Source organism: Cervus canadensis, chromosome X, assembly GCF_019320065.1.
Source record: "Cervus canadensis isolate Bull #8, Minnesota chromosome X, ASM1932006v1, whole genome shotgun sequence".
Classification (NCBI taxonomy): Eukaryota; Metazoa; Chordata; class Mammalia; order Artiodactyla; family Cervidae; genus Cervus; species Cervus canadensis.
The window spans coordinates 125675228-125819406 of NC_057419.1; the positions used below are offsets into that span (position 1 = coordinate 125675228).

Below are 144179 nucleotides of genomic sequence, written 5' to 3' on the forward strand. Positions count from 1 at the left end.
TGTACAGAGTTGTGCAACCATCAGTTTATTTTAGAACACTTTCAAGGCCCCAAAAGGGAACCCCATTAACAGTAACTCCCCATTTTCCTCCAAATCCACTGATCCCCACCCTAGCTCCCGGCAATAGCTAATCTACTCTTGGTCTCTATGGATTTTCCCTTTTTGTACATTTCAGATAAGTAGAATCATATAACATGTGGCTTTTTGTAACTAGCTTCTTTCATTTAGCATCATATGAATATTTTCAAAGTTTACCTATGTTGTAACTCTGTCAATCTCTTTTTAAAGTCACATTTTGCATGTTTAGTAGACATAGACTCAAATATTTATAGCATTTAACCAATAGCCTATGTGGTGAAGGCTCTTTTTTCAGTCTCTTGATCCATCCATCTGTCTGAAAATATTTATAGCATTTAAAAATACTATTATATTCTCTCTCTCATATACACACACAGATACACACACTCTAATGCACACAGAAACTTTTAAATTCACCAAAATCTGGCAAACCTATTGGAGAATCTAACAAACAAGAATAATAGGCTAGGGGCTTCCCTAATGGTCCAGTAATTAAGATTCCACACTTACGCTGCAGGTGGTCAGGGTTCTAGCAAAGATCTTGCATGCCCTGTGGCATGGCCAAAAAAAGAGAATAGGCTAGACATGACTGCCTCTTTAGGAGCCTGATTAGTGGCATGGAAAATTATGGATAATCCCTATGAATTGGGGGATTTACAATTTATTTCAAGGAGTCTCTAGTATACCTTTACCAGGTCCTTCTCATAGGAAACCTCCAATATTTGAAATACATTCTGATGAAGGTTTAGGTTGGATATTTCACTCAAAAGAATGCCTTTATAACCCAGACATACAAAATGGTGAAATCAAGATATATATGTGAGCCAGTGCACTGATCTCTCTTGTCCTGTAATTTCAGGCATGTTCATTTTTCCTCTTAAAATCAAAATGTGATATATTCCAATTAGTTATGTAAACCTCATGGATATTAATATGGCTATGTCTAAAGTAACTGAGAACTGCTGTAACCAAAACCAAGACCTTCAGTAATTTGCAGTTTAATCATTATAAAACAAGATTTGGAAGTCTGTTCAACCTCTAAGTATAACAAATATTTTATATCTTAAATAGTTTAAATAGGTGAGATCTCAAGCAATCTTCTTTCCGTTGAGGTTATCATTGGACCTTTAGGATAGGCAAATTTGAAGCTCTTGTGTTGCATATGAGGAAGCAGAAGCCCAATCCCAGAAATGCCCCAGAAGCCCTCCTTTTTGTTTCTCTCCAGGAATGGAATGCCTGTCCTTTCCAGTTAACCTTACCAAGTCTTATGCATCTTTTAAAGACTAACTCAAGTCCTATTGTACAAAAGATGCCTTCTCTGATTACTTTAGCCCAATCATTCTCATTCTTTTCAGAATTCCTACAGCATCCTTTATATATCCTATCTTGAATTATTTTCTCATTATTTCACATGTTGCTTTTGCTATTGAATCGTGATTAGTCTATTAATTCCATTTGTGTTGAGACCACACTTTTTTTATGTTGCTTTTAATATTGGGTGGGTGAAAAGTTCATTTGGTTTTAAGTAAAAATAAAAGACATTTTTCATCTTCACCAAGGACTTTATTGAACAATGTATTCCCCACACAAATAAACTTTTTGGTTAACCCAATATTTAATACAATGTTTAGAAATTGATAGGCACTTAAAAGAATACTGTCAACTAATTATATATTTAGTAGACAGTCAAAGTGGGGAGGGGCATTTTAATTTTGAGGATTTCCAGTGATGAAAGGGATCTTCATTGGACCTATATAATAGAAGGTTAATGTTGATCAAATATGTGTTAATCCTAGTAAAGACATCATTAGATTTTTATCTTTTTTGTGTATGAGTTAATTTCTTGTAAAATTTATTTTTAACCCTTATGGCAGAAAGTGAAGAAGAACTAAAGAACTTCTTGATGAAAGTGAAAGAGGAGAGTGAAAAAGTTGGCTTAAAACTCAACATTAAAAAAACTAAGATCATGGCATCTGGTCCCATCACTCATGGGAAGTAGATGGGCAAGCAATAGGAACAGTGACAAACTTTCTTTTCTTGGACTCCAAAATCACTGCAGACGGTGATTGCAGCCATGAAATTAAAAGACGTTTACTCCTTGGAAAAAAGCTATGACCAACCTAGACAGCATATTAAAAAGCAGAGACATTGCTTTGTCAACAAAGGTCCATCTAGTCAAAGCTATGGTTTTTCCAGTAGTCATCTATGGATGTGAGAGTTGGACTATAAAGAAAGCTGAGCTCCGAAGAATTGATGCTTTTGAACTGTGGTGTTGGAGAAGACTCTTGAGAGTCCCTTGGACTGCAAGGAGATCCAACCAGTTCATCCTAAAGGAAATCAGTCTTGAATATTCATTGGAAGGACTGATGTTGAAGCTGAAACTCCAATACTTTGGCCACCTGATGTGAAGAGCTGACTGATTTGAAAAGACCCTGATGCTGGGAAAGACTGAAGGCAGGAGGAGAAGGGGACGACAGAGGATGAGATGGTTGGATGACATCACCGACTCAATGGACATGAGTTTGAGCAAGCTCTGGGAGTTGGTGATGGACAGGGAACCTGGCGAGCTGCAGTCCCTGGGGTCGCAAAGAGTCAGACATGACTGAGTGACTGAACCAAACTGATAGTTGAATCACAATGTTGTCTTAATTACTGCTGTACAGCAAAGTGATTCAGTTACACATATACATATATATATTCATTTTCATATTCTTTTCCATTATGGTTTATCATAGGACATTGAATATGGTTCCCTGTGCTATATATTAGGACCTTGCTGTTTATCTTGATTTTTTTTTTTGTCTTTCTTTTTTTTTAAACAAGTGGAAATTTGAAAATACCTTTGGACATGTGACAATTATTTATGAAAACCTGCTTGCAAGATGATTGGCATGTTTTAGGAGACATTCAGATTCATAGTAACCTTTGAGGTTTGAAAAATATTTGAAAGTACCTATTTAAGGAATTAACACATATGCTTATATATGTGTACATTTTGAGTTGGAAACAAGAAAACACCCCTCACTTAGTAAACAATGAAAACAACTGCTCAAATTTTTATATTCTAGATCAAGAATTTTCCAGGTCTACCAATATTTCCTCCATGTCTAATATTTTAACAGTAAAAAACCTCTTAAAATTCCACCTAATTTTTTTAAAATTCCATTTCACTCTATGCTGTGGACATTAAACTGTATTTTTAATAAGACAGGACATGTTGAATAAAAAGAAGAACTCATGATCAGTCCAAGAACCTAAAGTATCATAACACTGTTAGGTAGGAAGTTAGGTATGAGTAATGAGGGGTGGCTTAGCAGAAAAGGATGTAAGCCAATCTCTAAACCCCATCCCAGACACATCTAGGATACCTCACAGATATGGTACAAAAATAACCACAGAGAGTTTTCCAACTCCTGCACATGCTACCCTAGGCACACAGTAGATGCAAACTAACTTCTTAATGTATCAGTGCAATAGGGCTGATACATTGATGACTTGTGCAATAGAACCTGTTTTTATGTAACTTGCAACTGTCAATCAACCTTGAGCCTAGCCTATTTGCATTCCCTTTCCTGACTGGTGGTGGGTACAAGCCCTATTTTGCACAGGGCAGATCCAAGAGGAAGAGATCAGTTCAGTTCAGTTCAGTTCAGTTGCTCAGTCGTGTCTGACTCTTTGCGACCCCATAAATCACAGCACGCCAGGCCTCCCTGTCCATCACCAACTCCCAGAGCTTGCTCAAACTCATGTCCATCAAGTCGGTGATGCCATCCAGCCATCTCATCCTCTGTCGTCCCCTTCTCCTCCTGCCCTCAATCCCTCCCAGCATCAAGGTCTTTTCAAATGAGTCAACTCTTCGCATGAGGTAGCCAAAGTATTGGAGTTTCAGCTTCAGCATCAGTCCTTCCAATGAACACCCAGGACTGATCTCCTTCAGGATGGACTGGTTGGATCTCCTTGCAGTCCAAGGGACTCTCAAGAGTCTTCTCCAACACCATAGTTCAAAAGCATCCATTTTTCGGCACTCAGCTTTCTTCACAGTCCAACTCTCACATCTATACACGACCACTGGAAAAACCATAGCCTTGACTGGATGGACCTTTGTTGGCAAAGTAATGTCTCTGCTTTTTAATATGCTATCTAGGTTGGTCATAACTTTCCTTCCAAGGAGTTAGTGTCTTAATTTCATGGCTGCAATCACCATCTGCAGTGATTTTGGAGACCCAAAAAATAAAGTCTGACACTGCTTCCACTGTTTCCCCATCTATTTGCCATGAAGTGATGGGGCCAGATGCCATGATCTTAGTTTTCTGAATGTTGAGCTTGTGAGGAAGAGATGGGGAGTATAATAAGAGAAGCCAAGTGGGATAATGGGATTATGGCCACTCTTTTGGAGTCAGCACACTCCCATGTCTTGGAGGTGTAATATCTGCTGTCTGTTTAATAAAACATCTATCTGCTTGAGCTGTAACTAAACTGTAACCAGCCTGTTGTTTTGAATCCTTGTTATGACAAGATAGGAGCTGAGAAATCCTGCCTGCTTGAGCTGTAATTAGTCCGTTATTCCAAATCTGTTATGACGAGACAAGACCTGACGGAGATAAATAAACCAACATGACAACATGGTAAACAATTATCATATAAACCATAAGATGAAAGAAAAATAGATTGGTTCTTGGAAATGAAATGATACATTAAGAAGTAATTAATTAAAAAATAGATTGGTACACAATCATACATTTAGACACTGAGAAAACAGTCAGATGAATTCAAATAAATTATCTAGTATTGAATTGAACAAGAATCCTTATTTCTTACTTATACAATGATTGTATAGTAAAGCCACATTTTAGTAGACCATAAAAAGAAGGTTTTTTTTGTTTTGTTTTGTTTTGTTTATAAAAGAAGTGGATAAAATGGGGAAAAAATATAATTTACCCTAGGGAAATTTCTGGAAAAACTCAGACTATGTGCACATAATAAGTTGTTTACTGGGCAGAGTGTTCATCGGAGCTATAGGAAAAAGAGCAAAGAAAGGATGTGCTGGTGGAAACAAGGAAAGAAAGGTCGATTGGACAGAGATAAAACCTATGGGGAAACTTGGATCCTCCTATAATATCAAAGGAACACAGGAAGAAGAAATAACTTTTAAAATTTTGTGATGTTGAATTTAAGTTATTACAAAGACACGTGGGGCTGACAATTGGAGATGGAAACAAAGGGAAAACATTTATGTTATTAATTCAAAGGATCTGTGAGAGATCTAGGTATAGAGCCTTTTGTTTTTGTTTTTACAAGTATAGAAACATAAGCTATCCATTAGTTCAAAAACACTTACTGAACTCCTGTGTGCTAGGTGCTATGCATGGTGCTGTTAAGGTGAGTTAAAACTCATAATATTATAAAAAATATAAGAAACAACAAGTGTTGGAGAGGGTATGGAGAAAAGGGTACTCCCGTGCATTGTTGGTGGGAATGTAAATTGGTACAGCCACTATGGAAAATAATGTAAAGGTGCTTCAAAACACTAAAAATAGAACTAACCATCTAATCCAGCAATTCCACTTCTGGGTATTTATCCAAATAAAACAAAAACACTAATTTGAAAGATATATGCATTCGTATGTTTACTGCAGCATTATTTCCAACAGCCATGATATGGGAAGGAACCCAGTGAAAGTTGCTCAGTCATGTCTGACTCTTTATGACCCCATGGACTGTAGCCTGCCAGGTTCCTCTGTCCATGGAATTCTCCAGGCCAGAGTATTGGAGAGGGAAACCATTCCCTTCTCCAGGGGAATCTTCTCAAACCAGGGATCAAACCCATGTCTCCTACATCTCCTGCACTGCAAGCAGATTCTTTATCACTGAGCCACCAGGGAAGCCCACAATGGAATATCACTCATCCATGAAAAAGAATGAAATCTTACCATTTGTGGCAACATGGAACGACCTGTAGGGTATTATGCTAAGTGAAATAAGACAGAGAAAAACAAATACCATATGATTTCACTTATATGTGAAATCTAAAATAACAGAACAAATGAACAGAAATAGGCTTAGAAATACAGAGAACAAACTAGTGCTTGCCAGAATGGAGGGGCATGGGGGAATGAGTGAAACAGGTGAAGAGGAATAAGAAGTACAAGCTTCCAGCTATAAAGTAAATTTCATGGGAATATTATGTACATGTATGGAATATAGTCAATAATATTATAACAACTTGTATGGTGACTGATTGTAACTGGACTTGTGATCATCTCGTAATGTATAAAAATATCAAATCAACATGTTGTACCTCTGAAACTAATATAATTTGTATGTTAATTATAACTCAATTTAAAAAATATGAATTAGAGTAAAAAACCTGCCTTTGAGCTTCTGAAAGAGACCCTGAAGTTCATCTGTGAAAGATTCTTTTATATAGATAGAAAAAACTACCAACTTTGGGTTACTTTGTGAATGATTCTATATGTCTTAAACTGACGGTTTGAAAGATCAGAATGAAATACAGTTTTATTAGAGCTTTGAGCCCAAGGCCCCTTTCCTAGAGCAAAACACTAACCTCTGAAAAGGACTTTTAGATTTTGGGTAACACAAAAGTAGCTTAGTTACATCAAAATGGCTATTTTAGGAATTTTCATTAAAATGGAGTTTTACTTGGATTTTATTGTTGAGCTTGTTAAGCGGGAATCTCAACCACCATCGAAATAGGGCATGTTTTATCTTCTGGAAACTACTGAGGCAGTGAGATGCAGTGCTACTGCCTGAGTACCCCATGGCTTTGAAATTATGACCACCGAACTTCTATTAAAGTGATATTTCTTGACCACAAACTCTTGTTGAATTCTGACATCCTTAGTGTTAGTAAGTAAATTAAAGCTTATGTAAAGCTCCTATGTAAGTTAAAAAAAAACAAACAGGAAAGCCTAAATAGCATATCCTTAGGATTCTTAATATTTTGACTTCTAAACTCTAACACTTGAAAAATATACTAAAATAGAATACTCAGGTAAGTAATTGAGACAAATATACCCATTCTCGAAAATTTAGCTTGCAGAGTCCCTTCATACAGACGTTCTAAGTCTGTAAATTTAAGTTTTAAAGCTGCTGCTGCTGCTATGTCACTTCAGTCGTGTCCGATTCTGTGCGACCCCATAGACAGCAGCCCACCAGGCTCCCCCGTCCCTGGGATTCTCCAGGCAAGAACACTGGAGTGGGTTGCCATTTCCTTCTCCAATGTAAGAAAGTGAAAAGTGAAAGTGAAGTCACTCAGTCGTGTCCGACTCTTACCGACCTCATGGACTGCAGCCTATCAGGCTCCTCTGTCCATGGGATTTTCCAGGCAAGAGTACTGGAGTGGGTCGCCACTGCCTTCTCCCAAGTTTTACAGCAGGTGGACTGTAAAGCTCAGGGAACTCTACTCAGTGCTCTGTGGTGACCTAAATGAGAAGGAAACCCCAAAAAAGAGGGGGTATACATATACATATAGCTGATTCACTTTGCTATACAGTAGAAACTAACACAGCATTGTAAAGCAACCAAACTCTAAAAAAAATTGTGACTGGAAGCTCTTCAGGAGTGATTTACAGACACCATAAAATGTAGAAAACTAAAGTACTGTATCAATGTATCTAGAAATTTTGTGTAAAGAATTCCAGAAACCATACCAAACCTTGGGCTAATTACTGAAAATTAGAAATCTCATTTTGGAGCCTCTTGTAAATGTGTGTGGCGCTATAGTGCACAGTCCACACAACGTGAACATGTTGAAATCGGTACTTTTAAGCTGACCTTAGCCTGACCCAGTACAAAATCTCTCACACCAGAAATTTAATATTTCTGAAAGCCTGATGATTGCCCTCTCATTTATTTTTCACCTTTCTGTGCCTTTCATATGTTCTTCCAGCTGGTTAATCATTAATTAATATTTAACAAGGCTTTTTCACAATGCCAATTCCTTCTCTGCTAGTATAGCCTTTAGGCAGCATATGAACTCCCCTTTTCTGCCCATTTAAGAAGCCAGGACACTCACTATAGGTTAATTTCTCTAAAGAAATCCAGAACATCAGATGAAGGGAGGTTTCCTTGACAAGACCATTCAATTTTTCAGGCCACTCCGAACTTAGTAGATTTTCCTAGTGCATATAAAATGAGATGTAATTGAACCAACTTAAAATTCTTAAAAAAATTTCCAAGCACACATTGCCTGAACAAAATGGTTGCGACTGAAATGGGAAAGGGCTTAGCCTTTTGCTTCTTGTGCCACAAGCCAATCTCTTGATTCCAAATGATTGGAATGCAGATAAGCAGGGAAAACCTCCGCGCGTGTTAATGAAAGAGGTCAGCTATGACACAGAGGCCAAGAAGAAAAAAAGGTACTCTAGGAAGCAGGAGCATGTCTCCAAGTTTTCTCTGGTGAAAGGAGACTGATGAGAATTGACATTCATTTACAGTCAAACAAGTGGAACCATGTAACTTTCACGTCCCTCCCCACCTCCACCTCTCACTCCTTTCCGCATGGACAAACAGACCACACAGGTGATTTTGGCCAAAAATTTACTTGGCACGAAACCCAAAACATGAAAACCTCGTCCTGTCCATATATCTGCTCCAGAGAACTAGTTAGAAAGGGAAGATTGCTGAGGTTTTCCCTCTTCGTTGCTCCGCACCTGAGCTGATTGGAGCCGAAGAGACTATTGTTGCGTACTAATAACATCCCTTCCCATGTCCAGATTCTTTTTACGGTTCTACGTTGAAACTGTACTCTCTAGACTTAAATAGGGTCTTGGTAACGTTCAAACTCTCGCTCCCACATTCTCATCTTTTCATTTATTCTACACGATTTTTGGGAACGTGGTACCCCAGCCAGGCTCTGAGGACTTCTAGTCTCTTCGGAGCTAGGAAAGGGGAGAAAAGGAGCAGAGGACCAATCTCCGCTCCCAGCCGCAGTTACTGTCCCCATCCCTCCAGGGCGCCCATCCCTGTGCCAGGCGTCCCAACACCCCACCCAGATGATGTGACAGGCTCGTGGCCCAATCCCCTTCCTGGTTCCCAGGCCGACTGCTAGCACCACCCGAGCCAATGGCGGCGGCCGAGGGGCGGAGGGCCTGGCAGAAGGGGCGGGAGCGCTGGCTTTAGAACCACAGCCGCAAGAATTCCGAGCGGCAGAAGTTGTCTGAGTGCGTCGGAAGGAGACAGTCGGGCCAGATCCGGTACTCTGCGACTTTCTGTAAGTGCTCTGCAGGTACAGGAGGGCACGAGGGGAGCAGGGTCCCTGAGCGTGGGCAGGAGTGGGTCCAGAGGAGAGCATCTCAAGGAACCTCGGCGGGAACATGCCTGGCATGGGGGGCGGGGGCCTGAGAGGGAGGCTGGAGAGATTTCTGTCCCAGCCTTGGGCGCCAAAGCGACCGTTCACAGCAGGGATGGGTGGGAGTGACCGAATGTTCCTCAGGACCGCTACCCGCCGCAAACACATTTTCTGACGTTCACTGGGGAGATGGTATTTTCTCAATAGTTGCTTTTAACTTGTTGCCAACCTTGGGCTGGAGTCCTTGACGCCAGCCCTTGCCCTTCTCCCCTTTACCGGCGGCGGCCCCAAAGTAGAAACCCAGCGCCTAAAAGTTCCCTCGATCGTCCTTCTCCAGCTACTGCCACCCTCCTCCCGCCGCCTCCGCCGGCTCCGGACTCAGGAAATCCCGGAGCCCGCCGCCTGCTACGCCTCCAGCCCCCGCTCGCCCGCCTCCGGTGACCTCGCAGGCTCACCTCGGCCCCCGGCTCCACGGGGTGCGGTGGCCCAGGGAGAGAACGAGGCTCTGGTTGCCTGCTTTCCGCCTGCTTCCCTGGCCAGTAGCGATCGCTTAGCGATCGTACCGCGTCTCCCTATGAGTAAGCACTTTTTTTCCTTTCAGTAGCAGGACATCCCCATGCCTTTAGGACAGCACCTTTCCGTTCTTCACTCTCCCGATTCCTCGCCGCCCTGTCTGCTTCTTTCTCAGCCCCTCTGGTTCCGCACCCTCGAGCGCACTCCGTCCCGGCCGCTCGGGAGACGGAGTCGAAAGGGGCGGTGGGAGAGGGGCAACATCCCCCTTCTCCCACACAGCACAGTAAAGGGTGTTTACTTTTCCGCACCCGCAGTACTTAGCGCCCTAATGAGAGGCGAGGCGGGGGGCGGGGGGCGGCGGGGAACGCCGACTACCCGCGCCCTGGCTTCTGGCCAGTCCCAAAGTTGCCGCCGCTGCTACTGGCTTTAATGTGCTGGCGGCTCAGACCGCCGGGCTCCTGGGCAGAAGATCCCAGCCTGGGAGGTGGAGTGGACTTGAGGCTTTATGACACTTCCCGTACGCGACGCTTCTTGCTCCACACCCGATTTGCACGACATCCCGGTTGGTGCTCAAGGTTGAGTTTAGAATTAATTCGCCATTTAGGATCAGACAGACAGGATGCTGGGAGTACCTGACCTGTTACCAGGAATGAGGGTGGGGACTGGGAAAAGAGCCTGGCAGGCCGCACAGTAGGTACCTAGGTGAAATGAAAAACTCCTGAGAGATAAGCAGATAGTCCGCTTTATAAGATGTCACAGTGTATTTGGGCGCCTAAACTTGATCCTGAAGCTGCAATTTAGAGCGAATTCCAACATAGTGGCGGAAGCCCCACACATGCCAATTGGCATCACGTGCCCCAAGTCTCTGATGCCCCCGGGGTCATTGTCACATGACTTCTTTTGACTTTAAAACTGGAATGTAATGGCTGAAGTCCATTTTCCCAAAAATACGCGACCAAAAAGGGGAGAGGGTGTGAACTAGCCTCCACTCAAGGGAATTCTACTTGGATGTGGATGAGGGGAACAGAAAGGGAATTTGGTGCTGAGATTTTATCCAGAATAAAAACAGAAGCTGTTTTTAAAACAAGGGCTTGAAACATGTTTGTGCTGGGATATGTGTCTCCCCTGTGGCTCTTCAATCTAGTTATGGCTTTTCTAAATTTTAAAAATATCTTACTAATTATTTCCTGGGAAAATTGTCCTTTTATTCATGCCCTGTTTCATTCTGAAATGATTGATTTGAAGCCATATCCTATAAGATAGTGTTTTTAAAAAATTAGGCTTTGTCCATGTACCTGGGTTTGGCCTATATTCCAGTTGAACTGTTCTCTATATTAGGCATCTGCTTGAAAGTGGTGGATAATCTCTTGGCTAAAATTAACCATCAGTTACTGTGGTTTGAAATTGGATCAGAAATAAGGCACAAAAACAGTGGACACTAAATTTGGGAAATGGAGCTGTTTGGGTTTGTGCCTGCCAATACTTTAGCACAATAATGAGATGCCACAGAAACAACTTCTGTAATGACCAATACCCACCCAAGTGACCCAAGTTAAGACTGCTGTTGGAAAAATGTTACGGTTTTTGTGATTTAGATTATATATTGCAGAGTACAGAAATGGGCAGCAGAACCCCTGAGGTCAAGAGTTTAAAAGCTTTACTTATTTACAAAAATGGATCCAGTTGACACATATTCAGTCTTGAAAACAACTAGGGCAGCTAAAAATGAAGCTGGGAACAGTTAAGAGATTTTGGCTTTGCTTTAGCCAAAAACCCTTTGTCTACGTACTGCAGCAACCTCTGAATGACTTGAGCACTCCATTTTCATGCTGTGCATGGGTTTCTGACCCTAAAAACTAGAACAACTTTAAAGCACATAGCTCTGACCGCCAGGCTTAACCTGGCAGCACAGATTAGCTGGAAGTGGACTCAAGCTTAGCTGGAAGTGGACTCAAGCTGCACCTGAGTTAATTGGGAGTTAAGGACACACTGCTAGATAGACCCCCCTAGTGGAAGTGAGGTGATAATATAATTTTAGATTGAACTAATAAATATTTAACCTTAAAAAAAGAAAGAGTACAACTATCCAACTAGGTTAAAGTGGTCGGGAGTTAAGTTCTTTATAAAATAATATTAACTCATGTCAAAACAGGATCCTCACTAGGCTGTCTGTCCAGTCTTTTGTCTCGGAGGTGTCCACTTGTTTAAAACTACTGACTTCATTTTTTAGTGGTATGATCTAATGAACCCAGGCTTTCATTAAAATTAGAGGATTATGAGTCTAATACTTAATTTCTATTGTTAGATCTAGAAAGTGATCAAACTCTTTGTCTGGGGTGGGAGAGCCAAATAAATTATGCTTTGCCTCCATGGGGTCGCAAAAGAGTGGGACACTACCTAGCAACTAACCAACAACTTGATTTTACACAATCAACACTCAGGTCGAAGGACTCCAATCTGATGGCATCATTTAGGGTCAATTGCTAAAACTGTCTCGGCTTAATTAATTTTGGGTAAAAGGATTAATTTTAACTAGTGAGTAATATTTGGGTTGCGATTAAGTTTTTTCTACAAATGGTTACAAGTACATTAGACTTAACTGTGACTATTTATACTGGCAGAATGTCAGTATTCAGGGCACTATCAGGAACTACATGGAAATTTTTGTTGTTGTTCAGTCATGTCCGACTCTTTGCGACCCCATGGACTGTGGCAAGTCAGGCTTCCCTGTCCTTCACTGTCTCCTGGAGTTTGTGCAAATTCATGTCCACTGAGTCGATGTCTCTCCAAGGCAAACAGTGTGACTGTTACTGAAATGAAGTGGGTAGTAGCTTCGCCATGGTGTTTGAGCACTAAGGAGATTATTTTTGGTGAAACTGACAGAGAAAAGGAAAGAAATCCATTTGCAATTTTTCCATATTCTGTTTTAGGCATTTCTGTTTGCCTATCCAAGAAATATACTGACATATTCTTAGCACACATGATAAATTAGTGAATTTGCTACTGTGTGACTGTTATTTCTTTAAAATATAGACCATTTCTGTCATTCCTTATCAGAATTTATCATAATCTAGGTGGAATGTATATGCCAAACTGTTTGTTTTTGCTGTTTAGTATAGATTCCAGAAGTAGCAGATATAAAATTGAAAACAAACATCTAACATCTATCAGTACATGACGACTTGGGTATCTGTTTTTGGAATCACTTTGTAATTGCTCATGCTGTTTTGGTGAAAAGTAATCCGGGGGGGGGGGAAAGTTTGATGTGTGAAAATAATAAAACTCAGTTTAGAAGAAAGCAGCTAGATCACATTTTGAGTCTGTATAATTATTCTAGGGAATGACATACCATGTAATGTATGTTCAATGTGTTGGAGGTTTCAAAGGTTTTTTGGATACATTATACTGTTGGAAGGTCTTTTAGATACCAGTGGTCACGACTCACTGTTTTTAGTTATGAGAGAGCTTTGGTTAAAATTATGGTCTAGAAATATTAAAAACAGTCTAATAATGAAATGTCAGTCTCAGGAAAAGATCTGATAATTCTTGGGCCAACTGGTAGTTATGGAGGTGATAGTTTCCAAAATTTTAGTATGTTTAATAACATTGAATTTGCCTTATTCTTAGCACTCGAAAGACAAATATTGCTGAGTATAAACTGTTTTAGGGATGAAAAAGCATTGCTGTTAAATGAAAATTACAATGTTAAGGGAGAAGTATGTTGGACTTCCTTCAGAAGAACTGCATTCTAGACATGGTTCTGACACTGACTCATAATTTGACCTTGAGAAAGTCACTAAAGATTATTACATTATTATATAACATTGAGTACTTACATGTGCCAGACACCACACATTTTCTCATTTATAAACTGAGGGCATGGCTCAAGGACTTTGTGTCTTTTATATAGAAATAGTATGGCTTATTTCAATTTTATTTATCAGTTGATTTTTTTTGCCAATTTTAATGCAACTATATTGCATGCTAAGTCGCTTCAGTCATGTCCAACTCTTTGCTGTCCTATGGACTACAGGGTGCCAGGTTCCTCTGTCCATGGGATTCTCCAGGCAAGAATACTGGAGTGGTTGCTGTGCACTCCTCCAGGGGATCTTCCCTACCCAGGGACTGAACCCTAATTTCTTATGTCTCCTGCATTGGCAGGCGGGTTCTTTACCACTAGCACCACCTGAGAAGCAACTGTATTTAAGCTTGTTGGAAGATTGATGACTATACACCGGCGGCTTATGCCATGACTAATGTTTTTTCTTTATAATATAGACCATTTCTTTCATTCCTTATCAGAGATTTTTGACACATTAAACTTTCTGATTTTATATAATAAGAAAGCTTAATTTTTCTTAGCAGTGTAGAAATTGGTTTGATGATAAGGAGGTAGTGTTGTTTACTGGAAAAAACTCCAGGGTCTTTTAATCCTCTACAGTTTGCACAGATAGGCCATCTTAAGTAAATTATGGAAGTTCTCTGTGTTCATATCTGGATTATACTTTATTTGTAAACCATCTGTTTCCAATCTACGTATTTCACAGGGATGCTGAAAGGATAAATGAGCTATGTAAGCCTTGGCTCTTCAGCAGACAGGTGCTATATAAATTCAAAGTACTGTACTAGTATATCATATAAGCACCAAAGTTTTAACAAGAGTTTGCAGAAATAGAATTCTCATCACTTTAAGTTTTGCCACATTTTTACTTGTCTGTAATAGTCTCCAACCATCCACTTTTACAAGCTAAGGAGAAATAAAGCCAGACATAATATAATGAAAAATAAGAGAAATGGTTAATAACAAGAGCATTAAGCCCTATACGTGTCATACTTTGTTATATTCTTTTCTCTCAAATATTGTGCCAAGTAGCCCGTTAAAGCCATTAATGTGGTGGTTTTTGTTGTTGTTTTTTTTTTCCCTTACTTTTCCCAGGCAACTATCGAGCGGTATTTTGGCATTCATTGCTAAAGCTTACAAAGTACTTTGGCTTATCATACTTCATTCTTAGTTTTGTGATTGCCTGTTATAGGAGGTTTTGTGTAAAATTGCACATGAAAAATCAAATGTTTCTCTGTGTAATTGCACTCTAAATTGTGTACGTAAGTATGGAAAAGTGTATAATGAAGGAGCTAGTCTGTTTGTTTAAGTGTCATGCCATCATTAACACAGAAAAGGTGAGAAGTGAATGTAGATTTTCTTTTGAAAAACAAGCCTTGGGCTAGGTCATTTTCAACCCCCCTTTTTTTTGTTTTTTTGAAAAACAAGCCTTGGGCTAGGTCATTTTCAACCCCTGCCCTCAAAATTGTTAACTTGGAATTAATTTTCAATGTCTTTTGTCATCTTGCCAGTTACATAATGGTTCTTTAACTCTGTCATTCTTTGAATGCAAATGTTTTTATTTTATTAAAATTATGTTTGATAACATTTGTTAAAATATCATTTGTGAAGTAACAGTACCTAATGAAAATGAAATAAGCAGAAAGCCTTGAGTTAAAGGACTTTAGAAATTACCTGGTATCGTGTGGCTAGTTCTGAAGAGAAGATTCTTTTTGCTAAAAGAAATCATTTTCTTTTGTAAAATCTGATCTCTTATTTCTACCATCTCTGGTTTAAAAGAGTCAATAGCAAATCATTTTTTGTAACCTTGTAACCCAGTCATTGAAAATAAAACTTTGATTCTCTTAAGCTGTTTTTAATTTATATGTGTATTTATATAAAATATAAATGCTTTTTATAAAATAGAATTTGTGAGGACAGTATAATAGCTTTGAATATTCATATTATTGCATTCTACATTATACACTCTAATTACATAGTGTTGTGCTCAGATTGACATTCTGCTATTGACACTGAATTATAATATTAATACATTGTCCTTTATAGATGAATGTCATTTTTAAGTTTTTTTTCTGTATTTAAAACTTGCTTATATGTCCCTGTTTTTGCCATTTCTTGATGTCTTTTTGACATTTTGGAGCTTGTATTTCAGTGAGGAAGAATTTCCATTTAAGACTGCTTTCTCAGAGGTAAAAATGACAAGAGATGATTCCTTTGGTATATCCTATTGCTATAATAGTCAATAGGCATATTTAGTTAATCTGCTGGAAAAGTATCTTAAGTAGTGTGCATTTCAGAAGTTTTTAATAACTTTACGTTGGATTAAAAAATATAAGGCCATTGTAAAAATATTAGAAGAAAGCAAAAATTTTTATAAAGAATAAAAGTAAAGATTACTCATAATCATACCACCTGTTCATATTTTTTAATGTTTCCTGTATAGAAAGTTAAATATTTTAAAAATTGGGATTGTGTTGTATATACAGTTTGTATCTCTTTTTTTCACTTATTATACTGTGAAAATGTTTTCATGTAAAAAGATATTTTTGAAAATATTTAAAATTACTGCATGAGATTTCATAATTTATTTCACTAATTCCAGGTTGTTGGAATTTTTTTTTCTTTCCATGTGTTATAGATAATACTTCAGTGAACATCTTGGGGCAAAAAGCATTTCGTGACTCTGATTATTTCTTTGGGATAAGTATTTAGAAGAAAAACTGCAAAGATTTTTGTTTTTAAAGATGAATTCCTTTGACAATCTTTGAAGTTGAAACACTGGCTTACCCAAAAAGAGCCTTGATTTCAAAGAACAGCACTCAGGAAAACAAAAAGCCATTCTTTATATAGTGTTTTGTATGTGACTAAACTGGAGCTGGTTTAGGTAAAGTATATGTCTTAGAAATATTGTGGTTTCCTCTGATCTAGTTAGCAGGTGCAAAGCAGGATGAAGTAGAATCCTGTGGGGTGCACAATCATAGGAAGTTCTATTTTTTGAAACGGAACTGTTATTGGGGGAAGGGAGACAGGTTTATATTTAATTAGCCTTTAGATTTCAGATTGCTGTAAAACTCTGTTCAAGTACAGAAAGCTTATTTGTGACCAGAAACTTTCAGTATCCTAAAGAAACTTTTAATCCTGAAGTTGGTTAAATGGCTGTGTTTAGAGGTTCTTTTTTTGTTTTATTAATTTATTCTTACTGAAGTATAGTTGATTTATAATGTTGTGTTAGTTTCTGGTGTAAGCAAAGTGATACAATTTTATACATATGTATTCTTTTTCAGTTTCTTTTCCATTATAGGTTATTACAAGATAGTGTAGTTCCCTGTGCTATATAGTAGGTCCTTTTTTATATTTTATATATAGCAGTATGTATATGTTAATCTCAAACTTATTCCCCCCTTCCCCTTTAGTAACCATAAACTACCATATGATCCAGCAATCCCACTCCTGGGCATATATCTGGAAAAGATGAAAACTCTAATTTGGAAATATACACATACTCCAATGTTCACAGCAGCACTGTTTCCAATAGCTAAGACATGGAAACAACCTAGATGTCCATTGACAGATGAATGGATATGTGCTCTGTGTGTATATATGTGATGGAATATTACTCAACCATAAAAGGAATGAAATAATGCCATTTGCCACAACACGGATGGACCTAGAGATGATCATACTAAGTGAAGTAGTCAGACAGAGAAAGACAAATATCATCAAATATGTGATATCACTTATACGTGGAATCTAAAATACGATATAAATGAGCTTATTTGCAAAACAGAAATAGACTCACAGACATACAAATGGCTCTGTTTGTCGACAGGCTTTTTTATCTCAGGCTGTGCAGTTGCAGCTCAGTGATACATCAGTTGGGTTCCAGACTACCACCATAATGTGAGTCACACCAATTGTTTTGACTTCCTAGCACATACAAAAGTTATGTATACAATACTGTACTCTATTAAGTGTGCAATAGCATAACGTCTTTAAAAAAGTACATAATTAAAAATATTTTTTTGTTTAAAAAATGCCAGTTCATCATCTGAGGCTTCAGTGTATCCTAGTAACATTAAATATGACTGATTACCAATCACTATAACAAATATAATGATAATGACAAATTGTGAAATATGGTGGAAGTTCCCAAAATGTGACACAAAATGAGAAAATGTTGTTGGGAAAAAGATGCCGATAGATTCCTCACTTGATCCAGGCTTGCCACAAACCTTCAATTTGTAAAAAGTGAAATATCTGGAAAGTGCAATAAAATGAGGTGTGCCTGTACTTTGAAACTGCTCAATAAACTCAGTTTTATATTTCATTCAAGTTTCTTAAATAGCTAAACTGAGATCAAATAGTGGTAAAATTTCTGGTGCCATCAGTTAATTTGTGCCTAGATTTCATGTATAGTGAATCCCCCAATTACAACACTTAACAAATATTTTGTATATTTAAATGACTCATTGCACACTGCATCTCTCTCTCTAAACTTATCCCATGCTGCTTCATAGACCCTTCTCGGATGTTTGTTTCCTTCCTCCAGTTCACCGGTGGCACTAAGGACCGTGTTGTTCTGGGCATCCTCTGATGACCCAGAAGTGATGTAGAAAATGTCTGACCACACAACTCATTCTCACCACCTCCTTTTTTTGTTCTCAGAGATATTATGTACATGCTATATTTCATAGTCAGACTGGAGTTTAGTATAAAATGTGGGTTCCCATGGCTTTGCCGTTTTATATCTCTGTGACATTGGGGAAGTTCTGTAACTCCTCCAAACCTCAATTTTACTATCTATAAAATGGGGATGATATGACTTGTTTTAGTGTTGTGCTTAAAATTAAAGGAGAACATTTATAAAGAAACTAGTGGGGACTTCCCTGGCGGTCCAATGGTTAGGAATCCACGCTTTCACTGCTGAGAGCAGCAGGGGTTGGATTCCTGGTCAGGGAATTAAGATCCCACAAGCCATGTGGCACCGCCAATTTATAGATCAATTAATGTTGCCTTAGGTGATCTTTATCAGGTGTCTGTAGCAACCTCTTCATTTTCCTCTGATTTACTCTTTTTCCCCCTTAAGTATCACCACTGAAGATAAAGAAGATAGGGTTTTTTTTGTTTGTTTTATTTAATGGTATTGTGAAAATATGACTTGCTAATGCTTTGCATTACACATGTGGAGGATTTTAACAATGTTCCAGGTTGAAGAAGCCTCTTGACTTAGCTAGAAACCCTTTTACCATTTGCCTTTTTATGAGGATATGCCATCCAGCAGTCTAAATTCACCCTCAAATGAAAATTGGAAATGATACTCTTTTAATATATTACAGATACCACTGTAAACTCATTGCTACTAACAAATTTAGCTTAGATCAGGATGGAAGGTAATAGGTAATGTTGATGCCTATTTTGGAGGGTAGGGAAAAAAAGCTTCAAGTTCTTAAGTGTTTGTTTCTACAATAGTACAAATAGTATAAACATGAATATTTAAAAGTTTAATTTTGAAAAATAGGAGAAAAGAGAAATTAAATCAGTCAAAACTTAAAATGCCGGGGAAGGCAGAGAGTTATAAATTAAATCAGAATCTTAGTCATGGGTGAATCCAAAACATATTCATTTTAAATTTACGATGCCCGTTATTTCCTCTAGTGGAAGTTTTCAAAAGCAAAAACCAGGAAATGATGAAGGACATTGACACATTCAACAAATATTTTGAGAAGTTTGTGGGTCTCCAGTTTAAAGCTACAGTTGAATAGCTTTTGCAAGTGGTTATGAATAATTAAAATTTTATATTTTGTCTTACAATAATTAAAAAACAATATAGCCAAATTAACATTAAGTATAGATAGCCAAAAAGAAATACTGGTAGAGTAACATGTGTAAAGATATAAGCCAACCCATACATTTGGTATCTTATCCTAAATCAAAATTTTCTGGCATTAGTTGCCCCCCTCCTGAAATGAAAACAAACTAGAATATATTTATAGGAGCAAGCAGATCATGGCAAACTTCCCTAACCAGAGAGGGTTTGTGTAAAGATGAAGGGAATGTTGCTATGTCAAGTACTTTGAAATGCGTAAGGATTATATAAAAGCAGGCCTATAAGGCATTTATAAAAAGATGTAAAACTCAGGGAAACTTTAAAATATGCCCAAAGTCCTCAGGTACATATTGCTGATAGTACAAACTACAGATGGAGTAAGAGTTAGCTAAATATAGTAACATGGACAATGCCTTAATTAGTGTATTTGTGGAATTCTTTTCATCATTCAACTAAAATAAGTATAATGAAAGCTGCTAGGTGCTAGGGCTACAAAGATGGTAAGATACTCCTGTAGTCTAGAAGAAAAGACATAATACTGGATTTCATAAAACCTAAAAATATTCTTACATGTAGAAAAGGAACTTAAATATGGCCTTTTTTCTCAACATAAAATAATTTCTAAATTTAAGCCTTGTGTGAACAAAGACATTCATGTATAACGCAATATAATCAAATCTAAACTAAGAACAAATCAAGTTTAAACATTGTTATTTCTTTGCAATAATTATTGCATCCTAGAAAAAGTGCCCACCATGAGTTAATTTCACTTAAATAGAACATTGCTCAGCCTATAAATGAAGGTCAGCAGACACCAGTGTCTTGGAATAAAATAGCCCTTTGGCAAGAAAGTGAGCCACTCCCCATTTAGTTTTTACAAAAATAAAATTCTTTCCAGTTTTACTAAATTGTAGATGTTGTGCACAGCATGTACTTCTGCAGTAGTTGGTTCTGCAGCTGTGGAAATATCCATGTATGCAGAAGCCCTAAAAACATTGATTCACCATTACTTGCACATGTAGCTCTCATACTTTCTATAGTACAGCATTCTGTTAAGTTTTATCCGAGTCAAGGATAAGAGCAAGTAACTACAGGTATAATGGGGCTTCCTTGGTGGCCTAGCCGATAAAGAATCCACCTGCAATGCAGGAGACCTGGGTTTTATCCTGGGTTGGGCAAAGGTGTAGCCTAATGGGCTACAGTGCATGGGGTCGGAAAGAGTCAACGCAACTGAGCAACTGAGCACATGTGCACAGGTAGAAAAGTGTTAGTGTCTCAGTCATGTCTGACTCTTTGCAACCCCATGGACTGTAGCCCGCCAAGCTCCTCTGTCCATGGAATTCTTCAGGCAAGAGTACTGGAATGGGTAGCCATTTCCTTCTCCAGGGGATCTTCCCAGCCCAGGAGTGAACCTGGGTCTCCTGCATTTGCAGGCAGATTCTTTACCATCTGAGCCACCATGGAAGCCCTGCACACAGGTATAACTGACACCTTAATTTTCTGCCTTGAACTTCTTGATTGTCCCAGACTTTGAAATGACCCAGGATTCCAAATGTGGTCATCATTCTGTTTGATGGGAGAGGATCAAATGGATGCACTATATCTGGATGTACTATGTCCTCTGTATATGGTTTGCTTCAAAGATAGCACTAAATTCCTGCCATATACCATGGAAAACACTGTTCTTCTAGAGAGAAAGGAAAATAAACCCATTCTCCTGATTCTTTCACAGTACACCTGGCACATAGCAGTTCTCCATAAATACATTTGAAAGAGGCCTTTGCTAATAAAGATTAAATTGTGAAAACCTAATCAGCAAATTAATAGCTTATGAATCATAATTGAATAAAATACATCATGATGTGAACCTATCAGAAGACTAAGCAAGGGGCTTCTTTGGTTTTCTTCCTCTGACTTGTTTTAAATGGTCAGGAGTGAATGTTACAGATAGCACTTCCATTATGAGAACTGCTTAACTTTAGGATCAAAAACGAAATTGTGATATATTCATATTTTTCATTTTTAAAACAGTTTTATTGAGATAGAATTCACATTCTCTACCACTCATGTAAATTCTATAGTTCAGTGGATTTTAGTATATACACAGATGTGTATGACTGTCACCAATTTTTGAACCTTCTCATCACCTCAGAAAGAAACCTCATACTTTTAAGCTATCCCTCTCCCCAGGCACCTATCTCTCCAACCCCAAGCAGTCACTAATCTACTTTCTGTCTCTACAGGTTTCCCAGTTCTGGACTTTCATATATAAATGGAACATATAGTCTTTTTTGACTGACTTCTTTCACCTAGAATATTGTTTTCAAGGTTCATTGAAACTGTAGCATGTATCAACACTTCATTCCTTTTTATGACTGAATAATAGTCCATTGTATGGATATATGACATCCATTGATAGACATTTGGGTTGTTTCCACTGTTTGGCTGTTATGAATAATGGGACATGTTAATATTAAATGTCTAAATAACTACAGGTCAGCTAATGCATTAGAAGTGGTACTGACAAGATAATATTTCATGTATCACTACTCTGCTGTTAATGCACATCCTTGCTTTCACTCTGAGCAGTATTGATTTCTACATCTAAGTGAAGCTATTTTTTTCCTGTTTCCTGAAGCTTAGTAGCTTGTTATCAACTTGTTCCCAATACTAACTTTTTCCTTAATATTTTTACTTGAATAATGGAAAATCTGTAAAAGTCATATAATCACATTAAAAAAATCTTTTTATATAATAGATTTATCCAAAATGCCTTGTTTAAACACATTTATCAAACACCTAGTATAAGGATCAAAAGTAAGCAGTATTAAGTATTGCAGAAGTAAATGAAAAATGCTTTGAAACATAGTGGTTTTCAGTCAACCTAAAGCATTATTGAGCATATCTAATATATTTATTTTTTAAAATTATTCTTCAAATATGAAATATAAACACAGAACAAAATTCAAATGCTATAAATGGACATAAAGAAAAGAAATGTGCCTCTGACTCCAATCCCCATGACCATTAGTACTAGTCTCTTGTGTATCTATCCAGAAATAATACTGAATACATTTGACACTTGACATTTTCAGAAGAGCTTGGTGTTTTACATTTAGAAAGTGCAGCATTACGTTTGAGGGAGTCTTTACCTTTTGACTCTTTAGGGATGAACATGAGAAGGAGGGATTATCATCCAAGGATGATGAAAAAGAATCACCTTCAGTTACAGAGTTTTTTCTTGTAAGAACCCTTCTGGTCAAAATAGGTAATGATGGCTAGAACCAATCTCGGCCATTATCTTCTATATTCAACCCACAGAGAATTTCCTGGGCCTAGTTGCCTTATTCTTCTGGGCAGCTAGCACCTTGCAAACCCACTAGGAAAGGATAGGCCTCCCTGAGAGAGAAGGGCTGTAGTTGAGTCAAGAAAAGATATAATTTCCAGGAGACCCATTTAGAACTTCCTGTTGAACTTCCTATTTACTTGCTTGGGGCTTTCCAGGTGGCACTAGTGGTAAAGAACCTGCCTGCCAATGCAGGAGATGTGAGAGACGTGGGTTCGCTCCCTGGGTTGGGATGATCCCCTGGAGAAGGAAATGGCAACCCATTCCAGTATTCTTGCCTAAAGAATCCCATGGACAGAGGAGCTTGGCAGGCTACAGTCCACAGAGTCTGAAAGAGTCAGACACAACTGAAGGGGCTTAGCATGCATTTATGCATTTCAGTACTTAATTCATTTGTTTTGTGTTTAGCCACTCAGCTGTGTCCCACTCTTTGTGATCCTGTGGACAGCAGCCCACCACGTTCCTCCATCCATGGGGGTTCTCCAGGCAAGAATACTGGAGTGGGTTTCCTACTCCATTACTTAATTCACTTAACAGGGCTTTATTAATGATCAACAGTGTGCTAGGCACTGTTATCACTAAGATAAATAAAATAATGTGCCATTATTTGAAGAGCTCAGAGTCTAATCCAGCCACTGATTTTTGCAAATGAGGCAACAGGGAAATTGATTTTGACTTGCCACATCATGAAGTGGTAGAGCGGTGGTGGGGGACAGAGTCTCCTGATAACCTAATCCGTCACCCTTCTCACCGTAAATTTAAACATCACATCCAGAGTCCAACTTTGTTTACTAGGAATGCCTCTTCCTCTTCCTCCATGAATCAATTTATACTAATTGGAGTTTTCTTTCAGATGTTAACAAATGGGGAATGTCGTGTTATTAAAAGTTGACATAACTCTCTGAAACTCACTTCATCTATGACTTAAGCAGCATTATTTAACTTGACCAACTCTTCCATACCTAATGGGAATTCATTGGTTATAGCTTTAAAGTGGTAAATTATTTTCTAGGTTGTATCTTCAACCATATACTTACAAAGCTGCAGTCCTAATCACTGATCTTAAAGAGTTTCCTACATAGTATTGCATCCAGAGAATTTTGAAAACTCTAATGCCAATATATTGGATATACGTTGAAGGATTTATCACTCATATTTCTTCCAAAATAGTTGTAGTTATGTCTGTAGTGTTTTGGAAAACTTTGTGGAAATAATGTTTAAAATAAGATATGAAAAAAAAATAAGATATGAAATTTTTGCAAGTAAATGTTCTTCTTTTATCCTCATCAATTTAATGATACTATATTCCATGTTTAATTCTGTTAGTTTTTTTAGCTGAACTTTTTACTTAGCAGAAATTATAGACATGTACTTGTAAGAAATAACACAGAGAGATCTGTACCGTTTCCCCAGTTTCCCCAAATAATAACGTTTTGCAGGACCTTAGTACAGTACCAAAGCCAATGTTGACATTGATTATAGACAAGATGCAAAATAGTTCTTTCAACACTAGAATCCCTTTTGTTACTCTTTTGTAATAGCACACACTTCTTTCTCCCTCCCCCACACCTGCCCCATTTCTTTCTACCTCTGGAAACCGTAATCTGTTCCCCATTTCTATAATTTTGTCATTTCAAAAATATATGAACAGAATCAGAATTATATGCAATCTTTTGGCTTTTTTCATTCAGCATAATTGTCTAGAGTTCATTCAAGTAGTGTGTAATGATACTTTCTTTCTTTTTATTGCTGAGTAGTATTCCATGGTGTAAATGTACCATAGTTTACTTAATCAATCACACATTGAACAACATTTGAGCCATTTCTAGTGTGGACTGCTACAAATATCGATATTTGTGTACAGGTTTTTCTGTGACTGTAAATTTTCATTTCTCTGAGATTAATGCCCAAAGAATACAAATCTCTGGGTCATATAGGAGTACATATTTAAATTTATAAATCCTAAAATGTTTTTTCATAGTAAATGTACCATTTAATCTCTTACCATCAATATATGAATGGTCCAGTTTTTTCACATCCTTGATTTCATTTGGTTTTGTCACTTTTTTATTTAGTGTAGAGATAAATCATTTTTGTTTCATTTTGCATTTCCCTGTGGTTAATGTTGCTGAGCATCTTTTTATGTGTTCATTTCCCATCTGTTTATCCTCCTTGGTGAAGTATCTTTTCATATCTTTTGCCTATTTTCTAATTGGGTTGTTTTTTTAATACTGAGTTTTGAGAGGTCTTTATATATTCTAGATAACAGTCCTTTATCAGATAAGTGGTATACACACACCTCTTTTCTCCTAGTCTGTAACTAGTCTTTCTGATCTCTGAACAAGGTCTTTCACAGAACAAAAGTCTTTATTTTGACAAGGCCCAAACTGATCTATATTTCCTTTTATAGATTGTCTTTTTGGAGTCACGTCTAAAGTCCCTTCACCAAACTTGCTTCCTGATGAATTTTTCAATTTTTTTCTAAAGTTTTATGGCATTACATCTCACATTTAAATCTATGGCCCATTTTGAATTCATTTTTTGTGTAAATCTTTACACAAAATTATAAAAAAATGAGGTCTAGGTCAAAGTTCTTATTTTTTTCTCTCTTATGTCCAGTTCCTGTAGCACCATTCCTCCACCGATGTGCTTTTGTACCCTTGTCAAAAATCAGTTGAGCATATTTGTGTAGGCCTATTTCTGAGTCCTCTGGTCTGTTGCATTGATCTGCGTGTATTGCTCTGTAACCACATTATCCTGATTGCTGTAGCTGCAAGAAATGACTTAACACTAGGCAGACAGAGTCCACCCACTTTAATTTTTAAATATCTTTTACCTGTTCTAAAACTACTTCCTTTCCACAAAACATTTTTAGAATAAGCTGGATTGTTACCACAAAAAACTGCTATCGATAGAAATTGCATTAATAATGAGTAAATTAGAATTTTGAGATTGCATATGTAATGCTAATTTAGTTAAAAACGGTAATGGCATTCTTAAAGAAGACAATTTAATTTCTTCTGTAGTCTCATTCTAGGTCTTATTTTCTAAAGTGGTTCCTATGTTTATAATTTTTAAATCACTGAACAAATATTAATTGGTCATTTCTCTTCAGATATAACTTGGACATCTGTTTTTCATGGCCAAAATTGAAACGTCTTTTCCATAGGAATAACACATTCTTGATTTTGGTGTATAACTTTCAAGTTCTAAATCATTGTTATGTTTTTGAATTTTAAAATTATTTAAAGAGTTCTTTAAATTATTTGAAGAGTTCTTTATAGAATTTTAAAAGACCCTCCCCCATTAGATTTCTCTTTACAGGACTCCTAAATTTACTGCCTTAATGAAAGTATGGTTTACCTCTTCTGTTGTTTTAAACAGATGCATTTCCCCAAAGAGCAAAATAGAATATGCCCCCAAATCTTTGGGGTTTAGGTTGTTGGAGCTCAGGATGTGTTTGTTAGTCATAAATAGCAAATCAAAAGTTTTTAAATGAGAACTTTTGTGCATTCTCATGCTTTGATCTTTGATGCTGAAAACTAAAATCTTAAAAATTACAAAAAGAATCTGGTAAACCTCTTAATTTTAAAAAAAGCATTTGAAAACTTACTATTAGGGATTTAAAAAAAAGAGAAGAGGACTGTTAAACTGATGAGAGGAAGAGAAAATGTCACCTTGTTGCTTTTGGGTGTGGGAAAAGGGAATGAGATCATGCTTTCATTTCTGTCTTGCTTTCTCAAGAAGCTTTTCTACCCTTCTTTCTGCTTCATGGTTCAGGGTGGAAGCACCAAAAAAAAAAAAAAAAGAAAAAAAAGCAACCTGGCTCTCTTTCCCATCCTGTTTATATTCTAAATTGGCTTTTATTGTTTTAATAAATATATCACTGGCAGCCTATAAACATGGTATTAAGTGGTTACACTCAGAAAGCAGGAAATTGAAAATCACAGTCCAGTTATACTACCTTAAACACAATTAACACAATTACTTCTCAATAAGGAAAACTTACCTATATTATAGAAATGTAGCTCATAGTTTTAATATAATTATTACAGTGAAATTTACTACTAAGTATTGTCTTCAGAGTTCCGAAAGGATAAAAGTGTGATCTAAGAGTAGTAAGTCAGGACATCATTCAAAAATAAAGGTATTAGGCAGTTCCTGTAAATATAAAAGAACTAATAGAAAAGAGAAATACTTCAAAGTGAAATTCAGTCAATTGAAATATAGGGCAGTATTAAGATTTTAAGAATTGAGGAGTCTTGGTAAAAGGATGTGTGATGATCATTCAGTCTATGTAAATACAGAACTAATACTGAAAAAAATTAGCACCACTAATATCAGTGATTTTTTTCTTCCCCACCTACTCCTAACTTTGTTTAGATAATAGTCACATTATAGCAAAAACTATTTTCTGATGGAAAGAAAGTGTAATTTAAGGAAGAATGCAGTATAATGGTACTACTCACCATAAACAGATACACCAACTTCTTTCTTCCCATATAGCTTATCAGCATTTTAAAAATTTGGTCCAATGAGAGACTGTTTAATTCTCATTCTCTAAAGCAGAGAACTCTCAGAGCCAGTGAGCCTACTATAGTCTACCCCATCAAAAGAACCCTGCTAATGGCTTTAGCCAATTTCTGAGGTAACAGTACCTGGGAGAGGGATAAACTGGGAGAAGGAAGAAGTTACTTTGTATGGATGACTTTTTGCTAACAATGAGTTTTAGCAGGCAAAGGACACAAAAGCCATTTGATTTGTGGCAGAATTAATTAGGATGAGACTTTTTAGCTGGACCAGGTTTACCAGACTGCCAAATAAAATACTGAGCAAGCAAGACTGGTCAGTTACAATTCAGTCTCTAGAAATCTGAGCCAGCAGGAGTGTTATGTTTATGGATTCAGCTTCATCCTTGAAATACAATTGGGGTATCTCAGCAAAAATAAAAGTTATGGGGTATCTCCCAGACATTTGAATAGCAAAGGCATATAACACTGTGTAAGACCGTGGTTATTTTTGCAGCCAATCTTAAGGATAAATCTACATTGTATTCAGGATGCTGTGTTGGGCCAAACTTAACAATGACCATTATGTGTAGAAAATAGCAACCATTGTTGTTGCCCTAAGCTTTCTCTGGAGATTAAAAAACATTTTTAATTAACCTAATAAAACCCTAATGGCAACATAACCAAAGATTAACATAACCAGAGAAGAGTGGATAGAAGCAGAAAACCTAGTGCAATTGTTGAGTTATCCTGGCAAAGGAACCCTAAACTATGTGAAGCCAGTGACTGTTTTCCTTGTCTGAAAAAGCCATTCCAAAACTATAAACACACACACATGTTTGGATTTTTCAGATAGGTCTTTAAGATGGCTGTTTCATGACAAGCTCCCAAAGAAATGGAATTTATCTGTGGTGTGTTTTGAAAGTGTATATGTATGTGTTTGCAAGAATTAAGGAAAGAATTAGACTGACAGAGTGCCTAGTGGTCTTTAAAGTGACCGTTGGCTACCTTAAAGACATTTTGTTAGACAACAAGGCAACACTTTTCCTCTGGAAACATGTCTCCACAATAATAGTGGAAGTCAGAAAGTATTCCACATGCAAATATATCTGAACCTCTTCATGAATGTATTTAACACTTTGAAGTGATAGCTACATCTGGTAACAAGTATAAACCAGCATCTTATAAACTCTGGCTTCATGTTACCACTTATCTGAATTAGTCATTTAAGGGGGTTTTATAAGTCTTGCTAAGAACTGACAAGGTTAATCTTGGGCTAGGGCAAGCAGGCAGGAAATGCTGAAGCAGTTCTTCCCTTTGAAGGTTTTGTGATTGCTTGTGAGGTCAAAAAGTAGTTGTTTTAAAGTTAAGAAAGCTAAAGCATTGAGATCATGACAGCTAAGTGAGACTTTTTTTTTCTTTGTGTAGCAACTTTGAAGAAAAACTTGATAAAATTCAGAGTTCTTTATACTTTCCATTCCACTTTTCTCTGAAATGCCTTTATTTTCTAAAGTGGAGAATTAAAAAATCATTTCAGCTGCCAAATATGATAATGAATTCAGTGCCACTAGAAAGATGTAACCTACCATTTCTTTGGCTGGATTAGCTCTCAAGAATCATTCTATTTTGTAGTTTCCCCAATAGGAGTAGATGTCTTTTATGTTTATTTATATGATTTGCATTAAAAGTGCTACAGGTTTATTCTTGATTATGTAAAACCACACAGCCAATGACAGTGAATTTAATTCTTTTAGGATGCAATGTTATTATCACATATTATTTAACATAATTTTTTTTCATTTGAAAGTAAAAATTTATTCCTGAATTTTTTTCTTCCATTTTGTTGAGACATAATTAACATACAGCATTGTTTAAGTTGAAGGTGTACAGCATAATGATTTGGCTTACATACCTCATGAAATGATGATCACAGTAAGTTTGGTGAACATCCATTATCTCATATAGATACAAAATATAAAAGAGGAAGAAAAAAAAATTTTTCCTTGTGATGAGGACTCTTAGGATTTGATCTCTTAACAACTTTCGTATATAACACACAGCAGTGTTTATTTCTCATATTGTACATTACATCCCTAGTACTTATTTATTTTAGAGCTGGAAGTTTGTACCTTTTGATTACTTTCATCCAATCTTTCCTCCCCCACCCTCCTTAACAGACACTTATTGAGTACCTACTGTGTGCCAGGCACTGTTCTCAATACTAGAGATAGATTGGTGAAAAGACAAATCACTGACCTTAATGGAGCTTAATAAATATTAAAGATGAAATAGAGGATTTTTAAATCCTTTAATCTGTCACTCAGATTTTAAAGACATATATTGAATGAGTTTTGAGAACTCTTGCACATTTTGCCTGAAGTTTGAACAGGGAAAATTTGACCATTTGCTTGGAATATATGGCAATAAGCTGGAAGATGATAATTAAAGCAAATTATTGTTTTGATTTTTGCTTTTATTTTTCATTTATCAGTGTTACGGTTAGACCCCTTGAGTAACTGAGGAATGTTACTGATTTAACTTCTGGATTTCTTCTTTAGAATGATCTTGATTTATACAAGGGGGTGTGAATAGACATAGTAATCTTGAAAATTAAAATAAGGCACTTATAAACACTATCTTCACTCATTGGAAGAATTATAGAATACTTAATATATTTAATGTTCACCATGGAAAGTGGATGTATTACTCAGTTATTTTTGCCTATGTGAGTAGTACAAGAGCTGACTCAAAGGAGATGACATGATGGTTCCTGTCCTGAAGTGAAATAAGATGATGGGGTTGTGGTGGAAAAATGATGTGGTCATGCCCATATTTGCTCACATCTCTTGTTCATTTCCTTTTATAGAGGAAAACCAAAGAGAGTCTCATTTCTTATTTTTTTTAAGTTTCCTTTTTGTATTTTCTTTTCATGTCATTTTCCTTTTTCCCCCTTCAAATTGCATTATCATAATTTGCAATTCATTGGGTCAAGTTGTGCTTTGAAATACTGTAAGTACCCCTTAGAATGGCCATAGTAGAGACATTATACCCATTTTAGGCAATTGATTACATATATGGACACAGACATCCTGAGCTCCTTGGGTGTAAAAGGCAGGTTTCATAAATCTTTCTATTTCCTGATGCCATCTAGTACAGTGCGTTTTATAGAGTGGATGTTCATTCAGTGTTTGTGCAATGAATGAATATGAGCCAAGAATTTTATTTTTGTTTTCCAAAATACAAAATACTTTATAAGCTCAAGGAATTTTTAAAATACTTATTTTTATGGAAAATTTTAAACATACAAAATAAAATAGCATAAGGAACCCCCTCAGTTTCAACAGTTTATCAATATCTGATGTTCTTATATTTCATCCTTTCTCTCCACTTCTTTTTTTTAATGATTTTAAAAAAGATTTATTTTCTTTATTTGACTGCATCAGGTCTTAGTTGCGGCATGTGGGATCTTAGATCTTCATTGTGGCATGTGGAAACTTTTAGTTGCAGCATGCAGAATCTTTAGTTGCGGCATGTGGAATCTTTAGTTGAGACATGAGTACTCTTAGATGTCACATGAGGGATCTAGTTATCTGACCAGGGATAGAACTCAGGTCACCTCCTTTGGGAGCCTGGACTCCTAGCCACTGGACCGCCAGGGAAGTCCCTCCCGTTCGTCTTTATTGTTGTTTGGGATTTGCTTTAAAATAACCTACTTATTATTTTACACACAAATACTATAGTCTTTTTCATTTTTAATATTTTAAAGTAGTAATAATTTCTGCATTTCATACAGAGTTTAACTTTCAAACCCTTTCTTTTCTAGTGTATGTGTCAGAGAAGGAAACTCCTGTTGATTATAAGAAGAAAAATCCATTTGCTACATATAAGCTGGATATTTTTAAGTAGTTTTGTAACAAATATATTGCCTTTCTTAATCTTTTAAAAATGTATTAAAAGCTTCTAAAAACTACACTATCATGATAAGCCCTTGTCTCAGGGACATGAACCTGATTCTGCAAAATGTTCAGAATTGATATTAATGAATTAGTTTTTCTTTTAACAATTAAACAGCACAGAACACATGTTAAAACTTATTCTGGTAATTGCATTCTCAGTTTTGAAATGTCTTGTTAAACACCTATGGATTTTGTGCTTTTTTGTTTCTCTAAAATTGGATGACTCCATCATAAATATTAGTAAATAAAGCACCAGTTATCAATAAAGAAGTATGCCATCGAGTCCCTTGGAGATCAAAGTTACTTGTTTAGTAACACTAAGATGTTCTCTAATTTTTCAGTATACTGACAAGAGCAATAGTGGGTAAAACTGCTGGTGCCTTAGCATGCAAGGCAGCGGCCCCACACTGTATTATTAGTCTTTGTATTCAACACCATACCCATCCTGTTCGAAAAAGACCTACACCATATAGTTAATAAATGAATGTTCTTGATTAAGCAGGAAAAAATGATTTTTCTTAAATCTCAACTCTTGGGTATACATCTTTTCAATACTCTGTGTGATGAAATGGAAGTACATAAAAAAATTTCTGCTGCATATGGATGTACAGTGATTGTCCTGAGGAAAAGCACTTGTGCAGTTGTTTGAATTGCAAGCTAAACTAGCTGCATTTTTAAAAAAACAAAATGAATTTTACTTAAAAGAGCAGATGACACAATAACTGATTATTCAGAGCTGAATATTTTGCAGATACATTATCAAAAGTGAACCGTGTGCTAGTCACTGCAAGGAAAACAACTGAGGGTATTTGTTGCCAATGATAAAGATTTCAAACAAAAATTCAAATTCTTGAAAACTTGCATCAGCCACCATGCATCAATACTTTGACTTTTCTGATGAGGTTGGGGGTATTTTTAATGAAAGTGACTTGTTAGATATTGTAAAATGAAGTGTGACAACATTTGGACGATCTGTATTAGTTCCATATGATCCGTGCATGATGTTATGAAATCAAGCATTTAAAATCAATCAATCAAGTAAAAGGTCCATTTAAACTACAAGACAAACCAATGGGTTTTAGTGTAATAGTATGAAAAAGTCATTGATTTGGTATCAGATTCCACACTACAACTAACATTTAAGAAACTACAACTGCCCCAGTTTTGGCGTGGTATTAATAAGAAGAATATCCACAATTGTCTGGAAAAGCTCCTAAAACACTTCCTTTTTCCAAACAACATGTCTGTGAGAGGTCACATTTTCTTCCTATACTTGAATCAAAACAACATTGCAACAGGCTGAATGCAGAAGCAGATATGGAAATCCAGCAGTCTATTAAATTAAACAAAAATGTAAACAATATCCTCTTCTCACTTTTTTTTTTTCCTGTAAAATCTTTATTTCTTTTTGGTTCAGGGCTTGGGTGAGGGCCCCAGGGTGGTTAAAAAAAATGCCTAGTGACTGCTGGGAGTGGTTCAGGCAGCAGCCCTGACTTCAGGGGGATGCAGAAGGGCCCCTCAAAGGCTCTAGAGGCTCCAATTGTACTTGAGGGTGAGCCCTTGGAAGAGCTACTGGCTCAGCTTCACATCCCCCCACCCCGTCCCCAGTCTATGGAGGTTTGGATGGGGCTGATCAAGTGGTTGTAATCTACTTGATGAGTTTCATTTACTCCTCCAGGAAACAGCTCTCTAGGAAGTCACAGGGATTGGGGTCTGTGCAGTCAGAACGTAGGGCATGCAGGTCCACAGTGTCTGGCTTAGGTTCTTCTCCAGGGCCGTGGCAGTTTCCTTATTGTCCAGAGTTCTATTCCATTCATCTTGAGGACAGCTTCTGCATGTCCTAGAAGAGAGCACGGGACACTGCACTGGTTTTGCATTTTCAAGAGATGCTGTGCACCCTTGCCCTTTTCCACAGTGGACTCATATGGAAAAAGTTGTCCACGCCCTCCAGAGCCACATCTTCGCGGTGGAAACAAGCCCAGAGAGAGGTAGGTGTAGGGGGTGCCAGATGCAGGATGACCTAGTGGTTGACCGCAGCTTTCATCTCAGTGGAATAATTCTGACCAATCTGGGAGCTCATGGTTGACAAGCAGTAAGGAGCAAAACCTCAAAAAAACAAAAACAAAAACGGTGTTGACTGATTCCAGAGGCCAAGGATGGCAGAGTGGTTGGTTCCTAAGATTACGACTGGAAGAGAGGTTGAGGTTGACCAGAGTCTGGGAAAGGGGGCGTCCCTGTATCTGTTGTGTCCAAACACTGCTGAAGCAAGAAATATCTACAGGAGCGCCACATGCACTGCCTCCCCCCACTAATTTTTTAAGGTAGTTTTCATTTTCTTAAATGTTATTTATATTCAGATGCAGCAGGTTTATTATTGTTTTTAAATAAATATCTTTAAAATTTCCTAGTTGTAATTTCTAATACAATAATAAACACTGATTTAACCAACATATTCAAAAGCTCTTTGAAATCCTCAGGTCCTGAGGCCAAAAAGTTTAGGAGATGCTGAGTTAATTGGGTTTTTTGGTTTGTTACCTGTCCTTTCCTGTTTCCTTTCCTCCCCTACCCTTATTTTTTGAATGAGAGACCCTCAGAATAGGAAGGTGTGGAGCACATGAGTTATTTCTTTATATGATTTTAATAGCTATGAACAGAACACAGATGTCTTCCCCCATTTCATTGAGATACAATTAACATATAAAATTGTATTAGTTTAAAGTGTACAATGAGATGATTTAATGTATGTATATATTGTGAAATGATTCCTACAGGTCTAGTTAACATCTACCACCCCACAGTTTCACCTTTTTTTTCCCTGTGATGAGAACTTTTAAGATCTACTTGCTTAGCAACTTTGAAATACACAATTCAGTATTGTTAACTATGTATAGTCACCATAGATGTCTTCCAAATCAGTTCCTTATCCCATGTGTAGTTCTATTGATAATCTGTGGAGGACCCATGCTTTTAATCCTTCTATTTATTTCAACCTTTTGTTTTAGGGCATTAAGATAAGGTATATAATTTAATATGTAATATGACATCCTATTTTTAAATGTTGATTACTTTGTTATGCAAATACAGAGCCAACAAATATTTTCTGTTGGAGAGATACCCCTTGGAATATTGAAATTAAGATGTTCTTGTGGCTTATTCCCTCCCTAAATCATCACGTAAACCAGATCTACTTGATTGTTAAAACTGACACATCCACTCAACAGGAAGTTTGTGTACCTAAGACTGTTCCTAGTATAAATTTCCTAAACTTTCTGATATTGCCCCAAATTACAGTAGCAATATCCTGCATCTTAATTTGATACCTGTTTTATGTTAGATCCCTTTGCATTATTTGTTTGTTTGTTTTATAACTCATGAAGATGGGTAAAGTCCTGTTCCATTAAAGAACAATAGATGAGTGTTATTGAGGTGTGGCATTAAGTACAGTGGGAGAGGCCTCCATTGTACGTGTCACACATGGAAAGAATATACCCAGTACTGGGTGTGGTGGGGAGAGGATGACGTTTGAATGAAAGTTGGAAGGGACTTTAAAAATACTACATCAAGGTCTTGTGTCCTAACTGTGGATTACACCAACCCATCTATGAAACTCATGAAACTTTGGGTGTGCCTTTTTCCTCCCTTTCCACCCAGAAGGGTGTGTAGATCCACAGGTGCATGTGTGTGAACTTTTAACTTTATGGATTTGTTGGTAACATCTGAGAGAGCATGAGCTTTACATGTACAGATAAAACACGGGTTGGTTTCCATTGGCTTTCCCCAGCCTTCATCAAGATGGATTTGGAACGCAGTATAAAAGTTGTTTCATTCTGTGGCCTGCTTATAAAAATGTGAAATGTATTACACAACTCTTAACACCATTTTCTATTCCCAAACCAGTTCTCATTACCCATAGTAAAAACAGATGCTGTTCACACATATAGTCACACACATACACAAACACAAACACTGATGCCATCCTTCCTCCAGTCCCACACACCTGTGCATAACTCTTATGATGAGACATTTAGAAAATTACTGAAACTGGCTGAACTACTGATGGGATACAACAGTCTTAGGAAATGTCCTGGTATTTTACCAAGAAGTGCTTGCTCAGTTGCTTAGTCATGTCTGACTCTTTCCTACTCCAGGGGATCTTCCTGACCCAGGGATCAAACCCACATCTCCTGCATTGGCAGGCAGATTCTTTACTGCTGCTCTCTCTGGGAAGCCCCTTACTAAGTAGAAGACTTCCGTTTTTAAAGGGAGTATCCATTCCTAGAACTTTTGTCGCAATATTTTGCTGTCAAAATGAATTCTATTATGTTATGCTGCTGCTGCTGCTAAGTCGCTTCAGTCGTGTCTGACTCTGTGCAACCCCATAGATGGCAGCCTGCCAGACTCCCCTGTCCCTGAGATTCTCCAGGCAAGAACACTGGAGTGGGTTGCCATTTCTTTCTCCAATGCATGAAAGTGAAAGTGAAGTCGCTCAGTCGTGTCCGACTCTTAGTGACCCCCTGGACTGCAGCCCTCCCAGGCTTTTCCATCCATGGGATTTTCCAGGCAAGAGTACTGGAGTGAGGTGCCATTGCCTTCTCCGATGAATAGACTTTAAAATCAGTGCTTGGGTATTGACAGATTTCACTGTGATCAAAGATTAGCCTTAGTGTTCAGAAAGCTAGAAAGCATACACATTTCAGATGACCATGAAAGTGAAAGGCAAGGGATCTGTTTCTGGGTAGCATGATCATTGAAGAAGTTCATAGTACTTGGGACAGTGTTGTAAAGTGATAAGTGTGGCCAAATAAAAGGTAAGGCAGGGAAAACCCAACATTGCTGGCCTGATACTGATACTGTTTTCTTAGTGGAGGCAATTGCCTGTGCCCCAGTTTTCCCTGGAAAAACCTGATAATATATACATGGATGCCCTTTCTTCCAGTTAGCTCAAGGCGCTTGAGCATAGCTTACTACCCCACATAATCCCTGACTGGCCACAGGCAGCTAGAGCTATCCTTGTTTCACAGACGGTGAAACTGAGACCTGGCAAAGTTGGAGAGGCTTCCTTTAGTGAGTCAGCAATGAAAACAGATGGAAAAACACGTCCTCTGGCTCTGACGCTCTATGCCTTCTGTTTTGGATTGTGTTGCCTTTTGATATTTCATGCAGTTTTTGTGATTGATGAAATAAAGTGCTTGCATTAAGGAGATAGAGTGTAATCCAGTGTCTGTTAATGGTGGTTAGTGATGAGAACAGGAGTACACTCTTGCCTCCTAATGTGATGTGTCCCAATCCTTTTTATAAGCGAGTATAACATGAATCGTCTCCTTATTCTGAGAATTCAATATGTTATCTTAAAATGCTTCACTTTGTTTTATATTATTTACAAAGGACTGGCGGATCTATTATCTCACTTTCATACTTGTTAGGTAGATAGAGCAGATGGTATTATGCATATACTATACCAGATAGATGATAACAGTGGCTGCCACTTGCTGAGCACCTTGCTGGAACCAGACCCTGTTATGTACTTATCTCATTTAATCATCATCAACACCCTTTGAAGTATGTGGAATTAGCTCTACTTTTATAAATATGAACCTGGGGCTCAGAGAAGCTAAGTTGTGTGATCAAGGTCACACAGATTTCAAGTCTGTCTGATTCCTAAGACCCTGATGCTCCCATTGCAGTCCATTTCCTTTCAAGTGACTGACTTGCTCTATGTCCATCTTAGACATGGTCTCCTGAACCTAGGTCAGTACTCGTATTGATTTATTGTTGTCTCCCATAAAGGGCAAGAACTCACAACTCACCAGTTGCTTCATTGAGCAAGTAACTGATTAGAATTGCTAGACCAGTTAAACAAATTTCAATAATAAGCATATAGCAGTTACCACATACCTAATGCTTACCATGTGCCAGGCTATGATCTAAAATTTGAACACACATTAAATCATTTAAGCCTCACAACAATGTACAAAAGTTATTATTAAGTGACATAGTTACTATTATCATCCCTGGATGAGAAAACAGGCACAAGAGCTTAAACAGTTTGCCCAAAGACAATGTAGAAAATTGTGGAGACAAGATTTGAACCAGTCTGACTCCAGAATGCTGAGATACTCAACAGTACTGCCTCTTAATAGAAAATTCAGTTCAGCAAGTGCTAGCTTAGTTCCTATATGCTGTGCTGTGCTTAGTTGCTCATTCAGGTCTGATTCTTTGCGACTCCATGGACTGCAGCCTGCCAGGCTCCTCTGTCCATGGGATTCTCTAGGCAAGAATACTGGAGTGGGTTGCCATGCCCTCCTCCAGGAGATCTTCCAGACCCAGGGATTGAACCTATGTCTCCTGCATTGCAGGCGGATTCTTTACCCTCTGAGCCACCAGAGAAATCCCTTCCTATATGCTACGCTGGTAGAAAATACAATTCTTATACTTAATAGGTTACATTTTCAACAGCAAACAAAATGTAAATACTCAAGGCAAATGCTCTGACATCTAGTATGTGGCATGTAAGTCTTGTATGAAGACATGAATAAGTATGGCTCAAGATGAATAATAGAAAGTTAAAGTGGTCTGGGACAGTTAATTTGCCTTTCTAAGTAATGTACTTTCCTATGGACGACTGACTTGGCCTCTGGGGGAGAAGCTGGTTCCATGTGTTCTAAAATAAGCAGGTTACTTGGCTAATGTTCAAACTTTAAATAGGTATGTGGGTTACAGCTATTTGACCTGAACCAACTTAAAATTCCTTTGTGTTTTTGCATGATTTCAGCAGAGCTGAAAAAATTCACTTTTCTCTAAATGTTGTGAAGTTCAAATTTATTAATACTTGGCAAAATACTGTGAGGCTGACAGGAAGGGGATTCATAAGTATAGTATCATTCCTTTGTCAGGGTATTCTTTCTCTAGCAGGAAGTGTTATGACTTGCTCTGTAAAGTTGCAGTTGTAAGAAGAATGTTGGGTTTCCAGATTGGCAGTTCTGGGCGTGGGAGGTTCCTTCTATTAGTACTGTGAGAAACAGGTTTGCTCTCGTCCCAGAAGGGGAACTATTTTAATATTTCATTGGGCTCTAACTTTTATTGTATGGAATATTTAAGCAGAAATTGAGACATCTTGAAATCCATATTATGTGTTTGAGTAGTTACACATTTGGAGACACTTTCTAAATCTTATGTATTCAAATAGAAGCAAATTTGTTTTAAAAGAAAATTTTGAAGCTTAGAATCTGACATTTTCTAAATATATATGTATATTCTGTATTTTCTTTATTTGGAGAATATTTTAGGGACTTTTTACTTTTAAAAAATTGGTTTTGTAGGCACTTTACTGGCAATCCATTGGTTAGGACTTTGTCTTCTAATGCAGGGGGTGCTGGTTCGATCCCTTCCTGGGGAGCTAAAGTCCCACATGTCTCATGGCCAAAAAACCAAAACATAAAACAGAGGCAATATTGTAACAAATTCAATACATGCTTTAAAAATGTTTTTAAAAGTTGGTTTTGTAATCCTAATTATATAGCTGTTTCTATCTAGTCAGATGCCCAAAGGTTTAAATGACAGATCCTTACTTTAATCTTGGAGGTGGGGCACAAGGGGATGGATTTACAAATGCCATTGAGCCCTGTTAAATGGTTTTTCAAAAATCTGTGACATAGAAGTTGAGGGTAGCTATCATGACAGAATACGACAAACAGTTGTCCTAGTGTTTATTCATACTTTCCAAAATAAATTGAAAATCACTGGTGATGAGGTTTTGATGGTGTTAAATAACATAGTAGTGATACTGATTTCTGATGCTCACAGACTCCACTAGGGATTTCTATCACATAGTGGTCATATAAGCTTTATTTCTCTTATTTCAGAATAGCTGGTTATATAAATCTCGACTCTGAATCAAGGGTAACCTCTTAGTTGTTCTTACTACAACTCAAATGAGTAAAAAGTGAAGAAACAAAAGAATCTAGTTTTCTCAATTAACAAGTACCTTATTTGAGAACATATAAGCAGAGTATATGACACTACAAGAGGCAATTTCAATGACTAATAGAACAAACTTTCAGTTTAGCTCAAAGTCTAAGCTGAAATTTTATCTCTAGTGATTCTGAGCTGTACATCACAATATTTTGTTTTGAATTAACTAGTCTGATCTTGCCTTGTGAGAGATATATATCTGAAGGTTGCCCTTGGCTGCAGTGTTAATTTTCACTGAAAAGAGGAGAATGGAAATACTCCTCAGGTATGAAGGTTAGTTAATTTCATTAGAAGCAGATATGTCTTTTCATAAATCATTCAGATATTTTTGGAAAGTGTCAAAGTTTACTTAGGCAATGAGGAAGGGATTGGACCTTTTAAAAAAAGATCGGGATGGGGAATACATGTAAATCCATGGCTGATTCATGTCAATGTAAAACAAAAACCACTACAATATTGTAAAGTAATTAGCCTCCAACTAATAAAAATAAATGAAAAAAAAATATGCCATTTCAATCCAAGGATTTAATGATTCTTAGCTTTGTAAAGATGGAGGAGAGGTATAACTTTGTTGTATCTTTGGGCTTGATATAATATTCTTCATAACAGGAAATGGGGGCTTTTTGAATATGGTTAAGAGGTACATTAAATGCATACAACACTCTTGTCTGGCAAGAATTTAAAGAATGTCTTCAATATGACAATTGATTTGACTGTTTCTGTTGGAAAAATTATTAACTTATTTTTAAATAGTCATTGCTTAAACATCTTATCTTTTTTTACTAAGACAAAAAGAGGAAAGGAAACTTTTACTTAAAATGGAAGTATTTGATATTCCTCCAGGAAATGACACAGGATTGGGCACTCTTTGGGGTTTAAGTGACTCATAGATATCGGTACTTGAAAAAAAGATCAATTAGAATCTAGCTTATGCTAGATTCTAGAATAGAAGAGAGTTATTTCCAGAAGGTGAACTCATTTAATAGCTACGTAGGGTGAAATCATCCACTAGATGTCTGGGGTTTGCTTTAAAATAATTCAGGGAAAAGAGAGGGGATGAGAAAGAGGGAGAGGGAGAGCACACAGCTGAAGAGAGGACAGGTAAAGAAAATCAATGGGAAAATCCTGATAAATGTTGAGTCTCAATGATAGGATTGTGGGTGTTGTACACTTTTCTCTTCTGTATATCATAATAAAAATTTTAAGTATAGCTTTAGTTTGCAGCAGTTTACATCTATTTCTAAATGATACTTTTATCTGTAAATTGCAGGTTTGTCAAAACATGATGTGTATTATTGTAAAGGTGAAATGTGCTGCTTGATTGTCAAAATTGTTGCCAAGCAAAAACTGTTTCTGAAAGAAAAAAAAAAAACAAACTTTGTTTGACTTTCAGTTAAATTCAAAGGACAGGTTGCAAACATCTTGAAGAGTTTTGTAGTATCTTGAAGTATTAAACAGGAGTAGACAGTTAAATCATGCTAACAGGCCAAGTGCATGTGAAGAATGTGGGAGCACTATTATGTCTGAAGTGTTTTGTTCCCAGGTTTCTTTACAGAGTGTGCATTTTTGAAACCACGCGAGACAGCTATTTCGCCTGTATTTTGTTTGTTCCCTTTCCCTACCTGCCAACATCAATTTATTCAACAAACATTTTGTAAGGGCTTATTGTGAGCCAAGATACAAAGTCAAATAAGATACCAGCCCTGCTTTCAAGGAACTCACAGCCTAGCAGAGGAGATAGAGAAGCAGTTGGTTATCACACACTGAGGAGGGTACCGGAATGGGGGAAGGGGAGTCACTGGTCAGCAACCAGAACCCTATGCTGTGTCTCCTTTAAAACAACACAGACACAACAGTTGAGGTGGTTTAATTGATTGTAGGTATTGGAGAAATAGGGAGAAGACTAAGATGGCTCAGTTTAAGTCTGTGTGCCCCTGCCCCCATGCGTCACTGTACAAATAACAGCCTCCTTGGCTCCCCTGTCCCTCTTAATAAACCTTCATTCACCCTTCTCTTCTGCATCCGTGGGCCTTGGTGGAGCAGCATACGCACAGAAGATAGCAATCTCTTTTTCACATCAACTAGTAAGCTAATGTTTAAGTGTCCTTGACATTTTTGGATCCAACCAAGGCAAAATTGCAGTTATATGCAGGCAGTTACTTGGCATTGGATACAAGGGAGAGTTAGCCTTCAGTCCGTGATAGAACCTTCCAAAGTTCATTGCTCAATTAATTTGGAATTTGAAATGTATTTTGTCATGTAAATAGTAGGTACGATTTTTTTAAGGTCACTTTACAGTTGTCCCTGAAATGGTATGCTATGTCACCAAAATGATGTTTTCCGGGTTTGTATTATTAGGATCTAAAGGAATTGTAGAAACATCATTGCTAAATGTATCCAAATCAGCCAGCTGTTTTATTCTCTAGTTCCCACTCCTGTACAGCCTAACAGCATATATAAGTGTGTGTGTGCATGTGCATACACGCTCAGTTGCTCATTCGTGTCTGACGCTTTTTGACACTATGGACTGTAGCCCACCTGGTTCCTCTGTCTATGGAATTTTCCAGGCAAGAATACTGAAGTGGGTTGTCATTTCCTTCTCCAAGGGAACTCCTGACCCAGGGATTGAACCTGTATCTCCTGCATTGGCAGACAGATTCTTTACCACTGTGTTACCAGGAAAGTCCATGTATAACAGTGCTTCATGGTAAAATACTGTCTGTTTTATTGGGAGTTATCTAGCGATGTCCTCTTGTGTAGTTTTACCAATTTGTGGCTGAAATGTCAGGTAGAATTACCAGAGGTTCTAGGCCAAAAAAGCAACCTAGCTAAGCAAAGTATGCGCTACTTGTTGAATTTTGCTTTCATCATAGAAGCTTGTTCTCTACTTGACTGTAATGAACAATTTTTAATAATGCTGAGGTGCTGGAATAATAAACAGTAACATATTTCACCACTTATTATGTCTGCTTTCACCTTTCCTAAACTTTCAGGGCTAGGAACCTGTGACTCAAAACAGGGAACCTGTGACACAGGTGAGACCATTTAGAGAGTAACTCACTTGTGACTTTAAGAGCAACAGATGATTGAGAAAGATGATATCAACCCTTAAACTGCTACAGTTACTCCTTTACCAAGATTCCACTAAAGTTTTCTAAAAGGAAGCAAACAAAACTCCAAGCTGCAGTCACTTTGAGAAAATAAGCTATAAGGTTAAAAACTAATCACTAAAAACAAACAAACAAACAAAAAACTATGGGTACCACAGTGATGGCTGTTGTGTGTTAAAAAAAAATCTTATACTCAAAATAAATCACACTGATACTTGAGTGTGTGCTTATATCTATACTAAATTATTAGCACTGATACAATGAGAATAGTTATAGTAGTTAGCATATAAGAGGCTGAAATTAAGCGATATTAAATACAGGGAAGCAGAAACATGTCATATATAGGAATGAATGTGCCGCAAGAGAAGGTCAGCATTTTTGTCCTTATTTTTAAAAAGTCTGGCCTGTTTTTTGGTCAGTACCCACTTAACACCAATGTTTTGAAGAAAGAATGTTTAGAACGCTTTCATATATAGTCCCTACTGAACCTGTTGCCGATAATCTGTATGTTTTACACGGTTCCAGTTTTGGTGATTTCAGTTCAAGGATTAATTGAATCCCTTCTTTAAATAATGAAAATGAATTAGCATTAGCTAGAAGGGTCCCTATCTTCATTTTCTGGCAACTTTTTATATTTCTCAGTATCATGGTCACATTTGTTAAAAGTTTTGTGTTTTTGGCTGCACCTGGCAGCATGTGGGATCTTAGTTCCCTAACCATGAATCAAACCCATGCCCCCTGCAGTGGAAGCACAGGGTCCTAACCACTGGACAACCAGTGAATTCCTGGTCAGGAATTTTTAAATTATTTTCCATAGGGAATAATAGGCATGTGCCTTCTTTCCATAAAGCACTGTGTAGCCTCTTCGTTTTCATTTTTATTGTAAGAGTAGTTAATTACCTTCTCTCTCACATACTCTTTTTTTTTAAATTTTACATTTACTGTACATCTCTGTTTTGGGCAAAGTCACTTAACTACCCTAAGTTTTTGTTTCTTCCCTAATTTCAGTAATCATTGGATATTGGGAATACTGGGAATTAACACCACCCTCAAAACATTGCAGTTGGTTGGAATATGTTTTGAGGCATACTTCTGTACCCAGAGTCCAGCAAAAGATTATCATTGTGGGAATATCCGAGAGGAAGATGAAGTTTAGATTCTGTTCTTGAGAAATAAACAATCTTGAAATAAGACATCAGAGCAAGTAATTAGAAAAGTATTTGTGTGCTGATGGTGAAAGAATGGTTGTCTTTGATGGGGGAAGATTATTCTCTTTGACCAAGTTTGAGGATCTGTGTGGAGGAGGCAGATGAACTGAATCTAGTAGGATAATGGATGTCCCAGCCAGACTGTCCTCATCCACTTATATAACTATAGGAGGATGTCTGTGATTAAATTGCTGAATTTTGTGGCAACATTCTAAATCCTGTGGGAGTTGAAGAGAAAGATCAGCAGGGGTGTGTAGTCATTGGGAAACATGGTTTGGGAGAGGATGAGGCTTCTGCTGAAACTTGAAGGATGAGTAGAATTTGGATAAGGAGATAAGAGGAATAAAGCGGAGGGCATTTTTAGTCTGAAAGGTAGATAATAGAGAGAGGGAGTTCTTACTAGGAGGGAGAGATAGAGGTAGTGGGGTCAGGATAAAACAGAAGGTACTGATGTAGGAGTCAGTAGGACATGTTCAGGAGGATGGTGCATGCTTATGTGTGCTTAGTCACTTCAGTTGTGTCCAACTGTCTGCGAGCCTATGGACCACAGCCTGCCAGGTTCCTCTCTCCATGCGATTCTCCAGGCAAGAATACTGGAGTGGGTTGCCATTTCCTTCTCCACAGGAGGGTGGTAGTGATCAAAAAGCTAATTTTGAGTGTTGTTGAAAGGTTAAACTGGTTAGATGTAACTAGTAGGAACGCTAGAAGACCCGGGATACCCGGCAAAGTTTAGACAAGCCGTTTCAGCATAATAATTATAGCTTCCTGAAATGAGACTGACATGATCAAAATGGTTGTGAATCCTAGATGTGGACCTTTTTTGATTCAAGGTATTTACTGAGAGGGAACTCTGCTCAGTGTTTTGTGGCAGCCTGGATGGGAAAAGAGTTTGGGGGAGAATGGATACATGTAAATGTATGGCTGGGTCCCTTTGCTGTCCACCTGAAACTATCACACTAGTTAAATCGGCTATGCCCCAATACAAGATAAAAAGTTTAAAAAGAAAATAAAAGATTTATTGAGAATACACTTGTGTCCCTGTGTTGTGCTAAGTGCTGTGGTGAATACAGAGATGAGTAAGCTGTGTTACTACTTAAATAAGTTTATAGTCTTGTTGGGGAAATAAATTCATTCCCTAAACTGTGATTGAGAAAGCTATAATACAGCATAACAATTGAGAATGCTGACTTTGGTGTCAGGTGGAGTTGGGTTGAGACCTAGGTCTTCCTCTCTTGAGCCATGTGACTGGGCAAGTTATTCAACTTCTGTAAGCCTGTTTGCTTTACTGTAAAATGGAAATAACAGTATTACGTGGTTCACAGAGTTTTTCTGAGAAGTAACTTTACATAATGTATAGCACAGTTCATTTAAATAATAAGTCCTCCATAAATGTTAGCTGTTATAATATAAACTTACAGTGATATGTTATTATATTATCTTAATTATGATTATTACCCACTCTGTAGCCACTGTGAGAGGGGCTGGGAATATGAGGATGAAGGTGAAGTAGTCCCTTCCATCAAAAAGCTTTTGTATAATAGTATTAAATGTTATCCTTGTGTGACTGTATTTTCCCATTCAAAAGTTAGTACATATGATCTGACAGTAAGATATGTAAAATTAGAGCTATCTGAAAGGATTCATGCAGACTGTAATAGAAGAAAATATATAGTTTTGTGAGAGTCCTGGGAAAAGAGAATTTTTCCCTCAGGTGGGGACCGTCCAAAGAGGCTTTCTCAAAGATTCTTCTGAAGAGTAGATGGGAGAGTAGATTGCCCTCATTGGGGCAGAGGTTATCTTTATAGACTGTGATTCCAGGGTGTTCAGCGCATGTAATGGGAAGAAACATTGGAAGGATAGACAGGTATCAATACAGAAAAGTGTGTAGGGTTCTTGGATGTTGTGCCGAAAAGTTGGGACTTGCTTTCATAGGGAATATACCTTAGGTCTACTCTTCAGGAAGTTAGCAGCATAAAGATTACATAGAAGGGAGATAGGACTGTAGATAGATAGTCTAAAAGGTCTTTAGAAAAATCTAGACATGATAAAGGGCTATGATAATCCAAAGAGTCTAGTGATTTACTTCTATCTCCCTTTGTTTCTTGTGACCAAACTTCCTGAGTTTGTAAAGCTGGAGACTGAGGAAAGTTGAAAAGGAGACTGAATTTGACAGCAGAGGTGTTCGAAAAGGGGAGAAATAACATGGCAGTAAGTTCAAATGTAGACACTTAGACTTTCCTGGTTGGGATTTTCCTCTCTGACCTTCCTTCTCCCTTGGCCGGAAAGTCAAGTCCAGATTTTGAGTCTCAGCCTTCTAAATTAGACCCTGACTCCTTCTGCTCCAACTGTGTTTGTCACAAACCCTAGGCACAGTGCTCCAACCACACTATCTTTCTCTAGCGCCAGAATATCATCTTCTCTGTGCCTAGAGTGCCTTTACCAGTGATATATGTCTGAGGATGTCCTCCTTATGTTTTAAGATAAAGTTCAAAAGTTACCTTCTCTGGAAAACTTTTCCTGAAGTCCATCACTGTCACCCCACCACTCAGTTACTAGCATGATGGCATTAATACTATGTCTTTGTTTTCCATCTTTGTCTCCTCTGGACAGTAAAGTCTTCTAGAGGAGACTTTGGATGCTAAATCTCTATATATGCAGCACCCAACACGGTGCCTGGTACATACTAAACATTCACTTAAGGCTTGAATATAAATGAATAAGTTGGGTGAGTATGATAGACATTCAAGCTGAAATCTTCGCAAGTCGTTTGGAAACATGTCACTAGAGCTTGAGTAATCAGAGCTTTGGGTGAGCTTTAATTCAGAGGGTTGCATGCCCATCTGACTTGGAGACTAGTGCTGTTGACTTACCAGCTAGGGAGGAGGCACGGTGGCAGTTTCTGTTGGTACAGTTAGGTATGTGAAGTGTGGGTGTTCTGAAGCATTGGCTGTTTTGGACAGAGGAAGGTGACAAATGCACAGATACAAATAATGTATTCTTCCATGTTTTATCCACCTTCTCTTCTTCATGATTTGAACTTATCAGCTTAACTGTGTGTGTATGACCAAATCGCTGATTTTAAGTCATCAGCCTCACTTTCCCAATTCTGTTTACCTGCTAGTGGCTGATGAATAGCCCCTGCTTTTATCTTTTAGTTCCATTCAATTTCAAGAAAAAAATACAAAATTCATAATCAATTCTTGATTATCCATGGTTGATTTTCCCACTGTGTGTGCCCTGCTGCCCGAGCCACGGTTGGTTGTGATTGACAGAGATTAGTAAATTTAGTCTGCTGCATTCCTAAAGTGAATCGCTTTAGGGGATGAAAACGGGCTCGCTCTCTCTCCCCCCCCCCCCACCCCGCCACACCCCTCCCGCCTCCACCCCCCATCAAATGCCTTTCAGAATTTGAGTAATTGTTTCAGGTAGTTAGTTGTAGGTACACCTTTCTCAGCAAAGATTTGTATTCAGGGTTTAAGTATAGTTAAATGACCCAGTGGAGTGGTTTCGTAATTGCTGTATTGTTAGTCAAACGCTGTAATTAGGGATGACTTCATAGGCATAAGATTCCTCTATGGGTGACGCCCTGAATTCAGACTCAGTTGTATACCATATCCTTTTATGAAAAACAAACAGACAAGGTTTTGTTTGCTTTTGTTTCATTCCCTCATTTAAAAATCTGTTTTCCTGTCTCTCGATGTTTAAGGAGAGAGGTTTGCTTTTTTCCTGCTGTTTTTCCCTTTATAGAGAGAAGGCCAGCACTGTAGCTAGGGAGGAAAACAGAATTTGGGACAAAGTGCTCTGCAGATGACAGAATTCAGAAAAATGGAGAAACCCTGGAAGCTTTTATCTTTGATTGGTATTTCATTTGGCTAAATTTAAATGGAGGGAAAATATATATTTCTTTCTTTTTTTTTTAAATATCAGTGCCTGCTCTCTCTCCAAATGAAGTTCATTTTTTGTGGGAAGACAGACGGGGGAAAAGGACACATTTCAACATATTTCAACAGTCAGACTTTCTTTTTGCTTACCAATGACATACTGTGAAATTTTATTCAGCAATAATAGTTACTTTTTACCTCTTCACCTTTCATTTTTCATTGCTCACAGGAAAAATAAACTGCAAAGTAGGAAGAATGTGACAGTATTGACAAGCTGTTAACTATTTTTTAAGTGGTCCTGATATAAAGTAAAAATTGGATTTAAAAAAAAAACTCTCCTGGCCATTCTTCAAGTTGTGTTTAGAAACTGGCCTTATGCAGGAGCCAAATTGACTCATGGGTAAATAGTGGCTGACAAATTTTCATTAGTCCCAGCCTTCTTAAATTACCTTGACTTAAAGGCTTATAGTTTTTATATATGAAGGAGATCTATCATACTCTGCAGTTGATAATTATAGGGCAAAAGATATAACTTTTCGTATATTTTATTTAGAAGGTTCTTAGTAGAACTCATGCCTTATATTTATACATAGCCTCTTAATTACTTAGGCATTGATTTGTTTCTCTTTTTCTTTCATTAAGGATTTGAAGTTGCTGTATAATGCTTTATGGTTTATAGTGTGCCTTCACATGCCATCTTTAATCTTCATCAGGACCCTAGGGAAGTAGTTACTATGGCTGTTTTCAAAGGAGGAAACTGAGGCTTAGAAAGATTAAATAAACAAACTCATAGACACACTGCTAGGAGGTCGCAGAGCCGGGACACTGATTGATGTCTTCTGATTCCACATCTCTCAATCTTCCTGTGTTAACATACTACATCCTTGGGTGGGGAACAACAGTTTGCTGCAAGTATTCAGGATTCAGTCAAGGTGTTTATTGGGCAGGAATCATCTGTTTTGCTTCCTAAACCCCAATCTGGGATGTTTTACTTATTTTGAGAGAAAGAGTACAATGAATGCCCTATAAAGAGGGTAGAGCTTTCAGTAATTTTAATTTGTACAGTTTCTAAAAATCTGATGTTCCTGGCAGTCTTCCCTAAATTATTTAAATATGGTATTTTCTTCCAGGATAGTACTTAATTGCTTGATTCCATCAAGTACCCATAAGTAATCTTAAGGAAAAACCTTTTTTTATTCATAGTGGGAAAAAATCTGCATTAAATAGCTAATTTGAATATTATGGTTTTTGTCAACTGAGGTGTATATTGTGAGGCTTTTAAACTTTACATTGGATTTCTTAGTTTTAGTCCAGGTGCTTCAGGGTAGCATTTATTTATTTACGTTCAAATAATTATAAATAAACAAAATGGAGTTTATTTAAGTGGGAGACTCCTAAATTAAACTATGTTGTTATCCTGAACTAAACAAATATTCTTTGTGTAATATATGCGTGTTACAGTTCTTTTCATTCTTAGTTGTGCCTCTTCTTGTCTCCTGTAGCTGAAAAATCTGAGCCATCAGTGTAAAAGGGGTCACTTTAGGCTTTCATGATGGTATTTAGACAGGAATAAGAAATTAGGAAACTTGAAAGTGTATTTTGGGTTTTTTTTTAATGATGTGTTTTATTAATTTTTTTTTTAAGTAAGCATGTGCCTTGAAAGCATTTCTATGAGATGTATGTATATCCTAATTTTTCAGGATGAACAAAAGTGCTACTTTTTTGGCCTGCTTGAGATGAAATTAATAATCCTTAAAGTCTTCAGAGTCTTTCCCCCGTCTGTACCTTTTATTGCAACCACTAATTCACTTTGTGTCAAATTATAATTATCTACATCTTTGTCTTCCCCAGATTGTAAATTCTTTGAGGGCAGGAACTAGACATATAACAGAGGCCAGGGTAAAAGTGTATGAGGATAGAAGTGCATATGTGTTGAGGGATGGGTATAAAGAAGAGGGAAGAGGTTTCTACCCTGTTAGCCCTGCTGCCTGCAAAGGAGAGAACTGGGAGAGAAGGACTGATTCAGAACCCACTGGTTGGCCAGAATGAAAGGTGCTGCAGGTTGGGGTTGGGGGTGGATATGGGGTGGGTGGGAGGTAAATGTCCAGAACCACTTTTGCCTAATTTTCTCTTTTATAGAAGTGATATAACAGTATAAGAATAATACATTCTTTAAAAAAACATATATTTTAGATTATTATTGACTCACAAATTGTCCAAACTAGATGGAAACTTTAGAAATAAAGGAGAGGCCACTTGTTTTCAATTTTCTGAGAGTCTCACTTTCAAACTTTCTGTGCCATTGTTCTGTGTGATGTCATTACTAGAGAGGGGCAATTATTTCACATTGAAAACATGATTACTTAAAATATGTGTAAAGAAAACTAGAGTGAAACCTGTAGAGTATTTTGATAATCAGAAGTGTTGAACATCATATTAGTAAAGTATAGAATATTTTTAAAAGTACCATCAGCAGGTTGCAGGCTAACTTAGGCAAAATCATTTTTTACTCTCCAAATCTTGAAAATGACTGCCTTCGTATCCAACTGAAGATTTTTCTTTACCCTATAGATCCCGAGACTGCTCTGAAAGGTGTTTTTTACACAGCTTATCTACTGAGAAGTTGTCCATCTAGTGACATATTAACACTAGAGGTAAGAAGCTTTATGAACAGACAAGTTTTTGAAAAGTCTGCATTTATTTATTTTTTTTTAAATATGAGTCATTATAAATGTGAATTGTATTAGGGTGGAAACATAGTGAATAGTATCATATGGTCATTTAAAATCTTTGCAGGGATTTGAGAAACCTGAGTTTGAATTCTAAAAGGAATAAGAATATTTACCTCAAAAGACTGTTATGAGGGTTCAGAGAATTAGTAGGAATATGAATTTATCTGATGTAGGGCTTGGCACATAGTTGTTGAATGGATGAATTTATGAAAGTACTATTTTGTTGAGTCCCTTACTATATGACTGGGGCTGTGGTTAGTTCTAGAAGTGACAATGGTGGGTGTGCAAAAGACAGATGTGGTCCACTCTCTTTTGAATTCTTCTGTATTAAATATTAGGCATCATGACAAACAGAAGAGTTGGCAAGTAATTTTTTAACTTTTAATAAAAATGTTTAAAATAAATAAACATAAGATCTCAAATTTGCTTTTCATATAGTTTTTGAACTTTAACAGGCAACACATTTAGGGCAGTGAAACTATCCTTATGATACTACAACGGCATCCATTTTGTATATACAAAATGCATAGTATGTACAACACCAAGAGTGAGCCTAATGTGAACTGTTGACTTAGGTGACAATGATGTGTCAAAGAAGGTTCATCAGTTGTAACAAATATATCACTGATGAAGGATGTTCATAATGAGGGAGGCTGTGAGAGTCTTAGGGCAGGGGGTATATGGAAACTAAATTCTCTGCTTTTTGCTCAGTTCTGCTAAAAAGTAAATTTCTTTAAAAAGATTATGTATGTGAAAGTTGCTCAGTCATGTCCAACTCTTTGTGACCCCATGGACTAGAGCTTGCCAGGCTCCTCTGTCCATGGAATTCTCTGGGCAAGAATACTGGAGTGGGTTGCCATTTCCTTCTCCAGGAGTTAAAAACATTAAATGAGAAAAAAAAGAAAAAGAAAAAGGCAACAAATAATCATGTGCACTTCCTTCTGTCTAAAAGTTGTTAATAGGTTTGTCTTTTCACCTTACTTATAGTTTCTTTTGTAGTGCAAAAGCTTTTAAGTTTCATTAGATCCCATTTGTTTAGTTTTGCTTTTATTTCCAATATTCTGGGAGGTGGGTCATAGAGGATCTTGCTGTGATTTATGTCGGAGAGTGTTTTGCCTATGTTCTCCTCTAGGAGTTTTATAGTTTCTGGTCTTACATTTAGATCTTTAATCCATTTTGAGTTTATTTTTGTGTATGGTGTTAGAAAGTGTTCTAGTTTCATTCTTTTGCAAGTGGTTGACCAGTTTTCCCAGCACCACTTGTTAAAGAGGTTTCCATTGTAGTACAGACCTCCTTTTTCAGTTGCAGGAATCAGTCAAGATTTTCTGTAAAGGTCCCCTCATAAATATTGTACGCCAAGAGGCAAAATAAGAATATTGTATTATTAATCTCAAGGATTTAAATATTGTTTCCACAAATTTTTACTGACAAAATTCAAAAAATAATAACTATTTGAGTACTTTATTTGGTACTACAACTGTACTGATGAGAAAAATGGAATTCTTTTTTTTTTTTTTTTCTGGGATAACATTTCATTTTATTGAAGTTCAAACATTTGACAGCAGATGTTTATCTGAAAAAAACCATACTTAGCTTGGGGCCATACAGAAATAAGCAGTGGTCCAGATTGGGCCCACAGACCATAGTTTGCCAAGCCTTATTTGTTGGTTAAATAGGTAAAATAGGGCCAAATCAAGAAGAGTATAAGCTCAAATAATATTAATAAGTTGTGTACACAAAGATGTGTTGATAAGCATGCTCTTGTGTGTTTCTGTATCAAACCCCAAAATAATTTGTTTTAGTTGATTCACTCTTTAATGGGGATGATTGGTAGCTGTTAGTATGCTCCTATTTGAAAATAAGGTTTTCCACAGTGAATGACTTTTAAATGACTTAAGGGGAAAAAATGGTAACTATGTGAGATGATAGATGTGTTCACTTACTTTATTGTGGTTAAGTTACTATATATGTCACAATATATGTATGTATCAAGTTGTTATGGTGTACAGCTTAAACTTACACAATATTATGTCACATATCTCAGTAAAGATGGAAAAAATGGAACTAGCCAATAAGATAGATGCTAATTCAAAAAGTTATTTATTTATTTATTGGCCACACCATGTGGCATACAGGATCTTAGTTCCCCCTCCAGGGACTGAGCCTGTGCCCTTTGCAGTGGAAGCACAGAGACCTAACCACTGGACCACCAGGGAAGTCCTAAAAAAGTTATATTTTACTTGAATCTTTAGTCATATAATTTTGACTTAGTTTTGGCTCATATAACCAAGAATCTATCATTGCTTGCTACCTTGCCCCTTCTTTACATTCTTTGAATGTAGCATAAGACTTTGTCCTTGAAAGGAAGATTGAGAAGTATTTTTGTCTGAAGAGCTTTTGACCAATGATAATTTCTCATTTGTTTTCTTCATTATGGCTGTATCTAGAAATATGGGAACCTATTCAGATAGTTCCAGTAGTTTGAATTTCTGTCTAAATTACCCCTAAAATGAGAGTTTACAGGATTGCTTGTAATATATTCATCACAAATTTTTTGTCTTAAAATTTTTTTCTTCCAGTTTTATAGATACAATTGACATGCAGCATTGTAGAAATTTAAGGTGAACAGCAAAATGATTTATATACATCATGAAAGGATTATCACAATAAATTTAGTAAATATGCATTATCTCATATAGATACAAAATAAAAGAAAAAATATTTTTCCTTTTGATTAGAACTCTTAGGATTTGCTCTCTTAACAACTTTCACATTATAGTTATCATGTTGTACTTATCCCTAGTACTTACTTATAACTGGGAATTTATACCTTTTGACTGCCTTCATCCAATTCCTTATCCTCTGGTAACCCCCTGCTTCTTGTAACCACCAATCTCATCTCCTTTTCTGTCAGTTTGTTTTTGAAGTATAATTGACCCACAACACTGTTAGTTCTTGTTACTTAGCATAGAGATTTGATATTTCTGTACATTCCAAACTGATCACCAGGATAAGTCTAGTTTTAATTATGTCACCACACAAAGATATTAGTTATTTACTGTATTTCCCACACTGTACATTTCATACCTGTTACTCAGTTATTTTTCAATTTATAATTGGAAGTTTGTACCTCTTCACCTTCCTCACTTCTTTCCTCCCCCTCTCCCCTCCCATCTTGCATCTACCTGTTTGTTCTCTTTATCTGTGACTGTTTTCAAGTCTTAAACCTTTTTGGTTTCTCTTTAGATCTTTAAATGGATGAGATGGCTACCACTCAGATTTCCAAAGATGAGCTTGATGAACTCAAAGAGGCCTTTGCAAAAGTTGGTGAGTTGTTCTTTTGTAGGGTAACTATGGTAAAGCAATGTTTATTTGGCACTAATCAAAGTTATTTCTCTGAAAATTTATGTGAATGGTTAATCAGGAAACTAGTTAAAATCAATGGAATAAAGTTCTAGAAGCAACACTTTAAACTGTGTCATTGCTAATTATAGCTAGTATCTAATATGGTGAAAGGTTTTTAGTCCAGAGTCCCATTCTTTAACTGGGGGCTGCTGTGGCTCCTGAAATTTGTAGACAAATTTTGTTTTACCATATTTTTCTGAGGAGAGGATTTGAAACTTTCACTATACTCTCAAAGAGCCAACTGACCCCCCAAAATGTTAAAAACCATTAGATGATGTTGTGCATGTGTGCGTGCTTGTGTGCATGTGTGCATGTGCATGCTTGGTCATGCAGTTGTGTCTGACTCTTTGCAACCCCATGGACTATAGCTCACCAGGCTCCTCTGCCCATGTAATTTTCCAGGCAATAATACTGGTGTGGATTGTCATTTCCTACTCCAAGTGATCTTCCTGACCCACTTGGGAAGCCGGGATGATAGTTTACTTTTAATTAACATGGCTTTACTGCCTTTTTCATGGATGTATTGTGCCATTGGATAATGCACACTGTTCTACCTTCTTGAATTAGCATATGTATAAGATGGGAAGGATTAGCATACCGTTTGGCTTATCCTTTAACATCATATAACATGTCTTCAAATTTAGCAGCTATGGAAGCAATTTATAGTATTTACATTCCATTATTTCAGTGCTCAGGTCAAGTCAGTGAAGATAATGAGAAAACAGAGTAAGACCTGATTATTGATGTGTGTACTCAACAGGTGCTTTCAGAGGGAGAGTATTGCTGTTTGATATCTTCTTGATTAAAGGGTATGAAGTTAAATCATAATGATTTGTTAGTTAAACCAGAATCTACTCTTTGACCTGTGTTGGAAACCCCATTAGTGAAAAGTGAGGAAATACACATCTCTTGTTGCTGTTGTTCAGTCGCTCAGTCATGTCTGACTCTTTGTGACCCCATGGACTACATCATGCCAGGCTTCCTTGTCCTTCACTATCTCCTGGAATGTGCTGAAACTCATGTCCATTGAATTGGTGATGCCATCGAACCACCTCATTCTCTGTCACCCCCTTCTCCTCTTGCCTTCAATCTTTCCCAGGATCACGGCCTTTTCCAGTGAGTCAGCTCTTTGCATCAGGTGGCCAAAATATTGGAGCTTCAACTTCAGCATCAGTTCTTCCAATGAATATTCAGGGTTGATTTTCTTTAGGACTGACTGGTTTAATCTCCTTGCTGTATTCCCATATATTTGTGAGTATGTTCTATGAAGGCATTTGGTAATAACAACATGCCTTGGGAAAGGTAACGACAGCCCCACCCGACCCCCGCCCCAACAGCCAGAGTGACTATTCATAGTCCCATCAGAATTCTAACTAGGAAAAAATAGTCCTGAATCTTTAACATGACTATGTGTGTGTATGAAAAAAAAAAAAGACAGTTAACTTACCATAGATACCACTTACTAGACTACTCAATGTAGTTCAAATATTCAATATTAGATTGATTATGGAAAACAGCAGGTGGATTCTTGGCTGGAAGACTGTTTAAATCACATTATTCTGTAGAAATTGTTTTTTCTTTTTTTAATCGTCGTTTCCTTTGAACCATCTGTTTTATTTTTATTCATCTTCAGTGTTGGGGACAGCCTAATTTTGTTGTTTGTTTGTTGTTGTTATCCATTTTATTTTATTTTTTGAATTTATTTTTAATTGGAGGATAATTGCTTTACAATGTTGTATTGATTTCTGCCTAATTTGTTTTTTTTTATTGTTGGAATTTTGGTGTGGGTACCTTATTATTGTTATTACTTAATTTTCAAGGCCTCACCTCCTCAAATCAGTGTTTACTGTTGAATACGGGCTTTGTTCTCATGTGCAGCATCTTAGAAATATTTGTGTGAAATATTTTTAAAAAATCAAAGTTAATTCAAATATTATTTACCTGATGGCACTGGAATAGTTTTGTCAGTAAAAGAGCTTAATTGCTCTTTTAAAGCTTAATGATATAAAAAGGGTTGACCAATTATCTCCAAGGAGGAAATGAGACTAAATTGGGCTAATGAGGGATCAATTAGAACTTGGACTGCAAGAAAGGGTCATTGTGGAACTACTGTCTTACTTTAAATCATATATCTTGGAGGGTTTAGGGTAGGCAAAGACCTTCTCAAAGCTGAGAGATTGGACCATGTGTCTTATTGAAGCCCTACCAGGCATATATTCCTGTGATATGTAGACTCTTATCACTCTGTATGCTATAAACAGGAATTCTGGAGTCCAAAATTTTTACCTAGTAAAATTTACCTAGTAAAATACTAGTTCCACATAGTATTCTTTGTATTCCCCCTCAGTATCTAGCTCACTGTTGTATGCATTTAGTTTTCTATACATAAATAATTGAATTCTAAGGAATTATACATAGTTTTTTCATGTACTAGGACTTTGTCTTTGTGACAAAGCGTCTTTGTTATGAAGATTTTCATCATGGCAGAATTTACTGCTGAAGGATTTGGCCATTACAGTATAACACATAAAATTTGTATTTTTCAGCATCTTAAAAGCTGTGTATAGTCTTTCAGAAAAATGTTTAAAGACCCAGCTGAATCTAGATTTTCCTTTAAAATCTTTGTAGTTTTTAGTTATTCTTATTTACAGGGCCCTTAGGCAACTATCAAAGGTATTATGGAAATCCTTTTTTTTTCCTTCATTCAGGGAAACTTGATTTTAAAAACAAGCTCCATAACTTATTTCCCTGACAAGGACAATTCTTTCTTATGGGGAGGGAAGGAAGGACTACTTTATCTCAGTTCAATTGTGACAAAATATGGAAATCATTATATGATTTTCCCCATCTATTAACAATAATAGCCTTGATTATCTCTTTAGAAATTCAGCAAGATCATAGTGTATGGAGAAAATCTCTGTAATTACCACTAATCATGGGTTTTGTTCAATTAATAGTGCTTTAAAATTCTCTTTACTAGCAATAAAAATCGAGTACTAAGATTTAAAGTTCTCCTTTCACTCACTTTCTGCACCTGCTTAATGTTAAGTTCCAAGCAGTATATTTTCATCTAATTATTTTCATTTTCTCAATATTTGTTTCCAGTATTTCTCATTGGGATAGCAGAAGCCTTGGCTTTCATTTTTTCTTACATCATGATGTTTCTGTTTTAATTTAAATGCTGCAAGGCTGCATAAATTCCTTCTAAAGAAGAATATATAAAGCTTTTCAGAACACTTAGGAAGTAAATATTTTATGAAGTAGAAAATGCCTTTTACATTCTGAAACTTTAATCTTCTTAGGGAAGCTAGAGGTCATTTGAATGATTACTTGTCATAAAGGTAAATTCATGTAACGTAGAACTTCTCAGATTGGCTTTAGTCCTGCAAACACTTACATCTGAATTTTTTTCTCTCCTAAACAGTAGCCACTCTGCTTTAACATGTAAGTCTATGGCTGATTCATATCAATGTATGACAAAACCCACTGAAATATTGTGAAGTAATTTGCCTCCAACTAATAAAAAAAAATAAATAAAATAAAATAAAATAAAAAAACAAACAAAACAAAACAGGAATTCTACACTTTTGAAGTTAAAGAATAATGGGGTTTCATAAGTGACTAGGAATACTGTGAGTATATTCCTTTGAGGCTGCCCATCAAACTAAGCCAAAATTTTCGTGTTATGGTGATTGTAGCTGTACCAGATTTTCTCATCTCAGGAAGTTAAGTGATTTCAAATTACTTGATATTCTCTAGTATATAAAAACCACATCCAGATGTGACGAAAAGTACAGTGGTTTCATTTAATTTACTTTTAGTATTCAATAAAATGACACTAGTGCATATTTGTTTAAATATGGCTTAAAAAATAACAACAAGCCAGAAGGGAATGGCAGGACATACTTAAAGTGATGAAAGAGAAAAGCCTACAGCTCAGATTACTGTACCCAGCAAGGGTCACATTCAAATATGAAGGAGAAATCAAAAGCTTTACAGACAAGCAAAAGCTGAGAGAATTCAGCACCATCAAACCAGCTCTCCAACAAATGCTAAAGGATCTTCTCTAGACAGGAAACACAAAAAGGGAGTATAAACTTGAACCCAAAACAACAAAGTAAATGGCAACGGGATCATACTTATCAATAATTACCTTAAATGTGAATGGGCTGAATGCCCCAACCAAAAGACAAAGACTGGCTGAATGGATACAAAAACAAGACCCCTATATATGTTGTCTACAACAGACCCACCTCAAAACAAGGGACACATACAGACTGAAAGAGAAGGGCTGGAAAAAGATATTCCAAGCAAATGGAGACCAAAAGACAGCAGGAGTAGCAATAGTCATATCAGATAAAATAGACTTTAAAACAAATGCTGTGAAAAGAGACAAAGAAGGACACTACATAATGATTAAAGGATCAATCCAAGAAGAAGATATAGCAATTATAAATATATATGCAGCCCAACATAAGACCACTGCAATATGTAAGGCAAATGCTAACAAGTATGAAAGGGGAAATTAACAATAACACAATAATAGTGGGAAACCTTAATACTGTACTCACACCTATGGATAGATCAACTAAACAGAAAATTAACAAGGAAACACAAACTTTAAATGATACAATAGAACAGTTAGACCTAATTGATATCTATAGGACATTTCACCCCCAAAACAAGGAATTTCACCTTTTTCTCAAGTGCACATGGAACCTTCTCCAGGGTAGATCACATTCTGGGCCATAAATCTTGCCTTGGCAAATTCAAAAAAATTGAAATCATTCCAAGCATCTTTTCTGACCACAGTGCAGTAAGATTAGATGTCAATTACAGGAGAAAAACTTTAAAATTCCAACATATGGAGGCTGAAAAACACTCTGCTGAATAACCAAATATCACAGAAGAAATAAAAAAAGAAATAAAAATCTGCATATAAATGAATGAAAATGAAAACACAACAACCCAAAACCTATGGGACACTGTAAAAGCAGTGCTAAGGGGAAGGTTCATAGCAATATAGGCTTAACTCAAGAAACAAGAAAAAAGTCAACTAAATAACCTAACTCTATACCTAAAGCAACTAGAAAAGGAAGAAATGAAGAACCCCAGGGTTAGCAGAAGGAAAGAAATCATAACAATTAGGGCATAATTAAATTCAAAACAAACAAAAGAGACCATAGCAAAAATCAACAAGGCTAAAAGCTGGTTCTTTAAGAAGATAAATAAAATAGACAAACCATTAGCCAGACTCATCAGGAAACAAAAGGAGAAGAATCAAATCAACTAAATTAGAAATGAAAATGGAGAAATCACAACAGACAACACAGAAAGACAAAGGATCATACAAGACTACTATCAGCAGCTATATGCCAATAAAATGGACAACTTGGAAAAAAATGGACAAATTCTTAGAAAAGTACAACTTTCCAAATATAAGCCAGGAAGAAATAAAAAATCTTAACAGAGTCATCACAAGCACGGAAATTGAAACTGTAATCAGAAATCTTCCAGCAAACAAAAGCCCAGTACCAGACGGTTTCACATCTGAATTCTACCAAAATTTTAGAGAAAAGCTAACACCTATCCTACTCAAACTCTTCCAGAAATTTGCATAAGAAGGTAAACTTCCAAACTCATTCTATGAGGCCACCATCACCCTAATACCAAAACCTGACAAAGATGCCACAAAAAAAGAAAACTATAGGCCAATATCCCTGATGAACATAGATGCAAAAATCCTTAACAAAATTCTAGCAAACAGAATCCAACAACATATTAAAAAGATCATACATCATGACCAAGTGGGCTTTATCCCAGGGATGTGAGGATTCTTCAATATCCAGAAATCAATCAACATAATACACCACATTAATAAATTGAAAGATAAAAACCATATGATTATCTCAATAGATGAAGAGAAAACCTTTGACAAAATTCAACATCCATTTAAGATAAAAACCCTCCAGAAAGCAGGAATACAAGGAACATACCTCAACATAATAAAAGCTATATATGACAAACCCACAGCAAACATTATCCTCAATGGTGAAAAATTGAAAGCGTTTCCCCTAAAGTCAGGAACAAGACAAGGGTGCCCACTCTCACCACTGCTATTCAACGTAGTTTTGGAAATTTTGGCCACAGCAATCAGAGCAGAAAAAGCAATAAAAGGAATTGAGATTGGAAAAGAAGTAAAACTCTCACTGTTTGCAGATGACATGATCCTCTACATAGAAAACCCTAAAGACTCCACCAGGAAATTACTAGAGCTAATCAATGAATATAGTAAAGTTTCAGGATATAACATCAACACACAGAAATCCCTTGCATTCCTATACACTAACAATGAGAAAACAGAAAAAGAAATTAAGCAAACAATTCCATTCACCATTGCAATGAAAAGAATAAAATACTTAGGAATATATCTACCTAAAGAAACAAAAGACCTATATATAGAAAGCTATAAAACACCGATGAAAGAAATCAAAGAGGACACAAATAGATGAAGAAATATACCGTGTTCATGGATTGGAAGAATCAATATTGAGAAAATGACTATACTACCCAAAGCAATCTGTAGATTCAATGCAATCCCTATCAAGCTACCAATAGTATTTTTCAGAGAACTAGAACAAATAATTTCACAATTTGTATAGAAATACAAAAAACCTCGAATAGCCAAAGCAATCTTGAGAAACAAGAATGGAACTGGAGGAGTCAACCTGCCTGACTTCAGGCTGTACTACAAAGCTACAGTCATCAAGACAGTATGGTACTGGCAAAAAGACAGAAACACAGATCAATGGAACGAAATAGAAAGCCCAGAGATAAATCCACGCACCTATGGACATCCTATCTTCGACAAAGGGGGCATGAATATACAATGGAGAAAAGACAGTCTCTTTAACAAGTGGTGCTGGGAAAACTGGTCAACCACTTGTAAAAGAATGAAACCAGAACACTTTCTAACACCATACACAAAAATAAACTCAAAATGGATTAAAGATCCAAACATAAGAGCAGAAACTATAAAGCTCCTAGAGGAAAACATAGGCAAAACACTCTCCGACATAAATCATAGCAGGATCCTCTATGACCCACCTCCCAGAATATTGGAAATAAAAGCAAAAATAAACAAATGGAACCTAATTAAACTTAAAAGCTTTTGCACAACAAAGGAAACTATAAGTAAGGTGAAAAGACAGCCTTCAGAATGGGAGAAAATAACAGCAAATGAAGCAACTGACAAAGAATTAATCTCAAAAATGTATAAGCAACTCCTGTAGCTCAATTCCAGAAAAAATAAATGAACCAATCAAAAAATGGGCCAAGGAACTAACCAGACATTTCTCCAAAGAAGACATACAGATGGCTAACAAACACATGAAAAGATGCTCAACATCACTCATTATCAGAGAAATGCAAATCAGAACCTCAGTGAGGCACCATTACCCGCCAGTCCGGATGGCTGCTATCCAAATGTCTACAAGCAATAAATGCTGGAGAGGGTGTGGAGAAAAGGGAACCCTCTTACACTGTTGGTGGGAATGCAAACTAGTAGAGCCACTATGGAGAACAGTGTGGAGATTCCTTAAAAAACTGGAAATAGAACTGCCATATGACCCAGCAATCCCACTGCTGGGCATACACACTGAGGAAACCAGATCTGAAAGAGACACGTGCACCCCAATGTTCATTGCAGCACTGTTTATAATAGCCAGGACATGGACGCAACTTAGATGTCCATCAGTAGACGAATGGATAAGAAAGCTGTGGTACATATACACGATGGAATATTACTCAGCCATTTAAAAGAGTACATTTGAATCAGTTCTAATGAGGTGGATGAACCTGAAGCCTATTATACAGAGTGAAGTAAGCCAGAAAGAAAAACACCAATACAGTATACTAACGCATATATATGGAATCTAGAAAGATGGTAATGATAACTCTATATGCGTGATAGCTAAGAGATACAGATTTATACAACAGTCTTTTGGCCTCTGTAGGAGAGGGTGAGGGTGGACGATTTGGGAGAATGGCATTAAAACATGTATATTATCACATGTGAAACGGATCACCAGTCCAGGTTCGATGCATGAGACAAGGTGCTCGGGGCTGGCGCACTGGTATGACCCAGAGGGATGGGATGGGGAGGGAGATGGGAGGGGGATTCAGGATGGGGAACACATGTACACCCATGGCAGATCCATGTCAATGTATGGCAAAACCACTACAATATTGTAAAGTCATTAGCCTCCAATTAAAATAAATAAATTTATTTTAAAAAATTAAAAAATAAAAACTACATCCCAACCAAAACTAAATAAATAAATAAACAGACCAGTGCTCTTTCACTGTACCATCTGGTTAACTATCAATGGAATATTGGAAATTAAGGTCTCAGGATAGTCTGAAAGCTGTGTTTTGACTGTATGGAAAATAGGTGCACAGATTATAGGTGTGTTGGGTAAGAGCAGGAGCATACATGTGTGTATGTATGTTCGTGTGTGTGTGTGTGTGTGTGTATTTTTTAAGTGGGAAAGTGGCAGCAGGTGGGAAATCATGGCCAATTTTGAGTTAGAAATTTGGGGTTAGAAAACAGTTGATAGACAACGTTTTTGATTGCCTGGTCTCCAGCCCTCTAATCTTGTCCAGCCTTCAGCTGTACTTGACCTCCACCTTTGGGGACACACTATTAGGATAAACTCTTCGGTAGCAACCTCTATTCTACTGTTAGCTGGGACTCATTAAACTTCCTCTTATATGTGTTTGCTGGAATGAGCTACCTCAAAAGGTATAAGCTGTGAAAGGGAAAATCCGTGTTTATCTAAGCATCTGGAGATGTTTAGCATCTCCCTTTTCTAAAGTTTTAATGGCTAATGAAAGCTCAATTTTATTGCTTAGATCTGAGGACAGAATATAATCTAAATTCTTCTGCACAAGTTTCTTGGCTGAGTCTTTTAAATTAATATTTTGTGTGCTTTCACAGGTGGTCAGGATTGTGTGTGTGTGTGTGTGTGTAAATCCATTATTGCTAGATACATAGATTCCTTTTGTCATTTTTTTATTACAAAAATTTTGTGGAGTTTATCAGTTAAACTAAATGGAACTTTTAAACACAGCATTTTTGTAAAGGATGTGCATCTGCACTTGATTGGTTTTCTTCTTTAAGTCCTAATAAGCACTGTCCACAGTGGGTTAGTAAAGAAGTTGCATATGTATTGCAGATGAAGACACACATATGTGACCTGTTTATAAAGAAAGACACTACATTTAGACAGAATCAAGGCTGGATAAAGCAACACACACACACACACACACACACACACACACACACAAAACCTAAGAGTCAAGGGAAATCCTGGTTTTTCTCACTGTTAGATTTATAGGACAAAGTAGCACCCCAAAAGATGCATTTGAAGTGATAGATTGCACCACATTCCACCTGGACATGGGCAGTGTAAAACAGCAGCTAAAATCAAAACCACTTGAATTCTGGCTGAGCTTTCTCCAGACAAGTACTTAAAATAGCTTAAATAACAGGATGCAAGGGGAGGGAAAACATTTCCTTTTAAGGATATGCATTCTTGGTGTGATTCAAACTTCTGCAGGAACATGGCTGTATAATAAGTTTATTTACTTTAAGGTTACTTGGGGGGAGGTTTTGGGGAGAGTTAACTGGCATCTAAAATAATACTTGTTAAGAGCATAGTAAGTTGTTTTTTTTTTTTAAGTGCAGATGTGAATCTACACGTGTCATCATAGACAGACAGACAGAATCTGTTGTTAAAAACATTTGATTCCTTTCTGATGAATTCAGCAGCCAGTATGAAAGACACAGGCCGCTCTGGTAAACCCTTGGGAGAATCTTTGTGTGTTTTTTTTTAAGTATAGCAATTTTTCTTCAAAAATAGAACACTTGATCCATTTCTTGAAATTTAGCTCTGGACTCTATGTGGGAAGTTTGTTCAGTAGGTAGTTAGAGTTTCTTCTCCCCTCCTCTCCCCAGCCCGTCAGTGTCTACCCACACTGACCATATTTTCTGAACCAAAAAGTTGAGACCTGTGCTTGCAGAAACATTGAAAATGCTCCAGATAATATAGGCTGAATGATAATGTCTACGTTATTGGGTGGTCAAAAATACGATGCTGGAACAGAAGAGTTTTTGAAATGCAAAACTTGTTTCACCCCATGCCAATGCGTAGTTAATGAAAAAGGGGTAAATGAGCCAGAAAGGGGCTCCAGAATATTGACAGATTTAATGAGAAAATAAAGGACTACCATCATGCCAGGAGGTTGTGATTTCCAGTTGTTAAAACTGTTTTGTGTGTGTGTTTTGGCTGGAGATTGGGAATAAAATTAACCTAAAACTCTTTTAAAGTAATTGCACCCTATTTTGTCTTTCAAGTACTTTAGCAGCTGGGAGATTTTCTAAAATTAATCGCAAGCTGCCTTTTAAGGCTCCCTCTGCCTTCTTATTGAAACTAAAATTGTTTTCTTCAAAAGGTATGATTTAGAGACCGAAAGCCTTGCAATAATTCACTAGTACTAACACTAAAATGCCTTTGATCTCAGGAGGTAATACAAGCTTGCTCTGCTTTTACAATATGGAGAAACAGAGTCGGTAAAAGGTAAAATTTTACAAATATGTAGAAGATGACACATGGTCAACTATTCATTTCCCATATCAAGAAAGATACAGGAGAGAGATTCCAAGTAATTCCAGATTTTATAAGGATTTTGAAGCCACAGTTTCAAGTAAGAACCAGACGTTCTGTCTGGTTAATTCTGTATCTTTGGTGTCTAGCCCTGTGCCTGCCACAGAGTAGGTACTCGATTTGTTCTGAAGGTTGATTCATGTTATGCAAGTGTAGTTTTTCTTAATAAAGTCAAAGCAGGTTTCTACATTTAGAATGAGAGAGAGGTCCTGACCTGACAGCCATCATTGGTAGTCTACTTGGATACTCCTTGGTGGGTGTGTTCACTTAGAAAACCAAATTACAGATCTGAAGGCTGCTGGGTGGGGACAGAATTAGAACAAAGGGAATGAGATTGAATGTTATTTAAGGGATATTTCTGTCCTCAGGGTTTCCTGATGGAGTGCCATTCGGTCTATCAGTGCTATTTCTTCATTTTTTGCTCATTGTTGTTGCTTATTTATGTTTTTAAAATGCTCCTTAGATTAGAGCATTATTTTCCTGGTTTAATACTTGAGGATCCTAATAAGAACCTACTGTATAGCACAGAATATATACTCAATATTCTGTAATGACTTACATGGGAATAGAATCTAAAAAAGAGTAGGTATATGTATATGTATAACTGATTCACTTTGCTGTATAGTAGAAACCAACAACATTGTAAATCAAGTATACTCTAATAAAAATTAAGTTTAAAATACTTCAGGCTCTCTGGTTCTACAAAAATAATTTTTTCCCCATGCTTATTCTGTGCAAGGTACTGTGCTACATACTGGGGTTAGAGAAAGATTTAGGAGAATCTTTATCAAGAGATTTTTACAATCTCTTAAGATTGTTAGGTAATGACAAATTCATATTCCTCCAGACCCCCTTTAAAACATTTCTGCCCATTGCTGAAAGCATCTGTTATTACTTCTCTTACTTCAAAATGGTATTTCCACATGTGGTTATTTTATGCTAGTTATATTTTAGGGTGGCTATTTCCTGGCATCTTTTAATCACATCAGTGAGCTTCTAATTAATGCTCAAGAGAGGTTATTTCAGAGAGGGTGCACACAAGTGGTAGTTCCCCCATTACCTGCACCTCTCTTCTACCTAAAGCAAAGAAACTGCCAGACAGACTAGACTCAGTGCCTTTGTCAGTTTCCTGTAGCTTTGAATTCATTATAGTTCTCCAGCATAATAAATAAAAAAGTAAACATCTCTGCTTTCCACTTTATTATATCACTGAGAATACAAAAAGAACAACATGCTAGGTCCAAGCTGGAGTAAGTAACACAATTAAATTATGTTCTGTCATTTCAGAAGTCAGAGGAAAATAGAGTATGTTTTAAAATATCTTTCTATCAGAAATTGCTAGGGTGGACAAAGTTTTGATAGTCAAAAGGAATATGCCATCTCCTTCTCTATAGACACAATAAAATGAAGGAATATGGTGGTTGCGTACTGAGGTTTAATAATGATCAGAATGTTATTACTCTTTATTTGGTTTTCATGTGTATGATGGTTTTTTACCTCCAGTTTTTAGAGCTAAAAGGTAATCTTCTCTAAGATCAAGTGAAGCCCCCCATTTTACAGATGAGAAAACTATGATCTGGAGAGATGACTTGGGCAAATTAAATGTAGTTAGAGCCTGTGTCACATTACTCCCTCTTGTTGTGTATGCTGTGTATCTTTTACTTTGTCACACTCCTAGAACTGAGTTGTCTTTTCGCTTTTTAAAGAAAGTGGGAGAAACAGATTGGTATGTGCATGGGGAAAGGTGTATTTAAACCCAAGAATTTCATTCATCAGAAGTTGCTAAAATCTTACCACAGTGCCATGTGGATTACTTTGTTCTTTTTAGCAACTGCAGATGTCATTGCTGGATTGATTTCTGCATATAAACACTTACTAATAAAGTGTTTGATGTATGGCCTTTTATACGTTCAAAGCGAAAACAGTGAAGATGTGCCCTAAGGGGAATCAAGTACTTTACCTTGAAGGAACTATTAGTGATTTTCAGAAGTGTTGGGTACTTTGGTGATGATGCTTTAAAAGTATGAATATTTTAATTGATAGATTTAAAATATGGTAATCTATGCTTAAGAATATTTGACTCTAGAATCATATACTTCATTAAAACTAAACATAACAATTTCATCAGCTTTCAGTTTATTAGGGAAATAGTTTCATACAGGGGATTTAATATTTTAATAATTGGCCCACATTAGCTAATATCAATTTTGCTTCAGTCACACTTAGAAGAAAATCCGGAGTGTGTACCATGGCCTATAAGAGCTTCCATGATCAGTTCCCTGACCTCATCTCTCATTTTCTCCTTTGCTCACTCTGCTCAATTCATACTGGACCTTTACTGTCTCCAAAACACGTCAGACACACTTCCACATCACAGACTGCATTTGCTCTTTCCTCTACCTAAAATCTGCCCCCTACAAATAGCCACATGATTCTCTTTCTTACCTCAGATAAGTCTTCATCAAATATTACCTCATCAAAGTGGCCATCATTGATGATTCTATCTAAATAGCACTCCCACCATCACCCATATCCCCACCTGTCACTATAACCCAGGGTTCTTTAACTTCAGCGTTACTGACATGTTGAGCTGCACGATTCTGTGTTGCAGGATGGGAGTGGGAGTGGGGATCATATGCACTGGAAGATTTTTAGTAGCATTCTTGGCCTTTATGCACTGAATGTTCCCTGGAGGGCAAAATAGCCCCCATTCTAACCCCTTGCCCCTCTTTATTTTTCTTCATAGCACTTATGCTATATGTTACTTGCTTATTAGTTGTCATGAGAAGGTGAGCTAAAGACTTTGTTTCATTGGTTGCAGTATCTCCAATCTTAGGAACGGTATCTGGTGCAATTTTGTTTTATTTTTTGTTTTGGTACAGTTTTTAAGTAATATATCAAATAGATTAACTTCATAGTATATCTTCTTGAATGGTGTTGGCATCATCTTGAGTCATTTCTCTATTCAGATTGTTTCCCTCTATTATAATTAAATTTATATATGAAAATCAGTGGAGGAGCTAAGGAATAAAAAGCATTTCTGAACATTTAAGTATATGAAATAGCTGGTGAAAGTCCAACTGTCTTTACTAAAAAATTATGCCTCAGGACAGTAACCCTCTTTTTCAATAAATTAACTTTTAGTCATTGATCAGTTTTTTTTTCGATTTTTAATTGTTTCAGAATAAACATTATCAGCACTTAGATACAGTCTGTTAAAATTATGAAAGCACAAAAAATTTTTAAATTATTTGTAGACTTCATTTAAACATTTGCATTACTTATGACTGCATTTATTTTTATGAACACTGTATTTGTTTTGGATTAACACTTATTTACATTAACTCTTGAAAAAATTGGCACTCAAGAGGATAGCATAATTTCAGGTGTTCTATATAATATAATTAGCGTTAATCACAAACTGTTATCTTTGACAATGGGGAGAATAAGGGGCATCAAACTCCTAAATAGCTACAGTAGGAAATGTTTTATACCATGGCAGTGTTTTATTGGTGTATAATCTGTTCTGAAGTCCTGTCAGCTTTATGATTTAATGATAATTTTATTAGACAACTATGCTTTCCTAATATTAGGGATGCTATTTTTTTTTTTAGGGATGCTATTTTTAAGCTAAGCTACTTATACAGTTCAAAATACAAGAAACATGATGTAAGCCATGCCCTTTCAGTTAAAATTTGCATTTCCCTTTCAGACCTCTTTAGGTAGCAAACAATAAGATAGGATAATATTGTATTTAGGTGAGCTTATGAACTTTAAGCTTTAAGAACTGAGCCTAAAATGAAGAAAAATATTCTATAGGTTAACTTATTTCCTTTTTTGCTTGTTTCTCCCTTATCAAAAAGACCTCAACAGCAATGGATTCATTTGTGACTATGAACTTCATGAGCTTTTCAAGGAAGCTAACATGCCATTACCTGGATATAAAGTGAGAGAAATTATTCAAAAACTCATGCTGGATGGTGACAGGAATAAAGATGGGAAGATAAGTTTTGATGAATTTGTTTATGTAAGTATGTGGAAACCTACCATTATTAGAAGTAATGATTGCTTCTTTGTCTTGTGGGATCTTCTAGTAATAAGTCCTATTAAGTTCCTAAATATATCATAGTAGTATTGTTATAACTAATAAAATTTCTCTCATCTCACCCACTACATTTAGTTCATTCTTTTAGCCGTTAGAATACCTTAAAAAAGAACTGAGAAAAAAAACACAGACAGAATCAAAGATATAACACTCCGCTTGCTGTGTAAGGTGAACAGTCTCCTTAGAGGGGGCGTCATTAAAGGACACTTTTCAAGGTGTGAAATCACATCCTTGAAGTGCTCTTTCTATAGGTGAACAGTGTGGTCCCAAACATTAATGATACACCCTGACTCACAGTCTTGGAAGCTTCCTGAGTTCAACTTTCTGATTAAAAACATGTTTGCTAATCTTGTGGTAGTAGTAGTTAACTGTACCATTTTCCCTAGGATGATGATTTTGATAATTAAAAGTTAGAAGCATATCTTTTTAATCCATTGGAAGGGGCAGTTAAAATTCTTGTTTTCTTCTCTAGTATCATCAAATACTCTTCAAGGTTAGGGGCTGATTTCTTAATTCTACCCCCAAGCACCTAGTGTTCCATACTCAGTGCTTAGCGAGTATGTGTGTGGTACTCATTATTGAAATTTAATGCTTTTAGCTGCTAGCTAGTGGGGTGAAATTTTTTCTGGACATAGGATATTTTCCATCCATATTCACTGACAAAGTATTTGAGATTGATATTAAAGAATAGCTGTTTCCTCAATTAAGAACACTCTTAAGATTTCATCATTTTATTATTCATTTAAGTCTGAGTTTGACTAGATCTTACTTGGCATTCCTTATGTGTATTACAGATAGTAATTAGTGCCTAATATTATCACAAACTTCCTAGCACTCCTATCTTTTCTAGGATTTGTTTTTGCCTCAAGACACCTGAAATGATAACATATACTCCCATCAGTAACCACAGCTCAATATAGCAAGTGAAATTCTGATATGTTTTCTTCTATTAGAATTAGCCCCTTTAGAACACCTGGAGAGTTCCAGAAACAAATTGACTAAGTAATGATGTCTGCTCTTCTGATAGCATTTGCCTGGGGGCGGGGCAGGGATGAAGGGAGCATTACTGTTTTAAAATGCACAAGAGTCAGAATTATAACGCTATTATAGTTCATGCCATCTTCTTTTGCAATACTGATTTCTTCCCCACCATCTTTTGTTTCCAGTTATTGCCAAAGCCTTTTGTTTTAAATCCTGTGTTCAATAGTAAGTTGCAATTGACTTGCAATGTGAGCACTTGCATGTCCTCTGATGTATAACTTGCACCCCTTGTAACTGCATGTTTAATTGTGAACTTAAAGCAGCTTAGAATGGTGGCGAACTACGATTGCTTACTTTTGATATAGTTTGCTGCTCAGAATTTTTTAATCTACTAGGAAGAACAGACTTAAATAATTGAGATGTGCAGTGTGCCAGTATTTTAAAGGAGACGGTTATGAAACTGTCTTTGAGAAAAATCATCTTAGGGAAATATTTAATTTTGTATATTTTGAAATGTTGCTGATTCCACACAGCTGTTTGTGGCTGTGACTAACCTAGTATTTTCTTAAAAAGTGAATTATAGGCATCATAATTTTGGCATCACCTGGGACTTTTTTAAAAATAAAATACTAATGAGAACCATATTGGTTAATATATATATATATATATTTTAGAATTGGAAGAAATCAATATGTTTATACTCCTTCATTTCTCAAATTAAAAAAAAAAATAAAAGCCTGGGTTTCTCAAAAAGGAAGTGATTTGCCCAACATTACACAGGGAACTAGTGGCTTTGTCAGTTACCCCTCTTGTTCAAAAAATTGGAAAGGAAGACAGTAAAATAACTCACCTGAAGTTTCAGAATGATAACACCATGACTGTACTGAAAGAAAGATGGGTGTGTGATTAACCAAGCAGACATCTGTCCACTCCCCTCTGCCTTGTCATCAATGAAACCTCTTACAAATCATTAGACAAAATATGGTAGATTCTAGTTATCTGAGAAAAAGGAAGTGTTGCAGGAAGGGGGACCCCTTCCAGGGCCCGAAACTGGGCTCTTATCTAATACTCAGAAATGAATTGTCGGAGGAGACACATGTGCTGACAAAGCAAGAGATTTTATTGGGAAAGGGCACCCGGGTGGAGAGCAGTAGGGTAAGGGAACCCAGGAGGACATCTCTGCCACATGGCTCAAAGTCTTGGATTTTCTGGTGATGGGATTAGTTTCCAGGTTGTGTTTAGCCAATCATTCTGACTCAGAGTCCATTCTGGTGGTGCACGCCTTGTTCAGCCAAGATGGATGCCAGAGAGAAGGATTCTGGGAGGTGGTCGGACATGTGGTGTCTCTTTTTTACTTTTTCTGGTGGTGGCTTATTAGTTCCCTGTTCCTTACCAGGACCTCCTATCGTAGAACAACTCATGAAGATGGTTATTATGGTGCCTGGCCAGGGTGGGCCGTCTCAGTCAGTGTGCTTCCCCTAACAGAAGCATGTTATTCCTGTCAGGGATTGACATAAGGAAATAGAAATAAACATGTTCTTGCATGTTAGATTTTTGGTTTTTATTTAAATTGCTACTTAAAAGGTATTAATTGCAAACCAGGCTACCAACAAAATGTCTGTATTAATTTTGGAGGAGGATATATATGTGTGTGTGTATATATATATATATATATATATATATATATATATATATATATATATATATATAATATATGGCAAAAAAGAGTCCCCAAATTATATGTAAACTTCACACATTAAAATTAAATATATATTAATTGATCTTGTTTCTCTTGAGTATTTCAAAAGTAAGTTACTAGATTTTTATACTTCTTAGATTGTAGTAAGGTATTTTCCTGCATCTGTAAAAAGACTGGTATATCATAGAGATAAGTAACTTCATATAAGCAAAGTGCTTAGAACTGTACCTGGTTTATAGCAAATACTATAGAAGTGTTAGTTGTTGGTAGTTATTTCTATTTATTAAACGGGCAGTGTTCTCTTCCTATTATTACTAAGTTTAGGCCTACAACAGATTCCTAAAAAGTAAAAATTCAAACCTACTATATTGGAAACAAACCTCAAACACTGGAAGCCAGTCATAGATTTTTGCAATTCTTTCTGAAATCTTTCCTTCTTAAACTCCTATGTCACTGCATTGCTTTGGTTTGGCCACTAGTGTTGATCTAGGAAGGTGATGACACTTTTAAAAGGAATACAGGACATATGTGTTTCATAAAAGAGACTGGAAAAGATGTATAGAACCAAAGAGAGCAGTGTACACCAGGAGTTTGTTCATACATGATAAAGCAAGTCCCTCCTCCTGGAGGGAAAACAGCATGAAACAGTGAGCTCATTAGTATCACAACAGGCAGCTTTGAAAAGATTCATTGACAACTCTCCAGCACAGTAGTTGGCCTGGTGTTTTCTCTGATTTCAGAGATTCTTGTTAAGCCAAGGCTTATACTCAAATTGCCTTATCATCCACTGGAGAGATTTCTTTACTAAAGTAGAAAATAAAGTGTTCATTCTCACGTGGTGAATCCATTGAACAAATACGTAAATCTTCAGTCATCTCCTATCTTTTAACATTTGTTTAAAATCTAAAGAACAGACGAAAATACTATGAAACTGCAAATTTGCACTTGGCTGGAAGAATTTATTTAAAGATATTTAGAAAAGCAACGTCATGTAAATTTTGTAAGACAATTGAAAATGTAACTAATTTAATTGCATCTTTGCATTCAACATGTCATTCCCATGACATGTTATAGCAGGGTGCCTGCTATAATGTCAAGGAGAGGCTCTAGAAAGACCCTGCCTCCTAGCATCAAGGGTTTAAGTAGAGCTATGTAAGTAATTGCATTAGAATATTGTACAGCAGATTCTTTTTTAAAATGATTATTATTTGTATTACTCCTCTTTTGCATTATGTATACAAATTTGGGTTTTTCAGCTGAAATTGTGATCACGGAAGCAACCTAATTTTAGAAGGTAATGATCCTTAAGACAGAAATAATTGTAATAAAAATAACTTTTCATATGTCATTCTGAGGCAGTTAACTCCAAGGCAATCACATTGGGAGCTTTTTTTTTTTTTTTATCCTTCCAGTGATTTATAGTATCTCAGTGTTGAGGAAAAGACTTAGATTTTGGATTTTAATTTACTAGACACTGTTCTACTAAATGAAGTAGAGTTCAGAATGAGGTGGGATAGTGAATACTGCTTTTCCACTGAGCAGATGGATAATTACCAAAGAGGGACCTGTTTGAATAAAATGTATCACAATGAAAACTGCTACATTCCCAAGCAACCATTTTGTTGTATAACCTTGGCTTGGATGGTAAAGTGAAATAAATGAAATTCCAGTTGAATCAGAGTGTGAGTAAAAACGATTTTAATAATTTGAAAATTACCCAGAGTACATGAGTCAGCTCCACACTATTGATACTTAATAGGAGTCAGTATAATGGCCAGAGAGAAGGAAGAGTGATTTCATTGGTAGTCAGTATGCGTGTGTCTATATATTATACATAAATAGATGGAGGCGTGCACACACATAAACACACACACCCATTCTAAAAGTCCACCTCTGAAATTACAGGCATAGCACAAAATCACAGCTGTGGAAAGTGAATAAGCTTGATTTTGTAAAACTTCATGCTTACCATTTTCCTAAATAAAATTGGGTTTATAAGTCCAAGGAAGGCCAAGATTTAAGGATGGTAAAAGGAAAAGATGACTTTGTAACAGGGTTGCAGGAACTTTCCTACTGGTTACAAAAGTCACTCTCTCTTGGTCAGTTAATTACAAAAGGATGTCCTCCTGGAAAGACTAAATGTGAAAATGCACTGGTGTTTCTGCCTGCCACAGTCTTGCATAAGACCCCAGGCCTGCTTAGGGGGGTGTGGGCTGCATTTCATGCCTGCTCATGTCTGCTGTCACAGACACAGCCTGAACTGCTAGATACCACGACTCTGTTCTGTGACCTTCACATATAGGCTACCCCTCCTGAGGTGTGTGTATGAGTATGTACTAGTCAATAATGCTAAAGGCCTTGGGTTATCTTCTATTTGCTCAGTGACTTTTCCATTAGGGCTCTAAGTTTCCTTCAACAAGCCTGGTGTGTTTCAAACACCTTTTAAAGGAGTTTTTATGAAAATACTACATCTTGCTCTTATTTTTCTGGTGGTGGCTAATTTAGCCACGCACATTGATAGCTCAGGAACACATTGGAGGCTGGGTAAGTTCCAGTATTTCAGACTTGTTGGCAGACCTTTGGAATGTCCAGTCATTCAGTCAATTGGTTAGAGTAGGGTGTGAAATTTGCTTTGTTCCATCCTGCTTTTGTGCCTTATTGTGAAGAGAAAATCATTGAAAAGCCTCTTTTCTGGGTTTATTCATCTCCTGCTGCCAACTAAGCATATTTTCCCCCTTATTATTCTGTTCTAGCTGTTACCAAGCTACCCCAGGATAAGAAATAGTTTTTTTGGTTGAGCCATAAAATTTCCATATTTCTTTGCACTGTGTATCGTGCTTAAAGAAGGGGGAAATCCTTCAGTCATTTCTTTGCAGGAAAAGAACAGTCTTCCTTGTTCTAGAAAATTAATAGATTTATCTATGCTTTTGAACTATGCTAGTTTTTGACTTAAAGCAGATTTCAATGCATGTGGCATTTAATATTTTTGACAAGTGTGTACAGTTGATATCTGATGCTTCATTTTTGGTGGCAGTATTGAAGTACTTGTTTAGCATTTTAAAAACTCAAGCTTAGTTTGCCTTATCTTTTAACACTCATCATCTGTGGGGGGAATGTAGGTTACCAGCATATAAAAGAAGATCAATATGCTTATAGTTGTGCCAGATTGAAAATTGTGAATCAGCAACATGTTTTCATTAATAGATTTTCCAAGAGGTAAAAAGCAGTGATATAGCCAAAACCTTCCGCAAAGCCATCAACAGGAAAGAAGGGATTTGTGCTCTGGGAGGAACTTCAGAGCTGTCCAGTGAAGGAACGCAGCATTCTTACTCAGGTAATGGTTAACACAGTGAACTACATAGGGTGCCTGCTATAATGTCAAGGAGAGGCTCTAGAAAGACCCTGCCTCCTAGGTAAGAATACAGTTGAAGTTGTTGTGATCTGTATTTGGACTGGGGCTAATACTTGCCATAAAAGCATTACAGGTATTTATTATATAGCTTTGTTAGCTTGTAAGAGCCATGATACAATATGTGCACAATATTGATATGATACAACACATGATACAATAATAGGCTTTATTATAGCAGTGTGTGCTAAGTCGCTTCAGTCGTGTCTGACTCTTTTGCGACCATATAGACTATAGCTCCCCTGGCCATGGGATTCTCCAGGCAAGAATACTGGAGTGGGTTGGCACACCCTCCTCCAGGGGATCTTCCTGACCCCACGTCTCTTTTGTCTCCTGCATCAGCAGGTGGGTTCTTTACCACTAGCACCACCTGTGGTAATATAAATAGAATTTTTTAAAGAATTTTGTAACTAACTTCTAAGAATTTTGTAATTTCTGTAAAGATCAGTTAACCTTGCTCTATTTGTTCGTTAATTTTATAGCTCCTAAGAACTAGTGTGTTGCATTCAATTGTTTGGATTTCCAAAGAGGATAACACAGGTTTATGACACACTGATTGCAGTGCTCATGAACAGCTATTTCAGGCTTTAGAGTCAAATATTTAACCTATAGTATAAACTAATGTCTTCTTATTCCACATAATTTTAGAGGAAGAAAAATATGCTTTTGTTAACTGGATAAACAAAGCTTTGGAAAATGATCCAGATTGCCGGCACGTCATACCAATGAACCCAAATACTGATGACCTGTTCAAAGCTGTTGGTGATGGAATTGTGCTTTGGTAAGATTTCCAAGAGTAGTCTTCCATGTAATTGCTGCAGTCGTTTCTGGATGCCTGACAGATTCTTCTTGGGGAAAACTAGAATTGAAAGTTGTCTGGGTTCTGTCCATTTCATCTTTAGGTCTGTCTGTGAAAGTGCCGCCAAAAGTGAATCTAAAACTCAGTCATTCAGACTGGACACCTCTTCCTAGAGGAGCTTTAAGCTTCCAGTTTCTTCTCATCACTGAGCAAGCTACACATTTCAACTTCGTTAAGCCTTTTATGTTAGTATCTCTTTATTCTCAAGTACCATAAATTCCAAAAGAGAAAAACAGGCCACTTGTCACTTTTCAATCTCCGATTACTTATTTCTGAAAAATATGTTTGTCACTGCTGCTGCCCTAGACCCAACAGTGTCTCAACCAAAAAGGTAAAAGATTATCAACAGCTTGTCAGTATATTTACTACCTCTTTTTTTGAGGTAGTGGAGCACAGTGGTTAACAGCATACTCTACAATCAGTCTGCCTGGTTCCTTTTCAGTCTCTGCCTTTCAGTAGCTGTATAACTGCAATCAAGACACTGACCCCTTTGAACTCTCCTACACTATTGGTGGGAATGTAAATTGGTGCAGCCACTATAGGAAAAAGTATGGAGGTTAAAAAACTAAAAATAGAGTTACCATATGATCCAGCAATACTACTCTCAGGCATATGTCTGGAGAAAACTAAAAGAGATACATGCACCCCAGTGTTCATAGCAGCACTGTTTTATAATAGCCAAGACACAGAAATGACCTAAATGTCAGTTGACAGGGAATGGATAAAGAAGATGAATGGAATGCTACTCAGCCATAAAAAGAATGAAATTATGCTATTTGCAGCAACATGAGTGGACCTAGAGATTATCATACTAAGTGAAGTCAGAGAAAGTATACCACTTATATACGAAACTATAATAAATGAACTTATTTATAAAACTAACAGACTCAAGGACATAGAAAACAAGCTTATGGTTACCAAAGGGGAAAGAGGGGGATGGTAAATTAGAAGTTTTGCCTTAGCAGACACACACTATATATAAAGTACACTACACACTATATGTAAAACACTCTAGTGTTTTATAGTGTATATAGTGTATATATATATACACTATATATAAAATAAACAAGGTCCTACTGTATATCATAAGGAACCATATTTAATATCCTGTAATAAACCATGTTGTGTGTGTGTTCATTTGCATCTGACTCTGTGACCCCATGGATTGTAGCCTACCAGGTTCCCCGGTCCATGAAATTCTCCAGGCAAGAATACTGGAGTGGGTTGCCATTTCCTTCTTTAGTAATAAATCATAGTAGGGAAGAATTATTAAAAGAAAATAAAAGGTACTTGACTGCTTTGCATTTCAGGATTCATCCATTATGATCCCCATATTATTGTGTTTGCTCAGAAAGTTGTTGTGAGCATTAAGTAAGTACATATTGGAACACTTAGAACAGTGCAGTGGGTATATTTCTGATGACAATATACAATATATAAAATACATTTTTTTTCCAATACAGTCATTTTGGTTTTTTAAAAAGATGATTTCTAAAAATGTGAGATACCCTTTTACTTGCCACTTATAGGCTGTAAAGGCTGTAAAGAAATAATTTCCCGTATATTTTAATAGAGAGACTCATATGATACTATTTATTTAATATTTAAATTTTGCATGGAAATAAGCATGGCTTTCTCTATGCAAAATAACTTGTTTTAGGGCAGTAGTATAAACATCTAAAATATTAGAGTCTAACTCCAAATTTTACCAAATGAGGTTGTTCTAAGTCAGATCCTGCCCTAATTAATACAACTTTTCTTTCTATCGATATTATCACTGTATTTCTAGCACCAAATATAGTACCTGTGCATCATCTAGGTACTCAATAAATATTTGGTGAATGAAAGAATCTCATGCTCAACTAATTTTCACTTTTTGTAGATGAAATCATTTTAATTATACATTATATAATCTAACAGAGAGATTCAGCTTCAATGTGGGATGTTATCTGCTTTTAACACTTACTCAACAAAGTTTTTAATATCCAAGTAATTCATTCTTGTAAAAGAATGTGAAAAGTACAAAACATTAAATAAGAGAATTGCCCTAATCCCCAACTCAGAAATATTCAACTACTATAAACACTTTGGTCTTTCCTTTATTTGCATTTTTATATGTATAGTTTTTTTTTATCAACCTGACTAAAGTCATACATTGCTTTTTTTTTTCAGATTACATGAGATACATGTTATAATAAGCCTTAAAATATTTGTGAATACTTATGGATTATTTAAAAAATAAGTCAATATTTTAAAATTTCTGTTTCAGTAAAATGATCAACCTTTCAGTTCCTGATACAATTGATGAGAGAGCAATCAACAAGAAGAAACTCACACCATTCATCATTCAGGTATGCACTCCTCTCCTCCCATGAAACTATTATTTGAGGACCTGTTTTACAGACTGAAGTCTCTGCATTTTGCGTCTTCTCATTTAATTCTTACAACAGCTCTGAGTTGAAGATTATTTTCCAGATTTCATAGAAGCTGAGATGCAAAAAGATTTCAGAGCTGTACCAAGGTTAATAATGCTGGAACTAAAGTTCAAATCCAGGTCTAACTGCAAAGCCCTATATTCTTTTCATTACATTTTGCATTCAAACATACAGAAATAAGCAAGCATGTTTAAGCTCTTAGTTAATTAGCATGCTTAAAGAATAGAAAGCTTTTATTTTCCATCTAGTATTAGGGTGTTATATAGCAGTATATCCTCATGCAAGACCATCTCTTGGGATGAGATTCAGAACTCCTAGAACTCTCATGTGTATTCAGTAGACCTCTCATTTAGGCATTTTAAGAAATTCAACACATAACCCATATGGATATACTTACTCTAGTAACTCAGCCTTTTCCTTTTGGGTCGGTATCTTTCAATAGGGACTAACTAAAAATGCTATTAACTTGACTTGGAAATCTGGAAAAGACTATAAAAATGAGGCTAGATTTGTTTTGGCTATGCTTTTAACACTAAAGCTTGGATATTGCTTTCTGTGGATCCTGTATGGGTAAACTTAATACCTAATTTCATTACTGAGTGTTATTTCAGTGAAAGGAGAAAAAGACTGTAAAAAACCAGAAAGGTCAAGAGGCATGTTATAAATTGGCTGTCTTGCAGGAAAACTTGAACTTGGCACTGAACTCAGCTTCTGCCATTGGATGTCATGTTGTGAACATTGGTGCAGAGGATTTGAGGGCTGGGAAACCTCACCTGGTTTTGGGACTGCTGTGGCAGATCATTAAGATTGGTTTGTTTGCTGACATTGAATTAAGCAGGAATGAAGGTAATGAAACACAGTCATGATCTTGAAAATTGTTTATTGGTTATTTTTTTCTAGTCATGCAGACTATCATGCTTTCACCTAATTGAGGTGATTAGATGATAACTAGAATTAACAGAAGGTAATGTTATAGTGTTATTCAGGAAAACAGCCTAATTATAACTTTCTTCTTTAGTAGTAATTAGTATTTGTCTGGCTCTTTAGAATTCATTTCACAATAAAGACACGAAAACCCAGAGAGCTTAAGGAATTTGTGCAAAGTTCTTTTCTGATCTACTCACATAGTCCCCACCCCATTACCACCATCAGGCACACCATCTCCTATTAATTTTAATACCTTTTCTATTCTATTATAGATTTAGGGCTCTTCAAAAATATTCTAACCTGCCCTTGATGGTCTCATATTTCCTGAATTAGCAGAAGCACCGTTTTTATATCATAGGTTTTGATATCACATCATAGACTTGTAGAATGTATAAGCATATGTAATACAGTTGTCCTAAGGTCTTAGGAAGTGCTACATTGTCCTCTCCTTTTGAAGTTTAAAATATTAAGCATCACTCCAAATATTCACATTTTCTTCTAAGAAAGAAGAAATCTTTCTTAGAAAGATTCTAAGAAATCTTTCTTAAAAATCTTCTAAGAAATCACCATATCAATCTTCAGTTACTCTGGGGGAAGAATATATATTGGGAGTTCTCAGTATTTCAGGGTCTCACAATACCTATCAACAGTCCTATTCTGCACATTTATCCAAGACTTTATGACACTTAAAATTTTCAGTCCACTCAAAGTGGCCTGTATTTGAACAAATAAAAATTTTCTAGTTGGTGGTCTCTTCAGAGCAGTATTGATCTTGTTAGAGTTGAAGTACATTGAACAAGGAAAGGAAGACAACAAAATTAAATTGCATTGACTCATGTAATAAGTCAAATGATTTATCTCTGACAAGGTCTCAGTTGCAGAGAGGTCAGACTGTTTAATCCTTTCCAGCCTTTTGACTTGGAGAGGGAGAGCATGAGGAGGTTTCTGTACAAGTGACAATGTTGCCTCTGCCCTAACTTAAATCTCTCAGTGCCAGAGTGACATGGTGTGAAGTGGAGTCCATGAAAGATGAAATTTGCCCATTAGAGAGATTACTTAGACCTCTTTGGAAGTCAGGCAGTTTTAGTCTTCTTGTTCAGTGTAAATCTTTTATCTTATGGGAGGTAATTATTGCATAAGGACTATACAACTTCTCCATGAAAACAGTGCCTAAATTTAGATAGTTCTCTGTGTAGATGCCCAAGCTTCTACATCTTACCTCTGGGGATATTTACCCAAAAACCCTTGGCTTCTTCTGCACATTCAACTCAACAACAAAAAATTGTTGAAGAGCCTTTACATGTTAGGTGCTATAGAAAATGTAAAATTGAATTCTTTTTCTTTAAAAACAGGTATGGCAAAAACCACTACAATATTGTAATTAGCCTCCAATTAAAATAAATTCATTAAAAAAACAGGTTTAATACTTCAAAAGTTAGTTATGCTTAAATATAAATACCATAGGGTTTGAATACTCTTTTAATCAGAAGACTCCAAAGTTTTAAACATACTCCCCCAAGCCTCTGATTTTAATATTATTTAAGAACAATTTATGTACATATATGACATAATGTGATAATGTTCAACTTAAAAGCTAGAACTTACTTGGTATTTGGAATGTGAAGAATAATCAAGATGTTAAAATATGTAATGCTGTATATTCTCATAATTAAGTGTTTCTATCTGTATCATCTTATAACTAATTATATACTTTTATTTATTTTTATTGTTAGACTGTGAGTACCTGAAAACCAGGAACTAGGACACAGTACTTTTTGAACCTCTGTTACTTACTTAACAGAGTGTCAAAAGACTCAATAAACATGTAATGACTGTTACCATGTAATGTATTGGTTGGGTTTTTCTTTTTTTCCTTTATAGCCTTGGCTGCTTTACTTCGAGATGGTGAGACTTTGGAGGAGCTTATGAAATTATCTCCAGAAGAGCTTCTGCTTAGATGGGCAAACTTTCATTTGGAAAACTCAGGCTGGCAGAAAATTAACAATTTTAGTGCTGACATCAAGGTAACTGTTTAGTTAAATACTTCAGTTCAGTTCAGTTCAGCTGCTCAGTCGTGTCCTCTTTGTGACCCCCATGAACTGCAGCACGCCAGGCCTCCCTGTCCATCACCAACTCGCGGAATCTACCTAAACCCATGTCCATTGAGTCGGTGATGCCATCCAACCATCTCATCCTCTGTTGTCCCCTTCTCCTCCTGCCCTCAATCTTTCCCAGCATCAGGGTCTTTTCAAATGAGTCACCTCTTCGCATCAGGTGGCCAAAGTATTGGAGTTTCAGCTTCAACATCAGCCCTTCCAATGATAACCAAGGACTGATTTCCTTTAGGATGGACTGGTTGGATCTCCTTGCAGTCCAAGGGACTCTCAAGAGTCTTCTCCAACACCACAGTTCAAAAGCATCAATTCTTCGGCACTCAGCTTTCTTTATAGTCCAACTCTCACATCCATACATGACCAGTGGAAAAACCATAGCCTTGACTAGACAGACCTTTGTTGACAAAGTAATGTTTCTGCTTTTTAATATGCTGTCTAGGTTGGTCATAACTTTCCTTGCAAGGAGTAAGTGTCTTTTAATTTCATGGCTGCAATCACCATCTGCAGTGATTTTGGAGCCCCTCAAAAAATAAATCAGCTACTGTTTCCACTGTTTCCCCATCTATTTGCCATGAAGTGATGGGACTGGATGCCATGATCTTAGTTTTCTCAATGTTGAGCTTTAAGCCAACTTTTTCACTCTCCTCTTTCACTTTCATCAAGAGGCTCTTTAGTTTTTCTTCACTTTCTGCCATAAGGGTGGTGTCATCTGCATATCTGAGGTTATTGATATTTCTCCTGGCAATCTTGATTCCAACTTGTGCTTCCTCCAGCCCAGCGTACTCTGCATATAAGTTAAATAAGCAGGATGACACTATACAGCCTTAACTGTTTAGTTAAATACTTCAGGGGGACATAATAACATGGAGACTTCAGGCCAGCTTAAAGGAGGAAAAATCCTATGAGTTTTATCACCCAGCCTTGTTGCCTCTAGGCCCTGATGGTAGATTTCAGTAGAGAGACTGAGCCAAGTAAGAGCACCAACACTAAGTCTAGCTTTCATTTTATGGAAAGGGGTTTAAGTATTATAGTGCTAACATTTTCTATTCTGCCTACCGTTCAACATGCTGTACGAAAAGATTGGCAGTCATGACTTCTGTTCCTAACTGACTTTCCCAAGCCTCAGTGTACCTGTGTTAGTAAAGGCCTAGAAGAGAAAGGGCCTCAGGATTCCCCATCCCCTTTCTTATTTGGCTCCTCTTCTGTCATGTGCTCCCTCCTTCAGGCATTCAGTTCTTGGGGGTAGTCATATACTCTTATGTATGTCTGTATCTCCTACCTCAGCCCTGCCCCTATTTTTTAAATTTAAATATATTAAAAAAATTTTACAATGTTGTATTTGTTTCTGCCATACCACAATGCAAATCAGCCATACATTCCCCTCCCTCTCTAGCCTTCTACCTCTCTCCCCATCCCATCCCTCCAGATCATCACAGAGCATCAGACTGGGCTCTCTGTGCTACACTGCAACTTCTCACCAGCTATCCATCTTACACTTGATAGTGTATATATATAGATGCTACTCTCTCCATTCGTCCCACTCTTTCCCTCCCCCACTGTGTCCACAAGTCCATTCTCTACATCTCTGTCTCCATTCCTTCCCTGTAAATAGGTTCATCAGTGTCATTTTTCTTGGTTCCATATATATGTATTAATCTACTATATTTGTTTCTCTGTTTCTGACTGACTTCACTCTGTATAACAGGCTCTAGGTTCACCCACCTCACTAGAACTGACTCAAGTTCGTTCTTTTTTATGACTGAGTCATATTCCATGGCATATATATACATCTTCTTTATCCATTCATCTGTTGCTGAACATGTAGGTTGCTCCCATGTCATGGCTGTTGTGAACATTGCTGCTATGAATATTCAGCTTCCCATGTAGCTCAGTCGGTAGAGTCTGACTGCAATGCAGGAGACCTGGGTTCAATCCCTGGGTTGGGAAGATCCCCTGGAGAAGGAAATGGTAACCCACTTCAGTATTCTTGTCTGGAGAATCCCATGGACAGAGGAGCCTGGCAGGCTACACTGAGTGACTAAGCACACGTGACTATTGGGGTACATGGGTCTTTTTCAGTTATGATTTTCTCAGGGTATATGCCCAGTAGTGAGGTTTCTGGGTCATATGGTAGATTTATTCCTGTTTTTTTAAGCAGTCTCCATACTGTTCTCCATAATGGCTTTATCAGTTTACATTCCCACCAACAGAATAGGAGGGTTTCCTTTTCTCTACATCCTTCCCAGCATTTATTGTTTGTAGAGTTTTTGATGATGGCTATTCTGAATGGTGTGGGGTGATAGCTCGTTGTAGTTTTGATTTGCATTTCTCTAAGTATTAATGATGTTGAGCATCTTTTCATGTATTTCTTGACCATCTATATGCCTTCTTTGGAGAAATGTCCTTTGCCCATTTTTTGATTGGGCTGTTTCTTTTCCTAATATTGAGCTATATGAGCTACTTATATATTCTGGAGATTAATCCTTTGTCAGTTGTCTCATTTGCAATTATTTACTCCCTTTCTGAGGGTTATCTTTTAATCTTATTTATTGTTTCCTTTGCTGTGCAAAAGCGTTTAAGTTTAATTAAGTCTCATTTGTTTATTTTTGTTTTTATTTCCATTACTCTAGGAGGTGGGTCACAGAGGATCTTGCTGTGATTTATGTCAAGGGACATGCTGCCTATGTGTTCCTCTAAGCTTTATAGTTTCTGACCTGATATTTAAGTCTTTAATCCATTTTGAGTTTATTTTTGTCTATGGTGTTACAAAGTGTTCTAGTTTCATTCTTTTGTAGCTGTCCTGTTTTCCCAGCACCACCTATTGAAGAGGCTGTCTTTTCTCCATTGCATATTGTTGTCTCTTTTGTCAAAGATAAGGTGCCTATAGGTGTGTGTAAGTTTATCTCTGGACTTTCTATCTTGTTTCATTGGTCTATATTTCTGTTTTTGTGCCAGTAGCATACTGTCTTGATGACTGTAAATTTGTAGTATAGTCTGAAGTTAGGAATGTTGATTCCTTCAGCTCTGATTTTCTTTGTCAAGATTCCTTTGGCTTTTCAGGGTCTTTTGTGTTTCCATAAAAGTTGTAACTCTTTTTGCTTCTATTTCTGTGAAGAATATCATTAGTAGTTTGATAAGGATTACATTGAATCTGTAGATTGCTTTGAGTAGTATAGTCATTTTCACAATATTTCTCCCAATCCAAGAACATGGTATATCTCTCCATCTGTTTGTGTCATCTTTGATTTGTTTCATCAGTGTCTTATAGTTTTCTGCATACAGGTCTTTTGCCCCTTTAGGTAGGTTTATTCCTAGGTATTTTATTCTTTTTGTTGCAATGGTGAAGGGAATTGTTTCCTTAACTTCTCTTTCTTATTTTTCATTGTTAGTGTATAGGAATGCAAGGGATATCTGTGTATTAATTTTATATCCTACAACTATACCATATTCATTCATTAATTCTAGTAATTTTCTGGTGGAATCTTTAGGGTTTTCTATGTTATCATGTCATCTGCAAATAGAGTTTTCTTCTTCTTTTCCAATCTGGATTCCTTTTATTTCTTTTTCTTTCTTCTCTGATTGCCGTGGCTAGGACTTCCAAATCTAGATTGAATAATAGTGGCAAGAGTGGGCACCCTTGTCTTGTTCCTAATCTTAGAAGAAATGCTTTCAGTTTTTCTCTATTGAGAATAGTGTTTGCTGTGGGTTTGTCATATATGGCCTTTATTATGTTGAGGTAGGTTCCTTCTGTGCCTACTTTTTGGAGTGTTTTTATCATGAATGGGTGTTGTATTTTGTCAAAAGCTTTCTCTGCATCTATTTATATGATCGTATGACTTTCATCTTTCAGTTTATTGATATGGTTAATCACATTGATTGATTTGCATATGTTGAAGAATCCTTGCATCCCTGGGATAAATCACACTTGTTTATGGTGTATGATCCTTTAATATGTTGTTGGATTCTGTTAGCTAAAATTTTGTTGAGGATTTTTGCATCTATGTTCATCAATGATACTAGCCTGTAATTTTCTTTTTGGTGGTATCTTTGTTTGGTTTTGTTCTTAAGGTGATGGTGGCCTTTTAGAACAAGTTTGGGAGTTCTCCTTCCTTTGCAATTTTCTGGAAGAATTTGAGCACCATAGGTGTTAGCTCTTCTCTAAACTTTTGGTAGAATTCACCTGTGAAGCCATCTGGCCCTAGGCCTTTGTTTGCTGAAAGATTTTTATTGGAAGTAATATCAAAGTTTAGTATATACTAATTTTTTTTCCATTTATTTTTATTAGTTGGAGGCTAATTACTTTACAATATTGTAGTGGTTTTTGCCATACATTGACATGAATCAGCCATGGATTTACATGTGTTCCCCATCCTGATCCCCCTCCTACCTCCCTCTCTACCCAATCCCTCTGGGTCTTCCCAGTGCACCAGCCCCGAGCACTTGTCTCATGCATCCAACCTGGGCTGGTGATCTGTTTCACCCTTGATAATATACATGTTTCGATGCTGTTCTCTCAAAACATCCCACCCTCGCCTTCTCCCACAGAGTCCAAAAGTCTGTTCTGTACATTTGTGTCTCTTTTTCTGTTTTGCATATAGGGTTACCGTTACCATCTTTCTAAATTCCATATATATGCATTAGTATACTGTATTGGTGTTTATCTTTCTGGCTTACTTCACTCTGTATAATGGGCTCCAGTTTCATCCACCTCATTAGAACTGATTCAAATGAATTCTTTTTAATGGCTGAGTAATATTCCATGGTGTATATGTACCACAACTTCCTTATCCATTTGTCTGCTGATGGACATCTAGGATGCTTCCATGTCCTGGCTATTATAAACAGTGCTGCGAACACAGACATTTCTCCAAAGAAGACATACAGATGGCTAACAAACATATGAAAAGATGCTGAAAGATTTTTAAATCACAGTTTCAATGTTGGTGCTTGTGCTTGGTCCGTTTGTGATTTCTAATTCTTCCTGGTTCAGTTCAGTTTTGGAAGGTTGTATTTTTTTTAAGAACTTGTCCATTTCTTCCAGGTTGTTCATTTTATTGGTATATGGTTGCTCACAGTAGTCTTTTATGATCCTTTGTATTTCTGCATTCTGTAGTAACTTCTTTTTTGTTTCTAATTTCATTGATTTGAGTCTTCTCCCTTTTTTCTTAATGAGTCTGGCTAGTGGGTTGTCAATTTTATCTTCTCAAAGAACCAGCTTTTATTGATCTTTGCTATTGTTTCCTTCATGTATTTTTCATTTATATCTTTATGATTTCTGTCCTACTAACTTCGGGTGTTTTTTTTTTTGTTGTTGTTGTTGTTCTTCTTCTTCTTTTTCTATTTGCTTTAGGTGTAAAGTCTGGTTGTTTATGATGTTTTTCTCATTTCTTGAGGTAGGCTTGTATTGCTATAAACTTCCCTCTTTTGCTGTGTCCCGTAGGCTTTGGGTTGTCATGTTTTCATTGTCATTTGTTTCTAGGTATTTTTATTTTCTTTTTTCATGCCTTCAGTGACCTGTTGGTTATTTAGAAGCAGGTTGTTTAGCCTCCATGTGTTTGTGGTTTTTAGTTTTTTTCCCTGTAATTCATATCTAGTCTCATAACATTGTAGCTCAGAAAAGATGCTTGAAACAATTTCAATTTTCTTAAATTTCCTGATGATTGTGACCGAAGATGTGATCTATCCTGGAGAGTGTTCCATGTGCACTTGAGAAAAAAGTGTATTCTGCTGTTTTGGAAAGGAAATCTTATTTTTAAATGAATATTTTAAAAATTCTCCTTTGATATTTTTTAAAAACATATTCTGCTTTTAATATTTTTAAAAAGCAGAGGATTGCTGGGTAATGTGAAAAGGAACTTCCAATTTATGTTCAGGTTCAAATTTTCACCTAAAGCCCCTTTTCAGATAGTGAGTTACAGACTTTGGGGTCTACTCTTTACCTGTCTTTCTCAAGTGCATAGGGAGAAGGCACATACAAATTCTTTCTGTACCTTTAGTAGATAGTTGTAAGTGAAAGCACTTTCACAACTGTAATGCGCTACTCCTTAGGAGATAACCCCTGTTCCACTAATGGTAAGATCTGGGTTTGCATTCCATGAATTGCTCTGCAGTGGCTTTCACTGTCACCTGATTCTCCCCATTCTTAGAATAATTTCTGGCAAGTGTATCAAACATACATAGTTGACTCATTGAAGATACAGCTTTCTAGGCCTCTCCCAGAGATCTGTACTTGGCAGGTCAGAGCTTACATTCACATCAGCATCTCCACATTCAGCAACTTCCCTGCAGGATTAGGATGTACACAATCCATAGGAGTTACCATGAGAAACATTCCTTTATCATCTGTTTGGACTGTCAAGGCCCAGGAATAGAAAACTTCCAAAGCTGGGAAAGTGATCTTCAGATGTAACATTGATCTCAGGTGGCCTTGGCCTATAGCAGTTTGAAGCAGGGATTCTGTTCCCAGCCAGAGATTGAGGTCAGCCTACAGCAGTGAAAGAACTGAATCCTAGCCACTAGACCACCAAGGACCAGTGGGACCAAGGCCCTGGCCCATCAGCTGTATAGAAATGAATTTCCACATAGAGATCAAGATGAGTAAAACAAGTGTTTATTAGGAGGAAAGAGTATATGTAAATAGACTCACACAGGTGGGCTCAGAGAGACAGTTGCACCCTCGTGGTGGTTTAAATCACTTTCATAGAGCATTTCTTCTGGGTTTCCTTTGGCCAGTCATCTTGCTTTGTCTGGTTCTGAGTCCTTATTTGGTTTATCTCAGGATCCTCCCATGTGTGCACATGTATCTCTTAGCCAAGATGGATTCTAGTGAAGAGGCCTATGGGTAGGCTGACATCACTTACTATGAGCTTGAAACAGGAGATACATGGATCCAGGCTGAAGAGTTTCTCCCCTGTGGACAGAAATTCTATAATAGCAGAAACTCCATAAAAGCTGGATGATGGAGGAGGCTGGGCCTTGCCCAGATAAGAGATAAAAGACCATATATTCCTCATTCTTAACGTCAAGGAGACCTTCCTGACTACACACGCACAGAAAGGCTTAATGGAGGTCAAAAGGGAGGGGGCATCACCTCAATTTCTGGCTGGGAACCAACGCCCTGCTTCAAGGCACTGTGGACTGAGGCTACCCAAAATCACCATGATCCTCCCTCTTCTATCTCTTATCTGGGCAGGGCACAGCCTGCTCCATCATCCAGCTTTTATGGTTTCTGCTATTAATATTATGGAGTTTCTGTCCACAGGGGAGAAACTGTTCAGCCTGGGGCCCATGTATGTCTTGCCTCAACATGATAAAGAAACTTCACTCCAGTTCCTGTCCTCTGGTATTCCAGAGAGGCAGAATCGTACTTGACATGTGTGTTGAAGACCCTCATTAAATGTTTACACTAATACAGTGGTTTTCAGGTTTTGTTCTGTGTAGCATCCACACAGCCTGAATTCACCCAGCCCACATCCCATATAAGCAATGCCATTTTTGTTTTAGGTATTGGGATTCCAAGTAAAAGTGTTCAAGTGTTGAAAGAGGTGAAGGGCTTAAAACAAAGAGAAGCTCATTTGGTTAAATATATTCAGATGATTAAGGGTTTACTGTTATTTCACCACCTCAAGTAGAACTCATTTTAAAATTTTTGTTATTTCAATTTATAATTTAATGCATTGTTAGCACAACTAATCTCTTCTCCATAGGTTATGGTATATACATATTATGCTTTATCATGATATAACCTGTTTATTTTCTCTTTCCCTATGCTTCCTGGATTTCTCCTATCCTACTTGTTTCTCGTGCTTGTTTTATCTGTCAAGCTTATTGACTTCAGTAACTCAGTGAAGGTACAGAACTAGTTCTATGTTTTCTAGCATTATTGTATTGATGATTTCAATAAATTATAAAGTCATGACAAAATCCACTTCATCCATATTCAAGGCAGACATAAGGCCAGATAGGTGGACTTTTCTGGGAAAAGAAACTGTTAAATTAGAAGATAGAGATTTGTGTCACATTCTTACAAAATCCAATGCAAATATCCTTCCACACACGGGACAATAGGATATATTTATGCTTTGTAAATGTGATCTCACTGATATTTGCAATTCATTTTTAGGATTCCAAAGCCTATTTTCATCTTCTCAATCAAATTGCACCAAAAGGACAAAAGGAAGGTGAACCACGGATAGATATTAACATGTCAGGTTTCAACGTAAGTATAGGTGTTCTTGTGAATTCTACAAGCTTACAAAATTGTCAATTTCTTATAAATAACAAGAATGCTTATAATTGTATGTTATGATGTTGGCAGTTGTAAGTATTATCTTAAATTTTATTACTGTAGATGTAATTTATAGACAGAAAGATTAGCTTTGATTTATGTTAATAGTTTATTAGTGAGTTCTTTAGTTATGGTGGTGTTGATTTTTATGGATGGCATAAAATATTCAGAGTAAGTGTGGGGAAATAAGCACTAGAGGCTAACCTTTTCTGAGTTTTTGGATTACAATCACAATGATAGATTTAATGAAAACATATTCATATGTGCATCTGTAATCTTATGTTGAGAGTAATGTGAATGTGTTTACAAACTCCTGATCCCTGAAATCCAATTTGGTGAATTACTGTCACAGACCATGTTCCCTTGTTACATCACTTATTTGCTCAATGACCTTGGACAAGTTCCTTTGTTCATACATGAGGTAACAAGTTGGCCTAGACTATGAGTCTCAACTTTCTAGGATCCTGTTGTTTTTTGTATTCATTAGATATGGAATGGATTCTACTGATTTTTAAAAAATACACATTTCTAGCATATTTCATATCCACTTCAGGATTGAGTAGATTACACTTGCTAAACCTTTTATGCTGCCCTTACCAGAACTGAATTTGTCACTGACTTGTAGTACTTGTATTTCTGTCTGTTTTTAAATGTGAAATTCTTCACTTCAGGTCACTTTTGGTACAAATGAGGGGCCCTTCTGTGCGTGAAGGAAGCTCTCTGGGATGACTAGCCAGGTGATCTTATGCCTAGGTAGATAATACCAGTGTACTGATTCTGATTCTGATACAGCTCTTCTCTAGTCATGTCTGCCTGGTTGATCTTAAAGCACTCCTTCATTGTCTCTATCCTCCTCAGAATCCTTTAAGGATTCCCCATTGACTCAAGAGTTCAGTCTGAAATGTTCTGCTGAGCATGTGAAGCCCTGCTACACCATCTTGCTCCATCTCTTCTAGCCAGGGCAATTTCCTACTGCTCTGTCCACACACTCATTTTACTGTTGAGTCTTTCATCATGCTTTTCCCTTGTTTTTCAGTGTCCTTTATCTTTGTCAGTCTTATATCTTCTTTAGGGATCTATATCTCCATCGTAACATCCAGTTTCCTCATGATCTTTTGTGATTCCTCTCTGCCCCCATACTCCTCCATCCTAGGCAACCACTGATTTGCTTTCTTTCAATTTAGTTTGAATTTTTGAAAATTTTATGGAATCATATAATAGGTGCTCTTTTTTTTAATCAAGCTTCTTTCAGCATTATTATTTTGAGATTCATCTGTGTTATTACATAAATCAGAAATTCATTCCTTTTTTGTTGCTGAATAATATTCCAGTGGATGGATATGCTATAATTTGTTATCCATTCACTGTGATGAACATTTGGATTGTTTCCAGTTTGGGTCTATTACAAATACAGCTGCTTTGAACATTCATATACAAGTCTTTGTGTGAGTTTATGCATTCATTTATCTTTGGTAAATACCTAGGAGTGGAATGGCTGGGTAATGGTATATGTGCATTTAACTTTTCTAAGCAGCTGCCAAGTTGTTTTCCAAAATGGTTGTACCATTGCACATTGCTACCAGTAGCACATGAAGGTTCCAGTTCATCCACATGCTCACTGACACTTTAATGTGGTTAGTTTAAACATTAAGAATTTTAACAGTGGTAGAGGTGTCTCATTGTGATTTTAGTTTGCATTTCCTTAATGACAAATGATGTTGAACATCTTTTCATGTAGTTATTTGCTGTCTATACTTCTTTGTTTAAATACTTTACCTATTTTAATTGCACTGTTTGTTTTCTTATCAAGTTTTGAGTGTTTTACATATTTTGGATAAAAGTCCTTGATTGGATATGTGATTTGCAGATACTTAGTCCCAGTGTTTTTCCAAGAACAGACATTGTTTAATTTGGACAAAGTCAGATTTACAAATCATGCTTTTGATGTTGTATCTAAGAAATTTTAGCCTAACACAAGGTCACAAACATTTCTTCTTATGTCTCTTCTTAGAGGTTTTATAGTTGGGGTTTTATATTTAGTTTTATATTTATAGTTTTGGGTTCATACATTTACATGTGTGTGTGTATTGAAGGTTAACTTTGAATATGATGTGAGGTATGGGCTGAAGTTGTTTTGGGCATATATATATATATTTATTTGATTATTTTTTGTTTCATTATTCTGTATCCTAATTTTTTAAAATTGTTGCTATTTCAGTGTTTCATTCTACTCCAATATTATTAATGCTTTTTGTTTAAGAATGCCAAGATGATTAAAAAAATACGGGATTTAAAAATAAAGACAGTAAATAGCACAAACCAGAAGTATTAAAGTAACAAGTGACAGATTAAAAGAAATAGAATAGGCTCTATGAGATGAACTCACTAGGCTCATGGAGAATCCGCAAGGCTGAATCCCAGTCAATGGCCCATCTGCTGGTGGTTACTGATTGCTCTGCAATGGTAACAGTGAAGGGTAACACAGTAAATACCCATTCTTCTAGAGACCTAGATGATTGAGGCATCTCACTGGAGATGAAAAAAGTAAAGATAGCATCACCCATTAAAGACAGAGTTAAGACTCTCAAATTATAGAATCTGAACTGTGTTGGTTTATAAGTAACATTTCTCACATTTCCTTTATCTCTTATTTCCCCCTTATTATAAAAATCCCTTCTTACCTGAAACTGTTTTCCAGAAGAGCTACATTTACCCTGGGGCATACTGGGGTGGCCATGTCTATAGTAGCTGCCAAGAGAAGTCTGGAGAGGGCAGGTCACTAGAAACGAGTAATCCAAAAGCAATTGTTCCTCCTGCAGCTCCAGGTTTTTGACTTTTATTATGGGGAGGTGGGAATGGTGAGCACTTGGGAAACTGTCTTTAATTTGGTCTGAAATTATCAGATCTATAACTTATAATCCTCACCAAACTGTATGGTAGTCAAGAAATCAGCATGCATCTTTCCAAAAGGAAAGAAGTTGGGGTGGAGAAGACAAAACAAAGAAGTTAGGAGTCCTAGGAATTAGTTGAAAGTAAGTATTTTACACAGAAATAGACAACGTTGCTTCCTGGATGGAAAAGTAAAAACAAAAAATAGTTTGAGAAAGATGATAATTTGAAATATGCAATTTAAACCTCAGAATTATTGGAGCCTGGTATCCTTGATTATTATCTTAAAAAAATTTCTTCATAATTCCTTCATATTTTTCAGCTTTACACCCTCTTTAGGGCTTACATTTAAAATCTGAACAGGTTTCACTTTTTTCTTAATGAATTTTGGCATGAGAGAAGTGATCTCAGTTGAGTGAAATCTATTCTGTCCTTAGATACATGATCTGTGCCATCTAGGGTATTTTCAAGGTACTGCATATCCAGCACAGCCAACATTTTTTTTTTTTTTTTTTGCATTCAAAACAGTAATATAAGTACCATGTGTTGGCTAAGAGAAAATAGAATTGTATACCCAGCCTATCATTGTAGGGCAAAGTTTCTATATTTTTAGTATGACCTTTGAAAAAAAAGTCTTCTTATTTTACTTCAACAGGAAACAGATGATTTGAAGAGAGCTGAGAGTATGCTTCAACAAGCAGATAAATTAGGTTGCAGACAGTTTGTTACTCCAGCTGATGTCGTCAGTGGGAACCCTAAACTGAACTTAGCCTTTGTGGCTAACCTGTTTAATAAATACCCAGCACTCACTAAGCCAGAGAACCAAGATATTGATTGGACTCTATTAGAAGGTAACTAAAGGTTTCTTAAATTATGTTTGGGACTACACAGTGGAAATACATAGGCCACGATGATTTCATAATCTTGATTTAATAAGTTTCCTTATCCATTTTCCTTTAGCAACTGTCTACTGGAAGTAGTCCCAAGGGCTGAGTAATAAGTGGCAACTGATAGAAAGGGATGATAACAAGGGAACTTTTATTTTAATTTACTTATTTTTGGCTGCTCTGGGTCTTTGTTGCTGCATGACAGCTTTCGCTAGTTGCTGCACCCAGAGGCTACTCTTTGTTGTGGTGCTCAGCCTTCTCATTGGGGTGGCTTCTCTTGTTGAGGAGTGTAGGTTCAGTAGTTGGGCTTCATTACCCCACGGTATATGGAATCTTCCCAGACCAGGGATTGAACCTGTGTCCCCTGCTTTGGCAGGAGGACTTTTGTACACTGTACCACCAAGAAAGTCTGGGAACTTTTAAAGTAAGCTAGCCTAGGATCACTTAGTATAAGGCCACTTAGTAAACCAATGTTTTATTTTAATATTTTATATTTAGGTCACTTATTTTTAAACTTCCCTCCAAAAAAATGCACATGTGCATAAAATTTGACCTATATAAATCTGCATTATTGTTTCATTCTTCCACAGTCAGACTAACTGAAACTGCCCTCAGTTCCTTTCACCTTTAACCTACTCAAAAAATAATAATGCATGTAAATATTCATTTAATTTGGGAAAGGCAGAGTATACCTTTGCCAGATTATATATGCATGAAGTATAGTACTTAAAAATTAACAAATGTAATTAGTAGCTCATTGCATATCCACTAGCATTATTATGAAATCAGATGGTAAAGAATCTGCCTGCAGTGCAGGAGACCTGGGTTCAATCCCTGGGTTGGGAAGATCCCCTAGAGAAGGGAATGGCTACCCACTCCAGTGTTCTTGCCTGAGAAATCCATGGACAGAGGATTCTGGCAGGCTATAGTCCGTGGGGTCTCAAAGAGCTGGACACAACTTAGCAACTAATACTTTCAACTCTCAATTAGCAGCTCATTGCATATATACTAGGATTACTATAAAATCTTTAAATTTTATGCTTTTGAAGTTTCAAATAATTTGTTGCTCTAATATAGGCATGTAAAAAAAGTTCATATATGTAACTTAGTATCAATATTTTTAAATGGGTAGAGAGAAGATGTAAATTAATGTGAGTATAGAGGTTTGTGTGACCATGGCAAATGTTTCTAATAACAACTAAACCGATAATATCAGTTACTTTAGAAGTATGGGGATTTGGGGAGATACTGGAGAAGGATGAGATGGAGAAGAGATTATAAAAAGTTCCTATACCTCTTAGCTGGTTATAATAAGGTTATATTTTTACTTTTAAAATAAAGTCATCCAATTTAAAAAACAAGAGAGAATGTATTCAGAGAGACTGCTTGATGATTCATATTTGAGAAAACCTCTAGATCTGAAAAAAAATAACATAATCTAATTGTGGGTTGATGTTATATGTACATATGCAAGGTGTTTAATGATTATATAAACACTGTGAATATTTTTAATAGGAGAAACTCGTGAAGAAAGAACCTTCCGTAACTGGATGAACTCTCTTGGTGTTAATCCCCATGTAAACCATCTCTATGCGTAAGCCTTCCGATGCTATTATAAAGTTTTGAACATCATGAATGGATGCTGCATAAACAATTATAGCTCTAAACCTTTTCTAAATGTTAGTTTGTAGCCATTACTTTATTGGAAAATGTGGTGACTTCCATTATCATTTCCCAAATACACAAAAGCCCAGACTTTACATGGTCATTAAGTGAAAGAATGTGTAAATATCTTTCTAACACCCTAGGGAACAGAGACTTTATATTTTGAAATGGAGACCAGAGAGTACATTAAATAGACCATCCATGGTGCCTTGAGCTCTTTGTGCTCACTGTTCTCTCAGCCTGGAATGTTCTTTTCCACATCAAATGCCTTATTCCCTTGCTATATTCAAGCCACTGATTCAGATCCTAACCACCACCTATCACTCCCTAACTCCTAACCTCATTCTTTTTGTTTTTCATAGCAATTAAATGCATTCCCCTAACCCATTTATCCATATACTTGTTCATTCTCTTTCTTTCTCCGACTCTAAAGGCCTGGGATTTTTCTCCTGTGAGCCCAGCTCCTAGAACAGTTCTTTGTAAACAATAAGCTCTCAATAACTACTTTTAAGTGAATTGGATGATGTTAGCTCTATTTTTAGCACAGATTAATAAAATGCATGAGTCTTTTGACAGTGTAGTGTCCTTGTTTTTAAGGAAACAGGCTCTGCTCTCTGAAAACACTGATCAAACTCTTTTTAAATCATCAGTGACCTGCAAGATGCCCTGGTAATCTTACAGCTATATGAACGAATTAAAGTTCCTGTTGACTGGAGTAAGGTGAATAAACCTCCATACCCGAAACTTGGAGCCAACATGAAAAAGGTAGTTAATTAAGTTGCTGCACATATTTGTTACAGACTATTTTTATTCTCAATTTGTTTCTTTTGTTTGGGAAACTCTTTGACTCTGAGCTTCTTGAGGACAGAAACTGTGTCTCACTTTGTGCACACGTGCATATACAGATTAAACAAGTGAAAATGTTTAAACATTTGCTTTTGTTTGTTTGCAGCTAGAAAATTGCAACTATGCTGTTGAATTAGGGAAGCATCCTGCCAAATTCTCCCTGGTTGGCATTGGAGGGCAAGACCTGAATGATGGAAATCAAACCCTGACTTTAGCTTTGGTCTGGCAGCTGATGAGAAGGTATGGTACACAATTTTAACTGCTTAAGCTTCACTACCATACAGGTCTGTGATCTAGTCTTTACTACTTCTAAGAAAACGTATCAATGACTACACCTTTGAAATTTTTGTGTTTAGACTCTGAAGTGAGCTTAAGTAATGAATATATGTTAGATGGTCAATGGGAAATGCCTTCTTGAAAGTGAGGCAGCAGAACTGTGAATATTTCCCTTTTTTCATAATATGCCTGACACAGACCTGAGCCTCAGTTTGCGTTGGTGAATAAAAACAGCAAAAATTATGAACATGTATACATTTGAGAAAGAAGATCTCTTAACTGTAATGCTAAAAAGCAATTCATTATAACTGGGTACCAGCCAAAGCACAGCTTACTTTAAGTCGTTACCATGGGTTGGCCTAGTACAAAATGAGCCTGCAGTAGACTGGTGACCTTTTACTCTTCCTGCCACCAGTGCAAACAGCAGCTCAATGGCAAGTCACTGCTACTTGAAATTCTTTTTTTTTTTTTTTCCATATAGTGTGAATGTCTTCTTGTGAAATCTTTTCTTTAATCTCTCAAACCTAAGGAAAATAAATGAAAGATAAAGCATCTTTCTAATATTTGTATTTTTTCTAATAAACTAGAACAGAACGTGTTCTGCTGTTTTTTTTTTTAATTAATTTTTATCGGTGTTTAGTTGCTTTACAATGTTGTGTTAGTTTCTGCTATACAGCAAAGTGAATCAGCTATGGGTTTAAATATATCTCATCTTTTTCAGATTTCCTTCTGATTTAGATCACCACAGAGCATTGAGTAGAGTTCCCTATGCTATACAGTAGCTTCTCATTAGTTACCTGTTTCTTCTGCTGCTTCATTTAGATATACCCTCAATGTCCTGGAAGATCTTGGTGATGGTCAGAAAGCTAATGATGACATCATTGTAAGCTGGGTGAACAGAACATTGAATGAAGCAGGGAAATCAACCTCCATTCAGAGTTTTAAGGTAAGAATTCCATGTTTGACTATTAAACGTTATGTTTGCTATAGAAAGTTTAGAAGGCTAGCCTTTGGTTTCTTTGTGAGTGAGATCGTTGTGGGGCTAACAACATGATTCTTTTTTAATTCACTAGACTTTGTTTTTGACAGCTTTATATAAGTGATTGTGCATTAATTTGTACACATGGAAATTCTCAAATGTATTTACTCTAGGATAAGACGATCAGCTCCAGTTTGGCAGTTGTGGATTTGATTGATGCCATCCAGCCAGGCTGCATAAACTACGACCTTGTTAAGAGTGGCACTCTGACAGAAGATGACAAGCACAATAATGCCAAGTAAGGGATGTTGCCAAATATCCTGATAAGGGCATAGGCATTGTAGGCAGGCAGATCTGCATTATCATTCAGGTTCTGCCACTTAAGAATGGTGTCAGCTGGGGGAAATGTCTTCTAGCCTCAGATTCCTCATCCATAAAATGGGAGCAATAATACTTACCTTGGAGATTTTGAAATGAGTAAACTACATAAGAGCCTAGCATTGTTGCACCTGACCTAGTAGGTAGGTGCTCAGTCAGCCACTGGTTTGTAGGTTATAGAAATAATGTATGTGTTAAAGCAACTTAGCTGCCAACTTAAAACAAGGGGAAAATGGGCAAAGGATAAGCATGCCTTTGATAGGGTTTTCTTTTGTTGCACTCTTCAAAAAAAACTTACTGTGCATAGCCCACCTTACTACGTACATTGAGTTTATTATCTTCGTCCCTTAATTGGGCAGGATGCTAAACCCTCAGCTGAAACTGTGCCTTGAAAGTTTCCTGCATTTTGACAATATTGAGAAGGTCTTTTCCACCTGCCTCTTCCCTTCTTCTCCAAAGACCTGGACTGTGATCTGCTTTCATGGGCAACCCGTGAAAGCTTTCCTAGTAAACACTGAAAATCAGCTCCCAACAGGACTTCACAAGATAGCTAAGAAGCATTACTGCAAAACTTCATTTTGGCATCACATACTGTGTCAAATCATTTCTTCCCTCCTTGAAAAAAAAATTTTGCAGCATAATATGATAAAGATTTATAGAGAGCTCTTCAAACTTCTTTTTCCAGAAACTTGATCATATTTAAAGATTCATGTTACAGAACACCTAGAAACGCCTTGTGTATTAATTGAGGGGTGCTCCTGCAAATTTCCTCAGCTGGACTTGTCAGTTCTTAACTCCTTTCCCTTCTCTATCCTTTTCATTCCTTGCTTCAGCCACTGTGACATGTACCATATAGACTCTGTCTCTTCCCTTGAATATTTGGAAGTATTCACTGCATCTATGAAATTGTATTTTGCATCTGGCACAGTTTTCCACTGTGTCTCTAAGATCTCATTATAGCCACTGTTATCTTATTTCATGCTCAATGAGAATATCAACATCTGAGTATATATACATATTTTCAACATCTGGGTGTGTATACACACACACACACACACACATATTCTGGAAAAATGTTTTTTCATATCAGTGCTCCTAAATTGTTCTCATTTTACATTGTAGAAAAGGAGTGAATAAATATTATCAGCCCCAAATAGTAGAGCTAAAAAAATCTGATATCACTTATGAGTAACCTCACAAAATAAAAGAGAAAACAATGAAAAATGAAGTCATTCTGATTTGAACTCTTGCTGTTGAAGTTTTGTATCCCAGACAATTGAGTATATGAGAGGAAATAGATGCCTCATGTTGTGCCCTTGACTAACCAGAAATGAACCTCAATTTTTGTTTCCTCCAAAAAATAGGTACGCAGTGTCAATGGCTAGAAGAATTGGAGCCAGGGTGTATGCTCTCCCAGAAGACCTTGTGGAAGTAAAGCCCAAGATGGTCATGACTGTGTTTGCATGCTTGATGGGCAGGGGTATGAAGAGAGTGTAAAATAACCAATTTGAATAAAAAACAACCTTGCTCCCAGGTGCATGATTAGCAGTACAGCAATTTCTGGCTGAAGTGCTCATGGCTTAAGAAACTATTGGTTATTGAAAGGACTTTTTAGTTTTAACAAGACTAAGCTCATCATGGGAGCCCTCAGGTGAAAGAGTTTTAGTAACAACATCTCCTCTTTCCCATAGTCAAGGTGGATTTGTCAGGCCCACCTGAAATGTGCCCATAGTCAAATCATTTACTCACTCCTAGATCGCTGCCCTTGACATTTCCCATTGCTGTACGTATTTCTATGTACCTGTTTTCCTCTTAGAATGTCCGCCTCCTGGGACTTGCTTAGATGATTGAATATGAATATTATTGGTATTAGACAATAATTTGCTTTCCATTCAGTATGCTAGTTCTTATTCAAGAACTGTGGTCAGAGGGTATTTGTATATGAGTATCCTTTGCTTATCTTTCTAGTACTGAAAATTGACAGAAGTAACTGGCTGTGCAGAATGTAATAGAAGCTTTTCATATTCTTTTATTCTTAAAATCAGTATCTTTTTACAGTATTCTTTCTACATGATCCTTTTTTGTACATTTAAGAATATTTTGATTACATTAAATAAGACTGCTGATTTTGCTACTTTTTTTTAAGGGGTCTTCAAGTAAGTAAAAAACATACATTATAGGTAGAGGGAAATGTACCTTGAATTTCCATCTTCCCTCTCACACTAAAGCTGTAAACACTTGACATATTTTGTCCTGAAACACTTGGTTCAATATATGCTTATTTGTTTTAAAACATGTACCATCAAACTCTCTCTTTAGATTTAAAATACTGTTGAATATGACACTTTTGAAGAGAGAGTGGGCTCAGAATTTAGGAAGGATATGGTAGGCCAAGTATGCTAAGTGTATATTAAATTTTCTAATTTTACACCTAAGGTAAGGAGATGTGGTCACTAAAAAATAGACATATATGTAGGACTTAATGTAGTCTAATGTACTCTTGCTTTGTCAAGCTGTTTGCTATAGTTTTTAAGATCATAATGTTACTCTAACTCTGAAAAGTATTGTAATCTGGTAGCAATGTATTAGTTCAAATAAAGGCATTTACATAATTAGTCTCTTCACGCCTCTGTCCCTTCGTAGTATGCCTATAATGTTTGCCAGATTTTTTTCTCCAATATTCTAACTCATTTTCTGGTATACTTTATAAAATGATGTTTGTGAAATTTATGTTTTTGGAGCTGAATTACACGGATGGACAGATTAAGGTTATAATCATCAATGAGGTCAGATGGTTTTCTCCAACTTACCAAAATTTCCTTATCCAGTTTCTCCCTTTTTCTTTCTTTTCCATGTCACTCAATCTTTTCAGTGTTCAGTAATGACATATGTGGTTGCCTGCGTGCTCAGTCACTTCAGTCTTGTCCGACTCTTTGCAATCCTACGGACTGTAGCCCACCAGGCTCCTCTGTCCAGGGGATTCTCCAGGCAAGAATACTGGAGTGGGTTGTCATTCCCTTCTCCAGGGGATCTGTCCGACACAGGGATAGAACCTGCAACTCCTGCATTGCAGGCGATTCTTTACTGCTGAGCCACCAAGGAAGCCTGTTCTATGATATACAGAAGGTCAAAACAATGGGGATCTGAACAACCAGGAAGGAGAAGTGGTTTATGACAGGTTTTCTTAGCCTCATCACTATTGACATTTTGGGTTGGATAATTCTTTGTTGGAGGTGGGAGGGAGCTGTCCTGTGCATTATTGCAGGGCATTTAGCTGTGTTCCTGGCCTCTATCCACTAGATGTCAGTAGCATACCCCCAGTGTGTAGACCAAATATGTCTCCAGAACTAGCCAAATGTTCCAAGGTGGGGGCAAAATCATCTCTAGTTGACGAACTGTTGTTTATTTTAACGTTTTGTGTGAATGAGTAATATGAAATGCAATCCTTTAAGGAACTACATGGTGATAACTATAAAATATTTTTTACTTATAGCCTAAGAATAAGAAAGACCTCTCTTAATAGGATATAAACCCCAGAGACATAAAAGAAAGATAGACGTGACAATTCTGCTTTTGCAATAAATGAGTAAGCAAAGTCAGAATACAGATGACTAAGAAAAAAAGTTTGGTCCCATTGTCTTAGTCCATTCAGGCTGCTGTAACATGGTATCATAGACTGGGTGATTTATAAATACCAAATTTATTTCTCACAGTTAGGCAGTCTGGAAGTCCAAGATCAAGGTACTGGCAGGTTTGCTGTGTGGTGAGAGCACACTTCCTAGTTCATAGATGGCTGTCTTTTAGCTGTAACCTCACATTGTGATAGGGACAAGGACGCTCTGGCGTCTCTTTAATAAGGGCACTAACCCCACTCATGACTTCACCTTTATAACTTAATGTCCCACCTCCTAATACCATCACACTGGGAGATTATGTTTCAACATACGAATTTTGGAGGTGCCTGAAACATTTAGTCTATAGTACCCGTATGATGGATTTTTTTAACATAAGGCTAAAAGACCAGTCTCTGCAAATATTTACCAGGGTAACTGATAAGACCAGGACAGTTGTATCTTATGACCTGTCTTTTACTTTGTATTTCCTATGCTTATCTACATTTGTTTCCTTCCAGGTACAAAGGTTCTCTGCAAGTAATGCCTTGAAGTGGCTTTGAAGCAAGATATTAATAAAAAGACTTATTCCATCTTGCCCTTTATTCAAAACAGGAGCTAGTTTCTTGGGTGGTTCACTGTACAGAGCCCACCATCTGTAGGAATGCACCTTTGGTTACTTAAGTGTTCACATGAAACAGTTGGCCTGAACACACTGTTTCTTCTTTCCTCCAAATAAAGGGCTAAAAGCACTAATATATTAAGAAATCTAACAAATCTATAAAAGAGAAAGTTCCATTAGAAAAATGGGCAAAGGAGATCAATATCCAATTCAAAGCCTATAATTAAACAAAGAACATTAAAAGGGAATGCTGATTCTCAAAAAGTAACGAGGGTTATGTAGTTTCAACTAATCAAGAGCTGCCTTTTTTAGTAGACTTTATTTTTAGAGCAATTTTAGATTCACAGTGAAATTGAGTAAAGTGTACAAAGATTTTCCATATACCTTCAGCCCACACACATGCATGAGCCTCCCTCACTAACAACATCCCCCACCAGAGTGGTGCATTTGTTATAGTTGATGAACCTACATGGACACATCCATAATCACCTAAACTCCATAGCTTACCTTGGATATTCAGTGGATTTTGACAAATGTGTAATGATATGAATCTACCTTTATAGTATAATATATAGGATTTTCACTGCTCTAGAATCTTCTGTTCTCTGCCTTGTCATCCCTCCCTATTCCCTAACCCCTGGAAACCACTGATCTTTTTACGGTCTTCTTAGTTTTGCCTTTTCCAGAATGTCAGAATCATATAGTATAGTCTTTTCAGATTGTTTTCTTTCACTGAGTAATAGGCGTTTAATAGAACTGTCTTTTTTTATGAACTGCCTGCCATTGATTTTTTTAAAAAAGTAATTGATAAATTATTTGATGCTGATAAAGGTATGAGCATACAGGCATTCTCTGACACCACAGATGGAAGAGTGATCAGTTTATAGATTGTTGAAGGCAACTTGGTAATTACAGAGATACCAAAAACTAGCACATCTTTCAACTCTGCAGCCAGCAAGTACAGCAGTGTGCCATGATACATCTTGTAATACAATAAAGGGTTGGTGAGGTAAATGTGGTTCATCTACACAATGCAATATTTATGTAATTGTTAAAAAGATGGCTGTGGCTCAGAGCACCGGCTTTGAGTGCCCTGCTTCAATGCATAGAACTTCCACTGGTCATCTATTTTACATATGGTAATATACATGTTTCAATGCTATTCTCTCAAATCATCCCACGCTTGCTTTCTCCCACTTAGTCCAAAAGTCTGTTCTTTATGTAGAATCTGAAAAAAAAGGTGGGGTACAAATATTTACAAACCAGAAGTAGAGTCACAAATGTAGAAAACAAAATTTTTGGTTACTTCAAGGAAAGGAGGGGATAAATTGGGAGATTGGGATTAACATGTAACACTACTATATATAAAATTGACATTTACACACTGCTATATATACATAAAATAGATAACTAATGACAACCAACTGTATAGCACAGAGAGCTTTACTCAATACTCTGCACTGACTTGCATGGAATCTAAAGAAGAATCTAAAATCTAAGAATCTAAAAAAGAGTGGATAAATATGTATAATTGATAAACTTTGCTGTACAGCAGAAACTAACACAATATTGTAAGTCAACTATTCTCCAATAAAAAGTTTAAAAAATAAAAAAAAAAGATGGCTGTGGCTCTATAATGACAAGGAAAGATGCCCTGTGTTAATCCCATTTTAGAAAAATAAATGATAGTATATATATGTATAGATAGATAAAAGTGTTAGAAATTCCCATAAATATATTTGTGTAGTTATACTTGGAGGGATGGAGTGTGATAACAAGGGGTTTTTACTTTTTATATTACATATTTGTATAATATCAGAAGGTTAAGATTAAAATACACTATTACCATAATCAGGCAAATAACAGAATTTTTTTTAACCTACAATGAAGTTAAGAGTGTTACAGTGAATATGTATATATTGTTTACCTAAATTCCTCAGTTGTTAGCATTTTGACATAGTTGTTTTGTATCTGTGTGGTTTTTTGCTGAACCATTTGAAAGTAAGTTGTAGATATTGTGACATTTTACTCTTAAATATTTCATCATAAATCTGAAAATAAGGACATTTTCCCACATGCTACAACAACATTGTCATGATGTCTCCAAAATAAAACATAGATATGTCTAATATGAAGTCCAAATTCAAAATTTCCAGATGATTCCAAAAATATATTTTTAAAAAAATTTTCTTGGCAGATAGTTAATTTTCAAAGTTGTATTAGTTTCAGGTGTACAGCAAAGTGATTCAGTTATACATATATTCATTCTCTTTATATTCTTTGCTCATATAGTTTATCACAGGATATTGAAGAATAGACTTCCCTGTGCTATCAAGTATGTCCTTCTTGATTATCTATCTTATATATAGTAGTGTGTATGTGTTCATCCCAAGCCTCTGATTTATCCCTCCCTGCCACGATTCTGTTTTGGTAACCATAAGTTTGTTTTCAATACTTTCAGGGATCATTTCTATAGTTTGTAAGTCTCTTTCTATTTTGTAAACAAGTTCATTTGTATCTTTTTTTAAATTAGATTCCACATATGAGTGATATCATATCATATTTGTTTTTCTCTGTCTGGCTTGTATGCTAATCTCTAGGTTCATCCATGTTGCTGCAAATGGCATTAATTCATTGTTGAGTATGTTCATATGGCTGAGTAGTATTCCATTGTATATGTATACCACATCTTCTTTATCCATTCCTCTATCAATGGACATTTAGTATAGCTTATCTCTTCATTTAGTTAGGTCTTCTTTATTTAGTCAGCATTTAAAATATTTTAGTATACAGATTCTGTACATTTTTTAAAGTTTATACTTAAGTATTTCATTTTATTTGGAGTTTTTGGGTAAGTTCTTTGGGATTTCCTACATAGACAATCATGTCATCAGCAAAAATTTGTTAAGACGGTGGATCTCATGTTAAGTGTTCCTAAAGATAAAAACAAATCATTGCTAAATTAATGGAAAGTGGTCCTCTGTCCTTCATATACTTTCCCAGAAACACTGCATGGAAAGGTTTATTTCAAGGATCAGCAAGATGGAGATGACAACCATTTACTGGAAAGCAAATAATATTGGCAAAAGGTTTTTAAGTAAAACCATTAAACACCAGGTAAAGGAACTTGCAGCAATTCATGAGGAATTTATCAGGTTTTGTCCACTTTGTGAAATGTCCCTCAGGGAAGAATTTAGGACTTTAGTCTTCCTCTTCTGTCACCTTTTATTCAACAAACTTCCTGTGCCTAGAGAAGTTCTCCAAGTTACATTTTACTTTTAGTCTTTTGTTAAAATATTTCTCATAAACGGTCAGTTAAACAATATTAAGCAACTGCTTAATTTCAGGCTTTTGTCTAAGACCTGAATAAGATGAATGAGACCCATTCTTTTCCTTGAGCTCAACAGTTGCAGATCTGGGATATGAACACTTACCACTAATTTAAAGTGTGACTGGAAGTTTGTATCCAGAGCCCAAAGTCAAAAAGGGTAAATTTGGACAGGGGTAAACAATGTGAAGAAAGCTGAGCACCGAAACATTGATGCTTTTGAACTTTGGTGTTGGAGAAGACTCTTGAGAGTCCCTTGGACTGCAAGGTGATCCAACCAGTCCATCCTGAAGGAGATAAGTCCTGGGTGTTCATTGGAAGGACTGATGCTGAAGCTGAAACTCCAGTACTTTGGCCACCTGATGCGAAGAGTTGACTCATTGGAAAATACCCTGATGCTTGGAGGGATTGGGGGCAGGAGGAGAAGGGGACGACAGAGGATGAGATGGCTGGATGGCATCACCAACTCAATGGGCATGAGTTTGAGTAAACTCCGGGAGTTTGTGATGGACAGGGAGGTCTGGGGTGCTGCTATTCATGGGGTTGCAAAGAGTTGGACATGACTGAGCATCTGAACTGAACTGAACTGAACTGAAACAATGTGTGTGGTTCAGGGTCATGGTACTTGACAAAATCCCCAATGCAAAGTGATGTTTAGCTGCTGATTTATTTCTTGCAAATTTGATTGGAGATAAAGGGTCCTAGATAGGATTTTTGAAATCCTGCAGGCTTCTTGAGGTTCAGATTTGACCTATATTTACTCCCTGGTTTCAAAATCTTAATTTCAAAACTGCTACAACTCACTGGATTTCATGGAAGGGGCTCCTTGTAAGGCTTGACCGCCGAGACTTAAAATATAGATAAGACAGTCCTCTCAGAGTCTGTGTCATTGATAAGAAAGCGGAAAATAGCTCCTGGCCTATGGGAGCTGGCCTGGCATTCACGGCTCAGTCTGTTCTCTCGTGAGCATGGAGAAATTCACGTGCCAACATCCGACAAGGCCCCTCTGAGGTGGTGACAAAGTGAGACCAAAACAAGACCACTGTGTAATCTTGTCTGAACACAGACAAAACATGAATGTCCTCTAAGTCTCAGAAATGAACAAACATCCTCTCCTCCCTGACAGAAGGTACTGCTGCTATCTTTTCTCTAATACAGCTTTAGCCTTGGTAAAATCTAGTGTGGTTTTATGGTATTGATTATAAATATTTCTTGTCTTTAGATACTTAGGACTTACACCTTGTCTTCTCTGACAACTAGCCTTGATTTTGCCTTTCCCAAATCCAGGCTCCAAATTCAGAATCATAAAATTACTAAGACATCTTTTATGCCTAAACTATGTTTGGGTGTCCTGAAGTGGCCACTAGAGACTATGAAGATTTGAGTCCCAATTCTATATAAGAATAAATTTTTATACTATTTAATCAAGTCCAAACTGTAAAAATAATGGTGATGATAAACTTGACAAATTAAGAGTTTATATTCCTATGTTAATTTTGCATAAATAAAGTATGGTACTTATGTCTTTCAGTGATTGAATACATTTCAAGTTAAAAGAAACATACATTTAAGCACAAAGACTGATGCACTGACTCTGACAAGTATTTTTATAGGATTCTGGATTCACTGATTATTTTCCTTTTTTGTTCAAAATATTTGTGGGTAGGCACTGGGGGTACTGACTCAGTTACATAGGATTTGTGAAAAGTCTATTTTTTAGATTCAATAACCAAGACATACCCTCTTTGCAAGCTGTAACAGCAACAACAAAATATGTGAAAACTTCAATAACTTAAAGTCTTCACTACATGTAATGGCTCTAGTGCTATATACACTCTTCCATGAAAGAAAACCGTTCACCACCTTTCAGCTAGTCACCTAAGAAATATTGCAATATTTCAGGGCTAGTCACACGCCTTCCTTCACCTGAACTGGAAAACCCCTATGGTTGCTTATAGCTTTTAGGAGATTGTCTATGTGCCCTGGACAGACCTTCCAGAGACTCTAAGAACTGTGATGCAGTTGTATTTGTTAATGGTTCAAACAGAAAAAGTAAAACCAAACAATTGCTACATAAGATACGCTATTCAGTTCAGTTCAGTCGCTCAGTCGTGTTCAACTCTTTGTGACCCCATGAACCACAGCACGCCAGGTCTCCCTGTCCATCACCAAATCCCGGAGTCCACCCAAACCCATCTCCATTGAGTCTGTGATGCCATCCAACCATCTCATTCTCTGTTGTCCCCTTCTCCACCTGCCCTCGATCTTTCCCAGCATCAGGGTCTTTTCCAATGAGTCAGCTCTTCGCATCAGGTGGCCAAAGTGTGGGCGTTTCAGCTTCAACATCAGTCTTTCCAATGAACACCCAGGACTGATCTCCTTTAGGATGGACTGGTTGGATCTCCTTGCAGTCCAAGGGACTCTCAAGAGTCTTCTCCAGCACCACAGTGCAAAAGCATCAATTCTTCGGCACTCAGCTTTCATTATAGTCCAACTCTCACATCCATACATGACCACTGGAAAAACCATAGCCTTGACTAGACGGACCTTTGTTGGCAAAGTAACGTCTCTGCTTTTAATATGCTGTCTAGGTTGGTCATAACTTTCCTTCCAAGGAGTAAGTGTCTTTTAATTTCATGGCTGCAATCACCATCTGCAGTGATTTTGGAGCCCAGAAAAATAAAGTCAGCCACTGTTTCCCCATCTATTTGCCATGAAGTGATGGGACCGGATGCCATGATCTTCATTTTCTGAATGTTGAGCTTTAAGCCAACTTTTTCACTCTCCTCTTTCACTTTCATCATGAGGCTCTTTAGTTCTTCACTTTCTGCCATAAAGGTGGTGTCATCTGCATATCTGAGGTTATTGATATTTCTCCCGGCAATCTTGATTCCAGCTTGGGCTTCCTCCAACCCAGCATTTCTCATGATGTACTCTGCATACAAGTTAAATAAGCAGGGTGACAATATACAGCCTTGACGTACTCCTTTTCCTATTTGCTATTACAGATTTAAATATCTTCTTGAAATGTTGAAAGCTTCTCATAGAAATTAAATCAGTTTTTATGGCTCAATTAATTGTCTGTGCTCAGACTAACCAACAAAATATTTAAGAGGATATTTTATATTGATAGTAAACAGGTGATTTTAGGTTAATTACATGATGTCTACATGCATGGTGTACAAACAAAGATTTCCTGACCTCTCCAGGAACCCCTATAAAATAAACAATGACTTAACAGACCTTGAGATGTTTGACCATTATCTAAGAAGATAACCTTGATAAAAACAGATTTTAGCAAAAATGCTTCATGGTATCACACTCAATAGCAGAGCTAGTTTGACCACAACATTGAAGTAACAGTCAGGGAAATGGTAAGAAGTATTGCTGAGGGTGCTTTCAGGGCATGTCCTACCTGCAATCTCACAAATCCTGAAAGTCTGTAAATATAGGAAATAGGAACCAAAGCTTCAAGGTCCCGTTAAACATCTCCAAGTGGGCAATGACTGGGTTCTGGTTACTGTATCTTCTTGGGGTGGGTTGAGGCCTCTCTGCTGGAGAGCCAAGTGAAGTTATTTCCCAGTCCTGATGTCAGAAGTCCCAAGGTATCTCTCTAGTAACAGGGACACACATTTTGCTAATATTGTTGCTTTTAAATCCTTTAAAGTATTACCACTTTACTCAGAAATTCCTCTGTACATACCATATTCAATCTCAAAAAATAAAGTTAAGACAATTCTATCCTTTGATCATTATGTAGTGTCCTTCTTTGTCTCTTTTCACAGCCTTTATTTTAAAGTCAATTTGATCTGATATGAGTATGGCGACTCCTGCTTTCTTTTGGTCTCTGTTTGCGTGACATATTTTTTTCCAGCCCTTCACTTTCAGTCTGTATGTGTCCCTTGTTTTGAGGTGGGTCTCTTGTAGACAGCATATATAGGGGTCTAATTTTTGTATCCATTCAGCCAGTCTTTGTCTTTTGGTTGGGGCATTCAACCCATTTACATTTGAAGTAATTATTGATAGGTATGGTCCCATTGCCATTTGCTTTGTTGTTTTGGGTTCACGTTTATACAACCTTTCTGTGTTTCCTGTCTAGAGAAGATCCTTTAACATTTGTTGAAGAGTTGGTTTGGTGGTGCTGAATTCTCTCAGCTTTTGCTTCTCTGTAAAGCTTTTGAATTCTCCTTCATATCTGAATGAGATCCTTGCTGGGCACAGTAATCTGGGTTGGAGATTACTCTCTTTCATTACTTTAAGTATGTCCTGCCAGTCCCTTCTGGCCTGAAGAGTTTCTATTGATAGATCAGCTGTTATCCTTATGGGAATCCCTTTGTGTGTTATTTGTTGTTTCTCCCTTGCTGCTTTTAATATTTGTTCTTTGTGTTTGATCTTTGTTAATTTGATTAATATGTGTCCTGGGGTGTTTCACCTTGGGTTTATCCTGTTTGGGACTCTCTGGGTTTCTTGGACTTGGGTGGCTATTTCCTTCCCCATTTTAGGGAAGTTTTCAGCTATTATCTCCTCGAGTATTTTCTCATGGCCTTTCTTTTTGTCTTCTTCTTCTGGGACTCCTATGATTCGAATGTTGGGGCATTTCACATTGTCCCAGAGGTCCCTAAGGTTGTCCTCATTTCTTTTCATTCTTTTTTTCTTTTTTCCTCTCTGCTTCATTAATTTCCACCATTTTATCTTCTACCTCACTTATCCTATCTTCTGCCTCCGTTGTTCTACTGTTGGTTCCCTCCAGAGTGTTTTTTATCTCATTTATTGCATTATTCATTTTTAATTGACTCTTTTTTTTTATTTCTTCTAGGTCCTTGTTAAACATTTCTTGCACCTTCTCAATCCTTGTCTCCGGGCTATTTTTCAGTAACTCTATTTTGTTTTCAAGATTTTGGATCATTTTTATTATCATTATTCTAAATTCTTTCTCAGGTAGATTCCCTATATCCTCCTCTTTTGTTTGGCTTGGTGTGCATTTTTCATGTTCCTTTACCTGCTGGGTATTTTTCTGCCTTTTCATCTTGTTTAGATTGCTGTGTTTGGAGTTACCGTTCTGTATTCTGGTAGTCTGTGGTTCTTTTTTATTGTGGAGGTTTCTCCCAGTGGCTGGGGTTGCACCGATTGGCTTGTCAAGGTTTCCTGGTTAGGGAAGCTTGTGTCGGTGTTCTGGTGCACGAAACTGGAATTCTTCTCTCTGGAGTGCAATGGAATGTCCAGTACTGAGTTTTGAGATGAGTCCATGTGTTTGTGTGACTTTGGGCAGCCTGTATGTTGATGCTCTGGGTTGTGTTCCTGCATTGCTGGAGAATTTGCATGGAATGTCTTGCTCTGGAACTTATTTGCTCTTGGGTGGTGATTAGTTTCAGTATAGGTATGAAAACTATAAAACATTCATGAAAGAAATCAAAGAGGAAACAAATAGATGGAGAAATATACCATGTCCATGGATTGGAAGAATCAATATAGTGAAAATGAGTATACCACTCAAAGCAATCTATAGATCCAATGCAATCCCTATCAAGCTACCAATGGTATTCTTCAGAGAATTAGAACAAATAATTTCACAATTTGTATGGAAATACAAAAAACCTCGAATAGCCAAAGCAATCTTGAGAAAGAAGAATGGAACTGGAGGAATCAACCTGCCTGACTTCAGACTCTACTACAAAGCCACAGTTATCAAGACAGTATGGTACTGGCACAAAGACAGAAATATAGATCAATGGAAAAAAATAGAAAGCCCAGAGATAAGTCCATGCACCTATGGACACCTTATCTTTGACAAAGGAGGTGAGAATATACAATGGAAAAAAGACAACCTCTTTAACAAGTGGTGCTGGGAAAACTGGTCAACCACTTGTAAAAGAATGAAACTAGAACACTTTCTAACACCATACACAAAAATAAACTCAAAATGGATTAAAGATCTAAATGTAAGACCAGAAACTATAAAATTCCTAGAGGAGAACATAGGCAAAACACTCTCCAACATAAATCACAGCAGGATCCTCTATGACCCACCTCCCAGAATATTGGAAATAAAAGCAAAAATAAGCAAATGGGACCTAATTAAACTTAAAAGCTTTTGCACTACAAAGGAAACTATAAGCAAGGTGAAAAGACAGCCTTCAGAATGGGAGAAAATAATAGCAAATGAAGAAACAGACAAAGGATTAATCTAAAAAATATACAAGCAACTCCTGCAGCTCAATTCCAGAAAAATAAATGACCCAATCAAAAAATGGGCCAAAGATCTAAACAGACATTTCTCCAAAGAAGACATACAGATGGCTAACAAACACATGAAAAGATGCTCAACATCATTCATTATCAGAGAAATGCAAATCAGAACCTCAATGAGGTACCATTACACGCCAGTCAGAATGGCTGCCATCCAAAAGTCTACAAGCAATAAATGCTGGTGAGGGTGTGGAGAAAAGGGAACCCTCTTACACTGTTGGTGGCAATGCAAACTAGTACAGCCACTATGGAGAACAGTGTGGAGAGGCCTTAAAAAACTGGAAATAGAACTGCCATATGACCCAGTAATCCCACTCCTGGGCATACACACAGAGGAAACCAGAATTGAAAGAGACACGTGCACCCCAATGTTCATCGCAGCACTGTTTATAATTGTCAGGACATGGAAGCAACCTAGATGCCCATCAGCAGATGAATGGATAAGGAAGCTGTGGTACATATACACCATGGAATATTACTCAGCCATTAAAAAGAATTCATTTGAATCAGTTCTAATGAGATGGATGAAACTGGAGCCCATTATACAGACAGAAGTAAGCCAGAAAGATAAAGACCAATACAGTATACTAACGCATATATATGGAATTTAGAAAGATGGTAATGATAACCCTATATGCAAAACAGAAAAAGAGACACAGATGTACAGAACAAACTTTTGGACTCTGTGGGGGAAGGCGAGGGTGGGATGTTCTGAGAGAATAGCTTTGAAACAAGTATACTATCAAGGGTGTAACAGATCACCAGCCCAGGTTGGATGCATGAGACAAGTGTTCAGGGCTGGTGCAATGGGAAAACCCAGAGGGATGGGATGGGGAGGGAGGTGGGAGAGGGGTTCAGGATGGGGAACACATGTAAATCCATGGCTGATTCATGTCAATGTATGGCAAAAACCACTACAATATTGTAAGGTAATTAGCCTCCAACTAATAAAAATAAATGGAAAAAAAAAAAAAAGAGAATTCTAGAATTTTAGTTATTAAACCTCTCAAAAACCCTTGGACTTCCCAGGCCTAAAGTACTGCCATTAGCCCTATGATGATAAACTCAGGCCACTCAAAGTTCCACAATTTTCTTCCTTGTATGTTAATAAAAAGCTGCTTCATGCATCTAGGAATTTCACTTCCAATTCCAGATTCGACTTTATTTACAGGCTAATGTGACTGAGTACTCCCGGAGACTTATAAAGTATCTCCAACTTTATGACTAATGGATATAAGGCACATCTTCAAAATACTTACCTAAAAATCCCCTGTGAGATCTGCCACCTGGAGGTTTGGTCTTCTAAAATAGGTAACAGAGATAAAACTTCATTGAGCCTTAGTGAAAAGTATCTTGTTGGTACTGTTAACAACTGATATATCAGTAAAACTCCAAGATACTGATACTTAGACGTTTTTTGAAAGTATATCAAATGTTTACTTTAAAAGATATACATCATTTCCTCCCACACTACTGAACATTCATTTCATCAGAAAACCTTAGACTAAGGATTCGTAGGAATCCCCCAGAAGCTGCTAACTGTGGACGTAGGCAGCTTCTGCCCGAGACAACAAAAGCTTCTGTCTTCAGAACTGGATAGGTTCCACCCAAGATGACAGAATGGAGATCAATTTTCTCATTTTTTAACACTCTTTCTGTCCCTTTACCCAGGGGCTTCCCTGGTGGCTTAGAGGTTAAAGCATCTGCCTGCAATGTGGGAGACCTGGGTTCGATCCCTGGGTCAGGAAGATTACCCTGGAGAAGGAAATGGCAACCCACTCCAGTATTCTTGCCTGGAGAATCCCATGGACGGAGGAGCCTGGTAGGCTACACCCCACAAGGTCGCAAAGAGTCGGGCACGACTGAACGACTTCACTTTCACTTTCACTTTTCATGACACTTTTACACCCTCAAGAACACTATTGTGATCTCCCTTCTATTGTTGTTCAGTCACTAAGTCATGTCCAAATGTTTGCAACCCCATGGACTTCAGCACGCCAGGCTTCCCCATCTTCCCCTATCTCCTGGAGTTTGCTCAAACTACTCAAACTCATGTCCATTGAGTCGGTGATGCCATCCAACCATCTCATCCTCTGTCACTCCCTTCTCCTGTCCTCAATCTTTCCCAGCATCAGGGTCTTTTCCAATGAGTCAGCTCTTAAATAGCCAGAGTGTTGGAGCTTCAGGTTCAGCATCAGTCCTTCCAATGAGTATTCAGGGTTGATTTCCTTTAGGTTTGATTGGTTTGATCTCCTTGCTCTCAAAGGGACTCTCAAGAGTCTTCTCCAGCACCACAATTTAAAAGCATTAATTTTTCAGCACTCAGCCTTCTTTAAAGCTTATCTTCATCCTATTATTTTTATCCTTTAAAAACATGTTTTAATCTTTTTTTGTTTCATCCCATTATATTTTAATCTCATGTTAGATACTCTATCACCATCCAGTTAGTTTTAAACCCCTATTGGCCTCTTCTGCCACTTTAGGGAAAACAAAACTCTCCTATATATTTTTCCCAGTCATAGTTGCTGCTCTGAATTTATCTGATTGCTAGATCTAATATCCTCCACCAGACACTGGGGACACTAATTTAATATAAATTCCTTTAAACATCTTGGAAGGAAGACGCTCTTATAAGCCCCTTCTGGCACTTAAGCTTCCCTCATATCATTAATCCCACTCTTCAACCTTATAAAATTGGACCTTGACCTTACTTTATCAGAACACTTCTGCTAAGGTTTTTATAATACCATCAGCAAGACCTGCCAGTCAGTAGTAGACAATAATATTGAGGCCTCTTGACCATGACAGTCAGTCCACTCTCTTCAGAAAACCCTGCTTTGCTGACCTATTTAATTCCATTCAGAAGATATGTCTTCCATACTTAATACCATTGCACTATACACTTAAAAATTGTTAAGATGGTAAATTTTGTTATGCATATTCTACCACAACTACAAATAAAAAATGCACTCTGGAAAGAAAAAAAGTGTCTTCCTTGAAGGATACCAAGCTGGCCTCGCCTTGTGATAAATGATACTTATGCTTCCAGTATAGTTTACTTCCAACTAGGGTACTCCATTTTACATAGATAGGCTTCTACCGATCTGCCACGCACTGATTTATTCTGTGTACTCAGGATAATTATGAGACGGTTCTACATATTTAAAGGTACCATCCCTCCTGTGGATCATGTGGAAAAAAAATACTACTCAGAAACCTTCAAAATGCAGTGCACCCAAGCTCATTAAAAAACAACCCCTCCAGAGGTTCTGTTTAAATGCATACTTTATAAGTGGCAATTTCCTCTTAGGGGTAATATCACTGACAAGCACGGCCCAAAACTTGCCTTAGACTCTAATAAATCATTAGTAATACAATTTAAACTTTGAAAGACAAACTAGTCTAAACCCATCAGGATTGCTATGGGCAATCATGCAGGGCTTGATAACCTCTTAACCAGCCAAAGTGGAATTTATGCTATGGCAAACACTCCTTACTGTACCTATTGATAAAGGTGAGCCACATATCAGGACCCACAAAGTGAAGCCCACCCTAGTGGCCAGGCCCACATCACGAATCTAAACCTAAATCAGCAGGCACTTATAGGAAACATCTGTCAAGGAATCCTCACACACCTATAACTATCTGCCAACTCCACTTTAGTGATTTACCTTAGAAAACAGGTCTTACTAGCCTTAGAAGGAAATTCCCGATCTCCTAGCAAATCGTGCCTTCTTTCGGCACTGCCTCTTCTAACTCTATAAAACTTGCTCTTCCCAAAATCCCTCAGGAAGAGTGCTTCATTGTTTGTGAGGCACTGTACTTCCCAATCCAGGGACTGTTTTCCCCTACATAATGGACATCAAACTCGTAACCAAGTTGTTTTGTTTCATCAACTGACAGTTTTGGCAATGAGCTGAGACCTGAAGAGAGCTACTGAAGATTCCATGAACTGGATCTCTGGTAAGCTTCTCTCAGGTTTATCCCTGCTTATTTTGTGTTCTGAATTTTTGGAGTTTGTTTGTCCTAATCCTTCTGAGTGGAAAATTGGAGTGTGAAAGACTCCAGACTTTTCTAGGTGAGACTTACTGGGCCACAACATTTGAGTTTGTTGCCAACTTCAGGAGGTTTTGATAGGTCTCATGAGCCACGCACAGGCAGCCAGAAACAGTAAGTCTCATTGAACTAGGGAGGATTATTTCGACAAGGGAAAATAATGGATACTCTTCAATCTAAGAAAGCAAGATGGACACTGTTAGGAGCTTTGCAAATCTTCAAGGTAAGCCCACAGCATAAACCACAGGGGGGCTTGGGGAAACAAGATAAGAAATTCTGACTGCTTTGACTGATGGTACATCAGAATCTATGTAGGCACATGTTGAACTATTTAAAACCTTTAGGATGTCTGCCACTGTAAAGAAATCTTGTGAAAGGAATAATAGATCTATTGCTAATGCGAATCTTGGAAACCATAGCCACAAAATTGGTGACTACAGGTGAAGCACTTAAAAGCTGTTAAGAGTGCTTGCTACCTAACTCTAACGTTACCTGCCAACCTCAAGAAGTGTGTGCATACTCATTTGCTTCTGTCGTGTCAACTTTTGTGACCCATGGACTGTAGCCCGCCAGGGTCCCCTCTCCATGGGATTCTCCAGGCAAGAATACTGTAGTGAGTTGCCATGCCCTCCTCTAGGTGATCTTCCCAAAGCAGGGATCGAACCTGAATCTCTTATGTCTCCTGCATCAGCAGGCGGGTGAAGGTCTATACAAAGAGGTATGCTGTAAAACACCACAAAATCCCCAACCCAGTAGCACTTTCCTCTTAGGTATTAATTTGGCTCTGAGAGACCTAAGACTTAGCTAAAGAATTGGCATCCTCAAGTTTCAAAGAATTAAGCACACCACCTTCTGGCACACCTACTAATTCTGTGTCTAAGTAATGCGCTCCCTTCTGAAGCTATCACTATCTACAAAAATGGCAGAATCTTACTAAGACCACCTAGAATCACAGTGGTCATTGTGAAGTACACCTCAGTTAGACAAGGTCATTCATTTAAGAAGTGTACTTGAAAGTAAGAGTTCCCAAGTCAAACATACACAATGGGATACCTATTTTAACTGGCATGTAGAAGCCTCCAAAAGGCCTTAGAATTCCAAAATGGCTTCTTTGGATGATTCACTGCAGAAGACCAGGAAACATTAAAGACACAAGAATTATCTAAAACAAGACTGTAAGACTGACATGACTCCTACTACTCTATTCTCCTTTACCTGAGTATTCAGTCTACTAATCCTCTATCTGAATTGCTATTCAACTCTGAAGGGACTCAAGTCTGCCAGGTTAATGGCCTTACAGATACCCTCACATCTACCCTTGTAGGAGGGCCTCTTTTTCTTCCAGTCCTGTGGGGCTCCTGCAATTAAGCTCCACTTGCCTTCAAAACCAAATACTCTGGGGTCTCCTCTTTTCAGTGCTGTACCCACAGGCTGGGAAGCCTGATGTGGAACTCAGAATTCTCACTCCTGTGAGAGAAATTCTACAATAGTCTACAATTCCCCAGTGTGTGGATCCCCCACCCAAGGGGTTTGGGATTTGATTATATCACAAGTCCATCTCTCCTATCCCTCCTATCTTATTGTGATTTCTTCTTTATGTCTTTAGTTGTAGAAGATCTTTTCTTGTAGGTTCCTGTCTTTTCCACTGATGGTTGTTCTGCAGATAGTTGTGATTCTAGTGTACTTGTGAGAGGAGGTGAGCTCAAGGTCTTTACTCCACCATCTTGGCCACAGAAGTCCGTACTTAGTTGGGAACTAAGGACATTCTGCCCTGAAATGGCTAAGATGGGGCTCTTTTTTGACATTCCAAAACTGGCTTTTGCCTATGCAACTAGAAAAATCCAGCTTGATAAAAACATCTTTTCAAAATTCTGATGCTACAGGAACAAAGTCCTTCTAGGAGGACCTCAAACAAAACCCTGTGCCTTCGAGAGTTAAATGTTCTACCAAGGCTCTCAGGAACTCTTACCTTACTTTTGCCTAGACCATCTCTACTTTCTGAGACTGAGGGGAGAAAAGGGGGAAACTTTTTAAAATTTATTTACTTATTTTACTTGAGGATAATTACTTTACAATATTGTGATGGTTTTTGTCATACATCAATATGAATTAGCTATAGGCATACACGTGTCCCCTCCCTCCTGAATCTCCCTCCTACCTTCCTCCCAACCCCATCCCTCCAGATTGTCACCAAGCACTGGCTTTGGGTTCCCTGTATCATACATCAAACTCCCACTGGCTATCTGTTTTACATATTGTAATGTATACGTTTCAATGCTACTCTCTCAAATCATCCCAGCCTCTCCTTCTCTCACTGACTTCAAAAATCTGTTCTTTGTCTGTGTCTCCTTTGCTGCCCTGTACATAGGATTGTACATAGAATCATCAGTGCCATCTTTCTAGATTCCATATATATGCATTAATATATGATATTTGTCTTTTTCTGACTTCACTCTGTTTAATAGGCTCTAAGTTCATCCACCTTATTGGAACTGACTCAAATGTGTTTCTTTTTATAGCTGAGTAATATCTCATTGTGTATATGTACCACAACTTCCTTGTCCATTCATCTGCTGATGAACATCTAGGTTGATTTCTTGTTCTAGCTATTGTAAATAGTGCTGCAGTGAACTTTGGGGTACATGTGTCTTTTTCAAGTCTGGTTCCCTCAGGGTATATGCCCAGTAGTGGGATTGCTGGGTCGTATGGTAGTTTTATTCCTAGTTTTCTAAGGAATCCCTACACTGTTCTGCATAGTAGGGGGAAACTTTTTAAACTCAAGCAAGTGAACTTAAACAGTTATTTATAAACTAGTGAGTTTATGTTATAGTATCTGATTTATGACTAAGTTTCTGAACAAAGCTATGAGATCTCTAGTGTGTGTCTGTATGTACATTATAGATATGATATGACTCTATCTCCAAATGGCATTGCCAAAATTAATTTGTAAATGAGCTGTATTTAATTTGCTTAAAGTAAGTTTTCAGAAATATAAAGAAACTAACCCAAATGAATTTCAGGGTCACATGATCCTGGAAACATTCAGGTTAAAGTAATATTTGGTATTAAATTTAGTTTGATTTAAGTAATATGGACATGTCTTTAGAGTCATCAACATTAAATATATAATACCTTTATTATACCTAGGTTTGAAAGAAGTCAAATAAGACCTTATCACATTTATTATATAATTTCTTAGCAAGAAAAATAACTTGGTATGATATTTTCATAAGTAAATTAAATGTAAATGAAATAAGAGTTTTTAGGTGAACTCTAAGGATAAATATGTTTTATATTCTATCTAATTAAAAATATTTCTCCAGATATTTAGTAACTTGAAACCTTAGAGTTTTGCTATATTAAGTTAAATGTGGAAGTTTATTGAATATCTGTATCATTCCAAAATAAGATACTGAAACAGTTAATGAACATAGGCTTCCTTTTACAGAGAAACTAAAGATAATTTAGGACTCTTAATAAATATGTTTGGTGCCATACTGAGACATTTTCAATAAGAAAGTACATACATTTTAGAAATTGTAAATAGTGTTTATCAGTTTGCTAGCCTAGAGAATGCTAATGTAAAAGCCTGCCCCTAATTCAGACACCAGTCACAAGTCTCAGGTTGCTACTTGTATTTTTGACCAATTGGTTATAAATCAAAGATTCCCATGACCCCTCCTCAGGTTTGATAAGTTACTAGAACAGCTCACAGAACTCAGTAAAATGCATATACCTACTGCTTTATTATAAAGAATACAACTCAGGAATAGCCAAATGGAAGACACATATGTGGGGGAAGGGAGATGCAGAGCTTCCATGATCTCTTCAGGCATGCCACCTTCTGAGCACCTTGCTGTGTTCACCAACACAGAAGCTCTCTGAATCCTATGGTTGAGGGGTTTTATGAAAATTTTATTATGTAGGCACAATTCATTAAATCATTGGCCGCTAGTGATTATATTATTCAAGTAAGGTTCTCTAGAGAAACAAAACCAATGGGAGATTATATATATATATGTCTGCCACTGTAAAGAAATCTTGTGAAAGGAATAATAGATCTATTGCTAATGCGAATCTTGGAAACCATAGCCACAAAATTGGTGACTACAGGTGAAGCACTTAAAAGCTGTTAAGAGTGCTTGCTACCTAATCTCTCTCTCTCTCTCTCTCTCTCTCTATATATATATATATATATATATATATATATATATATATATATATATATAATGAATTGGCATTGCTCATGTGGTTATGGAAACCAAGAAACCCCACTAATTAGCATATGCTAGCTGGAGACCCAGGAAAGCCAGGGTGGCATAATTCAATCAAAGTCTGAAGACCTGAAGAACAGGGGAGGCAATAGTATAACTCTCAGTCCAAAGGCCTAAGAACTCAGAGTAGGGGTTGATACCAAAAATCACCCTCTGTATACCAGTACCAAATTGAATCTTGGAGATAGAGTTTTGGGTGAAATATAAAAGAAGAGCTTTATTGCTTTGCCAGAGGACAAGAGTGGACTAATGCCTTCAAAACTGTGCATCCCAACCTGGGGTGGGAAGGAGTTGTGAGTAGTCTTATAGTCAAGGAGTGGAGTTGATGATAAGGATAAGGGTACATGCAGGGCTCGCATTTTTTCAATACAGAGATCATCTGGTATCAGATGGTCTCATGGTGGCCTTCTGTGATTCTCGATGTTATTGAACTTTGACCTTCTCTCTGGAATGAAGAATGCTTCATCGAGTAGTTTACATCTTCCTTTTGGTGGGGATTTTTAATTCTCAATGATATCTTTGAGCATATCATTATGTTGTTCAGTCTCTAGGTCGTGTCTGACTCTGCAGCCCCATGGACTCCAGCACGCCAGGCTTCCCTGTCCTTCACCATCTCACGGAGTTTGCTCAAACTCATGTCCATTGAATCAGTAATGTCATCCAACCATCTTGTCCTCTGTCGACCCCTTGTCCTCCTGAAATCTTTCCCAGCATCAGGGTCTTTTCTAATGAGTCGACTCTTCACATCAGGTGGCCAAAATATTGGAGTTTCAGCTTCAGCAACAGTCCTTCCAATGAATATTCAGGATTGATTTCCTTTATGATTGACTAGTTTCATCTTCTTGCAGTCCAATGGATTCTCAAGAGTCTTCTCCAACACCACACTTCAAAAGTATCAGTTCTTCTGACTGGCGCTCAAGCTTCTTTATGGTCCAACTCTCACATCTGTACATGACTACTAAAAAAAAAAAAAACATAGCTTTGACTATACGGAACTTTGTTGGCAGAGTAATGTCTTTACTTTTTAGTATGCTCTCTAGGTTTGTCATAGCTTTTCTTACAATGAGTAAGTATCTTTTAATTTCTATTGTTTCCCATTCTACTGTTTTCCTTTATTTCTTTGCCCTGATCACTGAAGAAGGCTATCTTATCTCTCCTTGCTATTCTTTGGAACTCTTCATTCAAATGGGTATATCTTTCCTTTTCTCCTTTGCCTTTAGCTTCTCTTCTTTCCTCAGCTATTTAAAAGGCCCTCTCAGGTAACCATTTTGCCTCTTTCTATTTCTTTTACTTGGGGATGGCCTTGATCACTGCCTCCTGTACAATGTCATGAACCTCCGTCCATAGTTCTTCAGGCACTCTGTCTATCAGATCTAATCCCTTGAATCTATTTGTCACTTCCACTGTATAATCGTAAGGGATTTGATTTAGGTCAGACCTGAATGGCCTAGTGGTTTTCCCTACTTTCTTCAATTTAAGCCTGAATTTTGCCATAAGGAGTTCATGATCTGAGCTGCAGTCAGCTCCCAGTCTTGTTTCTTGCTGACTGTATAGAGTTTCTCTATCTTTGGCTGCAAAAAACATAATCAATCTGATTTCAGTACTGATCACCTGGTAATATCCATGTGTGGAGTCGTCTCTTGTGTTGTTGGAAGCGGGTGACCGCTCTGACCTATGTATTCTCTTGGCAAAACACTGTTAGCCTTTGCCCTGCTTTATTTTGTACTCCAAGGCCAAATTTGCCTATTACTCCAGGTATCTCCTGACTTCCTACTTGTGCATGCCAGTCCCCTATGATGAAAACAACATCTTTTTTTGGTGTTAGTTCTAGAAGATCATATAGGTCTTCATAGAACCATTCAACTTCAGCTTCTTCAGCATTAGTGGTTGGGGCATAGACTTGGATTACTCTGATATTGAGTTGTTTGCCTTGGAAATGAACAGAGATCATTCTGTCATTTTTGAGATTGAACCCAATACTGCGTTTTGGACTCTTTCATTGACTATGAGGGCTACTTCATTTCTTCTAAGGGATTCTTGCTCACCGTAGTAGATAAAATGGTCATCTGAATTAAATTTGCCCATTCCAGTTCATTTTAGTTCACTGATTCCTAAAATGTCAATGTTCACTCTTGCCATTTCCTGTTTGACCACTTCCAATTTACCTTGATTCATGGACCTAACATTCCAGATTCCTATGCAATATTGTTCTTTATGGCATTGGACGTTATTTTCACCACCAGACACATCCACACCTGGGCATTGTTTCCACTTGACTCAGACTCTTCATTCTTTCTGGAGCTATTTCTCCACTCTTCTCCAGTAGCATTTTGGGCACCTACCTACCTGGGGTGCTCATCTTTCAGTGTCATATCTTTTTAACTTTTCATATTTTTCATGGAGTTTCAAGGCAAGAATGCTGAAGTGATTTGCCATTCCCTTCTCCAGTGGACCACGTTTTGCCAGAACTCTCCACCAAGACCTGTCCATCTTGGGTGGCCCTATGTGCCATGGCTCATAGTTTCATTGAGTTAGACAAGGCCTGATCCATGTGATTAGTTTGGTTAGTGTTCTGTGATTGTGATTTTCATTCTGTCTGCCTTCTGTTGGATAAGGATAAGAGGCTTATGGAAGCTTCCTGATGTGAGGGACTGGCTCTGGGGTAAATTGAGTCTTGGCTGTGATTGGCGGGGCCATGCTTTGTAAATCTTTAATCCACTTTTCTGTTGATGGGTGGAGCTGTGTTCCTTCCCTGAGGACTTATGACAGCATGCCACAGCTCCCAGAACTGTTGTATTCAGTGCCTCTGACCCTCTGGCAGGCAACTGTTCACCCACATGTCCGCCAGAGTCTCCTGGACACCCACAGGCAAGTCTGGCTCAGTCTCTTGTGGAGTCCCTGGGTCCCTGTACACATAAAGTTTTATTTGCGCCCTCCTGAGGCGGGGAGGGTATGATGTTTGAAGCTAAATGTGATCATTATGTACATCCTAGTACTTGAAAGGGAATCAGAGCTCTGCCTCAAGGCTGCATTGTTGTTCTTGATTGTTCCTCTCTCGTCCTTGAATCTTCTCTGTTCCCTGATAAACAACTGCTTGAACCTGCCCTAGTGGTTCCCTAGTGGCTTCCCTAGTCAAGAATCTGCCTGTAATCCAGGAGACCTGGGTTTGATCCCTGGGTCAGGAAGATCCCTTGGAGTCCAGAGGATGGCAACCCAATTCAGTATTCTTGCCTGGAGAATTCCATGGACAGCAGAGTCTGGTGGGCTACAGTCCATGGGATTACAAAGAGTCAGACCTGACTGAGCAACTTTCACTTTGGAACTCAAGGAGGGTCATGGAGACTGGATAAAGCCTATTTCCTACAAACAAGGAGTAGGGGCGGGGGGACACAGAAAGCTTTTGTGCCTAGGCCCACAGGGCTTGCTTGGTTTCAGATTGAGAAATAATTTACTGCTGCTAGTCCTGGTCCCAGGGCCCAAGAACCAGGAGCTGTAATGTCTGAGGGCATGATTAGCTGGATGCCCTGCCTCAAGAGAGAGAGACAGACAGAGAATTCACCATGTCTCTGCCTTTTTGTTCTATTTGGGCCCTCAATAGGTTGGATGGTGCCAGTTTACACTGGTGAGGGTGATTGAACTCAATTGCCAGTCCATTTCCCCTCCCTGGAGGTCAGAGGATGGGGCTGAAAATTTCACCCTCTAATCATGACTTCATCCTTCTGAGACCAGCCCCCAGACACCAGTCATCTCATTAGAATAAAAAACACATTCTTATTCCCTGAGAGATTTCAAGAATTTTATTTTTTGACTTTTTTTTTTTTTTTTTTGCTGTGCTCTACAGCATGTGGGATCCTTGTTCCTTGACTAGGGATGGAACCCACACCCCCTGCAGTGGAAGTACAGAGTCTCAGTCACTGGACTACCAGGGAATTCCCTCCAAAAGTTTTACAACCTGTGTGCCAACAACCAGGAACAAAGACCAAATATTTATTTTTTATTATATCACAGCATACAATCTAAAACAAAGCACTAATTTTTTCAATCCTCTGTAAACCATCTAATACACATTAAAACCCCATATTAAGTCCTTTCTTACAACCTTTTATGGAGGTCATCCATGATTTCTTCAATAAACAAGAAATCTCACTTTTTTTCACTACAGGGACGGATGGTCCTAGTGTTCATTAATGCAGGAAGCAACAGCCTCTTCTTCACGTTGTTTGCAAGGAGAGTGAGAAAGTGCATTTAAGTTTCGCTTCTATTCACATACCCAGAACTGGTCTCCTTGTCTCCAGTTTTCCTTCAGTCCACTGCCTTATTTCCTCTGGCTTTAGTTTCGAAAAAGAGGAAAATAATTTTGCAACACACCTACTTCACCCCTAGAAAGAGCTCAAAGTACTTAGCATGAAACTACTTTTAAAGATATGTGAATAACTGAATGAAATTTGGATTAGTTTTTCTGTGTTTAAAAGGACCTCTGCTCAGCAAGCTTGTTGAGGATTCCTTTTAAATACATTTTCAACAAAAGTGGAGCCTCTGTGTTTGTCCTGTATTTCCATTAAAAGTTTCAGATATTCTTTCCCGATTAAAGTGGTTTTCTTTAAAAGAGTTCTTAAATGTGGAGGGAGGATGTAAAGAGGACAGATTTACCAATGTGGAAATGAGGTTGATAATAAAAATTACACTTGCTAACATTATCAAGATATGCTTAGGAAAAGCTTCTTTCACCAAAACTAGATCAGTTCCTCTTGCTTTGTCTGGGGCGTCCCCCTGTGACCACCTGGAGTTGTTCTGAGCAGTTAATGTTATACTTAAATTGAACAGGTCCTGCCATCTAGTTGTTAAGTTGCATAATGCAACTTGCTTATTTAAAAATTGAACTAAAGGCAAGGAAAGCTTTAAATTTTGGGGAAATATTATGTCTTTAGAAGGAAAATAAGGGAAGGATTTTGACTTGACCTTGAAGTTGAGGTTTCCTTTAATCCTAGGTACATATGACCATGTATATGGGTATTTATGGTAAAGAGGTCTTCCCTGGTGGCTCAGACGGTAAAGCATCTGCCGGAGAGATGCGGGAGACCTAGATTCGATCCCTGGGTCAGGAAGGTCCCCTGGAGAAGGAAATGGCAACCCACTCCAGTATTCTAGAATGGAAAATCCCATGGATGGAGGAGCCTGGTAGGCTACAGTCCATAGGGTCACAAAGAGTCTGACACCACTGAAGCAACATGGGTATTTATCTTGAAATCATGATGGGATATATTTCAGGCAGGAAGATTCTGAGAACAGAATAGGTGATTTTGTAGATTTCAGGAAAAATATTTGCCAGCCTAGGCCTCTCCTGCCCCCTACAAGGGTGCAGAAAGCATGAAGGGGCCACAATTTCTATCCCAGTGATTTCAGGGAGATAGCAATGAGCAGTAGCTCAGAGTGAGACCTTAGTTCCTTGAGCAGATATTAAACCCTGATCACATTGGTAACAGCACCAAATCCTAACTGAGGCAGAAGATAGATGGGCCCCAGGCTGAACAGTTTCTCCCCTATTGACCAAAACTTCATAAAAGTTGGATGATGGCGGAGGCTGGACTCTGCCCAGATAAGAGATAAAAGACCACATATTCCTCATTCTTGAAGTCAAGAAGACCTTCCTGACTACATAGGCACAGAAAGGCTTTTTGGAGGTCACAAGGGAGGGGGCGCTGTCACCTCATAGTCAGTGATGTTAACCTCCCCATGGGCCTCTTTACTAGAATTCATCTTGGCTAAGAGATACCATGCACACATGGGAAGATACTGAGATAAACCAAATACAGACTTAGAACCAGAGAAATGAAAATGATTGGCCAAAGGAAACCCAGAAGAGATGCTCCATAAAAGTGATTTAAACCACCACGAGGGCATCTCACTCTCTCACTCTGAACCTGCCTGTGTGTCTATCCACATGTACTCTTTTTCCTCTTAATGAACTACTTCTTTCACTACTTTCCATCTCTATGGAAATTCATTTCTACACAGCTGAGGGGCCAAGGCCTTGTCACTGGCTAGGATTTGGTGCTCTTCCTGCTGTGGCCTGACCTCAGTCTCTGGTTGGGAACAGAAACCCTGCTACAAGCTGCTGCAGGGTGAGGCTACCTGAGATCATAGCCACTAGACCATGAGGGCCAGAGACTAGAGTCTGCAATCCAGTTCTTGTCTGCATTGTAAAAAAAATGACAAAAAGACAGAAGGTAGAGAGGAAAAGGTGTTTATTAAGAAAAAAGAATACATGCTGACAGACACACAGGTGAGCTCAGAGAAGTCGTGGCTTTGGGACATTTAAATCATTTATAAGGGAGCCATCTTCCGGGTCTCTGTTTTCCTCTGACCAATCATTTTGTTTGGACCCAATAGCTGATTTGTCTCAGGGCCCTCCCTATGTGCGCACACATCCTTTAGCCAAGATGAATTTCAGCCTAGGGACTTTCGGGTTGTTAGCAAGACTTATCCTTGTCTGGTGTCCCCTTCCTTCTTGACCTCCAAGAATCCTTTCTCTGCATGTGCAGCTGAGATCTCCTTGACTCCAAAGATCAGAAATATGTGACCTCTTGATCTTTTATCCAAGCAGGGCTTAACACCTCTCTGCCCCTGCCATTACTGTTATCTTACAATGTCCACAGGAGACAAAGTCTAGCTGTTTACCTGGTTCCTATTATTATTCCTGTCTCAAAGTATAAACAGGAGGCTGGTTGGAAATGTCTAACCTGGAGCCCATCCATCTCCTATCTTACCAAAATGCCAGAGCTAATTGTGGAGTTCCAGGGAATTCAGGGGCTAGGGGAGTGAGCTTGATGCACTGAGTATTGAACTTGTGAATCAAAAACCATCCATAGGCAGGAGCGGAAACCCTGGGGGGAAGTAATGTTCAAGAACCCGAGCTGAGGCAAAACTGGAGAGAACAGGAGCAGGCCAGAAACCAGGCCAGGATGGTCCTGGCCTGTGGCTGAGAAAGGAACTAAACTCATCTCTGTTGGTGTTGAAACTGGGTGGATCCCAAGAAGTGAAATTGGACCTGGAGCTGAGGCTGAGAGTCTATTAATAGAAGCATCAAGTGTTACGAAGTTTGCAGGTCAAGTTGGTCTCCACTCTGTAGAGGAACACAATTTGCCACCCCCAAATGTCTCTTTGGCCTGCAGATTATTTTGAGCTGAAAACAATCAAGACCCCAAAGACTCAGGACACTTTGACTTTCCTCTAAAGAATGTGGATAGAGGATCTGTTCCAGGAAGGGGTATGACCATAGATAACTATAAAATGGACTAGACAGGGAGGAACCTAGCAAAGTCTGTTTGGTAAAATTCCTCTCAGTGTCTAGTTGTCTCTGCCTGACCCAGCATACATTTTTTTTTTTTTACCAAACATTTGCTTTTCATGCGAATTGCTCCATGTGTATTGCCATCCCCCCTTTGAAGTCCCAAACCACTACACCCAACATTCTCTTTTGTTTTTAGCTGAAGATGGTATTTAATGTGAGGGTTTCAGCAATTTTAGTGAAGTTTTCAGTTTTTCTGGGTCTTTCCCATGAATACATTATGAAACTTTATTTGATTTTTTTCCTAATAATCTCTCATGCCAATTTAATTCTTAAAACAGCCAGAAGAGCCTAGAAACATAGAAGAAATGAAATTGAAAAGTCCATTTATAGCATGGAGAGAGCAATTAATTTGAAGCATGAATAGCCCACATGTGTGAATTTATCATGTGAAAACCTGGTTCACAATGTCAAAATCAGTTAGCCTCTTTGGACCTTGGTTTCCTGGCATACTTGCTTATATCACCTTTCACACCATCCACTGCTGTCCCTTTTATTAAGGAACTCTTTCTTCTGATGCAGGTCAACCCCTTGTTCATTGTTGTATCTCTCTCTTTGTTTCTGCTATCAATGGGACACATTCCTTGCCCCCTCTCTTTTTTGACATGTACACTGACCACCATGTACAGGCCAATGGCTACATGAAGTTCCAGAGGAATACTTTTTGCTGTTTTGGCATTCGTATATTTGAGCACTTGCTTATCACCAAGCCTATATCCTTTGGTAGGCTCTCCAAACAAAGGCAGCTGTCTTTTGTTGGTACAACATTTGATCTTGAATATGGTCTTTCCGCTGTCTATTTGGAAACTTATTGATCTTACTCTGGCTCCATATCCAAATATTTACTTGTGGTCTGGTTTCATTTTATAGATTGCTACTTTAGAAAAATCAGTGTGACTCTTTGGTTAATTGTATCCTCTAGAAGTTGACTCTCAGGTTGCTGTGTTAGTGTGATGGCTCAGAGACAAATGATATCTAATCCTCATGTAGCACCTAGCCCTGGGCTTGAATAAGTATGTACGTTAAATAAAATAAGCTGGACAAAAAGGTTCAGTTCAGTTTAGTCGCTCAGTGATGTCTGACTCTCTGTGGCCCCATGGACTGCAACACGCCAGGCTTCCCTATCCATCACCAATTCCCAGAGCTTACTCAAACTTATGTCCATTAAGTCAGTGATACCATCCAACCATCTCATCCTCTGTCGTCCCCTTCTCCCCCCACCTTCAATCTTTCCCAGCATCAGGGTTAGTCAGTTCTTCGCATCAGGTGGCTAACGTATTGGAGCATCAGCCCTTCCAATGAATATTCAGGACTGATTTCCTTTAGGATTAACTAGTTTGATCTCCTTGCAGTCCAAGGGACTCTCAAGAGTCTTCTCCAACACCACAGTTCAAAAGCATCAATTCTTCAGTGCTCAGCTTTCTTTATAGTCCAATCCTCACATCCATACATGACTACTGAAAAAACCATAGCTTTGACTAGATGGACCTTTGTCAGCAAAGTAATGTCTCTGCTTTTTAATATGCTGTCTAGGTTGGTCATAACTTTTCTTCCAAGGAGTAAGCGTCTTTTAATTTCATAGTTGCAGTCACCATCTGGAGTGATTTTGCAGTCCCCCAAAATAAAGTCTCTCACTGTTTCCATTATTTCCCCATCTGTTTGCTATGAAGTGATGGGACCAGATGCCGTGATCTTAGTTTTCTGAATACTGAGTTTTAAGCCAGCTTTTTCACTCTCCTCTTTCACTTTCATCAAGAGGCTCTTTAATTCTTCACTTTCTGCCATCAGGGTGGTTCATCTGTATATCTGAGGTTATTGATATTTCTCCTGGCAATCTTGATTCCAGCTTGTGCTTCATCCATATGGCATTTGCATGAGGTACTCTGCATATAAGTTAAATAAGCTGGGTGACAATATACAAAGGTTACAAATATTGTTAAATATTATATGATTCCACTTATATGAGGTACTTGTTGCTGTTGTTCAGTCACCCAGTCATGCCCAACTCTTTTCGACCCCATGGACTGCAGCATGCCAGGCATCCCTGTCCCTCAAAATCTCCCGAAGTTTGCCCAAGTTCATGTCCATTGCATCAGTGATGTCATCCAGCCATCTCATCCTCTGACGCTGTCTTCTCCTTCTGCCGTCAATCTTTCCCAGCATCAGGGACTTTACCAATGAGTCACCTGTTCACATCAGACGACCAAAATATTGGAGCTTCAGCATCAGCATCAGTCCTTCCAATGAATATTCAGGACTGATTTCCTTTAGATTGACTGGTTTGATCTCCTTGCTGTCCAAGGGACTTTCAGGAGTCTTTTCCAGCACCACAGTTCAAGGCATCAATTCTTTGGCACTCTACCTTCTTTACAGTCCAGCTCTCACAACCGTGCATGACCACTGGGAAAACCATAGCCTTGACTATATGGACCTTTGTTGGCAGAGTAATGTCTCTGCTTTTCAACACATTGTCTAGGTTTGTCATAGCTTTCCTACCAAAAAGCAATCATCTTCTGATTTCAGGGTGGCAGTCACCAACTGCAGTCATCCTAAATTTTCTAAAATTGAATTTTTTAATCAACTTTTTAATTTGTTTTTCATTATGACAGAGCTTTAGCATATTGAATATTTCCAAAATTCTTGGTATATACACAATGCCTTAAGCCATGGCCCCCCTCATCTGTCTTCTGCCATCTAGGCCTACCCTAGCCCTTTACTTTGAACTCAGTATATATGAACACATAGACCATATTCTAGACACTGTGAGGGCTTCCCTGGTGACTAAGATGGTAAAGAATCTGCCTGCAATTCGAGAGACCTGGGTTTGATCCCTCGGTTGGGAAGATCCCCTAGGGGAGGGCATAGCAATCCACTCCAGTATTCTTGCCTGGAGAATTCCCATGGACAGAGGAGCCTGGCAGGGTACATTTCATAGGGTCACAAAGAGTTTCACTCGACTGAGTAACTAAGCAGAGACACTGTGATAGTCCCCAAAATAGCTATCCAGCCTGAGACAGTCATTTACTTGAAGGGGAGAGAAGTGACATCTATTAAGTGCTTACTGTGAGTCAATGTCTATGCTATTGATTGACTGGTTTGATCTCCTTGCTGTCCAAGGGACTTTCAGGAGTCTTTTCCAGCACCACAGTTCATGGTGGTGAATAACACTATTTCAATAGTCTTTCAATCCTCACCAAAATCTGAGAGGTAAGGTGCCCATGCTATAAATGAGGAAAAACTTAGATTAAATAATACATTCAAAGTATTAAAACTCGAATGGGAACTCATTGTTATTTTCATGCTCAGAACAGTCCTAGGTTCATTCACTCTAAAAATAAGTTATTTGAAAAAGCACTTCTAGAATCGTGGCATGAGAAGCTCCATGGATCCCTTATATCAGCAAAACAGCAATAACTGGCAATTAAAAAATATTTAATATATTTAGAAATTACTCTAAAGCCTACAGCAAATGAAGAAACATTTTTAAAAATATTTATTTATTTATTTGTTTTGGCTAGGCTGTGTATTCATTGTGTGCCAGGGCTTTCTCTAGTCACAGTGAGCAGGGACTACTCTTTGTTGTGGTGCTTGGGCTTCACATTACGGTGGCTAATCTTGTTGTGGCATGCAGGCTTCAGTAGTTGCAGTACGTGGCCTCTGGAGCAGGGGCTCCATAGTTGTGGTGCACAGGCTTCGTTGCTTTATGACATGTGGAATCTTCCTAGACCAGGACCAGGGATCAAACCCACATCCCCTGCATTGGCAGGCAGATTCCTATCCACAGCACCACCAGGGAAGGCCCTGGGGAAACATTTATTCAATAAAACCTAGTAAATCTTGGTAAGATGAGCTAGAGTCTATGGCATTTGAACCATGACCTACTCCCCACCTCCCACCTTGCCCAGCTCAGTGCAGCAGAAACTCTGTTCCACATGGTTATAGCTAATTACACAGGACTTGCTCTTTTTTCCAGACTTCAATTCAAGACAATGATTTCTCCCCATGAGGGGTTGGCTCCAGCATTCTTTATCCTTCCCAGCTTTATTGCAGAAGCTCTTTTCAGGCAAGAGAGATCCAAGACTCCCTTCCTCTACCCAGCTTACATCCATAACACAGAAACTCTGTCCTAGGCCGAGAGGAGCTACTCCACATTCAAGATCAGGAGGGGCGGCCACGAGAAGACACCTGTCGTCCAAGGTAAGGAGCAGCGGCTGCGCTTTGCTGGAGCAGCTGTGAAGAGATACCCCACATCCAAGGTAAGAGGAACCCAAGTAAGACGGTAGGTGTTGCAAGAGGGAATCAGAGGGCAGACACACTAAAACCATAATCACAGAAAACTAGCCAACTTGATCACAGAACCACCGTCTTGTCTAACTCAATGAAACTAAGCCATGCCGTGTGGGGCCACCCAAGACGGTCGGGTCATGGTGGTCTGACAGAATGTGGTCCACTGGAGAAGGGAATGGCAAACCACTTCAGTATTCTTGGCTTGAGAACTCCATGAACAGTATGAAAAGGCAAAATGATAGGATACTGAAAGAGAAACTCCCCAGGTCAGTAGGTGCCCAATATGCTACTGGAGATCAGTGGAGAAATAACTCTAGAAAGAATGAAGGGATGGAGCCAAAGCAAAAACAACAGCCAGCTGTGGATGGGACTGCTGATAGAAGCAAGGTCCGATACTGTAAAGAGCAATATTGCAAAGGAACTTGGAATGTTAGGTCCATGAATCAAGGCAAATTGGAAGTGGTCAAACAGGAGATGGCAAGAGTGAATGTTGACATTCTAGGAATCAGCGAACTAAAATGGACTGGAATGGGTGAATTTAACTCAGATGACCATTATATCTACTACTGTGGGCAGGAATCCCTTAGAAGAAATGGAGTGGCCATCATAGTCAACAAAAGAGTCTGAAATGCAGTACTTGCATGCAACCTCAAAAACGACAGAATGATCTCTGTTCGTTTCCAAGGCAAACCATTCAATATCACAGTAATCCAAGGCTATGCCCCAATCAGTAATGCTGAAGAAGCCAAAGTTCAACGGTTCTATGACGACCTACAAGACCTTTTAGAACTAACACCCCCAAAAGATTTCTTTTTCATTATAGGGGACTGGAATACAAAAGTAGGAAGCCAAGAAACACCTGGAGTAACAGACAAATTTGGCCTTGGAGCATGGGATGAAGCAGGGCAAAGGCTAATAGAGTTTTGACAAGAGAACTCACTGGTCATAGCAAACACCCTCTTCCAACAACACAAGAGAAGACTCTACACATGGACATCACCAGATGGCCAACACCAAAATCATATTGATTATATTCTTTGCAGCCAAAGGTAGAGAAGCTGTATACAGTCAGCAAAAACAAGACCTAGAGCTGACAGTGGCTCAGATCATGAACTCCTTATTGACAAATTCAGACTTAAACTGAAGAGAGTAGGGATAACCACTAGACCATTTAGGTATGACATAAATCAAATCCCTTATGACTATACAGTGGAAGTGAGAAATAGATTTAAGGGACTAGATCTGATAGACAGAGAGCCTGATGAACTATGGACAGAGGTTCGTGACATTGTACAGGAGACAGGGATCAAGACCACGCCCATGGAAAAGAAATGCAAAAAAGCAAAATGATTGTCTGAGGAGGCCTTACAAATAGCTGTGAAAAGAAGAGAAACAAAAAGCAAAGGAGAAAAGGAAAGATATTCCCATTTGAATGCAGAGTTCCAAAGAATAGCCAGGAGAGATAAGAAAGCCTTCCTCAGCGATCAATGCAAAGAAATAGAGGAAAACAACAGAATGGGAAAGACTAGAGATCTCTTCAAGAAAATTAGAGATACCAAGGGAACATTTCAGGCAAAGATGGGCTCAATAAAGGACAGAAATGGAATGGACCTAACAGAAGCAGAAGATATCAAGAAGAGGTGGCAAGAATACACAGAAGAACTGTACAAAAAAGATCTTCATGACCCAGATAATCACAATGGTGTGATCACTGACCTAGAACCAGACATCCTGGAATGCGAAGTCAAGTAGGCCTTAGAAAGCATCACTATGAACAAAGCTAGTGGATGTGATGGAATTCCAGTTGAGCTATTTCAAATCCTGAAAGATGATCCTGTGAAAGTGCTGCACTCAATATGCCAACAAATTTGGAGAACTCAGCAGTGGCCACAGGACTGGAAAAGGTCTGTTTTCATTCCAATCCCTAAGAAAGGCAATCCCAATGAATGCTCAAACTACTGCACAATTGCACTCATCTCACACGCTAGTAAAGTAATGCTCAAAATTCTCCAAGCCAGGCTTCAGCAATAAATGAACCGAGAACTTCCAGATGTTCAAGCTGGTTTTAGAAAAGGCAGAGGAACCAGAGATGAAATTGCCAATATCCACTGGATCATCGAAAAAGCAAGAGAATTCCAGAAAAACATCTATTTCTGCTTTATTTACTACACCAAAGCCTTGGACTGTGTGGATCACAATGAACTGTGGAAAATTCTGAAGGAGATGGGAATACCAGACCACCTGAACTGCCTCTTGAGAAACCTATATGCAGGTCAGGAAGCAACAGTTAGAACTGGACATGGAACAACAGACTGGTTCCAAATAGGAAAAGGAGTACGTCAAGGCTGTATATTGTCATCCTGCTTATTTCACTTATATGCAGAGTACATCATGAGAAACGCTGGGATGGAAGAAGCACAAGCTGGAATCAAGATAGCCGGGAGAAATATCAATAACCTCACATATGCAGATGATACCACCCTTATGGCAGAAAGTGAAGAGGAACTAAAAAGCCTCTTGATGAAAGTGAAAGAGGAAAGTGAAAAAGTTGGCTTAAAGCTTAACATTCAGAAAACTAAGATCATGGCATCTGGTCCCATCACCTCATGGGAAATAGATGGGGAGACAGTGGAAACAATGCCAGACTTTATTTTGGGGGGGCTCCAAAATCACTGCATATAATGACTGCAGCCATGAAATTAAAAGACGCTTACTCCTTGGAAGGAAAGTTATGACCAACCTAGATAGCATATTAAAAAGCAGAGACATTACTTTGCCAACAAAGGTCCGTCTGGTCAAGGCTATGGTTTTTCCAGTGGTCATGTATGGATGTGAGAGTTGGACTGTGAAGAAAGCTGAGCGCCAAAAAATTGATGCTTTTGCACTGTGGTGCTGGAGAAGACTCTTGAGAGTCCCTTGGACTGCAAGGAGATCCAACCAGTCCATCCTGAGGGAGATCAGTCCTGGGTGTTCATTGGAATGACTGATGCTGAAGCTGAAACTCCAGTACTTTGGCCACCTGATGCAAAGAGTTGACTCATTGGAAAAGACCCTGGTGCTGGGAGGGATTGGGGGCAGGAGGAGAAGGGGACAACAGAGGATGAGATGGCTGGATGGCATCACCGACTCGATGGGCATGAGTTTGAGTAAACTCCGGGAGTTTGTGATGGACAGGGAGGCCTGGCATGCTGCGAATCATGGGGTGGCAAAGAGTCGGACACGACTGAGCAACTGAACTGAGGCACAGTAAGCTGAGAATACTAGGATTCAATAATCTTCACACCAGGTTCCCTGAAGGGCAGAGATTCCATACTGGGAGAGACAAACCAAGAAGAGCAGTGATGACCCATCCCCTCCTGCCCCCACCCCCCCAGCCTAGAGTCTTGCTTGTATGGGAATGACTGCCAGGATAAAAGTTCCTGTTCCATCTCTGGAGCAGTAGCACAGAGATTTGGCAGAGGGTGAGAGTCAGGTTGTAAGAACAGAGCTGCCTAGCTCTCCTGAAGAGACTAACATTATTTGGAATAGAGACTGAAGATGTTCAAGTTTAAGAGTGCTATAAGAAGTGCAGGTTTTGCTGCTGAGCAAACAACAAAAATGCAGAAGAGGAGATGGAGCTGTATAGGAGAAACATTTCTATATCTCACTGTCATTGTTGTTGTTGAGTCACCCAGTCATTTCCACCACTTTGCAACCCCATGGACTGCAGCATGCCAGGACTCCCTGTCCCTCACCATCTTCCAGTGTTTGCCAAATTCACATCCACTCCGTTGGTAATCCCATCCAGCTGTCTTATCCTCTGATGCCCTCTTTCCTTCTGCCCTCAATTTTCCCCAGCATCAGGGACTTTACTAATGAGTCAGTTCTTCACATCAGATGACCAAAAGACTGGAGCTTTAGTTTCTGCATCAGTCCTTCCAATGTGTATTCAGAGCTGATTTCCCTTACAATTGACTGATTTGATCTCCTTGCTGTCCAAGGGGCTTTCAGGAGTCTTCTCCAGCACCACAGTTCAAAGGCATCAATTCTTTGGCATTCTGCCTTCTTTACAGTCCAACCCTCACAGTCATACGTGACCACTGGGAAGACTATAGCCTTGACTATACGGACCTTTGTCAGCAGAGTAATGTCTCTACTTTTCAAGACACTGTCTAGGTCTGTCATAGCTTCCCTACCAAGAAGCAGTTGCCCTCTGATTTCATAGCTGCAGTCACCATCTGCAGTGATCTTAGAGCCCAAGAAAAGGAAATCTGTCACTACTTCCACCTTTTCCCCCTCTATTTGCCCTGAAGTAATGGGGCTGGATGCCATGATCTTAGTTTTTTTTTTTTTTTTTAAATATTTAGTTTTAAGCCAGCTCTTTCATTCTCCTCCTTCACCTTCATCAAGAGTCTCTTTAGTGCCTCTTCACTTTCTACCATTAGAGTGCTATCATCTGTATATCAGAGGTTGTTGATGTTTCTCCTTGCCTATCTTGATTCCAGCTTGTAACTCATGCAGCCTGGCAGTTCTCATGCTGTGCTCAGTGTACAGGTTAAACAGGGTAACTGCAGACAGCCCTATTGTACTCCTTTCTCAATCTTTTTTTTTTTTTTTTTAGCAGTAGCTATTTGCATTTGCTTTATTATAGTTATTCAAAAAGTATCCTACAAGTCAGGCTTTGTTATTGTTGTCCAGTCAGTAAGTCATGTCCAACTCTTTGTGACCCCATGACCTGTAGCACACAGGGTTCCCTGTCCTTCACTATCTCCCTGAGTTTGCTCAAATTCATATTCATTGAATCGATGATGCTGTCTAACCATGTCATCTAATTCAGACTTTATATTACTTCTAATGGTCCTTCTCTGTTATGTTTAAATCAATTAAGTTTTTTAAATTTAAATTTATTTATTTTTGACTGTACTGAGTCTTTGTTGCTTAGAGGGATTTTCTTTTTCTAGTTGCAGCAAGCAGGACTACTCTCTACTTGTAGTGCAGGCTTCTCACTGTGGTAGTTTTTCTTGTTGTGGAGCATGGGCTCTAGGGCATGCAGGCTTCAGTAGTTGTGGCACATGGGGTCTCTAGTTGTGACTCCTGGACTCCAGAGAACAAGCTTAGTTGCTTTACAGCACATGGGATCTTCCCAGATCAGGGATCAAACTCATGTCTCCTGCATTGGCAGGCAGATTCTTTACTCCTGAGCCACCAGGGAAGCCCTAAATCAGTGTAGTTGTTGTTGTTGTTGTTTTTTCTCAAAGTTTATTTATTTTTAGTTGAAGGATAATTGTTTTACAGAATTTTTTCATTTTCTCTCAAAACTAAAGGTGAATCAGCCATAATTATACATATGTCCCCTCCCTCTTGTACCTCCCTCCCATCTCCATCCCCATCCCACCCATCTAGGTTGATACAGAGCCCATGTTAGAGTTCCCTGAGACAGAGAAAATTCCCATTGGTTATCTATTTTATATATGGCAATGTAAGTTTCAATGTTACTCTCTCCATATATCTCACTCTTTCCTCCCCTCTCCCCTTGTCCATAAGTCGGTTCTCTATGTCTGTTTCTCCATTGCTGCCCTGCAAATAATGACTTTGGTACCATCTTTCTAGATTCCATATTGGCATTAGTGTACAATATATATCTTTCTCTTTGTGATGTACTTCACTCTGTATAATAGGCTCTAGATTCATCTACCTCATTAGAACTAATTCAAATACATTCCTTTTTATGGCTGAGTAATATTCCATTGTGTATATATACCACCATTTCTTTATCCATTTATCTGCTGATGCACATCTAGGTTGCTTCCATGTTCTAGCTATTGTAAACAGTGCTACAGGGAACATTGGGGTACATGTGTCTTTTTTGATTGTGGTTTCCTCAGGGTATATGTCTAGGAGTGGGGTTACTGGGTCATATGGTGGTTTTCTTTCTAGTTTTTTTTTTTTTTTAAGGAATCTCCATACTGTCTTCCATAGTGGCTGTATAAATTTACATTCCCACCAATAGTGCAAGAGGGTTCCCTTTTTTCCACACCCTCTCCAGTATTTATTGTTTGTAGACTCTTTGATGATGGCCATTCTGAGTGGTGTGAGGTGATATCTCATTTGCATTTGTTTTGATTTGCATTTCTCTAATATGAGCAATATTGAGCATCTTTTCATGTGTTTGTTAGCCATCTATATGTCTTCTTTGGAGAAATGTCTGTTTAGGTCTTTTCCCCACTTTTTGATTGACTTGTTTGTTTTTTCTGCTATTGAGTTATATAAGCTGCTTGTATATTTTGGAAATTAATCCTTTGTCAGTTGTTTCATTTGCTATTATTTTCTCCCATTCTGAGGGTTGCCTTTTCACCTTGCTTATAGTTTCTTTTCCTGGAAAAAGTTTTAAGTTTAATCAGGTCCCACTTGTTTACTTTTGTTTTTATTTCCATTACTCTAGGAGGTGAGTCATAGAGGATCTTGCTTTGATTTATGTCATCGAGTATTCTGCCTGTGTTTTCCTCTAAAAGTTTTATAGTTTCTGGTCTTACATTTAGGTCTTTAATCCATTTTGAGGTTATTTTTGTGTATGGTGTTAGGAAGTATTCTAATTTCATTCTTTTACATGTAGCTATCTGTTTTCCCAGCACGACTTATTGAGGCTCTTGTTTCTCAATCTTGAACCAATCAGTTGGTTCATACAGGTTGCTACCTGTTGCTTCTTGACCCATATACAGGTTTTTCAGGGGACAGGTAAGAGGGTCTGGTATTCTCATCTCTTTAAGAGCTTTCATTAATTTGTTATGATCCACACAGTCGGAAGCTTTAGCATAATCGATGAAACAGACATAGATGATTTTTGGCATGCCCTTGCTTTCTCTGTGATCCAGCAAATACTGTCAATTTGATCTCTGGTGCTTCTTCCTTTACTAAACCCAGCTTGCTGGAAGTTCTTGATTCAAATAATGCTGATGCCTAGCATGCAAGTTTTTAAACCTGACTTTTACTAGTATGGGAGATGAGTGTAGTTGTCTGATAGTTTAGCACATTCTTCAGTACTACCCTTCTTGGGAATTGGGATGAGGATTAACCTTTTGAAGTCCTGTGGCCACTGCTGGGTCTTCCAGATTTGCTGACATATTGAATGCAACACCATGATGGCATCATCCTTTTGGGTTTTGGACAGTTCTACTGAATTCTGTCGCATTCTCTAGCTTTATTAACAGTAGTTAATAAAGTAGGTAAGGTCCTCTTGACTTCACACTCCAGAATGTCTGGCCCTGGGTGACTGACCATACTATCATAATAATCTGGTTCATTAGGATCTTTTTCGTACAGTCCTTATGTGTATGCCTTCCATCTCTTCTTGATCTCTTCAGCATCTACTAGGTCTCTACCATTGCTGTCCTTTATTGTGCCCATCTTTGGCCAAAATTTCCCCTTGATATTTCTAATTTTCATGAAGAGATCTCTATTCTTTTTCCTTCTCTTGTTTTCTTCTGGTTTTATGCACTGTTCATTGATTAAGGCCTTCTTGTCTCTCCATTTTCCTGTGGAACGCTGCGTTTAGTTGGATGTACCTTTTCCTTTCTCCCTTGGTTTTTGCTTCTCTTCTTTCTTAAGCTATTTTAAAGCCTCCTGAGATAGCTTCTTTGACTTCTTGCTTTTCTTTTTCTTTGGCATGGCTTTGTTCACTGCCTCCTGTACAGTATTATGGACCTCTGCCCATAGTTCTTCAGCCATGCTGTTAATTAGATCTAATCTTTTGAATCTATTTGTTACTTCCACTGCATATTCATAGGGGATTGGATTTCAGTTATATACAACTGTTCTACTGGTTTTCTCTGCATTCTTTAGCTTAAGCATGAATTTTGCTATGAGAAGCTGATGAACAGCTTCCAGGTCTTGTTTTTTTCCGACTGCATACAGCTTCTCCATCTTTGACTACAAAAAATGTAATCAATCTGATTTCAGTATTGACCATTTGGTGATGTTAATGAGTAAACCCGTCTCTTGTGTTGCTTAGAAAGGGTATTTGCTCTGACGAGGGCATTCTCTTGGCAGAACTCAGTTAGCCTTTGCCCTGCTTCATTTTGTTCTCCAAGGCCAAACTTGCCTGTCACTCCAGGTATCTCTTGACTTCCTTCTTTGGCATACCAATCCCTACTGATGAATAGAACATCTGGTTTTGGTGTTAGTTCTAGGAGGTCTTCTAGGTCTTCATAGGACTGATCAACTTCAGCTTCTTTGGCATCTGTGGTAGGGGCATAGGCTTGAATTACTATCATGCTGAATGGCTTGCCTTGGAAAGAACCAAGATCATTCTGTCGTGTTGGAGGTTGCACCCAAGTAGAGCATATCAGGATTCTTTTTTTGATTATGATTTCTCCTCCATTTCTTCTATAGGATTCTTGCCCACAGTAATTGATACAATGGTCATCTGAATTCAATTCACCCATTCCTGTCCAGTTTAGTTCACTGTTACCCAGGATGTTGATGATTATTCTGTCATTAAGTTAGTAAAAATATAAAGTAGAGCTAATAAGTTAATATGAATACAGAAAGTCCTAGTGTAGTCACTAAGAAAATAAAACTTAAACTATATCATTAATGCAAGCCAAATGCTACACTGAAAAATTTCATTTATAAATGAAGGCAATAAAGATAAAAAGAAGGACAAAAAACATGAATTTTGGAAAAAATAAAATAGTTATAAATTTGATCATATTAATAATGATGCAAAACGCTAGGCTGGATGAAGCACAAGCTGGAATCAAGATTGCCAGGAGAAATATCAATAACCTCAGACACACAGGTGACACCACCCTTATGGCAGAAAGCAAAGATGAACTACAGAGCCTCTTGATGAAAATGAAAGAGAAGAGTGGAAAAGCTGGCTTAAAATTCAACATTCAGAAAACTAAGATCATGACATCCGGTCCCATGACTTCATGGCAAATAGATGGGGAAACAATGGAAACAGTGAGAGACTTTATTATTATTATTATTATTATTTTTGCTCCAACATCACTGCAGATGGTGACTGCATCTATGAAATTAAAAGACACTTGCTCCTTGGAAAAAAAGCTATGTCCAACCTAGGCAGCATATTAAAAAGTAGAGACATTACTTTGCCAACAAACGTCCAGTCAAAGCTATGGTTTTTCCAGTAGTCATCTAGGGATGTGAGAATTGGACTATAAAGAAAGCTGAAGCCCAAGAATTGATGATCTTAAACGTGGTGCTGGAGAAGACTTTTGAGAGTCCCCTGGACTGCAAGGAGATCAAACCAGTCAATCCTAAAGGAAATCAGTCCTGAATATTCACTGGAAGGGCTGATGCTGAAGCTGAAGTTCCAATACTTTGGCCACCTGATGCGAAGAACTGACTCATTGAAAAAGACCAAGATGCTGGGAAAGATTGAAGGAGGGAGGATAAGGGGATGACAGAGGATGAGATGGTTGGATGGCATCACCGACTCAATGGCCATGAGTTTTAGCAAGCTCTGGGAGTTGGTGATGGACAGGGAAGCCTGGAGTGCTGCAGTCTATGGGGTTTCAAAGGATCAGACACAACTAATTGACTGAACTGAACTGAATAATTATGTAAATTATGAATGAATTGAACAATCTAATCAAAAAGCAAATATTCTGAGACTAGATAAAAAACAAAGATAAAACTATATGCTCTCTACAGGAGACATAATTTAGAGTCAAAGATATACATTTTAAATGAAATGACTGAAAAATACATATAATGCAAACATCAACCAAAGAGATAATTGGGTATACTGTACTAAGGAAAAAAAAAGATTTTTATTAAAAACTGATACTAGGGGTAAAGAAGGACATTTCATAATGATAAAAAGGGGACTCTATTAGGAAGACATAATAATTATATATGCACCTAACAAAACAACAGAAAAATGCATGGAGGAAAAAAAAACTGATAGAATTGAAGAAAGAAATAGACAATTCAACAATAATTGCTATACTTTACTAATCCACTTTCAATAATGGATAGAAAGACTAGGCAGAAGATCAACAATGAAATAGAGATCTTGAATGATAATATAAACCAGATGGACCTAACAGACATCTATAGAGCAATTTATCCAATACAGGATATGCATTCTTCTTAAGGGTGCAGGGAACATTCTCTAGAATACCCTATATGCTAGGACATAAGATAAACCTAAATAAATATTAAAGGGTTCAAACCATATCAAACCCATCCTCTGAATATAATAAAATTGGAAAACAAAACATCTTGAGAAACAGACAAATATGTGGAAGTTAAACAGCATACTCCTAAATAATCAAAGGGTCAAAGAAAGAATCACAAGAGAAAGTAGAAAATACATCTGGCTCTTCAACAGTGCGGGGTTTAGGGCAACCACCTTTTCTGCAGTCGAAAATCCATATATAACTTGTAGTTGGCCCTCTATGTGGTTCTTCCAAATCCGTGATTTCACCTCTGCAGATTCAACCAGCTGCAGATGGTGTAGTGCTGCAGTGTTTACTGTTGAAAAAAAATCTTTGTATAAATGGACCTACACAGTTCATATGCCTGTTGTTCAAGGATCAACTTTACTTTGAGAAGAATGAAAGAGAAAACACACCACACCTATGTGAGGGGATGTAGCAAACTAAACTCAAATAGGCATTCATAGTAAACAATTAATTCTAGAGCAAAATTAATGGAATAGAGAATAGAAAAACCACAGAGATACTCAACAAATTAAAATTTGGTTATTTAGAAATGTTAATGCTGCTGATGCTGCTGCTGCTGCTAAGTCGCTTCAGTCGTGTCCGACTCTGTGCGACCCCATAGACGGCAGCCCACTAGGCGCCCCCGTTCCTGGGATTCTCCAGGCAAGAACACTGGAGTGGGTTGCCATTTCCTTCTCCAATGAAGGAAAGTGAAAAGTGAAAGTGAAGTTGCTCAGTCGTGTCCGACTCTTCGGGACCGAATGGACTGCAGCCCACCAGGCTCCTCCATCCATGGGATTTTCCAGGCAAGAGTACTGGAGCAGGGTGCCATTGCCTTCTCTGAGAAAGGTCAATAAATTGACACAACTTAAGCGATTTTGATCAAGGGAGGAAGAAGACTCAAATGACTAAAATTAAGAATAAAAAAGAAAAAATTGCTACCAACTTTAGAGAAATAAATATAATTGTAAAGGAATACCATGATGCTAGTTAGAAAATTTAGATGAAATGGACAAATTTCTGGAAATACACAAATGACTGAAATTGACTCAAGAAGAAAATGAAAATCTGAATAGCAAGAGATAAAATTAGTCATTTTAAAACTTTTTGCCCAACCCACCTCACAAAAGTCCCCCCTTACCCTACCTAGATCCCGATAGCCTCGCTGCTGAACTCTGCCAAATATTTAAACCAAAAATCATGCTAATTCTCCACACATACATTCTAAATGTGTTCATAGAAGTGGAAAGAAACATTTCCCAACTCATTCTATGAGGCAGTATTACTCTGGTGACAAAACTAGAGGTCAGTTATTTTGTAGAATTCTCCGCAATTTTGCTCCATCCAGTATTTGCTCATGACAAATTTCATGTTTTGCATCTTTGACAGGAAAATGACAGAAATGATACTGTGTTCATATAATCTCATTCTATCAGGTGGTTCATGATTTCAGTGTGTCCCAATATTGATGATATTCACTTGGGTCACTTGATTAAAGTGGTTGCTGACAAGATTTTCCACTGTCAAGTTACTCTCCCCTATCTTGTATTTTAAAAATTTTTTGTATTTTAAAGTATATAAATATTTTATGCCTCACCAAAATTAGTTGTATTAATTTATTTGTGTCTATTTGATTAAGGGTCTCTTATTTTACTAAATGAATCAAGATCTGTCACTATTGTTATTTACTTCGAAGTTCACATTGTTCCAGCCTCAGACAGTGAGAACCCCCTTAAGCCTGGCTCTCTGTCCTTTGGACATCTCTCCAGCGTTCTCTGAAAAATTTGATGCTTTTGGTACAAGATATTCCAGGCTCATCTTATACTTTTCCTGTCCTACCCATGGAATTAACAATTTCTCCAAGAAGTCTCAAGTATTTTTAGTGGAAAATGAAATTTAGAATCCAGTATATGAGATCTGTATGTACTCATTATTTCCCAGTTCCTCTCATTGGCACAGTCTGGGAAGTGTACATGTGTGTGCATGCCTGTGTGTGTGTGTGTGTGTGTGTGTATCCTCCTGATATAGCTCAGACTCTGATATCACAAAATGCTGGATTGTGCCCAACTCACGTGAATGCCTTTCTCAACATATCCAGGCTCTGACACCCTCTCCAGGCAACCCTTATATAAACATACCCCCTCACCCTGCCTGGGCTCTGATACTCTGCACTGGAACACCCCATGTGCAGATACTCTCCTTGTTCCACTCAATCTCTAACTGCCCACACAGAGCCGGCCCACCTCCATCCATGGATGCCCTCCTCACCTTGCTTGGCCTCTGACTTTCTACACAAATCTGCCTCCTCCTTGTGGATTTCATCTTCTCTGGACTGAGGCTTTTACTCTGTATGCCTAGCCAGCTTCCTATTTAATATCCTCCGGGCTAAACGGACTCTTGTAGCAAGCTGCTCTGCTCTGTGAATGTCTCCTAATCCCACTTTGGCACCAACTGCCCATTACACGTCCTAGCATGGACATCCTTTTTTCCTTACTCAAATTCTGACATCTCATGCTACACATGCTACACCCTATTTGAATTCTGACTCCCCATACTAGGCTACTCTGACTTCATGGATATCCACTTCACCCCTATTTCACTTCTAACATCTCACTCTGGCCCATTATGCCTCTAGGACCCCTGTCATGGATATCTGTCTTGATTGATCTCATCTAATCATTTGTGATGAGTTTCTTAGCAAGAGGGAGAAGGGGAAGACAGAGGGGGTTCTTGAATTGAATTTTGAAGCATAAGTGAGCATTGCAATCAAAGATAGATAAACCACATTTCAAGTAGGGAACTTGATATGTGAAAAATGGGGTATAGAAAAATAATTCTTCAAGTTTATATTTTTTTTCTCAGAGGGTTACTATATAATGCATCAACATTAGTTGAAGAAACTTTCTTCTCCCAGTGTAAAATGACACCTTCTACCTTTATCATATTCTTAATGAGTATGTGTGTCTATGTATCTTAGTGCATTTGGGCTGCTATAACAAAATACCAGGCATAGAGGTGCTTGTGAATAACAGAAATTTATTTCTTACAGTTCTGGAGGCTAGAGGTATAAGATCAGGGTAGCAGTA

The 144179-nt window shown here is 37.7% G+C and overlaps 1 protein-coding gene across 2 annotated transcripts; it reads left to right on the forward strand.

The window, feature by feature from the left end:
* The first annotated feature begins 9184 nt into the window (after positions 1 to 9184).
* On the forward strand, positions 9185 to 99761 carry PLS3 (plastin 3). 2 transcript variants are annotated; one of them, XM_043457860.1, is made up of 17 exons: positions 9185 to 9310; positions 50121 to 50203; positions 53528 to 53608; positions 68277 to 68440; positions 74403 to 74532; positions 75256 to 75388; positions 77736 to 77817; positions 78582 to 78747; positions 80710 to 80852; positions 89065 to 89160; positions 92774 to 92969; positions 94521 to 94599; positions 95321 to 95435; positions 95623 to 95756; positions 96615 to 96738; positions 96945 to 97069; positions 98514 to 99761. In XM_043457860.1, the coding sequence occupies exons 3-17, from the start codon at positions 53536 to 53538 to the stop codon at positions 98644 to 98646; spliced, it is 1893 nt and encodes a 630-aa protein (XP_043313795.1). In that variant the 5' UTR covers positions 9185 to 9310; positions 50121 to 50203; positions 53528 to 53535; the 3' UTR covers positions 98647 to 99761. The 2 variants fall into 2 exon arrangements, with proteins under 2 accessions (XP_043313795.1, XP_043313794.1); XM_043457859.1 differs by lacking the exon at positions 50121 to 50203 and having other exon boundaries at positions 9223 to 9310.
* Positions 99762 to 144179: the final 44418 nt, after the last annotated feature.

Bases quoted from the DNA above. Each gene is read 5' to 3' on its own strand.
- PLS3 (XM_043457860.1), top strand. From the start codon at position 53,536: ATGGATGAGATGGCTACCACTCAGATTTCCAAAGATGAGCTTGATGAA. The intron at 78,748-80,709 runs GTAATGAAACAC...TTTCCTTTATAG, and splicing joins TGAATTAAGCAGGAATGAAG to CCTTGGCTGCTTTACTTCGA. The intron at 96,739-96,944 runs GTAAGAATTCCA...TATTTACTCTAG, and splicing joins CCTCCATTCAGAGTTTTAAG to GATAAGACGATCAGCTCCAG.